General features: G+C 42.3%; 7 protein-coding genes across 8 annotated transcripts; 1 reads left to right on the top strand and 6 right to left on the bottom strand.

Moving 5' to 3' along the window:
• Positions 1-1,539: 1,539 nt before the first annotated feature.
• mms19 (MMS19 homolog, cytosolic iron-sulfur assembly component) lies at positions 1,540-17,526 on the bottom strand. Of its 2 annotated transcripts, XM_084566984.1 has the most exons (32): positions 17,360-17,526; positions 16,804-16,852; positions 16,455-16,555; positions 15,798-15,883; positions 15,552-15,626; positions 15,007-15,076; positions 14,265-14,393; positions 14,112-14,173; positions 12,413-12,499; positions 12,217-12,291; positions 11,911-11,988; positions 10,713-10,851; positions 10,174-10,328; positions 9,978-10,056; positions 9,179-9,304; positions 9,005-9,086; positions 8,808-8,905; positions 8,542-8,700; positions 7,527-7,682; positions 7,279-7,375; positions 6,882-6,984; positions 6,561-6,638; positions 6,346-6,472; positions 6,149-6,255; positions 5,305-5,361; positions 4,974-5,160; positions 4,760-4,842; positions 4,516-4,680; positions 4,315-4,374; positions 3,004-3,104; positions 2,378-2,454; positions 1,540-1,668 (listed from the first exon to the last, which is right to left on the bottom strand). In XM_084566984.1, the coding sequence occupies exons 1-31, from the start codon at positions 17,445-17,447 to the stop codon at positions 2,424-2,426; spliced, it is 3,090 nt and encodes a 1,029-aa protein (XP_084423110.1). In that variant the 5' UTR covers positions 17,448-17,526; the 3' UTR covers positions 1,540-1,668; positions 2,378-2,423. The 2 variants fall into 2 exon arrangements, with proteins under 2 accessions (XP_084423110.1, XP_084423109.1); XM_084566983.1 differs by lacking the exon at positions 1,540-1,668 and having other exon boundaries at positions 2,315-2,454.
• A 309-nt stretch (positions 17,527-17,835) lies between these two features.
• Positions 17,836-28,456, top strand: ubtd1b (ubiquitin domain containing 1b). Its single transcript, XM_084566990.1, has 4 exons — positions 17,836-18,722; positions 25,329-25,556; positions 25,711-25,868; positions 26,097-28,456. Exons 1-4 carry the CDS (start codon positions 18,641-18,643, stop codon positions 26,355-26,357), a joined length of 729 nt encoding a protein of 242 aa, XP_084423116.1. The 5' UTR covers positions 17,836-18,640; the 3' UTR covers positions 26,358-28,456.
• Positions 28,457-46,684: 18,228 nt separating this feature from the next.
• Positions 46,685-80,514, bottom strand: antxr1c (ANTXR cell adhesion molecule 1c). The gene is made up of 18 exons (XM_084567465.1): positions 79,702-80,514; positions 70,232-70,303; positions 68,849-68,920; positions 67,841-67,922; positions 67,692-67,722; positions 67,529-67,602; positions 67,332-67,400; positions 66,703-66,783; positions 65,793-65,853; positions 64,756-64,854; positions 64,344-64,413; positions 60,153-60,231; positions 58,153-58,248; positions 57,949-57,987; positions 57,542-57,640; positions 57,287-57,454; positions 55,996-56,076; positions 46,685-49,565 (listed from the first exon to the last, which is right to left on the bottom strand). Exons 1-18 carry the CDS (start codon positions 79,857-79,859, stop codon positions 49,296-49,298), a joined length of 1,701 nt encoding a protein of 566 aa, XP_084423591.1. The 5' UTR covers positions 79,860-80,514; the 3' UTR covers positions 46,685-49,295.
• Positions 80,515-84,037: 3,523 nt separating this feature from the next.
• On the bottom strand, positions 84,038-87,419 carry rbp3 (retinol binding protein 3; the record flags this gene model as incomplete). Its single annotated transcript, XM_084567312.1, has 4 exons — positions 84,038-84,989; positions 85,324-85,466; positions 85,833-86,023; positions 86,226-87,419. The coding sequence occupies 4 exons, from the start codon at positions 87,417-87,419 to the stop codon at positions 84,664-84,666; spliced, it is 1,854 nt and encodes a 617-aa protein (XP_084423438.1). The 3' UTR covers positions 84,038-84,663.
• Positions 87,420-88,949: 1,530 nt separating this feature from the next.
• On the bottom strand, positions 88,950-91,980 carry irbpl (interphotoreceptor retinoid-binding protein like; the record flags this gene model as incomplete). Its single annotated transcript, XM_084567311.1, has 1 exon — positions 88,950-91,980. Exon 1 carries the CDS (start codon positions 91,719-91,721, stop codon positions 88,950-88,952), a length of 2,772 nt encoding a protein of 923 aa, XP_084423437.1. The 5' UTR covers positions 91,722-91,980.
• A 1,890-nt stretch (positions 91,981-93,870) lies between these two features.
• On the bottom strand, positions 93,871-98,411 carry gdf2 (growth differentiation factor 2). The gene is made up of 2 exons (XM_084567623.1): positions 97,305-98,411; positions 93,871-96,148 (listed from the first exon to the last, which is right to left on the bottom strand). The coding sequence occupies exons 1-2, from the start codon at positions 97,819-97,821 to the stop codon at positions 95,229-95,231; spliced, it is 1,437 nt and encodes a 478-aa protein (XP_084423749.1). The 5' UTR covers positions 97,822-98,411; the 3' UTR covers positions 93,871-95,228.
• Positions 98,412-99,936: 1,525 nt separating this feature from the next.
• gdf10b (growth differentiation factor 10b) lies at positions 99,937-104,759 on the bottom strand. The gene is made up of 3 exons (XM_084568228.1): positions 103,871-104,759; positions 101,745-102,649; positions 99,937-101,402 (listed from the first exon to the last, which is right to left on the bottom strand). The coding sequence occupies exons 1-3, from the start codon at positions 104,157-104,159 to the stop codon at positions 101,211-101,213; spliced, it is 1,386 nt and encodes a 461-aa protein (XP_084424354.1). The 5' UTR covers positions 104,160-104,759; the 3' UTR covers positions 99,937-101,210.
• Positions 104,760-123,044: the final 18,285 nt, after the last annotated feature.

Raw genomic sequence — 123,044 nt, 5'->3', positions numbered from 1 at the left:
TTCCACAAGAAACAACTTAATCAAATTGAGCTTAATCCCCATCAAGTAAATACGTTCTCTTCTTGATCTGTGCTTAAAGCAGGCAAGCAGATTTCCCATTTAAAAGGAAGACTGTCAGTCATCTTGGTGAAGGTGTCACGCCAGCTAAATGTGCTCATGATTCACTGATGATAGAAGTGCAAAGCATAGCACCATTAACCACTGAGACTGTACTGATCCCTGACTGGGTGTTTAATCAGGGGGATGAGTCCAGACCTCGCCTCTTAAGATTTAGTCCGTTTGCGTCCCGGGCTGAGGACAGATCCGAGTGCTCAACATGTGTGGGAAGCAAATCATGACTTTTTAAATATTAATTTATGATTTGTTTGTGAAGTATCCTGTGACTTTTTTAAAATTTCATTTGCACTGATCAGCCACGACATCAAAACCACTTTACAGGTGAAGGGAATAGCACTGATCATTACATTACATTACAATGCGATGTTCGGCTGGGAAACCTCGGGTCCCGACATCCATGTGGATGTTCCTTTGACACGTACCTACATATGGTTGCAGATCAAGCACAGCCCCTCCGACTCCAGTGTCCTCCCCCAGCTCAGCAGTGTGTCCCACCACACGGCAACAACTGCTCAGGAACGGCTCAAGGAACACGGCGAAGAACCCAAGGTGCCGCCCGGCCTTTAAACTCCCCACGACATCTGCCAACATCCTGCTACAGGACAATACCAGGTCCTCTGTGTGTGTGCACTCATGGGTCAGAGCTGATTTTGTGGTACAAGTCGGAGCTACACAAAATAAAGCAGGTGGTTTTAATGTGGCTGATCAGTGTGTGGTTACATTTTGTGTTTTTACAACTCATGTGCTGATGAGATCAGACTCTGGTCTGATTCTGGTGCCAAAGAAGAGCATAAAACCAAGAGCTTGATTCACTTTTCTGACCTTTATCCCTTGTCAGTATAGCCAATGGGTTACAAACATTTCTTTTGTCAACATTTCTTTCTTGGACACTGTTAAACATTTGTTTTGTGCCTTTCTTGGTTGAAATTGAGCCATTAAATAAGTGAATCAGGCACTGTGAAATATGATTTTTAAAGTCCCTTTCAGATTTTTCACAGGAACCTGTTTGTATCAGTAACATCGTGATGGAGGTTGGATCCGTAGTTGCCATTAGAAACATCCAGCTGTGATCTCATCTGTAACCAGCGGGAGCTGTGCTCCTCTTTGATTTATCGTCTTTTTAAAATAAAACAAGTTTTGATAATTCTTGTTCAAAGTGTTTCCATTTTCAGGTGGTAATATTAAAAATGTTTTTAAAAGAAACGACATGAGAAGGTTTTTGTGTAAATTACAAAGAAAAGTTTTAATGACACTTTAAGTTAGACATATTAAATATCGTCTTGTTTCCTTGGCATAAGTTGTGGTGAGGTCCAAAAATCAGTCAACCTTGTTAAAATGACTCAACATGAACTCTGATACAGCATCAAGGCAGATGTTGGACACACTGGTCACATTACTTACAATCCTAATTCAAAGTACATTAACCTAAACATAGACATTTTTATTCACGTAAAATGTGTCTTAAAATTTCACTCGTGTCAGTGGACACGGATGCGAGTCACCCTGTGAGCAAACCACAGGACAGTTGGCACGTCTGTGTTCTCCCAAATCCTAAAACCAGAGTGATAATCAAACCAGTTACACATTCATCGTTCATGGGAAGATAAAAGGCTGTCAGTGCCTGCTGGGTTCAGCCCTGCTCTCATATGGCTTTACGTCGGTATATGCAGGGAAGTGGAGATAGTTCCTTTTTCCTGCAGCCCAAATATCCGCCTAGCTTCTCTCTTTATATAGGAGCTGACACATTATTGTGTAACTACTAACTGACTTACAATATGTCAAAAAAGCCAATATGAATTTCTGGACTTAATATATTTCAACATGTGTAGTAAGAAATAAAAAGCTTCTTTGTTAGTTTAATTATTTTTTTGGTTAACTGAAAGAAGATCAACTAATTACATGTATAATATATGGATTCAGTGATATTTTTGGGGTGTCACTGTAGTTCATGTGACATTTGCTCCATTATGTAGAGAGAAGGACGACAGCACATAAGGTCTGTTACATATGAACAAATCAGCCATTCACCTTTTAACTTAGACTATGCTCCAGACAGATTTATATATAGATATATACTGTGTGTGTGCCAGTCTGTCTATACACTCTTTTTTGTGCGTTCCATCTATATGCAGACAATAACAACAAAAACATTTCAGTGTGAAGTGAAAAACGAAGGAGGAAAGGTGAGGGCGAGAGTCCAGGGGATGTGGTGGGGGGGAGGGAGGGAGGAGCTGTTGAGTGGGTTACACAGCTTTGATACCTGGTCCTGGAGTTTCCTCTGATTTTGGTGGGATATGAGGGGAAAATCACCTCCCGCCAGGACTTCCTAAGAGGAACCTGTAAGACCAGATCAAAATTTAACCATGGAAATAAAAACATACATGAACAAGGTCTAGTAATGTTGCAGTGATGTCTGAACCCGAGCTCATTTAAGATGTAAACTGAAATTCTGAAGATCAGGGTCTCTGTGAGGGATCATCTGACATTGTTAATGTTGAAAAATATAGGTTTAAGAGATACAAGAGATGTTTTTTTAAGGTTTCTTATGTCAGAAAGACGATGTGAAACCACATTCTGCGTGTTTTATAACCGCATGGCTCCATAGTAAAAACATTCGGAGGCAGAACTATCCTGCCTTTGGTCAATACAACAAAGGAGACCTCAAACTGAAGCTGAAATCCATATAATAAGCAAGACTCAAAGAGATTTTACTTTCAGCAGTGCTAGTTCTCTACAGTTCCCAAACACATACAGTGTACTGAAAAAGAACCGCTGTCTTGACTTTTGTGAAAACAAATCTAAAATGAGTGTACTGTAGAATGTGTGAGTCAGGAACTACAAGCTGAAATCTGTCGTTAATGTTGGAGTAGTGGAGCTCCTCCTTACCACTCTCCCCTTGCCTCGACCGCCTCTCTCCTCACCAGCCTCTTCTTGTCATCCAGGGGCTGGGCCAACGCTCGCAGCACCCGCGCCCGAAATGGTAAGACCTGAATCACAGACAGATGAAAAGAAAAAATACTGATTCATATTACAGGAACATGCCGAGTGTTAATACAGCTTAACACTAAACTTGGGCACTCGTGATTGGAATGAAAAACATACTGATGCACCGGTGTGCAACAACAAACACGTATCATTACGTTGTTACACCCAACTCGGTGTTGTTTGTCTGTGCTGTACCTTCCTTCACCACAAGGGGGAGCTCACTTGCTCAGCGATAGTGGTCAGTTGCAGTGTTTATAAACTTAATGTTCAGGGAAACAAAATGCTATGATGCTAGTCACTAAACTAACTATACATAAAAAATACAGCATAGGCAAAAAAAGGATTTTGGACGGCTGCTCTAAACTACTGACTGAAGACTTGAATTTAAGCTAATTTCTAAATACGCTATTGTTCAGGTGAGAGTTTCAGTGTCTGTAAGCTGCGTCAACAATACCAATACAGTGCATAATTATTATTGCCTGGTGTAGTCTTAATTCTTATCTAAATACGAGTCTCGTTATACGCCAGTCATTACGTCATTATGGGGTGTTTCAATTGATACAGGCTATCAGAGCTATTGTGTGTGAAAATATAGGGTTTAGTTACTAGATTTAGTAAACAGGTTATATTGATGCATGATTATGTGCCTTGTTTTGTAGAAAACCTGTTAGTTCAAGGAGAGTGCAGGAGGCCTAAGGTCTTGGTGCCATCTCAAGGAAGATACTCCCTCCTTCTGAAGAATAGATAACATGTTTGTTGCCAGGCTGTACGACGTGTACTGAAGATAATCTAGCATTGTGTATAAATACCGTTTCATTTTTCTCTCCCATGACCTTGTGTTGTGTGAGATTCAGTGCGCTGCTTGAATAAAGAAACTCCGACTTCGAGATCCTCATTGCAAGAGTGGCGATTCCTTTTTTCACCCCACATGTTGTACATGAGTTCACCTCCACCGCGCTTGGATGACGTGTTCAGTCTCCACACGTAAATACGCTTTCTCATTGTGTAAAAACATAAAATGGCTTCATATTAAATAATAAAGTCCACATTTACTCTCCAGGTACCTAGAGGGAGTAGAGGGTGTTCAGTCTGAAATCCTACAACAAACCATCTAAGCTCTTTTATCTGGGAAAACAATTGATTTTCTCACTGCTTCATTTTACTGTGGGTAAGAATGAGTCAAGAAGAGACTCTTGAAAACTTGATTTTTACCTCATGTACAGGGAAGTGAGAAAGTGTGTGGATGCACCGCAGGGAGGCAATCCGTACGTTCTGCAAAAGAAAAAACAAATGTATTGTTAAAACCTCCAGCCCTGTCTGAACAGCTCCTCCTGAACCAGTCAAATAGTGATTATTATTAATACTTTCTCTCTTTTTTTTTTTTTTATGTATTGCCAAGGTAATCTCACGAACCATGACTGGACTACAGATGAGGGCCAGCAGCCTGTTGACCAAAGCCTCCAGCTGCTGTATGAGAGCTTGTGGTGGGTTGATGAGGACAGGCTCCAGGCACGACAGAGTGGACAGCTGGACGCCCTGATCAGGATACGTCAAGGCCTCCAGCAGCAGAGTGAGAAGCTGGACAAGGACAAATGATTTTAGGACGATACTGCTGAGAATTAACTAAACCTTAACATGCGTCAAAAGAACTACTCACCGCTGGTAGCTCAGTGACTTGAACCTGCTTGGGAAGCTTATTGACTATGTTTGAGAGCGCCTTCAAGTAGTTGGGTTTCTTCTCTGGAGGAACAGAGGACAATAAATTGAATTAGTCAAAAACAAAACAGTTAAATCTCACCGCCTCTCCAAACACAAGCAGGTTTTCTTATTTCCTAACAACCAGTCTACTCCGCAGTGACTTCGCCGACTACCTTGCGGTGCAGCGTTGAAACCCTGGACCAGCTTGGCTGAATTCTCGCTGAAGAAGCGCTGGCGGTACATGATGCGAACGTCAGCGTGGCAGCCTCGGTTCAGGACGTCAGTAGAGTCGCTCATCAGCAGAGAGAAGCCGTCAGCCGCCATCGGACCCAGATCGGCGTCATCGAGCAGAGAGAAGAGCTGCACAGCGGATGTCAAAATTAAACACGACCACACTAAGTTTACAATGGATTTTTATCTTAATATTGGGACATGACGGCAGGAAAGGTTAAATAGGAAAAAGGAAAAGACAAAAATAAAGATCTACTAGGTAACTGTTCTTACCTTGTCAGTGAACGTTGTGAATAGAGGATGGTATCGCAGAAGCAGAGCCTTGGCAACCTGGAGACAAGAGAAGCTATTGCTGCTTGCTAATATGTAAAGCAACTACCAATCAATGCAACTTAGTGGATACAGGCAGCACCATCTTGCAATTTTGGAGCCAGAGTCTGCGCAGTAGAGAGTGGAGCCGTGATATCGATGACCACACCCCACTTCCACCAGACTCACTCTATTAATACTACGCTCTGCTCTACCTCCACCATTTACAAGGAAATGTCAGATTATACATTATATGTCGGATTATTATTTTTTTTTTTTTTACGACTCTCACGGTCCCACGGGACCATTTTACGGAGTGGTTGGCATAGTAACTGGTAGTCACCATCATGTACCGTCAAATAACTAATTAAAACAAAACATATCTAGAAAATTGACACTTGATCACGCATCAACATTATATTAACCACCTAAAATGACAGAAACCATTCTTAAAAAAAATTATTTGACGTGTATTGTAGTGTTTTAGTTTGAGTCCCATCCGCTAACATGGAGGAGGTGGAGCTTATGGCCTATACTGCAGCCAGTCACCAGGGGGAGCTCTACTTGCTTTGGCTTCACTTTTGAGGAGCAGTTCCACCTCAATCTTTATAGTCTATGTCAGGAACTATCATGGTGTCCTTTTCTGTTGTTTTTCAGACAACAACTCAGAAGAATATATATTAACTGAGTGAAAAAAATATAATATAGTTTGTACGATGCAGCCCTAAAAACAAGTAGCATGCACTGTTATATTGGTTATATCGGCGGTACTAATATGATTTCAAATCGATAGTAAAGATGTTCTTACCCAGATCAATAGTGTGAAGGCCTGCGTGCGTACAGAGGAGGACGTACAGTCCAAGTCACTGCACACTCTCTTCATTGTTTTCTGAATTAGGCCGTCGAGAGAATCACCTGAAATGGAATAAACAAAAACATCACAGCAGTTTTTTAAATGACACTCTCTGGGTAGAGACAAAAATTGACTTCAGACTTCAGACTGACCCTGCGGCCTCTTGTTGACCAGGCTGGCAAAGCACTTTGCAGCAGAGGTGTAGGATAGCGGGTGGCTGCAGGTGCAGCTCATCTCCTCCAGCTCTGACAGCAGCTGCTCTATCCGTGGCACCTCCACCTGGATGACAAACAATGCTTTGAGTGCACAGCTTCAGCAGGGAAGATTTATAGTGAAGTCAGAATTAGGTGTACAAGTTGAGACTCACACTCCGAGGTAATGAACACACACAGGCCATTAGTAGGCAAACCATCTGAGACTGGCGCCATGAATCCCCCTGCTGCTTCTGGGAAAACAGTGTAGGCCTCAGTAATCACATGGCATAATAAAAATGGTACAAAACCTTACATCATCAACCTCTAAAACACACATAATTCTGCATAAAGTTGAATTCTTATAATGCTGTTTTCAAATATGTGTTCTTTCGGACCTTGTGAGCTGCTTTCCAATATGTAATAATGAATGCAGGGCATCTGAATAAAGTTTTATCTACAGAAACATAAACATGCTGTCACCAACAAAGACAAACCTTGAGCAGCTGCATGTGTGAAGGGAAGGAGTTGTCGGGCAAAAAGGAGACGTCACCGTCCAGGAAGAGAGACACAGCCCTCGACGCCGTCTTTTCCGCCAACCTGATGACATGAAACGCCCCGAGAGGAAACCACAAACACCTCATGAAAAACTAAGAGTACATGTTGCAAACAAATCAGAGAGGCTCACAAAATAAAAAAAAATAAGGTGTGAAACAGAACAGAAATAGTATACAACGCCCAGATCCGCATGTGTGAATATATGTGTGAGTAGCACGAATACAGCAGGTGAACGCTTTTGTTTTTACATTTAAATTAACCAGCTCAGAAAAGAAGAGAAGTAAGCACTCCAAACATGGAGCCAGGCAAGATATGGCAGAGAGAGTTTGTACTGACTGGGGCTGAAGCCGCGAACAGGAAGTGCTGATGACGGGAACCATAGCAGACAGCACCTCCTCCTCCACCAGAGGACTATGAACAGGTGAACCCTCACCTGCAGAACAGAAATAAGAGCAGAAGGTCACTACTAAACCAGGAAGATTTGAAATCGAGACCATTTGAGTATGTAAGGGGTTGAGTAAAACAGATGGGTGCGTTTGGTAGAGGAAGACAGTGGTAGAGTTATTAGCCGATGAGATGCTCACCCTGCAGTGCTGCTTGGAGCGCCAGAGACAGCAGACGTGGGATGATGACGCTGTGGAAGCACTGCCCCATCTCCTCTGTGTCCTGAACCTGCTCCGCTATCCTCTGAAGGCTGCGGCACGCCAACACCACCTCGTCCAACGAAAACCCGGCGCTACCTAAAGTTAACAAGATAATACAGAGTCACTTGCCTGCAGCTGTTTTGGTTTATGTTTCTGGAATCTGTGCAAGTGAGACGACTCCTGTGAATTTTATTACCAGCTTTCTGTATATGGAGACAATTAGGCTATTTGAATCTACTCTTGTGCAGCTCAGTGCAAGCTTTAGCTCTTGTGTGTTTGCCAATCTCGCCGCTTAAAGATATAGTACAGGACATTTACATCTAAATGAATCATCTCTTACACTGAAGCCCTAACCAAACAAGTTCAGACAATTCTGATTAAACCTATCATGGGCAAGCAAGCCTGTCTGCATTTCGCAATAAACCAGAGCTGAGTTAAGACTGCAGGAGGTTTAAAAGGAGACATCTCACAGATATCCTTCTCTCTAATCTCAAACTTGCACACACTACAAGATTTTAAAATACCAGTGCAACACACACTACAGGACATTATTTAGATCACTATTACAGCTCAAGGACCAATGCACTCTGCTAGCTATCATTATCCTCCTAGTAGGTCTCTGATTGTCCAGAGGGGTGAATTTCTGCATAGTAGTAGCCTGAGCCTAGATTAAGGCTGTATGAACTGGGGAATCCAACACGATGTAGAAGGTTTCTGATGCTCCAGATAAAATAGAAATTCTGAGAAAGGCTTAAAGTAAGGTGATGGACGAGAGGACAAACAGGATTTAGCATTGGCGTGGCTTTTCCTTGTTAGACAGGGGACTACTACAGGGACTGTAGACCATTACGATACGTCACATGTGTCAACAGAGTTTATGTATGTATGTCTGTGCGGTAGCTTTGAATATGAAAGTGAATCAGAAGCAAATAAAGCATGTGTCCAGACAGATTACCTGTGTGTGCAGAACTAAGGACTTCCAGGAGGACAGGTGTACTCTCCTGGACAATACTGGGTTGGGTGGACACTGAAGCCAGAGCAGACAAACACCGCTGACGCACTGCATGATGGGAGCGTAGCACCGAAGCTTCTCTGTGATCTTCATCCATGGGTTCTGAACAGAGGAGAGGAAAATGTAAGCACATCAATATAAGTCACTAATATGTGTACAAATTTTGCATGAATTACCGAATTGACTGTGAATAATTAGTGCGTGTTTACCAGAAAACATTTCCTCCTTTATTCTTGGGATGAGTTGACTGATGAAAGCTGCTGGGTGCAGCTCTGCTAAGGCTCCAGCACACTCCACCACAGCAAGACTGTAAACAGAAACAGGACAGACATTAAGCGCAAAGTCACAGATGATAGATGAAAGGAGGAGGGGAGGACACGTGAAAGCATGTCCACAATGAGCTGACCTGACTCTGTCATCCTCCTCGGTCAGCAACATTTTGATAAAGTGATCTACAGCTCGCTCAACGTCAGCGTCTAACAGCAGACCTGAGCCGGAGAAAGAAGGGACATTCAGAACATCAGAAACACAAACACTGACTCTGTGACTGGCATCGTTTACCGAGTTTACTCCAGCTCACCTTTTTGTTGTGCCAGTGAGATGAGCACAGAGGTGGCAGTGATCTGCAGACTGGAATTACTCTCAGAGAGAGCTGAAAACACCAAGCTGCACAGAGCCGACCGGAAGCCTGAAAACACGCTCTCATCTGAAGGACGAAACACGGACAAAAAAAAAAAACAGGAAACGGGATCATTAGTCTCCCTAGTGGAACATAAACAGCACAGTTACCGCATTTCAAACAAGAGCAGATTTTTGAAGTTCCTTTATGAGTAACCATCATAGTATAAACACATATACTGGGACTTTCAGATACCAATCTCAAACAAATGTGGAGCAAACAAATTAAGCAGCTTAACTGGAATCTTTTTATTATTATTATTAATAATTAGTGTTATAGTGGCTCAAGATGCAGCTGCGATCAGAGATTGTACACAGATCTGATCTGATCTGATTATACTGTTATGATGGAACCTATGAGTGTGTCTATTAGTGAATATTTTGTCGACGCGTTAGGAGCAGGAAAAAACATTTGACTAGGGACACAATTTGATGGCTGGACAACTGGGTCAGAGCATCTCCAAAACTGTGGCCCTTTGGGTGAGTATCTTTTAAAAGTGGTTGACGAAAGGAAAAGCGGTGAACCAACAACAGGGCCACTGAGGCCCGTGTGGTTAAACCCAAACAAACTACTGCTGGTAAAATTGCTGAAAATGTTAATTCTGTTTCGCAATTTTACCAGCTCAGGGTGCCCATGCAGACCCCTGTCCACTGCCAGCATTGATCGGTGTACATGACGCTATTGCGATCGCAGCACTTACCGTTCTCTGAGGACTGGCAGCTTTTTACTGACTGGACGAATCTCTGTACCACCTCCAGCAACGTCCGTCTGTGGGAACACTGCTCAGAGGCAGACAATGATGATGATAAAGTTAAAGGTGTCAAAACAACTCAAAACTGAAAGAATTAACCTAAAAAAGCACCTAAACCAACTAAACATCTGGATGTCTCTTTCACCTCTGTTCTGCTGTTATACTGCTCGATGAGAGAGGACATGACGGCATCTATTACGATGTGGCTCGCCCTGATGGAGGCGCTGCAGGCGGCCTGGAGCAGCTTGGCACTGGGCCACACAAGCTTTAGGTCCGGCTCACACAGGTGATGCTTGCAGTCTGGAACAACATCACAGTTGTTAAGTTTAAAAAAATAAAAATAAGTCTAGCAGAGCCAGGCTGAAAAGCACACAGTGTTATCCTGCTATTAAAATGTAATCTGTAAAGGTGTGGCCGTCAACATGAGACATTGTGTGAAAAAGCTGCTGGCAAAAATTCAAGAAGTGTACAGTCACTGTGGTGCAAAAGAAAAAAAAAACGGGTTTCCTGCCAAGCTCCAGAAGCAGAGCTAAACTAAACTAAACTGAAGGCCCACGCTCTCTTTCTCTGACATTTAACTCCCTCTCTCGCTGACAGCTTTGACAGAATCAGCATATTTTTCAAGACCATTCGCATCTTTGGAGATTTCCCCCCTTTCCAGTAAAATGAACACTTTAATTTCACCTTTGAGAATAAGATCCAGGAAGTTGCTCAGAGAGTCTTCAGAGTCAGAGTTGAGGACCGAGCGTGACAGGCAGGAAGCGAGTGCGGTAAGCGCGGCGAGGCCTGCAGACTCGATCTTCTCACTGGATGTCTGAAACACCTGCAATGAAACAACAACAGGAACGTTCAGGCTGATTACACCAGCGGTTTCTTCACTCTGGTGCTGACGCTAGGTGAAGCTTGTAGGAGGATCTTGTCTTCACCGAGTCGTCTACAAAGACACAGACTTACATTTTTCATTGTACTGGAACCATAATATGGACTTCAGAAAGCACTAACTGCACATGGACAAACACTGACTATAAATACACGACACATTCAAACTGCTGATGGCTGCTCCTTCAAAATTAAAAGCATCATGTCTAGCTCAAGCATTTGTGTCTTCCGGGCTGGATTACTGTGATACATTACTGCCTGGCTATCCAAATAGCTCTTTAAAAAGCCTCCAATTGATTCAAAATGCTGCAGCGAGAGCACTGATGGGAATTAGCAAGAGAGATCATATTACTCCAGTTATAGCTTCTCTCCACTGGCTCAATATAAAATCCAGAAAAGAATTTGAAATCCTCCTCCTTTAAAGGCCTTACTCCAACTCATCTTAAAGACCTCATAGTACCATATCATCCCCACAGATCACTTCAATCTCAAAGTTCAGGCTTACTTGTGGTTCCATGAGATTCAAAAAGTAAAATGGGAGGGAGAGCCTTCAGCTACCGGGTCCCTCTACTGTAGAACCAGCTCTCAGTTTGGGTTCGGAGGCCGACACTCTCTCTCTACTATTACAGTTTGACTTAAGACTTTACAATTTGTTAGTTTAGTGCTTTACTCAAATGTATGTTTATCTTGTTCCTCCTGCCCTCTTTTCCCTTCTCTACCTGGCTGGCCTCAAGCAGATGAGTTCCTCCATATGAGCTGAGGTTTCTTCCTGTTACAAGGAAGTTTTTTCTTGCCACCATTGCTTTAGTGCTTGTTCTGGAGGTCTCAGTCCAGGTTTTGTAAAGCTTCTTGAAAGAATTTGCATTGTTATTGTCTTTTCTCAGGGTGGAGTCGTTAAAAACGTAGAAGCTTAACACTACAACCTGTTCACATATTTCTGAACAAAGACACCAAAGAACATACATGTGTTATTGTTGTCTGCGTACACATCTCTCAAACCAACCTCTCTGCGCAGCGACGCCCACAGCCCCTCCAGGAATTCTGCCAAGTCCTTCTGTTCATACTGTGACGCACAAGCACTCTGAAAAAACATAAAAGTGTGCGGTGAGCTCGGAAATGAACTCTTCCAGAACCACGGCGCTGCAGCTGTAACGAGTGATTCAGTGAATCATGAGCTGCAGATCGTTCATAACCATGTAGATTTCTTACAGCTGGCAGTCTGGGAAAGTTCCTGTGAAATGTTTAGACTTCCAACCGTGCAAGCTGTCGTTATGGCCGGAGACAGAACATTTTTAGAGAATTCTCTCACCAGAGTCTGCAGCGAGTCCAGCTTCGCACTCTGAACGTCTGAGTCCAGCTTCTCAATGATGAGCGGCAACAGAAACTGTAGGAGTGTAAGCAAGAGCAGAAACTTCTTTGTTTATAGGCAGCGACAGCAGAATCTTCTCAGGGAGCATGTTTCGCTCCAAAAACTTAAAAGCGAATGTAAACTGACATTTTATTACCTCAGCAAATTTTGGAGTGCCGGTGAGGACGGCCCTGAGCATCTGAATGAGGTCCTCTTTGGTGATGCCGTGCGGGTCATTGGGAGGCTGGGGTTGGTGAGGGGTGATTATGACAGGACAAGGGCAAAGCAGGAAGAGATGTAGAACATATTAAAACACACAGCACCCAACACATGTTCATAGAAGCAATGAGCAGATCACCAACAAGAGTCTCTGCAGTCATACAAGGACTCTATGGAGTCTTTTTACAAGTCACATCAGCTAAATGACTAGAATCGGATATAGCCATTTAGTTATAGTTACCCTGATGAAAGAAAACGATCTGTATCTGTGACCAACTAAACAAACTCAGCTTAACTTCGGCCATCTTGTGACCAGAGTGATGTGAATTTCAGATTGTTGGTATTTTTGGTTAGTTTCTTCCTTCAGTCTATTGTTAGTAACCTAATAACTAACTCGCCTTCACCAACACCAAGGCCGACAGTTCATCTGCTAAACAAAAGCCTCAAGGGATTCATCAACCTGTAATGCACCCTGCTTCAAACTGAAACAGATATAACACAGAGACACCCAAATAGCGATGAGTTCTGCCATCAGCCTGACACTATATGCATTTTATTAAATAATTGAAACAACTCAATAAAAGATCTAGTCCCGTCAATGGTTTTGATAATTGTTTAAAACGTTTTTCGCAAAAATCAACAGCTTCCAACTTCTCAGATGTGAATATCTTCTGGTTACCATGGCCTTCTGTCTCATTACGTTGAATGTATTTCAATCAAAACAACACATTTACATGTCAGATATCATGTCTGTCAGCTTTGGCAGTGGGGAACTGAGATATTTTATAGATCAAACAATTAGTGACAGAGTGTTGCAGTGCACTGCAGAGAGGAGACTAGTTCATTAGTTAAATAGTGGCACCTAATAACCTTGTAAACGCTTAATCTAAGCTTTTCTTTCTGGTTGGGATAAACACAATCTTTCCGTCTATGTTTGCTCCATGTGGGGTAAAGACTAGGGGATGTGACGAGTTTCTAAGGGAAGCAGAAACATGGAAGTAGCAACATAACTTAGATAATAAGAGACTTAGATAAGTGAATAAAGTAAAAAAAAAACTACTTGTTGCATTTCCAGCAGATTTGATTTATTTATGTCAGTGAAGTCTATTGTGATCTGTGTCTTGGAGCATGTAAACCTATATATATTATCAGACGGTGTTAATATTTGTCTATGTTAATAGTCAAGTTGGAATTTCTAGCTCGATTACAATCAGTATGAAGAAATATTGTCAGTGAAAACGTAGCCAGCTCAGATTGTGTTGACTCATGCTGACGGTAAATTCTTTGCACGTTCACTTTTTGATTCAGACGGACGAGGCATGACATAATACTGGAATACTGGGGATTGTGTTTGCTTTCAGCCATTGTAGACCTAATATCTTGCTTTGCTATAATCTCATAAGAAATGTTGCAGTCATATGTCGCTCAGTAGCCCCACATCATATGAGAAGCCCTGTGCCAGCGCCATGTGATCCTCTGTGATGTAGAGATGTGAGCTGTGCACAAGCAGACAGAGAGGCAACCGCTGCTTTAAAGTTTTCCACAGAGTTTGTTTGAGGTCACAGGAAGTCAGTGATGACATTTCTGTCTGCTGCACTCACTGTTTTCGTGAGTCCAAACCAGCTGAGTAAACTTACTGGGGTGAAGTCGATGGGGAAATAGCAGGAGGTCACTTCGAACAGCTCCTCTGTGAATTTACCTGTCGAGAAATAAACAGTGAAATAGTTTCTTAAACACTTCAAAAGATTCAAAACAAAACCAAAGCAAGAAGACACTGTAGATGTTCTCACCCAGGTCGTATCCTCTGTGAATGATGTTTCTGGCTATCTGGAAGGCTAGCAGGAGGTTGCGGGGGTCCCTCTCCCCGTCCATTGATTGGACGAAACCGAACACAAAGTCTGCCCCCAAACCCTTCAGTTCTGTGGTAAAGTGAAACATTTTGTTTAGTTTGACAGCAGAGTGAAATACAGGCCGACCACACACTGTTTCGGAAATAATGACAAAGTCACACATGGGAAACAATTGCACAATCAAAAACATGTTCACCTCTCCCTCACAATCAGAGGAAGTTGGGAGGATGTTGTGTGATGCAACAACTATGTCAGGACCTCTTCATTTAATACCAAAAATCAGAACTGGTCTCATCAACAAGGCCTCGAGCCTCCCACAGAAAAAAAAAGCATTAGAATAAAAGGCATTCTTCTGGACTATTGCCTATATTATATTTTCTTATTCCTACTCTTCATATTTTGCACATCACTGCACAAAATATGCAGTTTCTTTGTTCAAAAACAGGCATTTTAAACATTCTTTTCACAGCTACAGTATATATTTTTTTAAATATTTTTATTCTTTTTGACTTTATTTAAGGCATAATAAGAGTTTTACTGCCCTAAGATGACAAATGACCACCCTGGTTACTCAACCAACTTCTTCCTCCCTCTCTACTGTTTCAATCAGCAAAGTCATCCACCCAGACACTTTTCGTTTCCTCCAGCGGAATCAGATTCAGACCTGCCCTCCATCTCTTACCGGCCTCTCTGGTCTCCATGAGGTTGATGAGCATGTTGTAGACGCACGCTCTTTCCGCAAGCATCAGAGACTGGGGGGTAAAAAAAACAAACAAACAAAAAAAAAAACATATCACATGGGCTGTAAACATACAATACCACAGGGACATTTCAAATGAGTCAATTTCGCCAACAAAATATGCAAATAAAAGAGGAAGTTTGTTTTTAGAACACACAGGATACAACACTAGATTAAGTGTGGTCAGATACAGCATGGGTGTTGGCTGGAGCGTAATCACGCCATGCAAACGCATCAACAGACGGTTTGCTACATTAAGTCTGTCAATGACACAAGGCTGTTGTGCATTTGAACATCAAAGTCAGAAACAAAAAGCAGACTTGTCACGTTTCCTCACGACTGAACAGTGAAAACAAGATGACATCAGTGTCTGATTCATCTTAAAGCCAACACTGTGCTCATCCCACACAATAACACAACAGACATAAACCTTGTTTGCTGCAACTTCAACCATCTTTACTATCACATACTTCACATGTGAGTCTCACCTGCACGTGGATGTCCTGAAACAAAGACCTCAGCATGGACACAGCTGAGCCAGGAGGCAACGTTGTACATTTTGTCTAAAAAAACAGAAAACGCCAACACACACATTAAGCTGGTTGCTGCTCTCACGAAACGATTTGTGGACGTGCTAAAAGCAGAAACGAACTTGCTGACGAAGCAGTCAGTTAGTCTTATGCAAGACATATGAGAGCCTGTTGTCACTGGAAATCTATCTCCGTCAGACTCACCAGAGCTTTGAGCCCCTGCAAAACTGGCGGCGTGGTGACGTAATGGTCCTTGAGACGGTTTTCGTAGAAGGCGATGAGCACTTCCACTGTGGAGGAGCAAGACAAACTGATTAAAGATCACTCTTCGCAGGTGTCGCTGCAAGACAACTGACAATCAAAGTTATTTTCTATATACACCGAACTGCAACAACATTAAAAGCACCAGCTTGGGAAGTGAATAACATTGAGGATCTCATTAAGACACAGTGTTCTTCTGGGCAACATTTCCTGGCATTTATGTGCAGTTCTGATGCTCACTTCCCCACTGTTGGCACCACAACCAGTCGACAGGGGTCAGAATGGACACCCTAACTAATCTGCGGCTACACAGCCTCACACAAAAACAAGCTGTGATGCACTGTGTGATCTGACACCTTTCTATCAGAACCAGCATTAACTTTTGTTTAAGACTTTATAAGTTTGAGAGCTGCAGAATTGGAGATGCCCTGACCCAGCCGTCTAGCAATCAAAATGCACCCCTTGTCAAAATCACTCAAATCCTCCCACTTTCCCAACACATCAACTCTGAAGACAACATGCTCACTCGCTAAACAAATATACCACAAACACTGAGAGATGATAAGTGTCATCAGTCAGTTGGAGATTGTGAAGGCGTACCTTCTCTCTCTGTTAGGTCTCCATAGCACTGCTGTAAAACTTCGGAGAGCAGCTGGACTCCTCTCGCTCGGGTGTGAGGCTGAGAGCTGGTCAAGCTGAGTCTACAACAGGGAAGGAAATAAAAAAAAAAACACAAATAACTATTTCATCATGAAAATAACAGTATACTCTTACAGCTTAAACAAAGCCTGTGATATTGTGTAGATATTAGACAGACTGTGTTACAGGAAAGATTAAATATCGCATTATTGTTAAGTGTAATGATTAACTTCTGGTCAAAAAGCATCAGACTGGGGTTAAAAATTGTGTTTAGGTCATTGTTGCTAGAGACAACTTGTTGACTACTTACCCAAGAGCTTCCACCAACTGCAGTATTGTGAACTGTCCATCTTTGACACCTGGACAAAAACACAAGTTTAGTTAAGTGTAGCTAAAAAGACATGCAACTACAAACATCCAGGCTGAGATAACCAAGTTATCCCCCGTGGTTAACTACACATTAACTAGCAGTAGCGGGGGGCTCAGAGGTAATGTCACAGCGTTCATTGACAGGATACTTTCATGCAGACACAAACACAGCACAGCTAGCAAGCAGCATGCGGTTACACCACAAAAGACGAGCATTATATTCAGAGCACCAGTCGAGTGACAGCACAATAAAACATTATATATTCAGAGTGTGCTGTTAATGTGACAAAATTAGCAGGCCGGTTCCACTGCCTGTGTGTTGTTTTATCGTGGGGTTTTAACGCCACACAGGATGTTGTGGCGCTAATAAGTTAGCTAGTTAACCGTCATGCCGAGTTGCGCATCCTCAGAGAGCAGCTCAACAGACTCAACGGCGGTCATTTCAAGCGGACTCTCCTGTAAACGCGCGGAGACAAACAAGACGAAGGATTACTCGCCTTTTGCCGCATCTTTAGCCTTGCTGTCCTGCAGTCCCGAGACAAATTCCTCCACCACATACAGCAGCAAAGCACTGTCCTCAGCCATCGTGCTTCTTTGCAAAGCCACTTTGACCGCGCATGCGCGAAAAGTTTAGGGGCAAAAGTCACTCGTTTTACATAAAATATAACCGAATGGTCTTGTCAAGCGAATAATAATTTATTAAATCGAGGCAATGTGTGTTTTATTTTAAATGCAAACGTTTGCTAAACATTGAACGAAACCCAACGTTTATTTTTTTTTGGTGATGCGTTCTCGTGCTGTCAGAATTCTAAAAACTACAAAGAGTGACACTGGCGAAAAACGTAATTCTCTGTGGTATTCGTAATGTATGCCGCATGCCTTTTCACTGAGACACCCTTATCTTCACTCCAGTTATGGGGCTCCGGTGAAACACTATCAGCACCAAAAGTATCTCTGTATCATGGTTATTTGATACATCTGTCGGTATTGTATTTATTTGCAGGCTCGTCCATTCATAATTGCATTTTATCCTGACGTAAGAGAAACCAACACCTGCCTGCGTGCTTACGCGCAGGCGTAAAAAAAAAAAAAGTTCGGTGGCGCTAGCTCACCGCCGCTAGTCAGTCACCTTTTAACAGCAGCAGAGAGGGAAGTAACATTTTCGGGGTTTTAAAGGGAAAATCTGGAGACGGAGTCGAAGAGTTGGAAGAACACTTCGTACCGAGGGGCTGGGGTGATACGTAACTACCTACCGCAGTTGCGAGAGACTCAAAATGACGGGAAATGGTCTCGAGTGCGTGGAAGTTTTTGTTTACTGATGTTGTGGTAGCTAGCTGGTTGGCCCTGTTAGCCTGTTAGCGAGAAAGGTGCGCGTTGTTTGGACTGCCGAGGAGCAACATTCAAAGCTAACCTAACTTAACTGGCAAGTTGGGTAACAGACACATTGTTGGTTGTGTCCTAACGTTTAGAAAGAGCTGTGTGGCACTCGCACCTGGTTGCTGGTTTTTGCAGTCAAACTCTTGCGACGCTGGTGCGGGCCACGAGCTTTGAATCTTGCGGGGGTCGCCTCAGACACGAACGGCATTCAACCCTAAAGTGAGAAAAACGCGCATTAAACCTCGATCTCGGGCGTATAGATGCCACGGATGAGATATCAGGCGTGCATCGCTGTGCCTGCGACCCGACCACCTCACCGGACCTAGTTCACCACCTTCGTCCGCGATGGCCCCCCTGCTCAGCTAGTAAGACCCGTGGAAACCATCTGCAGCCCGCTAACTATGGGAGGATGTGTGGGGAGATACTGGGAAGGCTGGGACGACACCCAGAGCCGAGGCTCATCCAGGAACGGTGGACGAGGAGGTAAGGACACAGTGTGTGTGTATATAAAAGGGGTCCCATTAAAGTATAAAGATATAAAGCCATCTAGGTATCTGAAAGCTGCCCATTTCTGATATAAACATGTTCTTAACTGGAGGAGGTTGTCTGAGACTCATTGTGTCCAGGTGAATTTCACTCCTGTCTTAAGACTGTAACTCAAAATGCATCTCAAGTCACCACTCGTGATTGGGTTTCCTTGGTCTCCTTTGTTTTCTGTTGAGAAACCGATTTCTGCTAAACAGAGGAACACTGTGGGTGGCCTTTCTCGGGCATTTCCATTCATTATTCACTACATATTTCCTCACACCACAGCACTGCATAGCATCAAGCTTAAATGGAAACACGTATAAAGGTTTAGCTCGTGTGCACTGATTAGATAGCGATCGTATTGTGCAGTTACTGAAGTGCCTGCAACAAGAAATCGCACAAATGCAAATAAAGGATGGAGACTAGTTTGCATTCTGGATGGGAAGCAGGCTTCTGTTAGGTTGTCGTCCTTTTACCGGCTCGTCTCCGTGCACGACAATACCATAACTATCACTAAAGTAGCAGAGGTTGCACCGTTTCCCAGGATGGTGGTCTTTCACATCGGTGACTTGAGTTCATGTCCATTAGTTACGCAGCTCCCCAGAAGATAACGGCGTTAAGATAAACATTGGTGAACTGCCAGGGTTTCGTTCTTTTGCACTTGTCTTTGATAGTGACGGATGGAATTTGGATTGTTGCTTCAGCGTTTAGAAAAAGCTCAGTGTTACATTTACAACCGGACCAAGCTGAACACACGCGGGCCCGCGCAGCTGAATTGGCAGACGTCGTGAATCTCTACATAGTTTCAGCCCCGGAAAACAATGTGGATGACATTCAGCGTGACCTTTTATGACAGATGTTGTAAAACGGACTCCGTTAGATGATCACGGGCTTCATTCATTGAGCGCAGTGGCTCAGAGTGGCTATAGAACTGTGATTTCATATGAGGTTTACTTTATCAGATTGCTGTCAGGTTGCTGGACACACAGTAGCTGTAAATGTAAATGCAATGCAGTTATAGTTTGCTTCACAGTTCCTTTTATAGTGGCTCTAAATGTTATTTAGATGCAGGGTTTGTTCCCTTAGTTTCTTACTGATAGAAAGTTTTTCAGTCAATCTTTTTCCAGCAGGAATTGCCTCCTTTAGAAAAAATGGTGGAGGTTAAAGCAGGCTTCTTTTACCCCTGGTCCCGTGATCTTTAGAGGCCAGCATGACCTTCAAGGTAATTTATGTTTCTTTATGTGCCAAAGTGGCTATTTAAAGTTACAGCCAAGATTCCCTGGCTTTTTAGTGGTGGCTCATGATTGAGACACTCCCTGCTAGACCAGGCTTCAGTCAAAAAGAACAAGTCGTGTCATGTCCTGCTGCATCATTGACTGGCTCCTCTAACGGGACTGAATCCGCTCTGCTTGACAAACCCTCATTCAGACGGCAAGCCACGTGAGCGGAGGGGGTCAGATGCATTAAACAGCTCATTTCCGAATTTTTCAGTCTGGGTTAATTGACTCCTGCTCTCACTACGCAGTGAAGTTTGTGTCCTTATTTTCTTCGGGTGAGACAGATGGCTCAGTGATTTGTGTTGCATTGTAATGAGTTTAGCTACTGCTTCACATACTGAAAAGCCATATTTATCGGTGGGCGTCATTTTTTATGGCTGTGCGTCACTAAGAGCCGCTCTTGCCTGAGGTGCATTTCCCCAGAAATGCATTTTGTTGTGCACGTGTCTCAGCGGCCAAACAAGCCCAGAGACGCACCAAGTTCTGCTCAGATCTTCACTAAAGTAACGTAGTCATACATGTCACCTGAAAAACAAGATGTTTAGATTCTACTATATGTATGTTGTAAAAATATGGACAGGAAATAACTTAACAAAATGAATGGTCTTTGTATGTGTTGAAACATGCCCCATAAAGAAATCCAAACAGCGACTTAAAGGAACAGTATGTAAGATTGTGGCGAAAACTGGCCAAAACTGGTACTGCAATCACTTTCAAAATACTGTAGAACGGTGTATCCCCTCCAACCTCCCCCCTGACTCGAGGTTGCCAGGTTACCGAGGTAACGTTAGGCTACTCAATAGTCTCAATTACGTTTCACATTGCCATAATCGACGTGCTAATGTTGTTTTCCTCGGCGTTTCAGCATAATGACAGAGAAACGGGCTCATAATGCATTGCTAATGTTAGCAATGACGACTCGCCGTTTTTATTTCCCAAACAATTCCTTACCTTTTCAATTCGATGACCCACCTCCTCTGTATGCGCTAACGTAACGTTACTTTGCACGAACATGCATAACTTTGTTCGACTGTCGTGAATATTTTAAATGTCCATTTACATTATGTACAAGTAAGTTAGCCAGGAGAAAATTAGCAACGTTGGCGTCTGTCTTCAAATTCTTCTCCGTTTTCAGCCATCTCCATCTTTCAAAGGCATCTCCTATACAAATCGTTGTTTTATTTCGGACTTTGTCACGACGTAGTTCGGATTCATAACGAGGTCTTAGGTTTCGTAACGTTATACATGTTTTATCCGACACGTTCGTAGCTGCAGCTGCGGTAACTAGAGCAGAGCTGGCAACCCGGAGGACGAAACTCTACTGACTTCGTGATTGGTAGATAGGTGGAGGGTGGCGCCTCAGACCAAAACACAACATGACAACAATAACATCAGTTGAGGGCTGCAACTCCAACTTTTAAATGACAATATCCTGGCCAGACCACTGTTGTCAGTGATATAAGTATTTGAAATGAACATGATTTCTTCATGTCTAGTGACATATCAGGGCCATTTTATGATTAATTGAAATACATTTCTTACATACTGTTCCTTTAATTCTTATCATCTGGCACATGTCAACTTTTGTAGTTGTGCTGTAAATTTTTGTAATTCTGTATCAAGTTGTGCTGCTTATGGCTGAGCTGACCACAACATTTCATTGCACTGTTAAGCCTGTGCTAACCTGCACACGACAGATAAACCTGAATCTGGTTTTATCTGAATCGTAGCTAGACTTATTGAGTCCCGAGCTAGCTTCTTACCAAAAATGGCACATTCTCCTGTCCTTTGGTCAAGGTAACTCTTGAGATCCAGCTCAGCTTTCTTTTCTGATGCGTACGTTTCTCAGACACATTGTTTCGTTTGTGAAACAGTGACGTTTTATCTGTAGGGACAACAAGGGTGTGCTGGGATGAGCTTGGCTAGCTAGCAGCTACCCGACCTGACAAAACTGATTAAGAGCTGCAGAGGCAGAGCGCTTACAGAAGTGTGGCCTACCAAGTAATTATTTTTTAGTGAGAACCAAAACATTTAATATTTATACATGCATACTTTTGATTAATCAGTGAGTGTGTCTCAGTCTATCGTTGCTCGGGCCCCAGGTCGGAAACCAAGTCTCTGGGCAATATTTTATAAAAAGCTTAACCATAAATGATATGTCAGATTAACGATGGACCACATGTCTGTCACATCTAAAAAAGATCCACACTGGTTTAGTGAATATGGAAGTGGTTGGTGTAAAAATAAAAAGTTGGAAATAAACCATTTCCTTTACAGGCTGCACTGAGGTGGTTTAAACAGCTGTGTCTGCGTCGGAAATCAAAAATGTTAGAGGTCGCGAAGTGGGGTCAGTGGTAAACAAGCGTATCTGGGATGCATTTTTTGATAGAAAACAGTGACAACTTCGATTTCATCCGCCCCTTGTCTGATAAGAATGTTTTCCAGAGTAACATTATGGATGTTACAGGACTCTTCCAAGGTTGGCCTTATCTTTAGCGCCGATAACTCAAGCACCGTCGTGGTGACAAGATAACTGAACGGCTGCAACAATGAGACCACATGTCTGCGTTTGACTGCACGTGTTCTGAGAGAATGCAGTCGTACATCGATTCAGCCTGTGTCTGGTTAAAGAGGACTCTTCCCAGTGAGGAACGCAGGAAAAACACCCCGCGTTCATTGTTTGCCTCATGTCGGGGGAATGTGTGCGGCCGTTAAATGTCTTAACAAGGCCAAAGTTGGATTTCTCTTCCAAGATTCAAGCAGTCTTTTAACAGCCACCTGTAGATGTTGAGTGTGTTGTAGTTGCTTGTATGCAGACGTGCAAGCGCGGGGGTACGTTCTCATAAATACAGCTTGCTTCACTGTAGCCTCATCATCACGTGCGCCCTGCTTTTATGAGGCCAGCGGGATGAAAACACCCTGATATTGCTTCATGTGTCTGTAAGTTATGTCTCAGTTTTGGTGCAGCGAGGCCATTCTTTGACACGCACAACACTGAGCCTTCTAACCACGGAGAATTTTGACATAAACATTTTTAGCATGCGGTTTTAGTTAGTATTTGAAATTATGCACAGTTTAGCGCACTTTTATGCTCTTTACGTGGAATCCAGACGAAGGGAGGGCACAATGACGAGACAAAGGCGGACAGCGATGTACTACTGAAACGTCCTCAGCTGTCCTCCTTCTCCTCGTGATAACAGGGGTGAATCTTTATTCCAAAATGCCCCGTGTAAATGTAGCGAGAAGGGATTAGCGCTGACGGCAAGATGCAAACAGGCAGTGAAAGCCTCGCATAAGATTGCATTTAATTTAATTGTGCTATCCGTTCAGACTCCACATGCAACCGTTTAACGTGTCAAATGGGAGAACTGGATATCTGTGCAATTCATTCACGCCGTTTGGTCGATCAGATGACGCCCCAGCTAGCTATCGACTACTCTCTTGGTGGGGACGTTTTTTGGATGACCGAGGAAGGAGAGAAGAGTAAAGAAGTGTGGGCACACTATAACATGAGTCATATCATCATTCTATTAATGACCAATCATGCACGACAACCCAATCTAAGGCCTCACTGCCTCGCTCTCTCTGATGGTAACAAAATCCACCTAGCAGCACCGTAAAAGCTCACAACTAAATTTATATTATTTAAATATATTATTCAAAATCGCCCTGTCTGTGTGACACTCTGCAATGCATCCACCGTTTCTAAGTGAACTCAATGTTTCTAAGTGAACTCAACTCAACCACGGCCACAGATCCTATTTGTCTTTTTATATAGACGCCGCATGTCTACGGCTACTGTAGCTGAGTGGTAGAGAGGAAGCCCCTTTGCTAAACTCTGGATTCACTCTCCTCCAAATGCTAAGCCTACGCCGGCCCATGTCCTCCAAGTCGCTCCTCCTGAGCCGCCGGCACTATAAATAATTGGTCTGAAAGAAAGGCACCCTCTTGGACGTCTGCTGTCTCCTTTTATATGCGTATTCATTTTCTGACTGGCATCTCTGCCTCCAAAGCATTTGTTGATATAATAGTTGATTTTAAATTATAAAGTGAAAGTGCTTTTTGAAAACATAAAGAGCAGAGATGACACCTTTGTAAATTTATTTATTTATTTATTTTTTATCACATGTCTACATAGCAACCTGTTCTATTACTAGAATTACTGGAAATAAAACAAAACTACAATAGTAAATGATTTGCAGATTCATTGGTAGGTAGCCGTAGCTGGAAGACGTATTCGGATGTTAGCCTTCTGCGTTCGTGTCACCCCCGTGTACTCCTTCATTTCAATAAGTGCTCTCCTGGCCTAGGTGTTCTTTGTATCAATATTGAATGGTGGGAAACACTGGTACGGTTACATAGACAGATATAGACTACACATGCTTCATGCATATTGCAGACTCAGAGTGACCTCCTAATTTTAGCTCGGGATGGCGTGTTGGGGCGGGGATGTCTGTCTCTGGTGACAGCTAGCGTTCCTGTCTGTTGGGAGGTCTGTTTATTGCTGTTAACAGACTTTGAATCTGACATTAAAAATCACGGCGCTCATTAATCTGTCGCTTGCTGTCTGCACATTATGGTGATGTTCGTTTAATGCTGATATCCCTAAATTGCGTATTGAACCTGTAGATGCCAGTTTTTTGAGAGTAAGAAAGATAAAAATGCATAAAATTTAGATGATGGAGAAAACAACTGTACAAAAAAGTGGATATTTCCAGTACATTGTGTCACACATGTACATTTACATCATATCACAACTTTACATCAGAAATAAACATATAACTACAGCCCAGTAGAAAAACAGTTTTCTATATATCAAGACTTAAAGTTGTGCATAATTAATGGTATCCGCATTGGGTGACAGGTGGGTGCTGTCTCAAGTCGCTAGCTGTCTGTAGACGTTACCTGCTCTCCTCAGCTCTCTCTACACTCCACCTCTTTGATTATTTTTGAATCACCCGGATGGTAGAGTCTTCAAAACAGAGACTGAAACCAAATCCGATGATCAACGTCATGGAGGGTTTTTCCATCATCATAAACAGAAACGCTTCGTGTACATATGAATAGTTTGTTACAAGGAAACTGCACAGAACACAATGTTGAGGTGTTTTGAGGATTCGGTCTCTGACACACAAATAATCTGGTTACTGCACCAGATTCCCATTGAATTTATGCTGCATCGACATAGAAAAAGTGTGCGCTAGTTGGGATCAGTGACCTGACATCTTGAAAAAGATGTGTTAAATGTCAATAAACAGATGTATCGTCCCTGTACCGATCACAGGACGTAACGAGCCTCTGAAAAAAGATCGCCCCAAGTGGAAGAGCGACTACCCCATGACGGAGGGCCAGCTGCGGAGCAAAAGGGACGAGTTCTGGGACACGGCGCCAGCCTTCGAGGGCCGAAAGGAGATCTGGGACGCCCTGAAAGCCGCTGCTGTGGCCCTGGAGTGTAACGACCACGAGCTGGCCCAGGCTATAGTGGATGGAGCCAGTATCACACTGCCACACGGTGAGGACTGAAAACACAGAATACAAAAACCACATTCTTTTCTTATACCTGAGTTGCCAGGAAGAGGTCATCCTTACATTCAGTCAGTCAGCAAAATGCAGAAAATAGGATTGAAATGAAAGCATGTTCCGTTTCCTGTGACATCCTCCCCCAGGTACTCTGACCGAGTGTTATGATGAGCTCGGGAACCGCTACCAGCTGCCCGTCTACTGCCTGGCTCCGCCCGTCAACCTCATCTCAGAGAGGAGCGACGAGGACCCCAGCGACAGCCCTGAACCCCCAGCTGCACCCAAGAAGGAATTCCAGCTCAAGGTACCGTCTCCTAAAAGATGTACTGGGTTGCCTTATCTGTGTAACTTTCGGCAGATTAATAAGCTACAACAGACATGAACGTCCTGTCCTGAAGATGATACACAATCAGATAAATCATTTGGATTTTAGTGTGTGGAGGCATGAGGCATTTCGAGTCTACTTTTGAGACTTTTCACCCCTCTGTGCAACATGTTTTTGATTGCTCTCACTCCGCCTTTTCCTCTGTAGGTACGACTGTCTACAGGAAAGGACCTGCGACTCAGCGCCAGCATGGTGGACACAATCGGGCAGCTGAAGAAGCAGCTGCAGGCCCAGGAGGACATCGACGCGAACCACCAGCGCTGGTTCTTCTCCGGAAAGCTGCTCACGGACAAGACGCGGCTGCAAGACACTAAGATCCAGAAGGACTTTGTGATCCAGGTTATCGTCAACCCGCAGGCCCTCAAGATGTCGCCGAACACCACCGCCTCCTCGCCCGCGTCCGAATAACGCTAGGAGAAAGATGGCGCTGCAGTGCCTGGCTCAAGGGCCAGAGGTGCCTCCCAGCGCTGGATTCTTTTTGACAACGGCTACTGTTACTGAAAGAACTGCGGAGGTACAGAACTACTTTGGAGCAAAAACAAACAAAAAAAAAAAAAAACACGAGGGAGGAACTCTTAAGTGCTGCTTTCTTTCATGTACCATGTGTGTTTTTCTGCTGTCCCAGTCACCACACTAACCCTGGACATCCTCGTCCTCTTTGAACCACCAATTAAAGCTCATCCTGCGGCCCTCATCCTGCGGCCTCACGCAGGACGTGCACGCGACGGCTGCTCATGCAGACTCTGTCCTTTTGTCTGCACCCGCGCTAACGTAAGTGCCAACGGAGGAAACGCCGCAGAGGTGTCCGTGTTGGTTCTAAAGCACATTTTTACTACGACACATACGGACTCTGCAATCACCTCTGAGGTGACAGGAAAAAACAGGCAGAGAGCCCGATGCTGAACATTTCCTTTTCTTTTCTTTTTTTTTTCTTCCTACTTTCTTTTATCGAGGAAATAATGTAAACTCAGCTTTTTTTGCACATAAATATAATGACTATACTTTTGTGGTAGTTTGTGTGCCTTCAACAAGACAAAAAAAATAAATATGGGGGTCAATGTCTGGTATATATTGCTAGTTTCACCGCCAGGCTACGCCTTCACTCTCAGATCAATATAAGTTACAACTGCTGCCTTTTTTTTTTTTTTTTTTTAAACCTGTGACATGTGAGCAAAAAAGAATGGACACAGAACGGAAGAGACGCGTCATAGTTTAAGTCAGTCATGCCGTTTGTCTAGCGAAAGAGAAATTCCCATGAAGTAGTATTGTCTTGACAGCTGCATGACTGACTGCTTAGTGACCCCCAGGCCACCAGGAGGGAGCAGCCCGGCCCTTACATAATCACTTCTGTTACTTTTCACAGCCTGATGAATGTATTCACTCGCCTCTTATTCTTGATGTCCTCCCGTGCCCTTTTTGAAGAAAACCCTGTGTCGAATTTTCTTCACCAGCATAAAGACGGCTCGGTGTGGAGCAGTGAGTCGAAACGATGGCTTCAAAAAGCTGTGGGTTCAGGTGTTGATTCTCAGAGGACCCGTCACTGCTTGTGAACCCTAGAAGGAGTGTTTTTGTTTAGCTTGGATAGCTGTTCCTCGATGATCATCATATCAATGTAATGTGAAAGCGGAGGCCTTCATCAGTGAAGATAACCCTGAGCCTAGATTTGGGTGTTGAGTGAGCAACCGGAGCTGAATCTGACACACTGTCGCAGTTGCATCGTGGGGAATGTAGGAGATTTTGGAGCTTGACACTCATTCTTTAAAGTCAAGATGTTACTGCTTCTGCGGCCTGAATTTAGACCATTCTTTTAAATTTCACAAGTCTCCCAGCTTTATGAAATTGAGACATTAAAGTGCTGTAGTGCCCCTTTAATGAGCCTTGGTTTGATTGGAAAGCTTCAGGTACACGCCATGTTGGATTACCATGTCACCATAGTATTTTATTTATTTTTTTTCTCAGCTGCTTACATATGAATAAGTGCCCTTGATTTCTAATGAAATGCATTCGAGCAGCATGGATATCGTTACTCTGAATACAGCTTGCTATGTTAGATGTCACTCACTGCTCCTCACGCCTTTCTCCAGCAGCGTCCATCACGGAGGGATTTAAAACTGAACCGAGCCGCATCAAGACAACTCCTTTTCTAACCAGTTTTAGCCTTTAGACTCATTAAGTTCCACATTGTTGTTTTGTTACTCCCTTTACCAGTGGTTCTTAAAGGGATATTTCTTAATCCTCGTATGCAAACTTGAATGAGCATTTTTCTCTATGTGCAATACAATAGACATAGACCTCACATTGTTTTTCTTTCTGCTTCCGCAGATTTCATATCGCACCAGCCATGAGTGTTGTTTAGAGTCCAGGTATAATCCTGCTATGATCTGTGTCAGATAATCAGCTGCCTCTGTAAATGGTTTTTGAAATGTACTCGCGGCTTGACCACTGGGCCTTGAAGGGCTCTCGGCTTTTACAGGGCAAATATCTAAATATTAAAAATTCAGACAGTTTATTTTTTTTTGTCCATTTAGCGTTGTGACCTGATTCATGTCAGCAGTGAAGGTTGAAGTGTCGCTGAGCCTCGGGGTGGAGAAACGCTCTGCTGACAACTTTATCTTTATCTGTGAAGGTTCACAGTCATCCAGGTCATTGGATGTCCAAAAACACTAAATACACTTTCTTCAAGCAATTCAATACATACAGTACATGTTGTAGATGCTCTTGTCCATTCTCAGTGCAGGACTGAGGCTTCATCTTATCTTGTGTAATGTTAAACTGTGACTAATGTTTCAGTGCTCAGTCAGATTCCTCAAAGTATCTCGCATCTAAAATCCGACTCATCATCAGACGAGGGGTCAGAGAGTTTGTTGCTTCTTTCAGCGTCTTTTCTTATCTTGGCCATTCATGTGTCAGCCTCATGAGATGAGATGCGTCACGGCACAGGGAACATTAGTGCTTACTTGGCCCTTTCTTCTCTGAAGCTGAGAATCTAGCTCCACTGCGTCCTGAGCCACTTCACCTCCGTTAGGATTTTTAGTCCGACGACTCTAGTTCGCCAGAGGACTGGGACTAAGAATGTTCAAGCATAGAGGCTAAGAGAGGTGTGGAAAAAAAACAAAAATACCAAGTGCAAATGAGAAGCATATTTGAGAGAAGCTTCACTCAAATTCACATGTTTTGTTGTTTCTCAGTGGAAGCACTCGAAGGCATCGCCGTCATTTGCTGAGCACCCCGAGTGCGGTTAAACATGAGTCAGGAGCAATGCAAATGGACACTGATCATAACGTAAATCAACATATACTTAGGCCCATTTTTTACAGATCTAAACATAATTTAAGACTTGACTCAGACAAAATGTAAGTTCATGGCACACACATGAAACTGAGCTGCATATGAAGTCGTTTATTAAGCTGTTTATAAAAGCCATAATAGGCCAGACATATTTATTTTACTGCACATAACACTCCATACCAGACTATCCCGTAAGCCTCTAGGAACTCAAATATCCCTAAATGCAGAGCAGCCATATCTAAAGCGCTCTCAGATGTTTTTCAAATGTCCACTTAAGTATGTGTTTAAATAAGAATCATATTTAGTTAAATAGAGAAATTAAGAAATGTTCAGACATGTCTGGAAGAACGACGCCTAGAAACTATTTTACACTTGGTTAGTTCATTTATATGCTGATTTCATTTTAAAATCCTGTTTTTAAACTGTTGAATAAAGTCAAACTATTGTAAAAAATAAAAATGAAAAAAAATAAACGTTTGTCGTGGCCAGATTCTTTGTTGCCAGAAGATGGCGCTGTGCGCTTGTGCAAATACTCGGGCAGCTCAGCGGTGAGGCAAGAACATGAGAAACACACACACGGCCTTGTTTGCCTTTACCTCAAATATATCCAGGCATGAATCAGATGATTTACAGCATGTGTGTTCCTTGAAAGCTGCTTTGCCCAAGCCGAGAGGCTCAAGGAAAAGCGTTGTGAAGTTAGTTTATGAGGAAAAACTTTGTATTTTGGAATCTTCACATCAACACTAGGTACCTTAAGATAAGACAGCCCTTTGATTTATCCCACAGTGGGGAATTAAAATTACTCCACATTTCCAGTTCTTTAGAGTTTCGTAATCAATCTGGCATTCGTAAGTTAAACATTTTCTTCTGACATTTCAGTTGTTTACTTGTCTGCACTGCATTTCCCAGCAGCCCCTTGTCAAACAATCAGCAAGGGTGGGCAACAGAACAGTCTTTCTAGAATTTTCTCTTTGTGAAGCTGAAGTCTCTACAGCCGCTGTGAAAATAGTAATTGTTTGTTTTCTGGCTCTTTATTACAAACACACCAGAACTTTAAAATCCATCACTTTCTGTCTGGGAGGCAGCAAACTGCAGTGACTAAGGCAGAAAATGTACAGAAAATATACATCTGAAGTAACATTATACATGAAGAGGGACATTTTCAATCAGTGCAACTCTGTTTCTTTCTCTCTCTCTCTCTCTCTCTCTCTCTCTCAGTCTCTGCAAATACAGTCAACAGAGGGTCTCGGGAGGGTTGTGGTGCACCGGGCCTGGAAAAAGCCCCTATTGACGGTGGAATTTCACAGGGAGCGCTGTGTTTGCGGTCACTCGCCCAGTCAGCCTTATTCTAAACTGAGTTCCCCCACTACAGACCCAGTATGACCCTGATGCCACAGCAGAGGGTTTTTGAAGGGATGGACAGAGATCTTAACACTGTCACAGGCTTGTGTTTTCAATTTGACTTTGGATGTTTTATGTAACACCCACATCCCAATGTTAGTTTCGCTATGTTTTTTTTCCATGTGCGCAGCAAAACCACAGAAGTGGACATTATAAACTTTTACACAAATTCTTCCCGATGAACTGCAAAGTTAAATTTTAAAATTGAATTTTATAAGAAAAATAATTACATCATTTAATTTCCCCTTAATTTTCCTTATAGCCTAGTTTGAATGTTGTTTTGGGACTGATTTGTGATAAGTTACCGTCATCTCAACCTTGTTACAAGCTTCTGAAGAAGAGCTATTTAAGAAAAAGTAATAATAAAAATGCTTGTTTGTGCAAAAAAGTCCCTAACAATCCCAGTTTGAATCACAAAGTGGAGCTCCACCCACACTGTGCATTAGCCTGAGTCAGATTCTTTCATATGGTGGACTGTCTGTCTGAGAGGAAGCGGTGAATCAAAAAAGGAAGTAAAATGAAAATGCCCAGAGAAAGCTGGACAGGCCAGTAGATCTCCATTACACCAGCCCCCAGCAGACATGAGCACTATGTTTGCCTCCAAGCTGGAAATTCCCATGTTGGAGGCTGTAATTACAACTTCTTCTTCTTCTACTGCTCAACTGACCGCTAGCTTAATGTGCAAAATGTACTACTAAAGCCTAAAGGCAAGCATGAGTGCTCGCTAGTTAGTGCACACAGTGTTTAACTTTCACAATAGCAAGGTGTACAAAATAGAGTTAATTAGTGCTAACAATAAACATTAATCAGCTAATGTGCTGTTAGCTTTAGCATACATTAACATTAGCTGTGAAACTGTTAGAAGATAATGAAAATATATATATTTCACAGACAGCATGAGCTTAGGCACACAATCACTATTTACTAAACAGTGATAACGTGGAGGATATATGACGTTAGAATTTCACCCTCTACCATGTTAGCATTTTCTTAAGAGGCATTAGTAAGTTAAAGTAAACATTTTCTTCTCTCTTTTTAGTTGTTTACTTGTCTGCACTGCATTTCCCAGCAGCCCCCTGTCAAACAATCAGCAAGGGTTGGGCAATAGAACGGTCTTTCTAGAATTTTCTGCCCGTAAGTGGTGCTTCCTTATGGGGTTGTGTTTCCTGTGTTCATGAGTCCATAGTTCACAGGGGCGCATCTTCAGGACAGGAACACCAAATAATTGTTTTGGCTGCCTTTAAAGAATTAAAAGATAAAGGGGCCCCCCCATATGACTACCTTTTGCCATATTTTGCAATGACAACCATAAACCCCGTTAAACCTGAAGGCCCCACAGTTCAACAACAATACTCAACAACCCCCTCCTGCCCCCCTTTTATCTACACTATGAAAGATTTCACTAGTTTAGACTGCAGTCCTCAGAAATTTTAATGTGTACACTTGTTAAAGCAACCAGTGAAATTAAGTCATCTTTCTGATTTTCACCAGGGGCTCCCCACAAACTTGGATAACCACTGCAAGTCGTGATGTGTTTGCTGATGGTTTCAGAAAGGCGGAGGCAATTTCTGGTTGATAGTAAGTTGCTAAAATGTAATTCAGTCGTAGAGAGTTTTCTCTGGAATTTCATATTTCATTGTTAACAGTCTCCTCTTTTTGCATTTCCTACAGCTTCCTAAAATATGGTGCGTTCACACTACGAGCGACAAAAGCTACAACTCTGCTGGCACTGCCAGCAACATTGTCGCCCATTCCCACTTGGTGATGTCGTCGACACGTAGCGTCACGTGACGGACGCCATCTTGTCGCCTCACATTGAAAAGGTATTGTAACTCTCATTGCTAAGTTTGAACGCACCGTTAGACTTGATGCAGACAAGTGCATAGCAACGGTGTCCTGTTGACTAACAGGTGATGTTACCACTTGAACACCAAGCAGTTTGTGTACACGGGTTTCCAAGGCGAAACCACAAGGTCACAAGTTCAGTTTGAAGGGATTAATGTGCTGTAAGCGTGGTAGATCATTTCTAAGGCATACCTATAAAAGTATTTATATTTATATTTATATTATTTTTGTTATTTAAGAAACAACGTTTAGCTAACGCCCCTTAGCAAAGAAGCTCTTAAAATTTAAGCTAATGCAACATAGAGACCTCAGTTCTCAGCTGCTCGTCTCCTCTTTGTTTGTAAGTGGAAACTCCCTGGTAGTTTATCATTTAAATGTGTTATGGTGAATTGTAAAAGGTGGTAGTTCTATGTCGTGCTAAAAAGCATCAGCAACAGAGCTGTGGCTTGGAAAACATAAACCCCAGAGATGCCTTGAGAGTTTCCTACTTGGGGCAGAGACTCACATTTTCCCCACTCGTAGTAGTGGAATTCCCTACGATCCAGAATCACAGAAAGGCGCCTAAAGGACAACAAAGTCATGGCAGGAGCAGAAGGATTTCTGGTTGAGGAAAACACTCATTCTGCTATGTCTGTGAAGGTCCTCAGTCCTTCCAGGTCATGGTATATCCAAAAAAACAAGGTGAAATCAGGGCAACTAGCTTCTTGAAGACATTTCTCCACTCATCCCAGCAGCTTCTTCACTTCTAAAAGACTGGTGGGGAGTTGGGATTCAAATAAGAACATGTGTGGGTGTTTCTCATCAGAAGTCACGAGTCCAGTTGCCCTTGCCCCAGTTTGTTTTTGGATACACTCTACTACTTGTCCTATTTGCGTTCAAAGCACTGCTCTAACTTCTGCTCATTTCCTGCTATATTCCTGCTATTTGACAGCTTTCATCACTTAAGGAGATGTTTGCTATTCCCCCTCATTCCCTTCAAAGCAAATATTTTGACACAAGACCTAGAAGTAATTTTGGTTTTCCCTACTCTGATGTCTTAATTACCATGTGATTGTCAAAAAAGAAGAATATATTAGCGAGCAATGCAGGGCTGCCCGTGGTGGAATTTCCAAATATGCTTTGTTTCATAGCAGCAGGAAAAACACAGCTCAAAGCTAGACGATTTTCCTGTACCTTTTGGTTTTGTATTCACTGGGAATTCTCCCCCTGTGCAGCTCCTGGATCAGTGTCATGCTGTCTGGTTTCATTATTTTTCTCTTTTAGTGAAGAGGTAGTGTTAGCAAACCTACAATAATTTACAGATTTACAGGAACTGGAGGTCATTCGTGAGTCATCAGGATGTTTATGAGGAATACAAGCTCTCTCCCTGGGATAAATACAGGGGATTGTTATGCAAAGCAGACTTTTTGTCCAGAATAACAGAGGACTTTAACCAGAATAGATGATGAAGCCAAATCCTCTCAGCACAGAGCTCAGTGTCTTGTGTGTGTGTGTGTGTGTGTGTGTGTGTGTGTGTGCGTGGATACGTGTGCTGGCTAGTTATAGTGGCTTTAAAAGCTTATCCCCAGACTCCCGCTCTCACTGGACCCTCATCCACTTACCTAACGCTCACCTGGCTCACCACTAAACCTCGTCTAATGCTGTTGTGTGTGTGTGTGAGTCACCTAATACTTTCTACCGTAAACTGAAACTGTGAACCTGGTTACCCCATGGCCTGACAGACCACGTCACAGTGCCCAGTTGGAACAGAGCCAATGGAAGGTGTTACAAGACGAGGCAGGTTTCCAAGGCTTAGTACGGCGGGAAGGATGGAGTGATTACCGTAAGGGCCTTCGAAGGGTCAGGGGGTCCAGATCCAGGCACCTTTGTTTGACACGAACAGCTGAGCTGGACACACTGGTGTGCTAGCTGGCTGTCAAACAAAGAACAAACATAATGTGATGTTAGTGGAAGTTTTATTGAAATGTCTCCTTCCCCCATATCTTTCAGTTTGTTATTTCATATGATTATTAATCGCCATTATCTGCTTCTTTTACCGCTACCCTGCTTTCTTTTCACCACTTTCTTTTTCTTTTTTATTCTCAGAGGAATAACTAGTTTTCATTCTTTTACGGGGCCTATTGTCATACTTTAAAGTGTCATGCACGTGACATTTAACTAGATTGAGTGTGCAGAGTTGAGTCGGGTGCGGGCCCCTTAGGGAGCTCTTCTATTGTCATTGAAAACTAAGCACACAAGTTTAGAGTACGTCAGTCCTTGGGGCCCCCTACCAGCCTTGGATCCCAAGAAGTTGGCTGCCTTGCCTGTTGAGAAGCTGCGCCTGTAGCTCTTTGTAAGGTCAAACATAGCCGTGTTCCACTCATTTATGCATTGCTTCATCAAAACTGGTGCCACACATACTTAGTTTGACACGGACACAAGGTTTTAACTCTAGCTAACTGCAAGGTTTAGCAACTGACTGGATAAGGATGGGCAAACAGTCTGTGATGTCACCCATGGGATTCCTGAAGAATGGTTTTGAAGCTCAGGGTGTTGGCTCCGGCAGTCGCCATCTTGGCGGTGCCAAGTGCCACTATGCATAAATGTAAGTCTAAATATACTTTAAACAGGTTAAAATTCATCTCATTACAATTGTTGTGAATGTGGAAATTAGCGACAGAGAACAAGGCCTGTTTTTTGTAAGGCTGTAAACATGTTTATTCCTGCCGTAAAGTTGGGGATTGACTCGTTTTTGGAACCAGCCTCAAGTGGTCATTTGAGGAACTGTATCTCATTCTGCCTTCATTTTTCAGCGCAGGAATTCACCACTTGGGAATAACCAGTTATCTGCTAGCTAGCAACTGACAAAACTAGTTTGTTGCCATGCTGTATGTCTGGTTTAGGAGCTTGTAACATCATATCCCGGCTTTGAGAAACACACTTATACATACATACTTATCAAGAAACCAGGATGCTGTTGTATGGATACATCTTATTGTGTTTTCATTTCTGGAGTGATGAAGAAAGTTTAGTTTTTCCATTTAAGTATCAAAAACATCCAAAGCAGAGCTAATCCAGTCCATTGTAATTAGGCTACAGGACGGAAGTCAGCTCATTGGTAAAAGCTAACTTTACAACATTGCCAAACATCAAAGACATAGTGTTGACATACGTTTCCTTTGTGCAACGGATGCTGCGACGCCACAAAGTGAAACATCCAATCAGGGTTAGATATATATATACTTGATACTGGTTATACACATTTCAGAAACACTAAACACGTATGCATGGACAGCTGCACACGAGTAAGCATGTTTTTATCACCGATGCAGAAGTCCAGTTAACTGCTCTGTGTCCAGGATCAACACACTGACCGGACAGCCACTTCATCTTCCAGAGACAAGACACCAGCTGTGCTGAGACTTACTTTGTCCCCCACAAAGCTTGCCAAGTGTGCCAGCCAACCACACACATGCAGGCACTCTTCCTTCAACATTCAGGTTTACCACACGAGACAGACCAATTCAATCCCCTAGAGAGGAGTAAGTAAAGTAATCATCTCCTCATTTCCCTGCAGCCAATCAGGAGGCTCCTAATCACCAGACAGCCTCAGGGCTTTTACTGTACCAGACTGTAGCTTAGGTGAATCTCCCAGGGTATTAAACACTGATACGAGCTTTATCAAAAGCGCATTCTCCCACAGAGGAGGGAAGAAGCTAGGTAGCGGTCACCCAGAGGTCAGAGAATGATGCTTTGCAATGAAAGTGTGCACACTGCAAATGAGTTGTGTATTAATTTAAAAACTAAAGTGAGGCTGTGTCATTTTAGAACGGTGAGATAATGCGCCTGTTAATTACACCTGTTTGCTGCAACAGCCATCCTTTGTCATTAACTAACTGCAATTCCTGGACTTCTGTCCCACAGTATCGGAGGCCTGTGCTAGTACAGGAACAGGCTGTTTTTCTAAAATTCTCTAAAATCTACCCCCTGTCGTCATCATTAGCTACAATCAGTGACAAGTCATCATGGACTCATTTAGACCATAGCTGTAAAACCACAGACTGTTTTCCCATGAATTTCCTACAGCGGCTTTACGATATTTAAGTCGTTCATAATTTCCAGGAAGCCACTCGTTTCCATGTGGTCTGAATAATAAACGTTTGTTTTCATATAGAGAAAACAAACGCGCTGACGAGAAACCAATCACTAGAAATATCACACCCGTTCTCCTTTTTTGAAAACATTACATTCTTATTGAACAGTAACACAGATGCGAGGATGGAAAGAGGCAGAGCCAGCTGCCAACCAGGAATGTTTTGACCAAATTCAAATTACACCTCAGTTTTTGTCTTCTGGGTTTGATTTTCTGACGGTATACGCTGTGACTGGATAGACATATGAGGGCCATTGTTCAGCATCGTTGCAGGCTTGTGCTAGTTTCGGAATCGGCTGTTGAGGATCCGCTTGCACTTCCACAGTTGTCTCTTCTATTCTGTCCCACAGTTGCATTGTTTGGCCAAATGTACAACAATCTAATGAAAACAAGTGTTCATGACATAATGAAATGATAAAATCACCATAGAACATAAACAGGCCACCAGTAAAGCAGCAAGAACAGATGATTAATGTGTTTACTCATGCTTTAAACTTGTATGTTTTGTGCCCGGCTCTTTCATTAATCCGAGGCACTTTGTAATTGTGCCTTATAAACAAAGCTGATGTGACAGGAATAAAAATAATCTTGTCCTCCCTGTCAGTGAAACCAGTGAATCAAGTGTCATTTTCTTCAGCCCAAACTATTGAAACTGCTCGGTTGTGACAGAAGGGGGGCACTTCCATTCTTTATGGATACTCACACACATAATGTAGCATAATTACCGCTGGCCTACATACTGGTTGATCCAGACCGCATGACATGGCAGGATAGTGGAAAAAAGGACCACTTGTGTCACGAGATTATGTCCTATCACGTTGCACCAGTGGGTCTTTTTTCATTCTGTGGTTGGTGATGACATCTGAATGTTACTGCAGCTTTAGAGGAGGATTCCTGCTTGTGCTTTTCAGTCATTCAATGTTGCACTACAGGACAGATATGAAGCCCTACACCTGATCACTATGTACATACTGAGAACTAATGAGGGAACAAGACAAAGGTGAGACCAATTAGGGAGCAGCAAACAACAGGAAGTATAACTAAGGGCTAAGGGATAAAACACGAAACAAGGAAAACCTGACGATGAAAGGGGAAGTCCAAAAAAGTTAAAAAGTCAATATCATGACATTTAATGTGAATTTATTCTATATGGTCTCCATATGTGTGGCTGTCGTACTCCACCTATACTTGTCTTCAGTCTGTGTTGTTTTTCTCAGACTACATACACTTCCTGGCCAAAAAAAAAAAAAGTCGCCACCTGGATTTAACTAAGCAAATAGGTACAAGCCTCCTATTGGATAATTACTGCATGGGTGATTATCTTTCAGCTGGCAACAAGTTATTTAACCCCAACTGATGTAATGAGTAGCTTCTCATTTCTTAAACAACCATGTTGAAAGACACATCCCGTGGTCGTGGGAAAGATGTTAGTCTGTTTGAGAAGGGTCAAATCATTGGCATGCATCAAGCAGAGAAAACATCTAAGGAGATTGAAGAAACTACTAAAACTGGGTTAAGACTAGTCCAACACATTATTAAAAACTGGAAGGATAGTGGGGAACCATCGTCTTGAAGGAAGAAATGTGGTTGGAAAAAAATCCTGATTGATCGTGATCTTCGATCTCTTAAATGTTTGGTGAAATCAAATGGAAGAAAAACAACAGTAGAACTCAGGGCTATGTTTAATAGTGAAAGTAAGAGCATTTCCACATGTACGCTGTGAAGGTAACTCAAGGGATTGGGACTGAACAGCTGTGTAGCCTTAAGAAAACCACTAATCAGTGAGGCTAACTGGGAAAAAAAAGGCTTCAGTTTGCTTGGAAGCATCAAGCTTGGACTCTGGAGCAATGGAAGAAGGTCATGTGGTCTGATGAGTCCAGATTATGTAGCAACATTATGTGTCCAAAGAATGAGGTCAGCTGACTACCTGAATATACTGAATGACCAGGTTATTCCATCAATGGATTTTTTCCAAGATTCCAAGATGACAATGCCAGGATTCATGGGGCTCAAATTGTGAAAGAGTGGTTCAGGGAGCATGAGACATCATTTTCACACATGGATTGGCCACCACAGAGTCCAGACCTTAACCTCATTGAGAATCTTTGGGATATGCTGGAGAAGGCTTTGCGCAGTGGTCAGAGTCTCCCATCATCAATACGAGATCTTGGTGAAAAATGAATGCAACACTGGATGGAAATAAATCTTGTGATATTGTAGAAGCTCATGGAAACAATGCCACAGCAAATGCGTGCTGTAATCAAAGCTAAAGGTGGTCCAATGAAATATTAGAGTGTGACCTTTTTTTTTTTTTTAGCCAGGCAGTGTATATCAACAGTGTAAAATTAAAATCCAGAACTTTCTCTCTCTTTCTTTGTATCTTCCTAATGAAACTGAGTCCGTGAAACCACTCATCACTCCACGTCAGCAGAAAAGCCCGTTTATAACTTTGCTGGATGCTAATGAGTCAGAAAGTGTATAACTATTCTTTCAGTAGCTCCTAAATAATTACATTTCCGCCCTACTGCACAATAGACGGTCGCGACCAAAACACAGACATGGCTGAAACGTGAAGCTCTTCATTACATGCACACTGGATTACAGCAGGAAACGCCGGATGAAATTTCATGAGGCAAAGAGTTCTCCTCCATTTACTTTCTATGACAAATAAAAAGGGCATGGTAATAGGACCTGGGGAATAATGCAAACCAGGCTTGCAGTATACCTAGAAAATGGGGAAAAGTGAGTTTGCACATGAGCGCACTTGTGGCACGAGAGCCAGTCCCAGTCCAGTCCAAAAGGAGGGCTCAGTGTGGGTGTCCTGGCGGCTCAGTTGGTTGAGGTGATTCTGGGCCCGGGGTTTGGTCACATCATGTCCTCTCTGTCTCTGATCCTGTGTCTTTTTACTTTGAGGCGTCTGGAGTTCCTTTCAATGATGTCTAACTCTCCTTGGGATGTGTGTATTACAACTGGAGTCTGAAGTCTGAGAGGTCTAGGGACTGTATGAAAATTATTAGTCAGGGAGTGGGCAGCACTAAAAGGTGAGGGTTGTGTATTTATTTACGCTCTGTGTCCCAGTATTCAACGTTCACTGAAGGATGAACCGATTAGAATTTAGTGGTCAAAGGTCAAAGGTCACTGTAAACAAATGGTTTATCATTTGAGTCTAGACAAACCCAGATTTAAACTGCATCGTGACAGGTCAGTGGACACATAAAACCATCAGGTGTAAAATTATAGTTTGCTGCAGGGAGAGCGAAACACTGGAGGATATTCAATAGTCTTCTTCCTTTTTTTCTGCACCGTTTCAGGCGGAATGAGTCAGACAGAGAGCTCACTCTGATTGGCTGCGCAGCTTAGAGAATCAGTGCAGAAGAGAAGTTATAAAACTTACGACATCCAGAATACATGAACTATAGCCCAAGTGATCAACATGAATCAGGAGAGGCCAGCTCTGAACGACATTTTGGAGCTCTTCCTAGCTTCCTAGCTAGTAGCTCTCCTCGTTTCACCTTTAAAGTGAAAAATGAAGACTACTGCCACCTGCTGGTGATGAAGAGTCATGATTTTAAAGCATACGTTCTAGTTGGCTGTAGTCTTTGCGGTGTGTTCAAGCACAACACTGAACACACATACTAGCAATAATCATAAGAGAATGGACATGGGCCCTCTGAGGGTGTCCTGTGGTGTCTGGCAACAGAAAGTTGTTCATGGGGTCCTATGGGTTGAGAGGAGGGGCCTCTGTGGATCATCCCACAGATACTTGATCATTTGGGTCATTTGAGTGAATTTGGAGGCCAGGTCAACACCTTGTGCTGTTCTTAATGTTTTTTTTAGTTGTTCCTAAACCGTTTTTTTTATGTGTGTGTCTGTGTCAGGCTGCATCCTGCTGGGGATGGCTGCTGTCATCAATGAGTGTCATTGCTATGAGGTGGAGGCGCCTGGTCTGGTCTAAGTGGGTGGTACGTGTCTAAGTAACATCCACACGAATGTCAGGTCCAAAAGTTTCCCAGCAGAACATTGTATCGTCACAAGATGGTCAATGTTATTCACTTCATCTGTCATAATGTTGTGGCTGATCGGTGTAAATTAAAATATTAGATTTGTATCATAGAACTTACAGAATCATTTGACCGCCCTGTGGAGGGGTCCAACCCTCATGTTAGGAACCAGTGGGCTAAACTCCTCAACTATAACTGAAATGAGCTTCACTTCAAGCAGCTACAGTCGTAAAACACTAATGATACTTGTGTACACGGTATTGGTGCTTTTTCTCCTTTAAAGGATCTACGTACTTCCTCCCCCAATGGGCGAATGTCTTTAACAAACCGCTTTTGTCACAGTTTTATCTCAACATGCTGCGTCTTTCTGAAACCCCCTGTCTCTCTTCAAACCAGGCCACCCTTATTCCTCTTGATCCCTGCAAACAAACTCCGTGTGTGGGAGGAACAAGCTGTGATCTCTGTTTATCTTTCTTGTCCTTCCTACTTCCTTGTCAGGGGGCTGCATGGTAATAAATGTTAAAAGGTACAGTCATGCTTGCTGGAGACAGTCTGGGTCCAGCTCAACTTAACATGGACAACCTTCAGTGAGTCTAGTCACGTATGAATCAGCTGCACAGCACAGATACACAGCTGGCATGTACAACCGGTAGAAGAACTACCAGAGAATTTAGAGAACGGATCTTTACAGAACTATTGTGGTGATATGAAGTAGTCAGTGGTAATGAGGTTAAAATAGCTGGCAAAAAATCGTATGAAGCACATGTAAGTGAACAGCCAGTTGGAAGCTGAAAACTTGAGACTAGCTTCACAGAGTCGATGTGATAGGAGGAGGAGACGAGGAAGAGGAGGTGAGTCTGTGCCACACAAGTTGCCCCTGGGGCCTGAATGGTCATGTTGGCTTGGCAGGAAGAGGGAGGAAGCGCAAAGGGGGAGGAGAGGGCTGGGAGTGTGTGTGTGTGTGCGTGTGTGTGTGTTCATGGAGGCGAGGGGGCTGTTAAGGGCAGCTCCTGGTGCCACGTTTGCATCACAGAACTGTAATTCCTTTCACATCGGAGCAAAGCGAGGCTGGCACCGTGGCTGCTTCGCTTTTTTAGAAAGTGAAGCAGCCACGGTCGCTGACCCAGCTGGGAGCGACTTTTTAAACTTTTTAGTTTTCATAGGTTCTTATTTAAGGCTTTTATGCCCTTATATTTCATGGGTAGCAGAGGAGAGAGACAGGAAGTAAGTGGGTGGATGAGTATAGCAGCAAAGGGGACTGGCTGTAATCCAACTTGCGCCACTGCAGTAAGCACTATAGCTTCAGCTCAATGGGTGCAAACCTAGCACCCCAAATTCCTGGTTCTTGAATGGCGCATGTGCAAGTAATAAAGCTAGGTTACAGAATTTTATGAACAGCGTGTCCTTGATTTCTCACAGAGGGAGAAAAAAACGGACGGTTTTAATTTCTAGACAGTTACCGGTCATGTTTGACGTCTAAAAATAACAGATTACTCTTGTGGCATTCGTTAGCTGAGCTAGCTAACTTAGGCTAAGGTAGGTTTTTACCTCTTTTGTTAGTACACTTCACGTGAACTTCACTGGGATTGTTGGACTTCAAACTTTGCTAAATCGAAAGCTGCTAGTGTTAGCTGTTACTTTCAACTTTTATATACCAATGTCTTGGCTTCCGCAAAGAAAACAAATGTTTGATGTAACCCATAATCCCCACATTAAACTATTAGAACTAAATGGTTGTGAAGCTGTTGTAAGCTAGTTAGCCGTTTATGCTGACATTTATAGATTTCTCTTCCTTTGATTCTTTTATTTTCTATTTCGTGCGCACAATCTGAATCTTGACAGAGCATTTGTTTCTACTCATGTTTCTCCAGCTGTGAGTGGATATTTGCCGTTTGAGGCAGAGGTCAGCAAATGGCCTCCCAACTCTTTAAGAAGCGCGGCGCCGGACACGTTACATGCGACGTGCAGACTGGTAAACACAGTTGTAATGCGTAAAGTGTGCTGGAAAAATGTAATTATGTTTGCCCAAAACCCCCTGAGGCTGTCACATCACTAATTTTCCTGTCTAATAAAACACAGAAACCACAGATCTCAGGGTACACGGACAGACAAACTGGCACACATGCAAATAAAAACAAAGCAAACCAGCCATTAAACTGTTGTGCACATCTCCGCCTGGTAATGACACTGTCTGTGCATCCTCATGAGATGAGATGAAGGGACCGCATGAAAGCAAGTTTATTTGGAACCATGCAGTCTTTCTTGATACTTATGGTGGATAATCTGTAGCACTGCAGCTGAAGCATGTTTGCATGGAGAAAATGTGGGTTTTACTAAATTGAAACAAAGATTTAGCCTGGTCTGTCAAGAAATCAAGAAACATACAGTGATACATCCAGAGACAAAGAGCCAGACTCTCAGCAGAGGTCCATTCACTATTTATAACAGAACCTCGTGGATATAAAACTCAAAACCAAAGGAAAACCAACGCTTCAAATGTTGTCAATAATAAATTAATCGAATAAATAAATGATGACAGCTGTAAAGTCATGAATCAATGAAACACAAACTCACAGCGTTTACAGCAGTGTGAGTCAACAGTAGTTTTCAGTGGAAGGTCGATTGCCCAGTGTGAAACACGGGTTTTTCCAAAACCCACAAATCCAAATCAGCGGTGTTGTGAAATTACGAAAGAGCAGCAAATGTTTTGGTTCTGATTTGACAGAAAAGTGGAATGAATTCAACTGATCTGCAGAAAAGGCCTGGTTTCAATGAGATGCTGCATCCTGAGCTCTACTCTCACACCAAAAACATTAATATTGTGAAATTGGTAACACACTGTCTCAATAAGTTTGTATGATTTGTGCACCAACAGGATTGTATAATTTCTCCATTACTGGGACCACTGAGTCTGTGAGCTAAACTCCGAGCAACAAATTAAAGCTGATATTCCAAACAACGTAGGTCATACCTACCTGATTTTAACAACCACATAGTTTTCTATTTCCTGAGTATGTTAACTGCTAATGGGTTGTCTGTCATCGCTGAGGTGTACCAAAAACGAACTGCCTACAACGCTGATGAGAGCGGTGAGAGCAAGCTTAATTACATAAAACCAAAACAATTAGCTGAAAGGTGCTAAATCGGATCCATTTGATACAGCTGAGGTAAAAATCACAACGGGGCGATAATACTCTGGGGATTAGTCCTTTTGAGTGACCCACTTCCAGTCATTTCGCCCATCGTTAATGTAAAAATATTGAGTATAGCAGCTTTAAAGTTGGGCAAAGAATAGATTCAAAGTTCAATAAAACCAACTTGGAAATCAAACTAAATTCAAAGAGCAGCATTGTTTTTTAGATGAAAGTTTTGAAGGGATTTTGGACTAAGGCCATTTAACTAATAGATAATGGTTTGACTCATTTGATTCATGTTTTGCCTATCAGGGAAAATGTCAGTAAGACAAATGGGATTGCTCTGAAAGAGAGGGAGTGGGAAGAATCCACGTCATGGTCACGGACCAAATTGACATAATGCTGGAAATATTTCAACCACCCGAGGCATGAGAGAACAGATATAATAATGTGTCCACAGTGTCATACAGTTGCTGATAATTTCATGGGCCGTAACGTGCAGAACAAGTCAACTATACTATACGTAGGTTCCAGTAACAGTGACTACGGTCATCTGAAAAGAAAAAAAAAAAGCCACTGTGCTTACAGGACAGCTTTCTATCTTTCCAGGCTGCTGTTTGCACTCGCGGCAGTTACCATGGATACCAGGGACATCAAAATACAGGCACAATGACAAATACCAACATCTGTGTGTGTGTGTGTGTGTGTGAGAGCTGGGTCAGTGAGGTTCAGTCTGAGCAGTAATGTGAGACCAAGATGAAACACTCAGCCATCAGCACATTCCTATGGGCCTCGGTTTTCTTCTTCTGCCTGGAGGGAGAAAGAAAGAAAGAAAGAAAGAAGAAAGAAAGAAAGAAAGAAAGAAAGCTATACAGAGAGTAAAAACCAAACGGTTGTAAACATGTTATCCACTATAAGTGTTGACATTGCCTCCTGGGGGACTTAGTAACAGTCATAATCATACGGCAGTAACTCCCCCACCTCTCGTTAGACCGGTACGTATAAGCCTGTATGTTGTTGTAGACTTTACATAATGATATGTTTGGGGAGGCTCTGCACAAATCTGCCGTCAGACGGGGGGGAATTTACTTCCCACAAATATTGTCTGAATATCTGTGAACCAGACGAGGAGCGGGGAGCTAGCTCTCAAACAATAGTTGTGGTGCGGCTGCAGGACCGTTTAATCTCGGCTCAGAACGCCGTGCAGCCAGGCTTTTGTTTGTTAAAATAAATTAGGATGCTTAAAAAAATAAAAAATTTCAAAAATTGCTTGGAATTCATGTTGGCTGCATGTTTGGAGCATTTTTGATATAATTGAGTTTTTTTGTTTTTTTTCTTTTCATCAAGGCCACAAAGTTCAGAGCGTGCACAGCTGCAGACTTGAGACAAATGTCTGTGTTAATGCGAGATTACAGGAAGACAGCGTGCCCACTCTGTTTGCTTAGGCTTGGTGGCAGAGAAGTCTTTGTGCTCTTTCGTTACTTTGACTTTTTGCACCTCTCTCTCTCGGTTTTCCGTAACCACAGGTAACCGCACAAACATGACCATCTCATCATCAGCTTTGTCTTAGATCTCTTAATGTCACGGAAACTGTTTTTTTTTTTTATGAAATATTCCAGCTGAGTTAACATCAGACTTGTTTAAAATGACACAGTTTCTTATATATTCACATTCAAACTCAAATAGCATCAAATTTTAAGCCCAAGTGAAGCAGAAAAAAAAAGATGGAGAAGGTGATGGGACGGCGGGTCCCAGCTGCTGTTATTCTTTCTTTCTTCAGCTCTCTCCCTCGTGTCTGTTTGAAGGACTGACTGCCTCATTTTCTCCATTCTTTTCTCCATATTTCTGATTCAGCCCACCCCTTTCAACATCCCACATCCTTCTCCCCTCCGCATGCAGAGGGGAAAAAACGCAGACTCCACAGTAATTATCCAGCTGGAACTGCTCATGGGGGCTATTCTGCTTGTATTAAATTCATTACCAACCAGAGAAACGAGACTCTGAATACTCCCCGAGCACAGAATGTGTTTTTCGAAGTTATTAATGTAACCCCATGATTGTCCGCTGCAGAGCGCCATCCTCAGAGCAGGAAGGGCTACGCTCCGATGCGCTCGGATTCGGGTCCGACTGTTTCATTATGTTACATTTCCTGACGATTTGGGAGGTAGAGGTCGAAAGGCTAGCATCTCGACCGGGCGGTTGGCAGTACTAAAATCAGCATGGCAACGGGTAAGAAGCGTTTGAGCAAATTCAGTGGAAAGCGCTCCTCCCTCCATCAGCAAAGAAGCCTCGGGAGGATTGAGTGATGCGGAAAATCCTCTAAAGAGTCCACTTTTCTGGTTTTCTCTTCCATAACAGGTTAGCTGTGGTAAGTGAATGGAAGTAATTAAGTGCAGGATCGAATATTCGCCCTCTTCTAGCCCATTATTTGGTCTCCACCAACTCCTGAGGGAAAAATCAGGCTCAGGAGAGATGCTTAAATCGGAGCTAATCGCTGACTTTGTCGTTCTCTTAGGAGCTTGTGTCACAGAACAACAATGTCGAGGAGAAATGTGAGAATCAGGACAGAGAAACAACAGTATGTTAAACTATAACAATCAGTGTCAAGGCTGAAAGAAACAAAGAGTGAATGTCTTCCAGTAGGCCACAGTGGACTAAAATGTCCAAATATTTTACTGCACGTCAATAGTAACACTTTTCTGGTCCCAAACAAAAGCTAGTAACTACCATTACCTACATGCACAGCTAATGTCAGTAACATATTGTAACCCTGGATTCTATGAGAAGAGGTGTAGTACGCTTGCTTAAAGCAGTATTGGATGTAGTTGTATTGGGTCTTCTCTATAGGGTTAACTGTGTATGGTACAATTGTGGATCTGCATAGAAGAAAATTACACGTCAGTCCAAGCAAAAATAACACATAAAAAGTTCTAGTCGAAGCTTAGGAGTCAACCTTTATTGATACTGTTAAAAAATCATGTCAACCAACAATAGAAAATCATATACGTCTTTCATATTTGGTTCAGTACTGCTGTTCAAACATGTAAAAAAAAAACACTGATTAACATAATGTATCTTATCTAATCTGTGTCATAAATCTCATACTGTCTGGTTGCACTGCAGCAGTTCCCTTTCAAAGCTCTGACCTTGCATCTGTGATGAGTATTATACACTCAGTTAGCGTAATGTAAAGTTGTCCCCCGTTGTCAACGAAGCACAACGTCAACTGTGCTTCTGAGGTTGGGAACGCATAAACAGCTGACTTTCCAAGGTCACATTTATGGTGGTACCACATGAATAAACCAACCTGAACTGTACGTAGCGACACCTTTGATCAGAAGCTATGTGGGTTATGGGAAATGCAGCCACATTTTATGCTAGAAATTGCTGTTATGTGTCATTTTATTTAAAAAGGTTATACCAAAGCATCACAATTTATTTATGTGATGATTTCCAACACGTGGCGCCTTGACATTAAAACTACATGTGGCTGGTTACGAAAGCATGTAACACAACGGTACAGGACATACTTGAATGACGTACATTAAAATGAAATTTTAAAAAAGTTTAAAGAAGTAGAAAATTTCCAGAAGGGACTGGATATAGAAGGAATACCAACGTTTCAACCTCTTTCTACACATGTAAGTCGGAATCTTTGAGTCATTGATAGGGTTGAAATGTACTTCAGCTCTACTTAGCTCAGGATGACAACCTGTTTCACAAACCTAATCATTTTTTTGTTCCCTAGCTGGATATGCAGTAACATATCTGGGTTAGGGAACAAACCCAACCCAATCAAGAGTTTGAGTTACAAGTTATTCTCAGAACCACCAATGCTCTTTAATATTCTGACCAGGAACATAGATGTTCCCTTCTTTTACGTAGATGTTTCAAATCTATTTTATTAATTATTTGAACTTTATCTGAGTCTAGTTCAACCCCAAAACAAAGGTAGGGTCAAGACATGTTGACAAGTTACTGAACTATAGAGCTCACAACCCTGGGAACACCCAGTAGAAAGTTTTACCTGCTAGCTAGGAGTAACTTGAATCCATTTCAGTTTCAACAAAATCATCAAAAAGTGTACAGAGGTGTTGAGAAACGCTGGTAAACCTTAAATGACTAAACTGTTAAGCTGTTGTGTAAATTCTGCACACAGTGTCCGTCTTGGTGGTTGGACACCTTGTCGATATTCAAGTACTCTCCTCTTTATCTGTCTGGGAGTAAAATAAATTAGATGCTCTTTGAACTGCCCTGCAGTTGCAATGTGACCGGTGCTGATATAACTGACATAAAATACAAATATTGGTATCAAAGTACAGTATCTGAATTGTGTGTTAAAACAAAACAAAACAAAAAAAAAAAAAATGCGAGGAGAGAACTGAACCTGATTTCTTGATGTTTGATTTCATGAGTTTCAATGATAAAATCAAATGCATACTGCAGTTGCTCAGCAGTCTATGTGCGCAGATACCAAAAAACAAAAAAATATATATATAGTGCTGTAATCTAAATTCAACTACATGAAAAGGTGGTTAAAGACAAAATCCAAAGCCTCAAAGGTATCAACCAACATAGCATTTAGAACACATCTTAAAACATATACTGTAAAACATACCTTCCTTACAACATCTGTACACGTCCCTGTCACTGAATGTTAAAAACACCGGACCACAAATCACGTAACTGTATCACTTTTTGTATCAATGAGTTGGACTTGGTTGGTTTTGGTTGTTGCTCGATAAACAAAACAAAGCAAAACTGTGGAAAGATCATCAGAAATGTACATTTTTAACAGCCAGTTTATCGACACCGTTAACATCACGGCCAATTAAAATTGCTTTGAAATCCAGTTCTCAAAACCTTTGATTCGTCACACAGCAATGGAGAAAAAAGCCAATCCATTCTGCTTGAAGTTTCACGCAGTTACTCAGATTTACCTACGACCTACTTTTCACCTCAGTCCCCAATAACAATGGCCTAACTCAGTAGTTGATAGAGACAACGAAGATATTTTATCCATTGCAGTATTCCTCTGTGGACTTCCTGTTCCTACGTGCTTTGCTGTCCAGCAACAATCCTCCCTGATCTCAGAAAAGAGCAAAAATATTTCCCCAAATCACCCCGTTCAACTGGTATGAGACAGAAAGTCAAGTCAAACTGCTAACACTCATAGTGTGTAGTAGAAAATTACATTTTAGGATGTAAAGAATTACAGAGAGCAGTGACGTCAGGTTTCATTAGGCGTTTCTTCTAAACTTTTTAATTTCTCCAGAATTCATTATGCAAATCACGGAGTGGATAAATGTCAATTAAATTTTCAATCTACACTTTGACTTGACGCTCTATCCCACACAAGAAGAGGAACACAGAACGACTGGGGTTCAACACACTGCTGACGTTTGGCTTATAGCAGGAGTATCTTTGGCATCGGCGACCACAGCCTTCAAACTGAAAGAAGCTGGTCAGCGGGCGGGCTGGGGTAATATCAATGTGATATCAAAGCGGGCGTGTTGGGAGGGGTGGTGGGATTTGTCTGTGCGATTCAGGGCCGGAGGCTGGGTGGGGGACGCGACGGCGGGGGGCAGGGGAGCCCCGGGGGCGTGCGGGACGGCGGCGGCCCCGGGGGCATCTGGCCCGACGGGGGTGATCTGGCGGGCGGGCTGGTGCAGGTGGGAGACGAGGGGGGGCTGCGCGGCACGGGGCGGTAATCCGGTGGTGGTGGTGAAGGCGTGTGGATCGGGCTGCGGGGGGGGGCCTTGGCTGCTGCTGCTGCCGACTCGTCTTTGACTCTGGTGAAGTTGATGCATCGACCCTAAAAGAAAAGAAAGAGGCTGTTAACTGGATTTAGTTGGACCAACACTGAAATATCTTAGCAGACTTTCACCGTCTCCAGAGGATCAAGGTGACATTTATGATTATTAGAAGGTTTATCTTAAAGAAATGTGCAGATATTCATACTACTCCTGTTTGTTCAGTATTTTGTTTCACGTCCCTTCCCTGAGCTGAAATTTGTTTTATTGCTAATTAGCATTAATTATGACTGTTAGCATACCAACTAGATGATGAGCATTATATCTGCTTAGTATTCTAGCTTTGTCACTGTGAACATGCTAGCATGCTAGCTCAAATCACTTAACAGAGCCTCTAATGTCACTGTAGACTGTTTGTCTCTGGCTCCGGAGGAAGGATAAAGGGTGGGGAAAGGAAGGGTCCCAAGCAGGCTGCAGGGAGATGTAGGGAGACGACCCTACTGCTGCCCCACCACCGAGAAACATCTGAGAAAGGTGGCTTCCGGCTGACGACCCTGCAGCCTGCACAATGGCGCCGTTGACATACAGGAATGCCAAGCAGGATGTATGTATGCATGCCACCCTAGAGAGGAGCATAGCTAACACATGTAGAGTTGGTTTAGATTTTGATAACGAAGCTACATCTGTAGTATAAAGATGCGCACAGGTGTCTAATCTAAAGTTCATCTGGGCTAAGAAGGCAGGCCCAACTCAGGTCACTGCTCTCAGTGCACCGTGTGGGTGTGTGTGACCAGCTGGTGTTTCAGATTACATTTAAATCCCTGCGTTTATGGCCCCGCAACAAATCATCCAATGTTCTGTGCCGAGAACTGGGACTTAACCAAAGTTCTCCAGGTCTTGAAGAGACCACATGGAGAGAGAAAGATTAGGGTTAGAGGCTGCTGTGTGTGCGTCAGTGTAACGTTGACTTATCAGACAGTAAAACAGATGGATTTATTCCTGCAGAAATCACACTTTGCTCCCGAGCAACTCGTTAAATTTTACACCAACCACAGAAATCAGCAAGTTCACAGAGGTCGGCGTTACCATAGGAACCCTACCCGCTCCATGATTGTGGTTGGCATTCACAGTGGAGAGAAGTAATGTTAATCTGCTAATAAGCAGTATCAGTGATCTGAGCCACAGGACCTTGGTTTTATATAGTGGAAAATGAACGAGCTGGAAATTATGTCACACATAAAGCTGAGTGGGATGAAGACGTCCTCTCTCACACTGACGCTGAATGTCAACTCTCATCGGGTCAGAGTCCGATTAAATCTTGAATGAAATCCGATGACAAGAACGCAAAACAAAACAAGGTAAATTTGTCACTGCACAACGACAAATGTCTTTGTCTGTAACACACACATATTCACACTGAGGCTACATTTGGCAGGAAATCAACAAAAACAGAAGAATCCAGCAGCAACCACCAGTTTCTGGTCTGTCACCACTTATCCAGCATTCCTCCATGTTGGTCAAGAAACCGAAGGTCTTTAAATTCTTCTCAACGGTTTTCTCGCCCTTCTTGCAATTCTTTTTGCCAAATACATGTATATTCACCGGAATAGTTCTGAATCTGGCTCCTACCCAGATAGGATCTACTGAGAGACAAATAAATAATGTGGTTTAGTGTGTATAGCTGGTGTGAATAAATGGTTGAATGTGTTATTTACAGAAAGAAACGTTCCTCTAGTTCCTCGGAACAGCTTCTCGCCGGGTCTGACAGGAAATGAATCTAAAACAGCAGATGTTGGAATCGTTTTTGTGGTTGAATGTTTCGATTTTAAGTGGCTGTCAATAACGACAACACAGCACATATAGTTCAAGAAAGACATTTACTATTCCACTGAGTCCATTTCTATATTCATTCATTCATCTTCTGTACCCGCTTGTTCCTGTTAAGGGTCGCGGGGTCTGCTGGAGCCTATCCCAGCTGTCATCGGGCGAGAGGCAGGGGTACACCCTGGACAGGTCGCCAGTCTATCGCAGGGCCAACATAGAGAGACACAGGGAGAACATGCAAACTCCACACAGAAAGGCCCAGTCAGCTCATGAATTCGAACCCGGGACCTTCTCGCTGTGAGGCATCAGTGCTAACCACCTCACCACTGTGCCGCCCCCCATTTCTATATGTCTATCCTAAATATGTAGCTGTATCCAGTATCTGGCTAACCTGCAGAAACACTGAAATCAGAGTAAAACAGCTGTTCAGCCTAGCAGCACCTCTAACGCTCACAAATTAACCTTTGAATGATTCAAGCTTACTACAACAACTCTGCTCTATGTGACAGCTAAGCTTAGCTTGGCTCTAAAGCTAAGCTTAGCTGTGGGACCAGTGGAGTTTGAACTCATATTTACAGATGTGATAGTGTTATTGTGCATTGCCCAAAATCTCTTGGTTTAACTATGTAACCAAATGACTCCACCTTGCTGTCATTAGCTTTATGACGTCAGAACAAAGTTGACTTTCACTGTACATAAATCTCAAAGCAAATCTGAAACTATTTAGATGCTGGGAGGGATAAATTATTAAGGAATATAAAATGTGGATCGCGTTTTTTTTAAAAATACAAGCTTCACTTCACGCACATCGTACAGTTAAGACCCAGCTGTGGTCTGAAACTCTGAACATTTTCCTGGATCACAGAAAGCCACACTTGCTTGTTCTTTCTCGCTGACCTCCTCCACTGTCTGTAGTCTTACCAAGGTCATAAAATGGTCTAGCCCAGGGTGAAATGTGTGTGTCTGCGTGCGATAGAGAAAGAGAGACATGGTCGGTTGGTTGGTGGAGACAGGCCTGGCAGTCGTCTGCCATAGGTATTACCTCATGTCCTTTAGCCCGCTAACAGCCTCTCTGGAGAGATGCGTGTTTATGTGAATGGGAGAGAGACAGAGGGAGAGGCAGTGTAGACCAGCTCCCCTTCATACTGTACACTAACATTACTGTAATGGATGTGGTTTGGTGACACACAGTTTCATAATGGTTAACTCCTTTTCCAAATGGGGATAAAGCTCAGTTAATACTACTACAATGGATCCATGTAGAGCTTTTGCTGCAGCGTTCTGTGAGAGAGCATTTATCCTTTACGTGCTGCTGTGTCTGCATTGTTCTGTAATTACGCTGCTAGAATGCTACTTAGCGGTTAGGTCAGCTTTCTGTCTCCTTCAAACACTGATTGGAGCTCAGACGCTCATGTTGGAGCTGGAGCTAATAAATGTGGAACAACATTTACTTTTACCGAAATCACTGCAACGCACAAAAGACAAAAGACATTTGAGTCTATGGCCGCTTGTCTGTGACAAAATGCATTTCGGACCAATCACAGCTGTGGAGGTCAGCGTTGCTGCGATGTGCAGTTACTCTTGTGGTGGAGGTGCACGTCAGGCTGCAGCGTATCCACAGCATAAATCTGACACAGAACCATAAATCTGTCTTAAGTATGATCTTAATTCTGCTAAAACACAGACACAAACCATGTCTCTGCTCTACATCACACCACTGTGCAGAGCCTATACTAAGCAAACAGTATAGGCTGGTGGGTTCACTGCTGTAATAGGGGATAGGGGGTGTCTTTGTTTAGGCAGAAACGAAACTTTTTGGTGATCTTTTGGGCCTTTTTTATGTCTTTATTTGATAGTTGCTTGTGGGGAGAAACAGGAAATAAGGCGGTGAGAGAAAGAGCTGGTGACAAGCAGTAAAGGACCATGCAGTGCGGACTGTAGCCTCAGTTGGTGTGGTGCTATCAGGTCCAAACACTGAAGCTACAGTCCTCAGGTTCAACCCCAGACTGAGCCCTTTGCTGCATGTCGTTCTCCTCTCTCACCTATAGCTTCTCTCTACTAAACACTATCCTCAAAGGCCATAAAAGTACTTACACATTTCATGTGTGCTGGAGCATTATTGTATGGAGCAATGGGTTTAATGGCTTGGATATACTCTGAATCAGTGCTGTATTGGCTGATGCTGCAGCGTAATTTTTAATAAAACTTATTTTATCACCATGAAAATCCTGAATGTATCATGAAGATGGATGTATTTTCTAGTGCGCACTGAAGCTACAAACTACTGAGTACAGTGTACAGTGCAGGACTGCAGCCAGGGCCGGTCTCAAGGGCGCAATTCAGCCGTAGCAATCAGTGTGAATAAAAGCCTGAATTCATTTCGAAGGTTTCCTAGTGAATCTGAACGTCTGCCAGCTTTGGACTGTGAGACGTTGCTCTAAAAGGTTCTGCAGCTTTTCAGGTAACACTTAAAAGAAAGAATGACGTGTTTCACTCTTGCTTCTGCTCTTTTCTCACTGAAATAAATCGTCACACTACCTGGAAGTGAGCCGACCTGCTGGCCCATAAGATGTTTCTGCCGCTACGTTACAAACCGCAAGTGACTCGAGGAGGCGACGTCATTTGGGTGGAAAAAGAGACAGGGTTTCTTAGAGAACAGCATCGAGTCATGTAGAGCCACTGCTAAAAGGTTTTCTGAGTAAGACTGCCAGTTTGCTCTGGTAAAGATGCTATCACGAGTTAATGATCACTTTTTTGTCGCATTTGTCTCAGAAAGCGCAGAAGGATTAGTCAGGCTGCAAATTCAACTCTGTACCTGTTTGTGGTGCCAAGAAAACATTCTTAAACGTGGCATTCCTGTTAAAAAGATCACTGGAAATTTCTGCTAATGAGGCAGGATTTTAACTAGTGCTGGAGACGGGGCCCGATCAGCGGGAGAGTCAGCTGTAGATAGGAAGGAGGAAGGGAGAGAGGAGGAGAGCACTGATGATTACAGGAAATGCAGAGGACAGACTGAGAGAGGGGAGGAAAAGTAAAATATAAAAGAAAAGAAAAAAGAAAGGAGAATGTGAAAAAGGATAGACGTCTTAGCGCAAGGCTGTTGTTGGACGTAAGAGTTTTTTGAGCTAAAAGCTAAGCTTGCAATGCTAATGTGAACGCAATATTATGCTAGCATTGCCAAGCTAACATGAGATAATGAATGCACTGCTAGTGGGGCTGAAAAACCAAGCACACTATATCATTTAAACATCAAAACTGTCTTTGTTGAGTGTGTTTGAAGAATTTAAAAGATCCCCGGAGAGCTTTCCATACTCAATAAACTCCCATCTTCTCTCAGCATTCAACCTAAACCCCGATGTGGGGCTTTTAGATAGAAAGGCAGTGGGCATTAAAACTAAACCATGTGGCCAATGTGTGAAGAAGAGAGAAGTTTTACCAGCTTACATGCACGAACACATCAGAAAACACTGCAGTCGAGCCACAAGGATGTGAGCTGTGGTTCTGCTTTTTATCTGATTTATGGCGTCTAATGTGAAGCAGGTGTGAGAGCGAGGCTAGCTCAACGGGATGGAATGGGCCAGCGGAGGTGTTAGCCAGCACAGGAACACCAGGAGTGAAAGAGACGGACAGACATGTGGCAGCGGGGTGAGTAATCGGCGCAGACATTTTTAGACGCTTTTCAAACTGCGCCACTCTGGAACATAATGTTGGGTTTTCTCACTCTAGAGAGGATTAACGCACAACTTTGGAACTGCAGCATTAAGTTATGTGTTTTGTTAAGGCTTCTGTGTGTTAACCCTTCCACTTTAACAACTGGAATTGAGAAGCTTGTTGGGCTGGTGTCTTTTTTAGCCAAATGCTTATCAATGCCATTGAGCATTTACGACCTCATGATGGTACCATATCAGAAGCTAACACTAGCAGACCTGTCCTTTCCCTTAGTGGATTTAGAGAACTTTACATTTGAACCTCATAAAAGCCTCTTCCTTTGTAGCGCTACACAAAAATCTAGCCTCTGGCTAGTTTGTCCTAAGCAGCTAAACAACATTATGCTGGAAAAAACGGTTAAATCATACATGTTTCCATATCATAGCAAAGACTGAATATTTTCCTTAAAATAAATGTCTCATAAGTCACTATATACACCATACTCTGTGCCACTTTAATGGACAAACACACACATAAAACCAGGATGAAGTGGCTCAAACTATAACAATGTTGTTTCTTTAGTCCCAGATTTAGTATCATGATTAAGACCAATTATAGCTAATGTTAGCTATGTTAACTATCTAGAGACGAATAAATCTGCCACATCTGCTGTTCAACTTTTACCCATTTCCATCTGAAATCAAAGGTCATTGTTTCAAAAGTGACTAAGACATTTGAGTAAATGTAAATGTGCCACTTTTTTCATTAACCAACAAACAAAGCAACAAATCCAGGTCCCTTTGTTTTAGCTTTTGTTTTTTAGATATACCATGACCTGGATGACAGAGAATGTTCACAGCAACTCATATCATCACAAAATGTGAAAAACATGATTGATGCTTAAAGATGGAGAGAAAAAAGAGAAAGCAAAAGGAAAAGATAAAGAGAGTGATGCAGCTGAGGGTCATCACAACATGAAGTGGATAGAGTGGGTGTGTACACGACTGCTGAGACACTTACGTGGTCACCGGGCTGAGGTCTCATCAGAGAGACCTGGTCGTACCCGCGGCGAAACAGAGCCCAGATGGCATCCAGTTTACCCTGCACGTGACAGAGGAAGGGGAGAGCTTTAACATGTGGCCACATCTGGACGTAAAAACTCTCCAGACTGCAATCCTTGACTCAGTAAAAGCCTGTTAATACTGATTTTTCTGTATCAGCGAACATTCGGTCTGTGGTCTTCAATCACAACCAAGAGTCTGCAGGTTTTAATCCCAGAAAAAACACTAGCGCAGCTGATTCCACCGATTAGTTCTTTCCTTCTTTGGTTGAAGCTGTTCAGCCCCTGATTAGTCATGAAGACTGTTGGTTATATTTTGGTCTCTTTCCCACTTTCCCACCTTTTACAACGTAAATGAGATGAGACGCCAAGATAAAATATATCTTGATATTTAGCAGGATCTTAGATCTAATTCACAGGAAAGACATGATGATCCCAGATAAAGCAATGACAATAATCCAGTCTGTATTTAACTTTTGACAGAGCTGGAGGGCAAATGTTCTGAGCCTAAATCGGATCTAATTCACCGTGAGTAAGAATTTGATATCTTAAATCAAATCATTTGTCAAAAGATGTTCAAGTGTAGAAACACAGAGCTAAATACAAACTTCTACATTCACTAGTCAGTGCACTTAGAGCATTTACCACCCAGTCAGTGTGCATATTCAGTCTTCAGTTCATACAGTCAGCTTTTTTCTTACACTGACTGTTACTGAATGAATGAACAGTGTAAAAAATCACTATGAACCACTGCAGTGTCTTTTAGGTTGTATTCAAAATAAGCAGAGTATCCAGATAACAGTACTGTGCTGTATGAAGGACCGGCGTCGCCACACAGAGGTGCATTGTAGTGCACGATTTAAACAAACTGTGCTGGCGGAAAGTCTAATAATCTCTCACCGTCTGCAGTGCGTTAGATTACTGTGGTTATGTGTGCGCATTGATAGCTGTCTGCTTACGTAACCAGTGATACCTAAACACGGACGGAGCAGGCTGCCGTCTTGCAAAACTTACTCCACTTGTGGTGACTTTCATGTTCAATCTTTCAGGCTTCTCTGTGGGTTGGGAAATTTCCCTCACATTTAACTCAAAGGGAAGAACTCAAAAAGTGGTCAGAGTGTAAACAAGGAAGATATCTGAGGTCCTGAAAGTCTGATGGCAAAGATGCACTTCAAAACTAAATGCAGTAGTTTTAACGCTGCAGTGAAAACATTATGTGCTGATCCTGTGTGAAACTGCAGATGTGTTTACCCGGATGGGCGTGTACCACTTCCGGTTCTGAGGCGCCTTCTTGTTCTGAGGTTTCTTGGGTTTGGGCTCGAAGGGTTCGTACTCTTGCTCGGGCATTTTCACCACAGCATTCTTTGGCTTCTCCAGCTTAGCCCCCTCTTCGGTCGAGCCCTTCCCTCCCCAGCGAACCTACAGACAGAAAATAGAACCATTAAATGTACTTTGTATAACTAATAATAATTTCCTGCTAGCATTGTGCCCGTATCATCCCGTCACCTCCATCCTCTTGATTCCTCCTATTCCTCTGCCTCCATAATATGAAGCATCCACAGTGGGCCACTTCTTCTTGGGCAGACCGTCCTCATCATCCGACTCCTAAAACCCAAACACAAAAGCTGACTTCTTCCTTTCACTTTTTAACACCAACATTTTTCCTGCAAGTAGCTATAAAGTGCCTTACTGGCCAAGCTCAGAACTGGTATGACGAGCTGGAATAATTGATTATTAACTGATAAGCCTTTGAGTCATTCATGTCCTGATGATGATTAATAAAATAAATTGGTGTATTTATGTGTTTCCATGTGTTTTACTTCCATTCTAAAAGTTGCAGCATTAATTGGATTATTGAGCTCCTTTTTCTGCTGTTACTTGGCGGCTGTATTTGTGTGTGTGTTTTGACTCACAGGCTCAGGAGGAGGTGGAGGTGGAGGCTCTTTGATCACCTTTGGAAAAATGAGAGAAATTAGATGACTTTTTTGCATTGTTTTTTCTTTGTCCAAGGACCTTATGTTTTTTTTTATTAGTTTAGACTGAGGCTAATTGTAACACTGAGTGCTGCTTTTTTTAAAAAAATGTCCTTTTCCTGAATGTGGCAGATGTTTTCTTACCACCGTGCAGCAGAGAGGCCAGAACCACCACATGAAGAGCATGGCGAGCAGGAGGAACAACACCAGCAGGGTGATCAGGAGAATGGTGCCATCGAACTGGAGAGTAGAGACACATGGCACCTATACATAAGTACTGTCAAACCATGAGAGGCTGATTGTGACTCTATGCTATTGTCCCCTCAGTAGCAAAAGAGGGACGCTGTAGATTGGTGCAAGTAATGTTAGTAGTGGACAGTGGTACTTGTACTTGTGAGTGTTTCCACTTTCTGTATACTTTTACTTCCCTACATTTAAAAGCAGAATATTTAACACCAGCAACTAGTTGCTTTGCACATTTAGATTAATAATACATGTATAATAAAAAAAACAACAAATGATTATATATTAATATAGGTTGATGCAAGGGGGATACTGACAAGCTACCCAGCAGTATAAAGAGTAATTACAACAATCTGCGCCACTGAATGATTCAAGCCTTGTTGCACCAAACATTAAGTTGAAAATTATTCAGACATGGGTCTTTGTGCAGAATACTTTTGTAATTTCACTACATTAAAGTTAGTTTAAGTGGCGGTGGTTCCACCAAATGTAGTGCGACACGTAATTACTGACAGTAGTAGTGGTGACAATAAGAAGTGGTGCAGCATTTGGAGCGGGACTGACAGTGGAAACAACTGTGAAAATGGGACAATCACAGCTACAGTACACGACTTAAAGGAAGACAGTGGGCTGCAGACTGATTTTCTGTCACATGAAGAGCATTCATGTTTTCACGACGATGACAGTGGTTAATGTAAATTGTGGAATCCCTGAATGAATCCATCTGTTACCATCGCTCGCTTAGAGCGAGGCAGGCGTCCGCGAGCCAAACACGGTTCCTATTACAGACCACAGATGAGGATCACATGTGGTTAAGTCTTTCCCCTATCTATCTTGTGGCAGAGATGTGGGAGGATTCATCTGTATTCAGCTGTGGGGCCCGATGCAGAAAGGACGTCACTTAAAGAGAATGATCATTTCTTAGATGTCACACAATCAGCGAGTTGTCACTTTCCGTAAAAATAACTGTGTTGATCTTAACTGATGAGTTCAACAATGGCTACATCTACATTTGTTGTTTTTACACATGAGGAGTACATGTCTTTCTTCCCAAGCTATATGAGCATATTTTGTGGGCAACTACAAAGACTGAAACCCCTCAGTGTGACACTTTGATTGAATCTGGAGAGGGGCTGTTGGGTTTGTGGCATTTGTATTAAATTTTAATACATAATCTATAACTTGTGTGTTGTTTATTGCACTGGGCCTGCCCATCTCCTGTTGGCAACCATGCCTTTACAGTCCAAAGTGACCTCAGTCTATATGGTTTAGTTTAGTGGCGAGAAGCAGCTAATTGCGATGGTATGTCTAATTGAATATGACGTCACGCGGACCGAAGGAGAAGAGCTTCAAAGAGCGAATTTCATGCGAGAATCTGCTGCGGCCTCGCTCCATATGTCCCAGCATACGTCCTTTATTTTGTTTAATTGCCCGCCCTAATTCATCCTGACACAAACACACATAAAAAGGCTGTACAGTCTAGGTAGTGGCTCCATTTCTGCTACAACTCAAGGAGAAATGGGCACAAGACTGTTTTAGTAATGGCTGTTACAGGATTATTCACACTGAACACAAGGAAACTGAAGAAGGAACTTCAAGGTCAAGACTCCGCTTCTCTACCTCTCGTCTCTCCCTACCTAGAGGTACAGAGGGTAATTTTTGGGGGGGTGGATCATTGCTACCAACCCCTGTTGATTGGCTCCTCCAAAAAGGGGCAAATAGCAACAGAGAAAAATAAATAAATGGGTAAGGGCGTTCACTGGAGAGAACAAAACAACGCATGTCTAGAAAAAGAGATGAGGTTGGAGAAGAGAGAAGAAGTCGGAAGAATAATGGAAACCATCACCAAAACATTTACAAACTTTTTTTGTACTTATGTAGGACATGAAGCTTCAACTTACACACTCTGTGGTGGTGATGTGAACGTTGCTGCTGATGAAGGACAGTCCGTCATTCATGCTCACTTGGAGATAAATCACCCTGAAAGAAAGCAACAGACAAGGGAACAGGTCAGTCTCAGTGTTCGGGTGTAATATTACGGTCCGTGCTGTTCTGGATCGGTTATTTAGCCTGAAGCATTTCCTCTTTAAACTCTGTTTGTTTGGTTGGAATGATATCATCTAAACTTGGGTTCACACCAAATCACCCCACAGAATGACCTATATACTGCGAGGTGGTGTGTGAGAAGTGAAAGTGTAATTTCAACCAACAAGAAAACACCCACAAAACACAAGGGACTTGTGAGTTAAAGGAACCAGATTTTCGAGCTAAGAACAAAGTGACGTCTAGCCTGCTGCTCACACTCAGATGTTTCTTCTTAGGATCCAGAAACTAGAATCAGTTCACTTCGAGTCTTTGCAGCTGCCACTATTTTACATAAAGCTATGTCAACGAAATGAGTTCCTTGGAGAGTCGTGTGACGTTTGTTTACAAGCCCTGTTTCACTTGTAATAGAGCAATCTGAACCCAAATGAACCAAATACCAAAGTTTTCCACAGAGGTTTAAAAGCACAGAAAAAGAGGTGTGATTGTGTGACCCAACACAGCGCGTATGGAGACAAGTGAAGGAAGAAAATTTAAATAAATGGAAAAAACACAAGCTTCCAGTTCTGATTTTGTGCTTATTTTATGGTTTTGGGAACATTTGTATACTTTTCCATGAAATCACATCATAGAAATTGTCTCAGGGGGGAATGGCAGCAATCTCTGCCACATTTATGGAATTTAAAATCCAGCAGAAATAAACATATTTTCTCCCTCCAACAGTGGATAATCTCATCAAAACAAGCTTCTGTCCATAGTCCTGACTTCATCTGTGCAGGTCGGAAACCCATCCCCCCTCCGAGCGGTGAAAAACAATTCTTAGAATTTCAAGTAACCCCCAGTGACCTCTTTGGGGCCTGTTGTGGTTCAGTTTTTAAAAACCTGGATGAAAGGCATGTCTGGATGTGAGTGAGGACGGGCAGATTGAAAACAGGCCATTTCACAGATAAACATGTCTTTAGTCAGACGTTCCTCTGATCTGTCTGGGTTCATAAAAGGCGGGCGGAGTGAGAGGAGAGCTGGGTCAGTGGGTGAAGTTCATGATCAATAGCATACACGTGCTGACGGCAGGCGTCAAGATACCTCAAGATAGTCTTAAAGCATGTGTTTGATGTAGTCAGCAATGGACGTCTATGACAATAAGATACCTGTAAGTCTATGACACAAATATATTGAATAAAAGACAGGAATAAAGAGGAGTATTGCTGAATATATTCCTGCTGAAGATAAAAATAAAGTAAAATTCAGAGGTCTAGTTTGGGTGTAAAAGGCCAACCACCAACAATTTGAAATGATTAAAAGATGAGGAGGGAAAAAAACACAAAAGAGGAAGAAAAGCCAGAGAAAACTGACCAGTGTGAATTTGATGATGTGGAAGAGAAATAAAGTCATGGGCAGGAAATGTAGAGCGCAGTGGCAGACAGTTGTTAAATAAGGAAAGGAAACGGAGAGGGCAGACAGTCTAAGCATGGACACACACTCACATACATACGCACAAGAGCAGAAGGTCAGGAAATAGAAAAATAGACCACAAAGCAATACAGCAATTATACGTGCTGGCTTTTATGTAAAGGAAGTACTTTAAAAATTGTTAAATTTGTTACCAAAACTAAATCTCTTTCATGATGCTAATGAGTCAGAAAGTTCCTCCGAGTTTAAAACCCTCTCCCAGAGGTTTTTCCACCCTGCTGAGAATCAGACTGCATACAAACACACATGGCCACACACTTGAAAGAGCAGGCTAGCTGCTACGCGGCTTTGATCAGCCAAATCTGGACAAGGAGACAGCTGAAGGAGAGAGGCAGACTGACAGGGGATGAAAGAAGGAGCTCATGTGCGGCAGAGACAAATAAAAGACAGATACAGAGAGGAAAAATCAGGCAGGCATGTAGAGGAGATGAGGGCGGGGGGGGGGGGGGGCTGGCAAACAACCTGCAAGATGATAAAAAGGAGCCACCGTGGCACTAAAAGTAAAGACAGAGGTGGAAAGGACTAATATATAAGTGATTTAAGAGTCAGGAGGTGAAGTTTTTATGCATAAAGGGACGGAAAGTTCACAAATACACAACTTAGGAGCAGAAACATACACAAATCCAGGAGTGGGTTCAACTAGAGGGAAATTTATGGGAAGCACAGGCACACGGTGTACCTCAGTTTTACAATCATTCTACCAAGGTATCGATTAAAGAATCCAGGCCATCAGTTCAGGTTGTTTAAATCTTTCCCTGCTGCAGTTAAAATTTAATTTTCTCTCTTTACTACACCATTGCCAGCACAAATATGAACTGCAAATGTGATTTATAACGGCTATGGGAGAATAACATGAAGGAATCTGTGTGGTAATTGTAAGAATACAAGTACCCCTAAAAGGTCAAGCGAAAACCAAGACTCTGCTATTGGCTGACAGGACTTCTCCTCTCTTTACAGTCTTTGCCACCATCCCATCATCCACTCAACCTTGTATTCTGCGGCCTGGTGTACTTTACATTCCCAAAAAGAGTTAGAGGTTAGAGAGGTTTGTGGATTGTTGATGTTGGAACGTGGTCAGACTCTAAAGGGAGTGTACAGCTAGAGGATGAGAAGCAATTCTGGTCACTGTTGGTGTTACACCGAAAATTTGTGTGACTGTCGTGTGGTGAAAGTTTTAGGAGACAAACCTCAGTTGTTTTAGCTTTCACAGTCTGTCCCTGGCCTTTGAACACTGATAGGAACGATCTCCATCTGCTAAGTTTACACATATGAACGATGATGAGCTCTTTACCCATCTATTTCTATATGAACATTAGTTTTCAATCAACGCTGACAGAATATTAAGAAGAGTGAGTAAAATACACAAAGCCACAACCAACAGTTGATTTAAGATGACACAAAATGTAGTCTATTTAGACCTCCAGTAGATAAGGAGCAACATTAGTGTCATGGTGTTTTGATTTCCTGTGTTCATGTTTTGCGTTTCATACATGTTTCGTTTCTTGTTTTATTTTGTTTTTCCTTGTTTCCTGTCTTGCCTTCTTCCTGTCCTGTGATTTCCCACCTGTGTAATTGTCTGCCCCGCCCTGATTGTTTTCACCTGTGTCTCCCCTGCCCTTGTGTGTATATATAGTCCTGCCTTTCCCTTTGTCCTCTGTCGAGTGATACTGTTTTTCCATGTCTTGTCTTATTATAGAGTTACTGTTTCCATGCCAAGTTATGTTGAGTTTTAGTCTTATATCATGTTCAGGTGGTCTTCTTGTTCTGAGTTTTTGGATTATCCTGCCGTTTAGCAGCGCTTTGTGTTTCCTTTTGTTTGATTAAATTCGTTTTTGCCTACTCCTGTCTCATCACCTGGTGTCCAGCATTTGGGTCTTACCTCAACCCGAAAACCATGCCAGTTAGCTTTTATTTGAAGTCACGTTTCTCAAAAAACAACTAGAGTCAGTACAATATTTCCTCCCCTTTTATCTCTGTTTTGGTCTCAACCGACTGAAGAGAATAACTGGCTGTGTAGCTACTAAATGCTTCACTATGTTCACCAGCTAACTTCGTCTGCAGGCATCATACTGTGTGATGTTCCACAGACAGAATGCTAACTGCTGTAGCTAAAATAATAACAACAATGCACTGGCAGATGATGAAAGGCAAAGACATAAAAGTAATCTTTTTTTTTTTTTTAAATCATCACAATTTAAAACCAACAAAGTTTAGATGTATAGCTTTCTTGTCTGCGGCTGTTTTCTCTTCTGATTCGGGACAGAAGCAGGACAAATCCATGAAGGGTTTACCACTGCATGTGCTGGCACGACCACAGAGCTTCTTATATTTTGCTAAGCTATACTGGGATCTAGTAAAGAGGAATGTGGACTTGGATCGTAAAAACAGCTAATGTATGGCAGATTTCTTATGGCCTGTGCACATACACACGTGAATGCATCCATGTGTTTTACTGTGTCTGAGGTAAAGAATGTGATATAAGACGCACGAGGATGCCACTTCATATGAAATATAAGCACTTTCCCCAGAGAGGGAGATGAATAAATTAAATCAGAAATCTATATTTAAGAGGCACTCACTTTCCAACGTCATCAATAACCGGAGCAGGACACAGTAGGAATGTATCTTCAACACCAGCCGGCTTTTCATCTAGAAGTCAAATACAACATTTTGATAAATGTGCACTCCACTAAAGTACAGACATCAGCTTGAACTGTTTAAACACAACTTAATATAAACTATAGACACTGTATAGACTGGTGTTTATATACTGAAGGGTGAAATAGATAGTGGGCTTTGGCAGGCCAATATTATACAGATATATCTGGACTGATGCTACCAAGCTTTTACTTTTTCATGCATTTCTGTGCCATAAAATTAGATGTAAGGTTTCCTGTTAGGTAATACATAGTAATACAAATGATAAACTCTGTTAGAGAAGAGTTTGGTTTACATTAAAGAGAAAGGACGATGAAGTGTAGCTGTACTCACTGACTGTAACGGTGTCATTGATTTTGAAGCTGCACAGAACCTGGTCGATGTTTCTTGCGTGGAGAAAACCGTTTCCTTTCACCACCACTTGAAAAGACTCTGGTTGTACAAGTCACTCTGACATTTTAGCATTTTAGACACTTAGCAGACATTCTTTGTCGAGCACAATCACATCTTCGTTACTCTATTGAACATGATGCTCACTTTCCTGTTTCAAATGGCACATTTCCATCTCACACAAATCACGGTTAATAATTCAGCTAATTTTTCCATGTGAGAACCATTACACTTGCAAGATAATACCGCACAAACCTTAGTCTGCTGATAAACCACATTAAATATTGTGAACATCTGCACAAAAATAAATTTAATAAATTAAATCAAGCTACTTGTAATTGTTGGACATTAACTTACATAGCATCAGAGGGAAAATACTCTCATGTCAGTGATAGATAAATATGAGAGAACTGTGCTGGCTTTAACAGAATATTACTCAGTGTCAGAAAAATTATTTCCCTCTTAAAAGGAGAAAGTAATTCACTGCTTCATAAAAGGGAAAAGCAGATGTGAAAAACAGTCTAAGTTCTCCTGCTTTCGCCAAAAACTTTTAATGAACCCCTGCTTTTATCTGTTCATTTGAGGCCTTCAATGTCCATTTATTGCTGCCTTAACTGTCACAGCCGTCTCTTGGCAGGACACTAAAGGATGATGTCTATTTTACATGTCAGCTGCAGCCAATCTCACCGCTGCCGCTCTCTCATAGCCAATCCTTTAAATGAGACTTGTGTTATCTTATTCCCAAGCCACTACCCTGTCCCAGCAGATTTCCTGTAAGTGACGCCTCTAAGTGACCGGGACGCCCATGTATGGTCGTTTTTCCCAGTCTAGGATTGTCATGATTCAGCAAAGTATTGACAAAGCACCCACTAATAAAATTAACAAATTTCAAAGAGCGATGGGACTCAAGACATTTATGGTGATGACTCAGGAGGTTTATTTGCGTGTGTGTGTAAATGTTTGCGTTTCTGGCTGCCTACCTCCTGCACACACACTCGAGGGCTCAGCTGCCAAGATTTCAATGCAGGACTTCTTGATGATCTGGAGGACAAAAGACAGGACTGCATTTTATACTTTTACTACTTTTATATAGAAACTGTCCTGGTTATAAAAAGACACAAGAGTTTTATACTGTTACAATACAGTGTATATCAGTTATTCTTACCAACTGCCTGTTTCCCAAAGACCTTTTCCTTAAACTCTCAAATCACAGCTTAGCAGACCTAACTAAGAACTGTAGGCCTGTCAAGCACTGCAGAGTGAAATCAAAACTACATCAGAATTTAGAAATGATACCTTTGGCACCATGTTCATAGCATTAAAGTAACTTTAATGGTCTAGCTGGATACTGCTGATAAAATCAGTCACCAGCTAAAAGGAAAAATCAAAATCCTTCAGAATTACAAAGAAAACACAAAGAGTGACTAGTTTAGCAACAATAACTGATGCAATCAGGGCTCATTTGGAGGATTAAATACAGAAAGGTCTTTTTTAGCTGTGTTAGCACTGAGAGAGATCAGGAACTGAAGTGACCCACCCACCCTGCCTGAACTGGACTGTACTCTGAATATGTGAGTGTGTTTCATGAAGCTAGTGTACACAAAGACTTACAGTTCTGCCTCCTGTAAGGTAAAAACAGCAAGCGGAGGCACAGCTGAAACTTTGACTAGTCAGAACTCCTCTCAGTATATTTTCCTTTTACATTTACCAAGTCACCTTTCGGGGACTTTGTGCGATAGAGTGTTTCCTAAAGACAACTATTGGCTTTCAGACCAACATTTAATGCAGAACTAATGCATGACAGATTTAATTGAATACATGAAGGTGGATGTCTGAACGACTTGCTTGTCTTTCAGTACAGTTCCTCTGCACAGAGAAGAGTTTATTTACCGAATCAATGACGCCCCGGAGGGCGTGGAAGCCGCCCAACACAGGAAACACGTGCTCAATGGTGTCTGCAATAGTGGCCAGCTATAGAGAAAGGTAGAGAGAGGGGTATTCAAGGAGGAATTAATCCACAAATTAATCAAAAGTGACGCAGTAAGTAAACGTAAGAATGAAAGGTAAGTAAGTGGAACCTCCCCAACAGTTGATACGTGATATTTCATAACAAGTAGTAATTGGACTGGAAAGGCACAGACACTGCAAACTACATGAGCACTGTTCACATTATCCACAATCAGGATATATTTACAATCAGTAAAATTAATGGTTACTGAAAGTCTACAGGAACTTGAATCATCCTACAGTCATAGACATTGGCTGCAAGTTTGACCTGCGAGGCAGCCCAGTGACAATGATGGGGGTTTGTTCTTAGGAAAAATATGGGTTAGCCAAATTGCTCAAGGGTCAATGAAGGCACAGTGGAGACAGCATTGTTGCTTTTCCTCATCAGAGCACATGTGGTAAAGTACACATACCGTATGATGAACACAAAGCAGATGTTCAGTGAATTATTTTCTTATTTTAGACTACATGCAGAACAATATACTTGCACAGATTTCTCACATCTGTATTACCTGTGTCTCATTGAAGTCTTTGACGCCAACACAGTACACAATAGCGCCAAGAGCTCTGGCTTTCTCTGCCTGATGAAAAACACAAACAAGTAATTTCAGAAAACTACCAGTCAAGCAACAAGAGAACTGCTGCCTCTAGATTAGTAGTGATTTGAGGCGAAGTCTTTTGGGAAATTGTCCTTGTGTGGATTTGTTACCTCGTCTTGTGCAGTGATGAGCTGATGCTCCTGCAGCTCTCCGTCTGTCAGAGCAATGATCACACTGGCTGTGCCTGCAAAACACATACAACCGTACTGTAACTTCAACATGCAGCTTTAGCTGAAGAAAGTTTCCACAATGAACAACTTATTTGACGCTTACCAAAGTTCTCCTTGCGTATCTGCTCATTTGCCTTTTAATAAAAACACATGTTCATCGTTAGAAGGTCAGAGATAAAATTTCAGATTTAAACAATGAACTAGTTCCATCTGTGTTGTTAAAAACATGATCACATTACAACAAGGGCTTACACTCTGCAACCCCAGGTGCATAAAGGTGTCTCCCCCAGGAATCTCTTTGTAAAGCGCATTCAGACCCTTTCTGATGTCCTTCCTACACAGAAGGGAGAAAAGCAAAAAGCTTTCATTAAAACTTACTGTGTAAATTTGTCTATATACCGCACTGCAATGTTTCAGAGGGAAATAAGCTTTATTTACAGAACAGTACAAAATAAAACAAATAAAATACAATGCAACCTTTTTGGCAGTATCTTTTTACTTTTCCTGGAGTACAGTTGAACTACATTTATACTTCTTCCATCACTAGCTAATGCGAGCCGAGGCACCTCCCTTTGAAACTGAACTTTGGTCGACACATTAGGATAATAAACAACATAAAAGAGGACACAAAACTCTGTCACGCAATAAAAATAAATTTTATCCAACAACAGTTACATTGATGGCCAGCTTTCAGCTTCATGTCAGTTTGGGGAGCATCTGCTTTCACTTTGCTGTGGTGGTTTGAGTTTACTTTACAGCTGATTGTTTCTCTTGTGTAAGGTCTCTCCACAGGAGAATAACATTTATATAAAGACAAAAGCAGATTATGTTACTCAGTTGCTTTTAGTCAACTACGTTTATTACATAGTCATAAATTACTGAGCAGCTGCTGAAGATGATGATGAAGAGCAGCGTTGCACACTTCAGGGACCGCATTTCACGAGGTCCCTAAAGTGTGCGAGCCGATCATTATTTGCACCACCTTTGTTGGTTTAGATGTGCCATTTATCTTTTCTCAGATACCATGTCAAGAGAATGGGATGGACGTGAGGTCACAGTGACCTTGACCTTTGACTTCCACAGTTAATCAGGTATTTGTGATCAGTGCAAGTGGGCTTTTTCTCCCAAATTTAAGAAACTCCCTTAAGGTTTTTTAAACTATTGTGTTCATGAGAATATGAACATGTATAACCTGAAAACAGCACAGAGGCATTATTATTACACTAATCAAAAAAACAGATATGACACAATGTAATTCACCTGTTTTCCGTCAGTTTCAAGATGGTGGATGCCCTGGAGGAGAATGTTATGAAGGACATCCTCAGCATGGGACTAGAAAGGGTAAAAAGAAGAAGGAAAACATCATCATGCCCATTATTTAGCAGACCATCCAACAAAGTAACCAATAAATAATAATAAGAGCCAAGGACGGCTATTTTGGTCATTCCACACCTTGCACAACATGTAGTGTTGGTAAAACAACGTCATCTGAGATTAATCAGAAACATTGTACTTAACACTTAGTAACAATAATAAAACAAAAACAACACATCGCTTTCTCAGAAACATAAAATAACTGGCCGTAATCCATCATGTGTTCTACGCTCGTGTTTTCATTTAAACAATGGATATCTCATAGGAGACAAATAACTTAGCTTCTTTTGAGGTCACTCCAACAGTCTGTGTGCGATTGTTTTGCTGTTCTGAACGCAGCTCAACACACAAAGACAACAAGCGACACCATGCATGAATATGAACCCCCTGTGCGTGACAGCGACATAAATGTTGACACGGAGACTACGTCAGTGAATCTTCAGATGTGTCCGTGATTTTTGTTTATTGGTGAATTTCACCGCTCAACCATCTGCAGCAAGAAGTGTGTTGTTTGTGAACACAGTTCAAGTTTAAAGTTAATGTTGAGGCAGATTTGCGCAGTTTGAAAGTTCGTATTTGTTTAAAACAGAAAGTCTCAGAGAGGGATGGGTCTTTGCTGTGACTGGACCACAAAGCTTCAGGTGCTGTTGAGCGAACCGGACAAAGCAAACCCATGCACGAGCTTTGAAAGGACAGATGTGACCATTTGCTGAAAAGTTTTATTTATATTTCACACACTGTAAATCACATTTTGGCAACGGCAGGATCCAAAGCATAGTGCTTTTTTTTTTTTAGTAAAAGGCAGTTGTAGGATTCCACTTTAGGGCTTTTTCATAGTTCAGACTTACTATAAAAATATATCTGGGTAACATTTTGACCAAGATCGAAAATCAGACACCCCAGGGAGACTATAAAATAAAAATTGGTCACATATATGAAGACCTTCCAGCTGGTAGTCACTGATGGTAACCCCGCAAACCCCAGACATCAGCTCAGCTACTGCAGACTAAGTGACTCATCAGCCTGGATACTGATTGACTTAGCATATGGCCAGATGTAGCAGCAGAGACAGATTTTTCTTTGCTTCACCGGGGTGACTGCTGTGTGTTTCTCTTTAGTGATCTACACTATATCTCGAGGCCCCAGGAAGTCGAATGCGAGCCAACAAGGCTGTTTGGAGACCAATGATCTGGTTTCCATCCAGTTCAGATGTTACGGTCCATCTATGTAACTCCTCAACTTTTTGCTGACACACGAAGTACCTCTTACCTTTTGAATTTCTCTGCTAAATTCTCCACAAAGTGGTAAATTTCATTCCAGTGATCCTTCACACTGCCAGATCTAAGAGATAGAAAAAGAGAAAATCACAAAAATGTCAAGAAGGTGATCACAGTGAATATAGACTACACCACAATGACACAATTGGCGTAGAGAATGTAAATACGTAACACACTGATAACAGGAGGAAGCAAGAATGATCTCAATGCTTAATGTGACACATTTATAAAGAAAATGCTATTACTAGGTAGCATTATAGATAAAATATACCTTAAAAGACTGTAGTAGCCCTAAAATATCATTTCTGTACATCCATGACAAATGATTTGCACAGCAAGAACTCAAACAAAACACCAAAGTCTAAGCTATCTAACAGACACACACTAACTCCATATGGTAGAGCATTCAAACAAGAAAAATACGGCCATGCAAGCCAAAAACGACAGGGGGTCAGATCATGAGCTCCACAACACGGAAAACGAGCTGAATGCAGGATAGGTAAAACACAACTTTACTCACTGTCACTAGTATTTGCCAGTGAAGATTTTGGTTTATTTTATAGAAGGAATTTCACTTTTATTATTCCACAGTTGCCACGAACAGCCAGTATTAAATATAGCTTCAGTAGCAGCCAGCACATCCTATTACGAAAACCTTGAAGGAAAGAATATTAAACCTAAATTCTGATAAAAAATAAAACATGGACCTTCTTGTTCATGTATCACAAACACCATTTGAGAAATTACTTAAAAAAATAGTTAGGGTAAGACAAAAGGGGCCAGAGACAGGGTCTGGAGAACAATTTGGCACCCTCCTGTATCCTGAATGAGCCTCTGGAGGTTGAGGAAATAGGGCCAGCTCTCCCTAGGGGGTAGCCATAAAACTAGACTTTTATAAAATACCTCCCCACGGATATACCTTCATTTCCTCTGGGCAGACAGAGTGTGTGTGTGTGTATTTGTGTCAATTTTATTAAGTGTGAGCATTAAGGGATAGGGCTTCAGCCATGATGTGACCAGTCACCAGGTCATCTGTTAGCTAACAAACAAGCACAAGAGATGACAGTTGGGAAATGAGCTAATTGACTGTGGTAAAACTGGAGGCCACTTTAGAGGATGAAGCATGCTTAGAATAAAGACCGGGGCTGACTCAGTGTTTTTCTAGGTGCTGACCAAATGATGTAACAGCATTAGACACACTGGACGTGGCCAGAATTGGTGTGCTGATGTTTTTCTGTATGGGACAGAAGGTCAAGGCTAATTTTAGCGGCCAGGAATTAGCTTGACTTCTACTCAGTTTTCTTATAGTTTACATGCTGAGTCAAAAGGCAAATATATTCAGAGGCCAAACAAACAGGCATGTCACGTCTTCCAGCAGTAGGTTTGCATCAGTGCGATGGGCGACAATGAGAACCAGACTAAACAGCGGCTGTTACCCGACCTTACCTTTTAGTTCCCAGCACACTCAAACATCCAACAATCTGTCCGAGAGTCACATCAGACATAATAAACAGATTGATCTAATTCTCGAACGTCAGCTTTTCATGTTTTTAGATCAAAATATTTATCCCTACCTTTGTGTTTCTGTTATCTACACAGGAACCAACTTGGCCTTTCTCGTGGGAGTTGCTTTGGAAAGCAGCACAAGCCATATGGTCAAATTCTGACTAATGGTATCTGTCTGTAATTGAGAGTCACAGAGTTTAACTCCATGTTGTTTTGGTGTTTTGTGCTTGGAAGTGGAGGGGGAATTGTTTGGCCGGGCCTGGGGGAAGACGCAGCCAGGGAATACCAGGGAGTTTCCCATCATGCCTCAGTCATTTCAGGCTTTTGATCCTGCCAAACCGAACTCTGGATTTGTATTAAATGGTCTTTTTGGTAGACTCATGTTTTGTATCCATGCAGACACCAATTTTCTGCTTTAAGGAGGTTCAAGATGCAATATAATATATTTAAAAGATTAATATACTTTAGTAGTTTACCATAGACCACTATGAGGCTTAAATTCTCATCTATAGCAGCGGATTCTGTGCATGAACAACAGCAGCTACAGACAGGTTATCAACAGAAAATCCAATGAAAACTGATTGCTGAAAAGAATGTGATCTGCTAAAAAGAGAGACCAATGCTAAATAATCTGGTTTTGGTTTCCCGTGGCCCACCCATACTGGAAATATGGACTCTGTTTCCAAGCATCCACAATATACAACACATGTTATGTAAGTTTCTGTGTTTTCACTCATCTGAACAGTTATAAATGCTGGTCAACTAAAAATCCTACCTAAGCATTTTCTCAGTGTTGTTCTGATGACATGAACTGTTTGCCCACATCAAGGCTTACATTCCTGTGAGGCTGACTGAGCACAGAAAGAGGACAAGACCTTACAAGCTAAACAAAATCTTCCCAGAATAAAAAAGAAAAAGCTTGAGGTAGAGGAGCAGAGCGTTTAGCTCAACAAAATGTGCAGCGCAAACAGAAAGAGTCACAAAAGGATTGCACACACACATGCATGAACATACACCCGCCGACCTGCAGGCATGGCAGGAGCCAGCTCCTAGCGCAGATTGTTCCATTACAGCAACAGAGGAGGGAAAAAAAAAGAATAAAAAGCCTGCAGCTAATCATGCAGAGGTGTGGAGATCATGTTTGAGTATTTATTTAACATGAGGGTGAATCAGGGGACTCCCAACTTTGGTTTTTAGCTGCTTATCTTTATTTCTGAACCACAATGGCTCTTGTTTGCCTTGGAACAGTTTGATTGTCTGTGGTGGCTGTAGTCGTGGGACTGAAGCCTAGCTTGCAGTTTCACTCACCTGTCCAAACAGTCTTGGGAGAGGAAGTGGCCATTTTATTCTATGATTCTTGATGAAACAATTTTATGCGGTACCTTGTTCCCCCCACAATCCCTTGATCTAATTTTAATGATCTGAGCAGAGCCCTGAAGTTCAGCAGTTTGGGGTTTGGATGTAGAAAAAGAGATTTAAGAGGTAAGAGAGGTCACAATTTGCCAACAAAGTGATTAAGCCCAACAGCATTGTCGGGCTATGTCACTGCAAATCGTCAAAGCCGAGCGACAGTGTTTTCTCAGTTGGAGCAAAATGAAAACCATGTGTCTGGTCGTATGCCATTTGAGAGCAAAGAGAACAAGAAACATGAGAAAAGGAAGGAAAGAACAAGGGAAAGGTGAAGAGGCTTATCTGTGAAATAACAGTAAATTCACCTATAACTCTGTTGGCTCAATGGCAAACCTGTCTGCCAGGGAAACCATACTGATTCAATGAAAACGTTGAGTGCAAGTCTCTGATCTGCTTTAGTCTGTTTCTGAGAATGACCACTAGACTAACAATGCAAGAAGTAAACAGCTGATTATATCACTATGTGGTTAACATGTCCTTATTCTCACAAACACTTTCATCAGCATTTCTGTTAATGTACCATTGTCACCAAATTGCTAGTTTTCTGTTGTTTTCTCAGATTTTGAATCTGCCATTAAAAACAACATAATAACTCAAATAAAATTAAAGTCAAATCAGGCAGACAAAACAGAAATGTGACCATGAAAAAGATTTCAATCTAAGTAAAGAAACTGTAAAAGGAAAGAGTAGGGAGCTGAGCAATGCTGAGCATAAACACAGTTAAAACGGGACAGAGCAACGAATGTACAGCAGCCCAATTAAACGTAGAGTCTGGGCAGTGAGTGCTGCTAAACTTTGCTAATTAGTGTCTAACAAAAAATAATTACAACTTAACTGTCTGAAACTAAAATGTGATGTTGTTGGCAGTGAGTCAATGAAAGAAAAATACTCAAAGTTTGTGCATTATGTGGGATAAAACCTAAAAACCCACTGGTATTAACCCCTGAAAGACCAATTCACTTCGCACTGTAGCTTCCAAAATATATGTAAAACTAAATGCGACTTTAAAGCTGCTCTAGTCAGTATTTTAAAATTCATTAGATTGGTGTGTGAACCTGAAAGATGTTGCCTGTAGTGACAAACCCCCAGATAATTAACACCCAGCTCTGCTGTTTGCATTAGTTCTATTGAGTATTTTAGCATGTCTCAGCTCATGTTTGTCTTTGGCTTTACAGCCTGCAACTTTAATGTGTTGGTTCATACAGTTAATTGCTTTCATTAGCCTTGTTTTCAGCAGCGGGCAGCCCCACTTTACAGCACCAAACAGACAGAGAGACAAAGTTAGTGACTACCTCAACTAACGAAACATCTAGCAGCTCCGGAGCTGGTGGAATATACAGTGTATATACAGTATATATGCACATACAATGAATTTGTTCTCTGCATTTAACCCATCCAAGAGAGCACATTTACAGCAGTGGGCAGCCATGCAAGGCCTCTGGGGAGCACTATGGGTTCTTTTTCAAGGCGCTTGATCAAGTCATCTGAAACAATGGGCATAGAGGGGTTTGAACCAGTCACCACACGCTCGTAAAGCTGCTCCTCTATCAACAAACAAATGATAGCTTGAATCACTCACATTGGCTAAAAACAAATATCCAAAGGAACACTACAGTGTCATCTGGGAATAAATAAGCCAGAAGTCAAATGATGTCATTGTTTTGTTTACATTTTGTTCTGCTGCCTCCAAGTAGTTTTCACTGAATTTGCTTTATGGGGCCTCTAAGGTGGCCATTTTGGATGTCAGGTAATTGCTAATGACATCAGTGATCTTGTAAGGACATTACAGCTGAGTTATTTTTATGTCATATGAAACCTGGTCAAATCATTCTCTGCGAGCTGTTTTTTTTCTTTTATTTCCCAACCAAGTCCCGTCAAAACTACCCAACAGGCACTTCTCTCCCAGAGGGTAATGGGCTGATGGCATGTGGGAAAAATCTCCCTCCGTCTGAAAGCTCAACGGCTCAACTTCGTTCTCACGCTTCAAAGTGCAAAAGAAGGAGAAGAAGAAATAAAACAGCTCCACTCAGGAGGCCGTCTGCCATTCCAGCTGGGTCTAGCCACACCACCCCAGCCTGCAGCCAATGGTGCTGCTCCAATTTAACTGAGTGGGCGCAAGGATTTGTTTGTTTAAAACCGCTAACCTACTTTTACAACCATTGCAGAAGTCAAAGTCTTTACTGCGTGATTGCTGAGCTAATGCTGCGTGTCTATTCCAAAACCGAGAGGAATTGTTTGGTGGAGAGGTATTTGAGATGTGTGTCAAAAAAATACAAAAAAAAAAACAGATTTATGTCTTTCGGTCTTTATCCGACTTAAAAATACACCTTGAAAAGCACCTTTTCTATAACTGTGGAAGAGTCATCTACCAGATATTAAGATGGCATACATCCACTTTTGTCTTGACAGCATGATATCCTTTAAAAAGAAATTTTTTCCTGCTGTAAACACCAAAGCAACATGCTGCAAGTGGGTGAGTGGGTGTCATTCCACAGCTAGAACGTATTTACAGACTGCAGCTGCACTTCTGGTTTTCTGCTGACTTGCTTGGATTCATGCAGCATGACCCAACGCCCAGCCAGAGAAGAAACTTGCGACTACATCAACAACAACAGAAACAATTTGCAAAGATAATGACAAGACAAAAATGGCTGTGATTTTAGCGAGGTCTATTACCAGAAATAAATCATTATTATTAATAGCACCAGTGATAAATAAGAAAACAGTAACATTGCAGGGATACCATGCCAGGAAAACAAGAACAAGGAGTGAAGAAGTAAAGGGATGGAAAGCGAGATCAAAGAGTATGGAAAGTATGGAAAGGCAGAAAAGCCGTGGATCATTGCCAAGACAGGAAAGAGAGACTATATATCTCAGTTTCAATACTTTCTGATCTCCTAGAGCCATCTGTATTTATACATAAATGATACTAGAATGCATTTACTCATCTACATGTTCTATCACAGCAATACTGGGGCATTACAATGTGCAACAATATCCTGTGACCTGTGCCTAAACAAGAAAAACAATAAAATAAACATGAGGTGAACATTAGCATTTGGTCTATAGGTGAATTCCTTTATCTGCCATGAACACACCCAAAACCATTCCCCTGGCAGTATGTTCCATATAAAACAGCACGCAGCCGCCCACTGGCTCTGACTCAGCAAATATACATATTATACACACATGGAGTAGCAACGGAGGGCTTACAGAGTATACAGTGCATGATAGCAGAGCTTATACTTGCACGACTTGACAATAAAAGTGACTAAATCTCAAAACCTTCTGCCAAAAAACTCCTGGACAGGAAACGATCAGACACTGACACGTAGAACTACATTTGAATGTTTGTAGCCATGCTAACTGTGTACTTCTGAGGATGATAATATTGGTGTCTTCTGTACAGATACTCCCAATACTGGCTATACCACTAACTTTGGTGATCCTGTGATTTTACATCTTGAACGAACATGAGGGTGAAAATTTGGGCCTTTACTGGAACAACTATGCAACTTCGATGACTCCTTGACTTGACTGAGTTGATTTCTTTTGTCAAATGGGGTCGTGTTCACTATGTTGGTTACAATAAAGTCCGTGTTCATGGGTTTTACTGTGTTCGTTGATGTTTTCAAAAATACAAAGTTGGAATGCAAGTTAATATATTGTCATTTAGTAATTCTGTTGAGTTTTCTTCATAGTTTTATGAGAAAAAAAATGTTGATCTTTCCAACAGACTCATCCTTCAACTAGGTCTTTCTTTTACATTAAATTGCCTGCTTGGTAAATCTACTCACTACCAACATTTGCCTTGCAACAATGCCAAGGATCTTGCGTACATGACTTTCCATGTCATAATCAGGAACTCAGAAGTTTCGTTTGAATATTGCAGAAGTCTTTCTTAGACTTTCTTACTAAGAATCCTGATTTAGCAAACATACATTACTGAAGTTACAGCAGTGAAGAAATCAGTAAAATGCTGTGGTATGTCTACTTGAGAACCATATACCATACACCACAGCAAAGGGACATGATGTCACACTGGGTGGCGCAGCATGTCCACAGCCCATAAGTTCCACTGTTTCATTTAATTTTATCATCATTTTTTTAACTTTTAGTCAGTCTGTCCACTTATTGCTGCATCTGTATCCTATTATAAATTATTGCCTTGGTATTAAAGTTACAGTGTGACACCTGTGTGCTGCTTTGGCTTAAAGGGAGGCTCAACCTTTACATTTATTCAGTTTCAACCTTTTAGGTCTGTGACTGGAAGTTGTGTCGCTGCCCCCTCATCCCTTTGGGTACTGTAACAACCCTACTTTCCTGGAGGTCATCATATATAGTAGAGCAGTTGAAAATAACGTGTCTCGCTGAAGTCCACATTTTCCAAACCCAGTCGTAGGTGTGCCAAGTTCAAGCTGGCAACCATGCAGCCATTAGCAACCTTATGTAGCCTTCAGACTGCATGTTTGAGCCATGGAATGACATCATCTGCCCAAGTCTGCAATAAATGCATTTGGAGTCCACTTTATGAGCAAGCGCAGCGGTACCTTCCTTCATTACTCACTCATTATCCTTTTCTCCTACAACACACATTTCACAACTATCGACCCTATGGTGATGTCCATACTTGACAGCTTCACAAAGCCCCAAATTAAGTTCAGAGCTATTGTTTTAAGTCATGCTAGACCTCAGCTCTCCTTTGTGATTAGAGCTTATAGGGAGACTAGCAGGCTAACACACTTCATGCTAACATTGTCAATGTGAGTATTCCACTTACAGTGCTGCTGTTAAGCTAACATACAGTATATTAAGCAAGCACTTGTGATTAACAAAAGTTAGCTTGGATGTTGATATTTAAGTAGTTCTTTGTGTACACTGCTCAAATGAAGATCTGTAAGGATCATAGTGACCTGCATCCCCTAACAACCTCCTCTCAGTGATCTTTACGCTCTCCATATGGATAAACCAGGCCACATAGTTCAGGATGTCTCGTAAAAACAGCTCAGGCCTCAGGGATGGGGATGAGGGGCGGCAGTCAAGCACCGAGACCTGATTCTAATGAGCTTCCTCTTGTTTGAAGTCCACAAATCATGCTTTGTTAGCCACCCCCTGAGTGGGTACCTAAGCACGCAAGAGAGCTAACAATAGCATCAGACATTGGAGATTTTTTTTTTTCTAAAACGAGCCGTTTTCTTATTTACAGCATGTGTCAATGTTTACCTCACGGCACAAGCCAAATGCAGGCCTCCACATCTGGAGAGCAGTCCCGTGTTTTGTGTTTTTGTTTTTTGCCTTTGGAATAAAATACCAGGAAATATGTTGACGGTCCAGTGATGTTCAGTGGGTACAGTAAGCATTAAGAACGATTAAGTCCTCTTGGGGCTGTCAGTGTGAAAATGCACTTCGATTACAGCCACTGCAACAAGTTCAAGGTTAATTTCCAGGAACTGCGTGAAACCGATCATTCCTCCATCCCGCCCTCAGATAAAAACCACAGGCCTTTAAAGGTGCTGCGTGCAACATCTCCTTCTCCAAATTAAAACCACATTTTCCATAAATGTTGTTGCTTCCTGTGCTTTCTTGTTTCCCCGCCCTGTTTCTGTCACTGCTCCATTACTGTGGGAGGGCGGATAAGAGCTGAAGCAGCAATTCACTGTAAATCCAGGTAAGATAACCTCAGTATACAGTAGGCAGTCACAACAGAAGAACAATAAAGTTTTATGTTGGTCACAAAGATAATTCACTAGTGCTTCAAAGCGGATTCTCCATCCAATTTGTCCTATAAAATGCTCAATATTTTTTTTCAGAATGACTGCAAAGATAGATGCAAGCAGTCTGAAATGGAATAGCAGGCACTCAAAAAGTTTCTGTGCTTTTCTCTGACATTTTATTTTCTCCCCAGCTGCTGAAGTCCAGTGCTAAGATGTCATACAACCACAACATTTTTCCTATGTGGGCGTACAGAGTGGAAATGAAAGAGTGAACGGTGAGCAAATAGAAAATGAGCCCCTGTAGATTGAAAGGAAATAAAGGAAGGAGTCTGGAGTTTTTTTTCTTTTTCCTTTTTTTTTTTTTTTAAACAAATCACCAAACAAGTTGGGGTTTTAAAACATTGCACGGAGGTTGATCATTCTTGCAGCATCCAGGTCATCGCTGCTGTTTTCGCTTATTCAGCAAACTCGCGCTCTGCAAATCAGCCTCCTTCTACCAGCGTCACCGCGCGCGCGCGCATGCACGCACGCACGCGCAGATGCAGCGGTGTTAATAAGCTAATTCAAGCTAGTTAGCCTAAACTTTCCCCCCAACTTCTAAAAAACAATAAAGATAAAAGTCTAACTTTTCACGTCATTTTTGAAACATTACCTGCTGTTTCAGATCGTGACGCACACATTAGAAAAATAAAGCCCTGTCAGCAACAGAGATTTATATGTTAGCTCACTTTTTTACTTTTGCTAACTTACCTACGCCACGGTAACCTTTCCCGAATGATATTTCTATTACGTATTTATGAAAAGAAACTGGTGCCGAGCCGGTTCCACTTACTTATCGAGCACAAAATACAGGTCAAAAGCGCCCTGACAGGAACTCTCCACCTCCTCTTCGTCCTGCAGCTCCGGCTCGGCTACAGCGGATGGAGAGAAGAGCAAAAATAATCCGAACAAAACCAGAGAAAGACGGGTGGTCAACAAAAACTTCGCCATAACTTTTCCTCGAAAGTGTCGGGAGCGAAAAAAAAGTGTAATTCCTTTGTGGATAAAAAGAAAAAAAAAAAACGACGCAAACGTAGTTCAGTGGGTTTTCACATCCCAGAGACAGCAGAGATGCAACAAAGACAAAAGAAAGGATGCAGGCGATGCTTCCACGTCTCGTATTTTTAGCTCAGTTTACAATCACGACCACCCGCATCACCCCGGTCCCAGTGGCAGCTGGACAGATGTTCTGGTCTCAGAGGGGACGACTAGACAACAACTTTGGTTCGGGTAGTTCAGAATCCACATGCAGGGAAGAAAAAAAAAAGTTTTTAAAAGGACCTCTTATAAAGCAAATCCAATTCCCGGTCAGTTTAAGAACGGATAAAATGATGCGTTGAGAAGTTTCCTGTCTCAAAAACAGAGGTGTCAAAGTACCGGTTTAAGTTGAGAAAAAAAAAAGCCGAATGGATAAAGCAGAGCTGTGTTTGGCGCTGGAGGAACTGGGAGCCCGGGGGACAGATTTTCCTGAAATGGTCCAGGTTTCATATTTCATCCTGAGGAGGAGAGAGAAAAGACGGAGAAAAGTGGGTCAGGATCCCATTTTGCGCCTCCCTCGTGAAGCAGACTGGCGCATGTTGGGCTGTGGAGAGCGAGGGACACAGGCTGGGATGATCTAACTGCCTAGCACTGCACCCATCAGTCTTTTTAACTTCAAAGCCACGGTTTTAATTCGGCTAGTGTTTTAGCACTTTGTCCTCATTTGTCCACGGTTTGTTTGCTTCCACTTAACTGTGGCACAGCAGCATCCTCTGTAATTACGCCTTCATGAAGTAAAGGCTGTGATGAGAGTGTGACAAATACACCGATCAGCCACAACATTATAACCCTCTGACAGGAGAAGTAAATAACATTGATCATCTGGTGACAAAGTAATGTTCTGCCGGGAAACATTTGGATCTGGCATTCATGTGGATGATATTAAACATGTACCACCCACCTAGACCAGACCAACAGCACACACACAAAAACAGTTTAGGTACAACTCAAAAAAACATGAAAAACAGCACAAGGTGTTGACCTGGCCTCCAAATTCACTGGATCCCAAACTGCTCAAGTATCTGTGGCCAAAGTGCAGCTTATCAACAGGCAAAAAATTATAGTCTGTGCTATGATCTTTATGGTAGAAATATAAGTGCAACTTATATTTACCAACAAATATCTACCAACGTCCTGAAAACCCATTACATCTGATTATTTGCTTAGGGTCTGACTCATTGTAATTAGCTGCTCAAAGAGGTACATTTTAACCCCCATGAGTTATAAAGGGCTGCAGGCTCTCATTGATTTTCAGTTCCTTCCACTGTCTGTCTATTATGTACATACACTGCCTGGCCACCTGGATTTCAATAAGCAAATAGGTACAAGCCTCCTGTTGGATAATTACTGCATGGGCGATTATGTTTCAGCTGGCAACAAGATGCAATGAGTAGCTTCTCATTTCTTAAACAACCATGTTGAAAGACACATTCCGTGGTCATAGAAAAGATGTTAGTCTGTTTGAGAAGGGTCAAATCATTGGCATGCATCAAGCAGAGAAAACATCGAAGGAGATTGGAGAAACTACTAAAATTGGGTTAAGACTAGTCCAACACATTATTAAAAACTGGAAGGATAGTGGGGAACCATCGTCTTCGAGGAAGAAATGTGGTCGGAAAGAAATCCTGATTGATCGTGATCTTCGATCTCTTAAATGTTTGGTGAAATCAAGTCGAAGAAAAACAACAGTAGAACTCAGGGCTATGTTTAATAGTGAAAGTAAGAGCATTTCCACATGTACAATGTGAAGGGAACTCAAGGGATTTGGACTGAACAGCTGTGTAGCCTTAAGAAAACCACTAATCAGTGAGACTAACCGGGAAAAAAAAGGCTTCAATTTGCTTGGAAGCATCAAGCTTGGACTCTGGAACAATGGAAGAAGGTCATGTGGTCTGATGAGTCCAGATTTACCCTGTTCCAGAGTGATGGGGGCATCAGGGTAAGAAGAGAGGCAGATGAAGTGATGCACCCATCATGCCTAGTGCCTACTGTGCTGGGCGGCTGTGGCTCAGTAGGTAGAGCGGGTTGTCCACGAACCAGAGGGTTAGCGGTTCGATCCCCGGAATGTGCCACATGCCGAAGTGTCCTTGAGCAAGACACTGAACCCCCAGTTGCTCCCAGTGCGTGGCACTGGTGTGTGAATGTGTGTGTCCTTGTGTGAGCGAATGGGTAGATGTGTCTATGACTGTAAAGCGCTTTGAGTACCAATAGGTAGAAAAGCGCTATATAAAAGCAAGGCCAGTTACCATTTACTGTACAAGCCTGTGGGGGCAGTGCTATGATCTGGGGTTGCTGCAGTTGGTTCAGCAACATTATGTGTCCAAAGAATGAGGTCAGCCGACTACCTGAATATACTGAATGACCAGGTTATTCCATCAATGGATGTTTTTCTTCCCTGATGGCATGAGTATATTCCTGAGATTCCATGAGACATCATTTTGACACATGGATTGGCCACCACAGAGTCCAGACCTTAACCCCATTGAGAATCTTTGGGATGTGCTAAAGAAGGCTTTGTGCAGTGGTCAGACTCTCCCATCATCAATACAAGATCTTGGTGAAAAATGAATGCAACACTGGATGGAAATAAATCTTACAGATACAAGGAATTTGACTTTCCTTACACTAAAATAGGGTATAGGTAGGTAAGAAAAGAAAAGAAAGAAAAAGGAGGGAAAAAAATAAGTAGCTTGTACAGGTGATGTGGACAGGACTGTGTATAATTGTGAGCAAGATAAATAAGATCATATACTCGCTTGCTGATTCATTATGTGCACTTGTGAACACATTTTAATATAACAGTCCTTCACGCAACTCTTTGATCTATGATGATTTTGGAGGATCACAATAAAATTACAGTTGAATCATCTCTACTCTTTCAGTCACTTTGAACACATGCTAAACACATCATGAAGCTAATATTTCGTGGAAAGTATTTTGGAATGGGTTCGTTTTCACCAGTGTACCTAACGAACTGGGAAGTGAGTGTATATCTATATAGTGTATGTATAGCAGTATTTACCATGAGAAGTTTTTGTGCTTTTGCAGGAACTGGTGAATGTGACTAGGGAAATGAGAGCTGAGAACAAAGTGAATATACAAAAACAGAAAAAGTACTAAAGAGCACAATACCAAGGCATCCACCCTTGGTGCCATCTTGATTGATTTCCGGCCTAAGGAAAATAGTTCTCTCATCCCTCTCACCACAATGTGGTGAGAGGGGTGAGAGAACTTATTTTCACATTTCTTCTGTTATTTAGTTTGTATATAGCTTTTTTTTTTTTTTAGTGGTTCCATTAATGCTTGTAATTTAATCTCATCTATATCAGCCTCACTGCACTGTTTACTTAAGTACAGGCATAATGGATGGATTAAGTTTCTGCAAATGAAACCTTTCCTTTACTGCCGAGTCTACATTTTAAAAGTGTTTTTACTTTAAGCAGAAAACCTGCTTCCAAACCAAGGTGTGACCATTTTGAACACCTTTGACTTTGAACTTAAAAGGCTGAGGTGAAACCTGAAGTGAGAACAAAGTGTGGGTTATTATAACCAACGTTTTTCCGTATTTTTTCCAAATTATTTTATTTCTGCAGGAATGTTTTGCCATGATTGCCAGATTTGCTCCGACTGCACGGTTTTCCCCTTCCAGAGCCAGAGCTTCTATTCTGGGAAATAGTCCCAAAACTGACATGTAATCTGACCTCCCGTCACTTGTACGCAAACCAGGCAGACAAACAGATTCCTCTAAGCCTGCGAAGAAGGATTGACCCCACCCACCTTCGCCACCGCCACCCACTATTCCCATTAACCTTTTGACCCCAGACTAGACACATACACTGATTTATCCCTGGCTTAACTGAGCCCTTCTTTTTTTGTGGTTTATACTTGACCGTACAGTTGCTGCTGACAATTTGAAAAGCTACTTAACATCCACAATTTTACTCTTTTGGTAGTGAACCAATATTTTTATTTGTGACAGACTTAACCAAATCCACTCTATTAGAACTTCTTGCACTACCACAAGTAGTTAATGAAAGGACTTTTGCAATAGTAAAATCTGATTTATTATTTGTTCCACTGTTGCCGTACAAACACAACACCCACCACACTCAGTTGTGTCTTTCAGTTGTTTTTTATTTGTCTCAACATTGGAATTGATACAACCCAAGTGCAGGTCCACGTGGCCTAAAGTTCACTGCATAGTGGACATACAGCCTGTTTCATCACCAATGAGGACATCACATGTTGAGGTTTTTACAAATGCATGACTTTATAGAGGTCCTGATTCTGAATATGCAGCATAACAAATGAAAAGCAGACTCTGTTTGAGCGCATATTTGTCTGTTTACCTAATTCGTTTCTGCTCTAATGCGTGTGACTTGTTGTTTTGATGTTGCAACTAATCTTTGACACAGACTTGATCACGTCACAAAAGAATCTCATCGGCTTTCCAGCACCACTCATTCTCAAAACCTTCGACAATCAGAGTAACAGAGAAATAAAAACTACACAAAATCCTGTAGAACCTTTGCTCTACATTGCAAACAAACTAAGAAGGCTTAGGTATCGAGAGTACGATTAATCGATTACACTTTGGACCTAACCTACGCTGTTCACTTCTCAAGCAAGCCTAGATTTTAGACTTTGAAACCCTTTGGCTACCAAATCAGAAGTGAATGCTGAATCCCCCCTTGGATTTATTTTTTCAGGACATGCTTTACTTTTGTCCTGCAAAGTGCTTGCTGAAGATGCCCTTGGCGGCCTCGAGGGCAGCGTCAGCTGGGACGGGAATGTGTGGTGCGATGCCAGCTCCTTCCCAGGCCGGCCCAGCGGCAGTGTCAGAGTGGACGGTGGGGATACTGAGGAAGACGCCAGTCTCAGCAACCTGGAAGGTCTTGGGTGGGTGGGAGCCTCCGGAGGTGGTCTCTCCAACAATCATGGCACGGCCAAGCTTCTTCATGATATAAACAAACTCCTCCGCGGCACCAGCAGTGGCTCCGCTGGTCAGGATGATGAGGCTTTTCTTGGAGCCGTACCTTTTGCCTAAAGGGGGTTGAGAGAACGAGGTGGAGAATGACAAAGAGATGAGACTGAGATTGTTTGTCTTGAAAAAGAACAAGTTTGAGATGACAGATGAGAAGACAGTGACAAAAGGTGTTGGATGAAGGTACTGATATGCCTAGGACACTGGAATATGTAAAGAAAGAGAGTAATGGCAGAGCTGAGACATACTGTACTTCCAAAACTAAAGGAACAGATTAGGGTTGGAAAATAAACCTTACTTTCCAATCAAAAGTGTAAGACTGGCTTTACATTCTTGAGGGTTTAGCACTTTAGCGATTGCAGCTATGAATAATAATGAGTTTTTCTTAATTACCAGTGAGCTCAGGCAGTGTTTGGAGCTCTATGGTGGTACCAGATGGTCTGTCGTACAGCTTGTCCAGCACAATCTGCTTGTCTTCATCGAAGAAGTAAGAGCAGAAGCCTGCAATGGCTGTGGTTGGGCCACCGAGGTTGTTCCTGAAAATCCATTTAAAAAACAATCATAGAAAGGTTGATTCTTGATGAAATTGAATGAGTATTCTTTCATTCAACTTTTTATGCATCAGCCCAAGTTAGTTTATCTTGTGGACAGGTTCTTTTAAGTAAAAAGTGAAAAAGTGTTGAGAAGTTAATAATAGGTTAAAAATAATGCACTGATACAAAAATACAAAAATAAATGAATCCTCATAAATGTGCTACACCTTTACATACTAAATGCTCTTTATTTAGACATGGACTAATGAGCTTTAGCAGCTTTGGAGGATGATTTGTATGCCAAAATGGACAAGCAGAGTTTTGTAGAGAAGCTTTGACTATACACTCGCTGTGAGCAGGATTACCTACCTGAGGTCCATGATCAAAGCATCAGTGTTGACAACTTTGTTCCACACGTGCTCGACAATAATCTGGGCGATGGCTTTCACCTCCTCGAAGTCTCCAAACATGTCGAAACGCAGGTAGCCAATGTTGTTCTCAAATACGTCAGTGTGGAAGGAGACTTGGATCAGTGCAATGTACATCTCTGGGGAATATTCCTGGGGAGATAATCAAGCTTTAATTTAAGATTTGTACTTTTCAGAAAAATCACATACAGTGCTTCTACATTTATGGTATGTATGTGATTTTCTCATCAGACTGTACATTTATCTCATTCACAGCGATAACATCACTGCCACTCTGACTTTGTCCCAAAAACATTCGGACAAATTTGATGTGCATGAAATGCATGGATCTTACGATAGGTGGTAGGGCTGGAGTGTTGGTGGTTGTCTTCAGGCTCTTGTCCCCAGAAAGGGTCTTCAAGTCAGCAGACAGCTTTGTCTCCAGATTGTCCTTGGACACAACCATGCTGTACTCGCCATTTTCCAGGAGGCCTTTCAGCTTCGTTGCCACATCTGCACCGATGTTTTCAAAGGCGTAGTTCTCCGCAATCAGGGTTGCTGCTCCATCAATTATGGTGGGAACCTGGGCACGGAGGCTGACGATTTTGATGGCGGTAGCGAGGGCGTCCTCTGCATTGACCTCCACATCCGGGGTCACACCTGTGACTTCCCAGGTGGAGCCGGTGATGGGGTTGATCGACTTTGCGGTTGGCACGGTAACATAGAAGTCAGTGTCGGCCACTTTGATTTTGTCAACTTTGACTGAGCCCCCGGCTGTCTTCTCACCCACAATAGTGGCCCTCTTCAGGTTCTGGAGGCAGTACGCGACGTCTTCAGCAATGCCGTTGGTGTTTTTGCTGGTGAGGATAATAAGTGGTTTGGTTGTGCCGTACCTCTGACCCAGCAGTGTTGACATAGAAAACAGCTCAGTGGTGGTGTTTGAGGGACGGTCGTAAACGCTGTCGATGTGAATCGGAGGCTCGGCTTCGGTGAAATAAGACACAATGTAGGGGATACCTGAGATGTCTCCGCTGCCAGTGTAGCGCAAGTCAAAAATCAGAGCTGAAGTGGGGAGGATTTTATTCCAGACAAGGTCTAAGAGCAAAGGGCCAACCTTGTCAGCAACCTCCTCCCCAAGAATATGATCAATCCTCAGATAGCCGATGTTCCCCTCCAGGATGTCGAGCTTGATGGAGGTCTGGAGGACGGCGATGAGCTGCTCCGGTGGCAGGGGAGGCATCTTTGGGGGAACCACAGGAACGTAGTTTGGCTCATAGGAGACCGTCAGGCGTGGGTCACTGACTGTAGTCTGGACTCCAGAGCTGAGGACATTGGCCAAGGATTCCCCGTCTGGGATGTTGAGGACATCTGTGTTGCTGCCGGCTGCTTCAATGGCCTCCTTCATCCCCACCAGCTTCTCTGGTGAGCAGTAATTGTTCATGACAACTTTTGCCATATCTACAATGAGGGTGGGGGGAAACGAGGCCTGGATAAAGAAAACATTTCCTAAAACTAGCAGAGAAACCACCAGAAAGAGAGACTTTGCCATTTTTGTTGATTTAGTCAGACGAAACCCGAATAGATGAGAAGTGGAGGTTGCTGCGCCGAACCTCCTTCTCCAAACAGGCTCTTTGTCAAATGGCACTGTTTTGGCTGCAAGGTTTCTGTTAGCACACACATAAGAGGATTTACTCCGCAATAAACCTTTAATCGTATTATCCTGAGTACCTCTGTAAGGCAATAACAACATAGCCAAGTAGGTGTAGTAACAAGAAGGTGTTGCCAAAGATACTGGTCTTAAAACTGAACAAGGTATTCCAAAACCTGCTTAAATGTTTCAAATAAGGTCTGTTTTATAACTGATAAATTGTCTAGAAAGAGATTAAAGGTTTTGAATATATTCATTCCACCTGCGTGAATCACTTATCTGGAAAGGCACCTTAGTGTCTGTATGTAAATGGGTGCTAGTGATGTCTGAAGTTCAATTTATGCTGTTTTTGTAGATGGAAAAACAGAAGAAAATGTTAAAATAACTCATCTACTGTCGAAACAAACTTAGCTCATGTGTCCCGCTCAGGGATTTCTACAAAAAGGTAGATTCCTGTTAATAACACGGCACCACAGAGTTCTTTATTGTTTCTTTATTGATAGACACGTTCAACAGCAACAGTTAAGCTCGGTCCAGCGTCAGAAAGGAGACTGAGTTTAGGTTTGTTTGGTACTTGCTCCATCTGCTGGTATGTTCTATAGTTGAGGTTCAGAAAAGCTCAGACATTATTACAGCAGACTGAACTGATGTAAAACAAAGCCCAAAAAACATATCAGCGATATCACATGACAAAGCCAACAAAATATGTATCTCTTAATACCTGGCATTTAAAATATGATCAATGGGAATCATACATGATAATACAATAATAAGAGGGGGAAAAAACTACATAAGGTGTATGAAAACTGCAGATGGAAGCATTAGAAGGTTTAAAGTGCCACATGTTTTAATTTAGGAAAGCTTATTTGATGTGAGACACCTTGACATTTGGTTAATTCTGATGAAATAGAAGTTTTATATACAAGTAGATTTGAGGTTAGCAAATACTATAAGTTCCCTTCTGTAATGAGAATATCTTAAAACCAATGAAGTTATTGTAACTTACATTCAGGAAAAAGACCACACCCTATGTCCTTCTATTTTTCGGTGCTTACCAGTAAAGGTGTATGTTAACCCCCTCCGTCTCTGTTTGTCTCAGTGCTCAACCCCCACCCTCCACATCCCCCTTTTTCTTTGCTATCACTTCCATCTTTCATTACAGGAACCAGGGGTAGAAGGATCCAAAGCACTCTCATCCCTTCCCTTCCAGTTCTTTCATCCATCCCCTCGACCCCCTCATCCCTCTATTCATTTCCCTCATGTTCTGTCAACCAAATAAACTTATAACACTGGACAATGCCTTAAAAGGATTAATTGACAACAACATATACAAGGCCACACATGCCCCACATAAAACACTGATGTGGTGGCTAAACACAAGACAGCTTTATCTTAATCCTAAACATTTTAAATAAAATATTAATATTAATATTATTTCACTTGACCTTTCTTCAACAGCCTTGCTGTTATGATTCTCTGCGCAACATGAAGTGCGTCATTTGCCTGAGCAATGACATGAGGCTCAACCCCTGAAAAGCTCCACGCTTTTCCAGTGACGGCACTCAAAACAACCTGGTTAGGGATGGAAGCGTACAGGATGCTGTCCTCGATCTGATAGGCTCCACTTGATAAAGACCCCCCGATCGTTGGCTCCCCAATAATTGTGGCCCGATTCAGGTCCTTCATGGTGCGAGTGAACACTTCGGCTGCTGACCCGGTCATATGACTTGTGAGGATGAAGAGGTCCTTGGAGGATCCATACCTTTGACCCCTGACATGAGGCAACGTCATGACCTCTGTCATGGTGGTTGTTGTGCGGTCAAAAACAGAGTAAAGGTGCCGCAAAGGTTCAGCGTCAAAGAAATAAGTACACAAGAGGGGGACTGCTGTTGAATAACCACCGGTGTTGTACCTCATATCAATTACAAGGGCATCTGTGTTTACTATCTTACTCCACACTAACTGTATGAGCTGAGGCCCGATCGCTTTTACAACTTCTATGTCCGCCATCATGTCAAACCTTAGGTAGCCAATGTTACCTGGCAAGAGCTCAATTTTAAACAGAGCATCGATTATATAGCCCACTTCTTCTGCTGTAGGGATTTTTGGAACTTCATGAAGCGATTCAGGCTCCACTTCGCAGTGGAAGACATGGAGGCGGTCATCACCTGAGGTCTCCTGGAGATCTGCTGTCAACTGAGACGCCAACGATTCAAAGTCAATCACTGACCGGTACAGGCCATCAGACCATTTACTTAACAGTGCCTCGCCAACCTGTAATGCGACTTCGTGAATTGCGTAGTATTTTTCTAACAGTTCCCCAGTCCCCTTTATGAGTGACTGCAGTCCTCTGTGAAAGTCTGCAATCTCATGAACATGGTCCACAGCTTCCTCAGCTAGCACAATGGCATCAGGGACCACGCCACCTCCCAGCCAGCACTCCCCATTGTTATCTATAAAGTTTATGAAAGGGACAGTGATGGCAATATCGGTTCCTTCTATCCGAAAGGTCTTTGAGTGCATCAGAGTACCAGATGTAATTTCCCCAACGACTGTGCCACAGTGCAAGGACTGTACCAGGTAGGCAAACTCTTCACCGACGCTTGCTGTGTAGTAGCTGGTTAACACATAAACCCCACGCTTGGAGCTGTACGTTGGGCCTGTAATTACAGGCAGAGAGTCATATTCTGTTGTCGTATTCTGCATTCGATCATATATTGTGAAAAAGTGGTGCTCCAGGGAGGAGTCCTGGAGATAAGACAGTATAAGGGCTAGAGAGGTAGATGATCCACCGGTGTTATAACGTAGATCAATAATCAGGTTATCAGTGTCTTTGAGGGGTTCCCATACATTTTTAGCCATGAGCTCTTCCAGTTTAGAAAATCCAGCTGTCTCTACAAACTTGTCAAAACGCAGGTAACCAGTATTGCCAGGGAGGACTTTTACTTTGAACACCGTATCAATGTATGCCCTTAATAAGCCAGGATCATCTGGGACTTGATAAAGCTCAGTGTCCTCCTCTACGGTCGCAGCAGTGTCTTCCATGTATCTGATGATCAGTCGTGGATCTTCGGACACAGTCTGGAGGTCCTGGTTGAGTCTGACTGCTAGGTCCTCTTCAGATACAACGGAGAATAAATCTATAGATTGCAAATGTTGAAGAAGGGCTGGGACTCTATCAGTGAAAGCGTACAACCTTCTGATTATGTCGGAGATGCTTTGCACAACTTTTGGAATGGTGTTCCTTACGACCAGAAGCGACTTAGCTTTTGAAACAGCTTCCTTGGCAATGACGTTGACCGTCGGGGTAACGCCAGTCACTTCCCAGCTCTGGCCTGTGACTGGGCTGACGGATCTTGCCACAGGAACGGTCATATAGAAGTCTGACTGAGGGATCCTGATCTTTTGGACTTTTACTGAGCCACCAGCAGACCTTTCCCCAACGGTGATGGCCCTCTTTAGGTTTTTAAGTGTGTATGCTACTGCCTCAGCAGCACCCTTAGTGCGCTTACTTGTCAAAATAATCACATCTTTCTTCTTGCCATACCTTTCCCCCATTATTGATGACATGGTCCACAGCTCCCTTGTTGTATTTGAGGGCCTGTCATACACAGTCTCTATATGAATGAGAGGGTCAGGGTCAGAGAAATAGGAGACTATGAAAGGAACTCCAGACAGCTCTCCAGCTGTGCTGTACCTCAGATCAAAGATTAGTGAGGATGTGTGAGCAACCTTGTCCCAGATGATGTCCCGCAGCAGAGATCCAAGCTTTGCTGCCGTCTCTTCCCCAATGATGCGATCTATCCGCAAATATCCAACATTGTTTTCCAGGATATCCAGCTTAACAGAGTTTCTGACCAGCCGGATCAACTGTTCTTTCGGAAGAGATAGCAGCTTCGGTGTCGTCACTGGGACAAAATTGGGCTCGTATGACACGGCCAACCGCGGATCATTAAGCGCTCCTTGTACTCCGACGGTGAGCACAGCTGCCAGGGTCTTCCTATCCGAAATCTGCAGGATTTCTCCGCTGTTGATGGCTTGTTGGATTGCCTCCTGCATCCCAACCAGGTTCTCTGGGAAGCAGTAGTTCTCCAGGAGAATCTTGGCCATTTCTAATACAAGAGCTGGCTGGAATGAAGAGTTGACAGATAGAGTACACAGGAGAAGCGTCAGTAGCAGCGGTGGAGTTGCGTGTTGCGGCATCTCTTCGTCAGTGCTGTTGGAAAGTAAACCTCTCTGGCTTCCCTTTCACTGAGCTGCATTCGATCATCTGTCTGTGTGGTTTTCATAGGAGGGAACATGTCATTGTCATACTTTTTTGGATAGCAACATCAGCATAAGAGGCTTTTGTCCCCAATAAACCTTTAATCGCTTTATCTGTGGTGCTTCAGCTCGCAGACAATAGCACGCAGAACAAAAATTGGTAAATGGGAGGTGCGTGGGAGGTTTCTTACCGCCCATACAAACACGGTCCTCAGTTTACTTACAGTGTTGCCATTTAGGCGTTACCATTTGCCAGCTTCACCATAATACACCACTGAGATTCATAACAGTCTGATAAGAAACCTTTGCTCTCCTTCACCTTAACTCCCACCTCCTCCTCCCTCTCTCTCCCTTGTTTGTTGTTGAAGCTTATGGCGGTGTATTTTGGTGCTGTTGGTAGCTTTAGGGGTCACGTCTGGGTCACGTCACTGGTGACATGATTACACAGTTTGTGGACACGTGGCAAAGCCTTCCTAAAACACATGAAGGATCAGAATTGGGATTTAAAAAAAAAAAAAAAAAAAAACACCCACTCTCTGGATATAGAAACAAATGGTTGATTGGATTTTATTATTTTTTTTTATCTAGATTGAATGCTGACCTAATTTCTTCTTTCCCCCATGCAAGCGCAGTCGTCTTTCCTTCTTTTATTTCAAACTATATATTTGTGTAGGCCAGACCTGTGTGTGGACAATTTTACAGCTCAGAGCTAATGCAGCCGGACGTCACCAAGTGCTAGACGGTGGGTGTTGAGCTAATCTTAGCGCCTTAACTTTTAATACTGCTTCACGCCTTACATAACACAATATCCCTCTCTGCAAATTCCTAGACCTTTGAAACACTGAACATTGTTTTACTGATTTAAGAGCTGTTCCTGATAAGGAAATTCCTGAAGTTTTTCTTGAATTAAAAAAAATATATATATTATTTGAATATGACAGAAAGAAGAGTCAAAGAACAGAGGTACAGTAATTATCTCAGTGAGCGAATGTGGGAGCTGATGTGGGAACATCATCTCCAAAAATGAATAAATAAATGAGCTCTCTTTCCATTTTGACCAATGGGTCAGATTACCGTGAGGCAAAATGTAACCAGTGCCATTAAAATATGATTACCAGCAATGATATTTGTGCTATTTAGAGACAAGGACAATTTAGTGTAAGCAATACAGGATGTGCAAGTGTTGCACAAACATGTCCTCTCACTGGTGTTGACACTGAGGGTTCAGCTCTGATAAGGCTGTGTCACTGACTTCTAATGTTTACACAGCTGACATCTGCACGCATTAGCTACATTAGCGTATGGTGATAAGTGCATGAATGTGAAAGAGCTTTGTTGCATTGAAATAATTTAATTATGAGGTGCTTTTTCTATTACTGGTTGTGCTCTTGCTTAGTTTTTAAGGTTTTACGGTCATAGTTACCAAGCGCAGTGGATATAGTATAAGCTGAGTAAATAAGATAAATGACTTAAATCAAAATTAAATTTCATTTTGTGACACAGGATTTCCCCAAGAATTTTATTTATTTCAGTGTTGGAAGGCCTCAAAAACAAAATGTAGACATCATGAGACAGAGCACAATAAAAACATGCACACTGAGGGAGGCATATCTTACTATACATCTGGCAATTTGAAACAATTTCCGTCAAAGTCAAGATGATGTTTAATCATCATTTAGACCTATCCACTGTGGAAATTAACCTCCGCCTCTCTGTATAGCAGCTTACAGAGAGACAACTTATGGTGGATGCTACATCAGCCATCTAGCAGTGTATAGCATGTATAAACTGTTCAAGTACTGTATGTGTATGTTTAATTTACAGAGTAATTCTAAATCTATATCAATACAAACAAACTACATCTAGAAATATACAGATTTACATAAGTGTGATATTTGCAGTGATTAAATATTTATTTATGTGTTTTACAAGCGTATCTTTGACAATAGATTCTCTTATATTTTACCAAAAAATAATGATTTTTTTGTAGTAAATACAAATGCTAAAATTTTCAATAGCGTTTATTAAAACATTTTTTTTGTTTTACATTTTTTTCGTTTTACATTATTATTATTATTGCACACAAATAAAAAGTGGAAATACATTAAACCAAGAAACTGTATGGGGAAGCTTTTTATATACACATAAGGACAATTAAATACAGAATGAAAAAAAGGTGTTGAAGGTTTGACACCTTCGGTTTATTGGTGTCAACATATGAAATTCAATAATAACAATAACATAATAATTTTAAATAAAAGCCCTAAGAAATATGGGATTGCAATCCGTTTGAAATAAAGTGCAAACCAAAAATATTAGCATTCCAATATACTGTGAATAGACTGTGTTGCAGTGTAAAATGCAAGTTCAGCCTGTCTTTTGGTTTGCAGAATTTATTTTTTCTTTGTGTTATTATTGCCACAGTAGTAATATTAAACGTTCTAGGGGTGAGGGCTTTGAGGGTTGTGGCTCAGCTTCTGTTGGTGTCACTCATCTTGCAGTAAATTCTTCAGTTTTAACCATTTTTTCATATTTGGTAAACATTTATGTAATTTCACAAACTTTTTGTGGTGGAAAGTTGATCTAGAGTCGTTTCTTTTGTGAACTGATTATGCTCCAGGAGCTCCAGATATGCCGGGCCAATCAAATCATTTGGGCTTTGCCAATTTACATGGTGATGGACAGAAGACTAACAGCGACGTAGTCATACACATCATCTGATTCAGATTCAGAAAACTTTATTTGTCCCCGGGGGGCAATTTAAGGCACAAGTGAGCAGCTTAACGTGCAAGTACAGACATCTGAGCACCGTGGAGTCAAATTTGTTCACAACAAAATGGCTCTGATTGGTTGTAGGACTATCCAATTGCATACAGAGGTATTTTTTTCTCCATATCAGTTGAAACACGTCCTATAATGAAATGTGTTACCAGACTCATATTCTGATAAGACCTTAGTGCTTAATGTTAACAAGCTTGCTAGCCTCTTAACTACAGCCACACTTAGAATGTCAAACTTGGAAACATTTGATAGCTACGTGTTGTTTTCTTTCTCTTTTTAAGAAAACAAAAAATGGTGATAAGAGAGTCCTTTAATCTCTGATCTGTCAGTCACCAGCTATGTTCTGGTGAACTGCTGTAATGTTTGTACTTCTCTATACGATTCAGTTGTGGCACATCTTTATTCTTGCATAATAGTCAAAAATACACAATCAGAAGTGAGTATTATTTTTGTCGCTGATGTGACGATTGCTGTTGAGGAACATTTTGAAAAGAAACTCTTGTAGGTATCCATGTTTCTGACTGAGCCTCCTGTTCCTCTGTTGGCACACCGGAGGGCTTGGAGGTTGTTATCTGGCCTGTCACACTGGACTGATTTGAAGGAAATTCAACTTTAAAACTATTATTATTATTTTTGCTTCCACAAGGGCGAACCAGCAGTCTCTGACTACCTGCAGCCACACTCGGCCACCTTCATCTCTTCATACAGGTATCTTATCGTGAGTCGTCCGTTCTCCTGATACATGACTGTGATGGGGTCCAGTTTGATGGGGACGCAGCACGCCATGTTGGCCTTCTTGGGGTCCCTGATGTTCATCAGTGTCTGTATGAGGGCGTGCTTCGATGGGGTTGATTCATCCGTCAACGGGTGGTAGCACAGGCCTCGACATTCAAAGGCGTCATATTCAGGAGGGGCCACGATCCAGCTGTCCCAGCCGATGTCTTTAAAGTTGACCCTGAGCGAGGTCCGCCGGCAGTATTCCCTCTCTGCCTTTCTCTTCTTTCTCCGCGGGTGCTCGGCCTCTGGGATCTCGTTTGGAAGTTGATCTCCTCTGTTCCAGTCGGCCCCCGAGTGTAGAATGGTTTCTTCTTCGTGAAGGATCATCTCTTTAAGCTCCTTCTTTGTCTCCCTCGTCCTGCTGCCGAGGTCATTTGAGAAGACGATTAATGCGGCTGATGTGTTGTCTCCAACAGATGTACTCATATTTAAACAGCTGGATCCTTCCTCTTCGCCACCACAAGCCTCACAGTCCCTCTTATCCACCACCACACTGAAAACCATGGCTCCACGCCCCGACTTGATCCAGTTCTGAACCGCCGCGGTCACGTCGAACGTCACCCACATGCTGTGCGAGCCCATCACCTCCTTGCCAACCAGCAGCTGGGTCGGGGATGTGAAATTGTCACGATCGACCTCGTAGACTTTTACGGTGGCCTTGAAAGTGTGGGAGGTGACCTCTGACCTGGCATCTGGGAAGAAGAGGAGCTGTAGTTCGGCGGTGGTGATCTTTTCGTGGGTGGGGATGCTGACGTTGAACTGCAGACTGTGCTTTGACTTTGTCCCATTTGTCACAGAGACAGTGATATCTGTGGGAGAGGTGAGAAAAGATCTGATCATTTATCTGAGAAGACAGCTGAGTCGTGTAGGGGTATTGTTACCCAGGGGAGTGAAGTCTTGGTTTATGATTGGTGATAGTAAGTCATCCGTCCAGTGTCTGTGTTGCTAAATGCTAAATATACATAGTTCACAACATCACTAGAGTTCCAAAGACCACACAGGCAGCAGTTGACCTCTTGAGGGAGGGGTTGTTCTGCTCTCATTTCCAAGTATTAAACAGGCCATCATGGGATAACGAAATACCCTCATCATTGACAGTAGTACTCTAGGACACTTTGAGCATTGGTTCCTGAATTATCTTGGTGCCCAACATCTGTAAGGTGATCAGAAACCCAGAGGAAAAGTATATCCGCTGCACGAACTCAATCTTTAGATCTGTAAGAATAGAACTTTAAACTGAAATGATGAACACCACTTGCAAGTGAAGAAGAAAACTTAAATATACAACATACATTATATTTGAAGGGACATTGGCATCGACATGTCTGGGGCAAATCCAGCCATATGTTGATCTCTCCTGTCTCTGCTCCCCTGCCAATCAGAGTTTCCTGATCATACTCCTCGTTTACCCTCCCCGTCTCCTCTCCCCTGCTGATCAGAGCCTTGATCATACTACCTGAGTGTTACTCTTCAGTCCTTTCGTTCTTTTGTCTCTGACCATGTCTGGGAGCCACCTCTGCCACCCTACTGAGTTCACCCTCCTGTGTAAAGTTACCCTCGACTGACCAATATACATCCACTATACGATCTATTCAGGAACTGTCTGCAACCACACCTGGGGACAGGGTATATCTGTTCTCTGCATTCTGGGTCAGTCTCTGGTCTCAGACCCACTCTGTGTCAGTAAGCTCACCATGACCTGGAACTCCAATAAACTTGCACTACTTCAGCAAACTTGGAACAAGACTTGGACTGTTTTTTCTTCAACACAAGTAACCAATGCTTCAGTTTTAAAAGGTCCCAGGCCATAGGTTGGAAGACCTCTAGTTGGTTTAGAGCTATAGAGAAGAATAAAGTCACTAAAAAAAGTCACTATAAGCAACACGGATTCACTGATCAAAACATCCGTGAAAGACAATCTCTGTTAAATTAAATAACCAACAGCTATGAATCTTGTTGATGTACCTTGGACAGTGAAGCTTCGTATGACATCAGACTGAGGTACTGCCGAGCTGTCCGAGGCGTACTTGTTGTACAGCTCCATCATGAACTGAGGGGGGAAGATCTTGCCGTGCTCTTGAGGGACATCTGACAGGTTGAGTTGCCTCAGAAAACCCTCCTTCATGGTTCCCAGAAGGTTCTCCATCCTCAGATCCATGTCATCCTCCTCCAGAAGGTCCTCCGACAGCTGAGAGTCCAGCTCCTCCAGCTCCTCCAGTTCCGCGCTTTGGATGTCGTTGTTGAGAGGCTTACAGGTGCAGGAGCCCGTGGAAAGCACCAGACTCAAACACACCTGGAACAGGAAGGTTCCGGACATCTGCATTTTGAAATTAGGCATTTCTACACAACCGTGCTTCAGTCTTCTTCGCGGCTTGAAAGCAGACTTTGCGGTGGCAAGGTTTGAATATGGAGATCCCCAATGCGAGGATCCCAGTCCTGATGTCCGCTCCCATGCTCCCAGAGTAAACAGGGGGACTTGCATCAACCAAAATAGTAGCTTGGCCGTGCTTATCACCGCAGCCGATGCCTTCTTTAAAGCTCTGTTATCATTTGAGGGCTGGCTGCTAATGAAGACACTGTAAACACTCGTTGGCGATAATGAGGGAGATGCTGGAAAATGTGAGTTTACTGACAAGCAGGCACTTCCATAAAGTGACTTTTCCCAGATTGAGGGCAAGGGTGACGCATCATATCGAAACCAGCTAAACTAGATATTTTAGTCAAACGTCACATGTAGATGCAGCTGCAAGGTTTGTTACACAAATCCTCTGCAATTCTGAGATCTCTAGCCACATTAGCATCGTAGCAGATGTTATTTAGAACAATGACGTGGGAGTTTTGGTGTTGTACAAGCCTACTTTGTAATGTGAATCCGATTGGTTACCGCTGTGACTAGTGCAGCCAGTATCACCAGCCTGCACTCCACAAGATGTTACTGTCTTCTGATTGCACCTCCAGTCGTAGCATAAAAAAGCTACAAGAAAAAAAGAGCATATTACTTTTTATGTCTTTCTGGATTCATCTTACCAATATGCAACCATATGAAAGCACATGGAAATGTTCTAGGATTCTATAAAATCTGAGAGCAAGGGTTTTTTAGGCACCGCTGGCAAGTGGAACAAAGACATGATGGACTTAAATGGGTTTTGGGATAGCAGAACTCTACCCTGCGTTCCTGTGGGGGATTTGAGCCCAAACCACAAGCCAGCGTGTCTGGGGACGTCGGCCTTAGTACGGTGTATCTCGGAATTTCTATCTTTCACTCAGTGCTCGCTTCATGCTGGGTTTCATAAAAATGCCTTCACTGCGGCCCTTTCATGCCTTTAAGAGTTCCTCTGTATGGAGTCTGTCGGCGATGAAAGGCGTCGACAAAATGTACTGGCACGGATACAGCAAATAATGTGGGCATGCGGGGGGAAAACAAACAGAATGAAAAACCGTTAGGAAACTGCGGTCATCTGATTAGTGGCTTAAGAAATATGTAGAAAAAAATGTACAAAATTACATTAGGATGTGGCCAATTATGTATTGTACGCCTCAGATTAGTGACACTGATATGCCTTTGTGCCAATTTCTTTATCCAAAGTTTTCTTAAGTCAAGAACTATCCTTTTTTTCTTATCAGTGCACAGGATTTAGAAACATGGAGCGCTTAAATTGTCAAAGAACAGTTTCATTGTTAGCAGCTTTGAGAACAACAACACAATGTGGACACATATAGTTAAAATATTGAAACCAAGTTGACATTAACCCTCAGTTTTCATTAGCGGTAATAGTAAATCTTCTTGGAAATTTCTTGGTGTGCAGCTATCCACCAGTGTTTACCAGCATCAATATTGCTAATATTTATCTCTCGACTGCTGCGAATCTGGCTTTTTTTGATTATTATATAAAATCAGCTGCCTGTTGCAGACGGCGAAGAGTGGTTGGGATGAATTGTCCATAAATACTAAACAATCAGCCACAAAAACACAGTTTGGTGATGCATTTTTTGCAGGTTCATTACTATGGATGACCTCTGTCACGTGACACCTAATTATCGGATCCATTGTTTATATGAAAATATTCAGCTTTAAATTGGATCCATCATTATTACTCATGCAGTGCTGGTGAAAAAAATAAATAAATAAAACTGAAATTCCCAAGAAATCCTCAAGTTATCCTACAGATTTCATTGATTTGTACTTGAATTTGAGTTGCTGTGTTCAAAAACACACTAGAGAAACACTATGGTGGTATTCAGACACGACTGACTGTCCATATTTTGTTAATTAAGAAAAAATCCACTTATACACCGACAAACCAATACGTCCTTTAAATAAAATGAAAACTTATTTAACATTATCAAAGGTATAGCCCTGCGATAGACTGGCGTCCTGTCCCGGGTGTACCCCACCTCTAGCCAGCTGACAGCTGGGATAGGCTCCAGCCCCCCCGCGGCCCTTCACAGGACAAGCGGTTACAGAAGATGAATGAATGAATGAATGAATTAATCAAAGGTATATGGATGACATGCGGTAATTTAAGCTAAAGTGTCATATTAAATGTACACATATTATACTTATTATAAAACCTAAGTGCAAAAGTACCTTGGACTGTATGTACAATTCAGTTTATTTCCATAACAAGCATACATCATGTCTATGATCTGTTAAAGCACACGTCATAATACTCTTTAATTACACTGTAGCCACACACTTATTTGAGTGGATCTTTTTTTTTTTTTTTTTTAGTTACAATGGAAATCTACTGTCATTACTGTACATAGTACAAACTATACATGTCACGTAGGATATATTAATGTATTAAGTGTATTGCAGTGGAGTGAATAGCCACGGGAGGTACAGTACGTTTTTTCAATTCTTATGCTAAAAATCCCTTGAATTTTCACAAAATGCACAGCAGGTGGCAGCAAAACACTGCTTTCCACTCTGCTGCAGCAGGCAGCGGACACGTGCTGCACAACGCTTAGGATGCAGACGAATGCACTCATTATATACAAGATATAAACAAATAACTACTGAAATATAGTTAGATATGAGCTCTCATGCATGATAAACAGTGTGCCACTCAGAGTGTCACATCACTTGAGAATAAGCACCACTTAGTTCGTGTTATTAACTACAGTATTTACATGAGTTAGTTAGGCAGATAGAGAATATACCACACTGCGGCCTCTGTGTCCGAAAAGTCTCCTTCAGTTTAACAGAGTGACCAAAATCCAGTTCTGAGTTGAAACGTGGTTGCGAGCAGCAGATAGCGTAAAGAGATTTGAAACCCAGATCTTATAAGACTGAGCTCCTCAAACGAGAACCTGGACAAGTCGGTATAGGTTCGTAACACTAGCCGTTTCTAAGGAGTCTGAGCATATTCATTTGCGTCTATGCAGATACCAGAGAAAATTAAGTCCTTTTTGAATTCAGAACAGACAGAAATCCCTTTATAAATCAAAATCTGCAGTAAAAGTCGACTGAAAAGCTGATTAAGGCTCAAAAGAAACTGCCTGCTGGAAATGTGTCCTAAAGCCATCCATCTAGCCAACACAGAGACTTACAAACACAGGTTTCTTTAAGGGCCCTTCCTGGAGAGGAGAAACTAAATGAAAGTGGACCAAATAAAGGTAGACATGTACAGAAAGTGTTAGAAAAGCAGGAGAAACTTAAGGCAATGTCCAATCACGGCGAAACTAGCCCAAAAGTTCAGAAAAAAATGAGTAGGACTCTCTCTTTCCTCCTCTCTGTGACTAACCACAACAGTTCGTCTGTCTGACATGTGCCTTCGTGCTCCGCGGCGAGTCCACATTTCCGTCGTCCTCACTGTCCCGTCATCTCCACGGATCACAGCTCCCGGTGGCTCTCGGACCGCTCCGACCCTACCGGCAGGCGCACGTGTCCACGGACATGCCGGGGTAAATCTTTAGCACCATGTTCCTGTCGGGGTCGAGGAAGAGGACGGCGAGGGGGCTCATCTTGTCCGGAACGCAGCACGACTCGGGGACGCCGGGGACGATTCCCACGACTCTGACGATGCTCTGGATGATGGCATGGTTGGAGGGACGCGCCACCTGAGGAAGCAAGGGAACCATTACTGCATCAACTGAGCAAGGGCTGTTTAACTTCAACCAAGGGCTAATATCTATGGATTTTTCTGTTGTTTGAGAATTTGAATTAAATTTGAAAAATGCAAGGATGTTCTTTAAAGCTCTTCTTTGTCCATTTCACTAAAATACAGAGAAAAATTACAACTGCACGAGATTCTTCGCACAGATTCTATGTTACTTCTGTGCACTTCTGTCTATTTTAAGCTCACTGACTACCAGTTTAATTCTGCAGAAATAAACTCTCTCATCCCAGCGGGTGATTGTAAAACAAGGTGCAAATGAAAAAGTTATTTGTTTGTGGCTCACTTTAGGTATGGGGAATCCACAGGTCCCGGCGCAGTAGTAGGCATCAAACGACTTTGGCGCCAGCACCCACTCGCTCCAGCCGATGTCAGCAAAGTCCACCCTCAGGTAGCGCCTGGAGCAAGCCCTGGGCTCGCTCCACTGTCTCCTCCTGGCCTTCTTCATCGTCCTCTCATCAAAGCTCAGCACTTGGGGCTTGCTCAGGCCGCCCTCGCCGCCCACCTGGCCCTGCTTCCTCCCCAGTTTGACCTCCGCTTTGGCTTTAGCCGGGAAATAAGTGTTCTGCCACAGTTCGTGGTTCTTCAGGGTGTTGAACCGGACCTCTGGGATGTCGTTGGTGTGGATCTGGTGGTGGAGCTCCCTCCGGACCCTTGAGGCTGAGCTTGAGGCTGACGCGTCCTCCCCGACATGAAATGGCCCGTACCTCTGAAGCGACGTGGCCACGCTGTTCGGCTCGTCTATAGCTTGATCGTCCAAATATACCAAGATGTACGGCAGATTGGCTTCAGAGAGGCGTTCTTGGCCGTGGGGGCTCCTCTGCTGCACCCGGGCGGCCTCGAACCCCATATCAAACTCCGCCATGACCTCAAGCTCTTTGACATCCCTGGCATGTTTCACCACTGCAGTTACATCCCTTGTTTGCCAAGAGCCCTTCTTGAAAGGAGACAGAGTTATGTTTCCCAGCGGTGTTGCTAAATCCGAGTCTGGGGACGATCCATGGAAGAGGAGGTGCGAGGAGGGAGGATGCTGGAGGCCGGCAGACGGGTGGCGGGGCCTTCTGAAACGCCACGGCCTCTGCTGGTGGCGGGGTCGCTTGTAGAGAAAGTGGAAAGAGGCGAACAGGATCAGCTCGGAGTTTTGGATGGAGGACAGGTTGAACTGGAACACATCTTTGCCATGTGAGACTCCTGGGAAATTTGAGAGGGAATCGGAAGACAAATAAAAAGGCTGGCAAGGAACAGTTCAAATATCACTGAGGACACATTTTCATCCTGTCTTTTTCTAATTGGACAAATAACTTCGAACAAGGATTGTTCAACAATAGCTCTGAGGGGTCACCTCTCTCTGAAAGGAACATTAACGATGAGTGAAGCGATCACATTGCTAACTTGAACCGTTCCCCCCCTCTGTTCTTTTTCCTCCTTTATCATTTCACTCTGGCCCGTTTGACTGAAATGAAAAACAGCATCCAATATATCATCTGCAAAACGTTGCTCAACACATCTGACCGGCACAAGAAGCAGCATGGAAAATATTAAGCCCGGCACGGTTAAGTGCCTGCCTCATGCATGACCAAAAACCTCATCCTAGATAGCTATACTCTTGAAGCCCAACCTTGTCTCCTGCACTTCCACCACAGCCTGAAAGACAAACATTAGGTTGGTCCAGCAGGTCTGTCGTGGGCATATGGAAATGCTTACGGGAGAAAGAGCTCCTCTGAGGCTTTTCGCTAGAGCAGTCGGTGTCTGGGTGTGATAATAGGCTCTTGTCTAACACCTAGGCTGTTACAGCTACCGAGGAACTAAACAGTGTTTGAGACTAAAAGTCCCCCAGTTCAGTAAATCACTACACTGACGGAGCACAGAGGTGAGGACGTTTAGCCCAATGAGGACCGAGGGCTGCTGTGTGATTGACAAAACACCTGCACTTATGGTGTTTAGGAAGTAATGAAGATCTTTAGAGGTATTATTTTGTGAAAGGACGTTTTGAGTTTCTGCCTACACAAAGGGGGCTCTACGAATGAAATGTACAAATAAAAATGTTAAACTTAAATGTAAAAGGATCACTATGGTTGGAGAATGAGATAAAACACTTTTATTTAGGGAACAGTGTGGAATATTTAAAAAATTACCAAATAAAGACTATTATTTAGGTTTACATTTGTTTGATTGCTTCAGGAATAAAAACTGATTTCTGTCTATTTTGTGCTGATTATGGGTTATTAAAGTTCAATCATTAACACTCCATGACACAATAGTTTCTGAATTTTTAAATATAGTGGTTTTAGAAAACACCTAATAAATATTATTAGTCAATAATACCAACAGTTAGAAGATTCAAACCGAGATGCGGTTGTTTTCAGTCCAGTAACTTTGTCAGAGGAAGAAATAAAAGATGTATGTACTCACTCGGGACAGCTTTAAAACTCCTGACAGTGTTTCCTTCCCTCTGACTCCGTGGCTCTTTATTGTACCTCTCGTACACTTTAAACATGTTGACGGAGACCATGTCCCGGTTCGCGCTTTCCTGCGTAAAGACGCGCGGCTGGACAGCCAGTGGAGCATCGGTACCTTGACGCGCGGTTCCATCCGGACTCTCGAATGCGAGCTGACCCCAGCTGGACCCCAGAATCGCCGGCAAAAGCAAGACGTGAAAAAGCCGGCTGTTCATAGCTGCTGATCTGGATGAAAGTTCCATGAAATTGAACTTTTCTTAGTGAAAACAATAAAAGTAACACTCGCTGATGATTTGTCCGTGGTTGATGGCCACCCAGACTTCAAGTCGGTATCCGGGTTATCCGTGACAGACCCGCACTCCACGGTTCACGGTCTACAGCTGTTTCTACAATGGGAGGAGACCCGGGCTGGACGCAAGCACGAAGCGCTGCTGCTGAATGACAGGTCGTGACGCCTCTGAGCGCACAGGCAACGCAGCCCATGAGATGAACTGAGTATTGACTGACAGCAAAGTACAGGGCTTCTTAAGACAGCCATAACTTTTATTGAGAATAACTTCACCGTTCTTCGTCGCTGAGAGTTATTTGATGGCATCAGATGTTGCTTTATTTAATCCGGGAGACACCAATGCAAGAAACAGAGGTCTTGTTTCAAAACTGCCAAGCGTAACATGAAAGATCATAAAAACTATGTGGGTGACTAGGCAGTATTACTGGAAAATGGTTGTGCCTGAATATTGCTCAAATGGGGTTTCACCCGTTTTATTCCAATATTTGGAGCAACTGTCAGTGTGAGAGCAGAAAATGTGTAAAACATAACGTTTGTGGAGGTGCATTAAAAAATACAGAAAAATAATCTATCTGGGGTGCACTGGAACAAGCCTGATCCACAGAGGCCCCTCCCCTCAACCCACAGGACCCAAAGGCCCCCACTAACAACATTCTGTTGATAGACACCACAGGACACCCTCAGAAGGCCCATGTCCATTCTCTGATGAGTCACAACTGTTCTGGAGGCACAAGGGAGACCTACACAATATTAGGAAGGTGGTCATAATGTTATTCCTGATCAGTGTATATACACCAATTCTTTGTCCAGTTTTAAATAAGCTAAGAGTTAGGTGGAGTCATGCACAGCAAAGATAGTGATGGCTGCCACAGTAAGCTTTAAAACCACTCTTCGGGAATCACATGTACAGCTAATGGTGGTTGGGAAGCTAAAGGCTAACAGGCTACTAGGATAACAGGCTAACGGACAAACTAGTGCTAATAAGTCACAAATGTTGCTCATGTTGTTTTTATTTTTTCTGTACTATGTTGTTCACTTTCATTCTTGGGATTATGTCGCTTGCTATTGCTTAGAGCTGTTAGCTTGGTTTCTACGTAACTTTTTTTGACTGTCTTCTGTCTCATAAATGTCAACTGCTTCCTCAATTTGGACTCTCTGACAGTATTTTATTTCAAAGGCCAGTAGTATCCTTGCTTGTAGAAGAAGTGCAGCAAATTTAGAAAGAACTTATCTGACGGTGCACGAAAAGGGGGTACTACTGAAGAGGTCAAAACCCCAAGAACACATAGTATTCTTGGGGTTTGTGAGCATCATTTTGTGTTGCACTGTGTACGACAGCTAGTATGCCAAATGTGCACACATGTTTGCCAAAGTTAACTCCATGCAAAAACAAATACTCAACCCTTAACGTAAACTGGTGTACCAATACTATCCCAAGGGTTGTATGTACGCACTAGGTTAGTTAGGTCTGAGTGGTCAAAATAAGTCACCACCCTAAACTGGAGATGAAGATGGTAATTCCAGTCTCAGGATAGCTGACTTGGAACTGTTAGGATGGCTGCTCAAAGCACTGATAGGTGGGTGGTGAATCCCGTCTAAGAGATAATGGCACACAGCAGCAGCAGAAGAACCATCAGACTTCTTCTTTCTGCGTTTCTGATGCAGCACAATGGTTTCCCTGTGAGAGACATGGCAGTGCACTACTGCCACCATGGGTCAGACAGCCATTAAAATACCTCATACTGGTCCTGAGGGGGGATCACAAGGCGCTCTTTCACACCACTGTGTCCTACATCAGACATGAAGGACTCCTGGGACTTGGATCCCCTTCAGTAGAACATTGATGTGTTTAAAGGTCATGCGACTTCAGTGAAAGATTGAGATAGCATCAGTCTCCTCCTAGTGAGTAATCAAAAGCTGTTATCACTCAGCACGAGGATGTCTAATTGTTTTTAATGGCTTCAGAAGACTAATATTGCTCCTGTGAGTTTTCTTTTTGATGGGGTTGTGCATTGTGTGCTGACTAACTTGGTGTGAAGTTGGGAAAGGTCTGTTACACTGAAACATAAATCTGTTGGAAGCAAAAGCATTAATCATTTGATCAAACACTTAAAATGAACAGCGTTACCCTGACAAGCAATGTCTTGGGTCATGCCAAAAAAAATAAAAAAAACAACTCTTCTCTCTCAGAAGCAAAGGCAAAAGTAGCCCAGGCTGGATTACCAATCGATCCCTTGGGATTTGAGGCCCTGAAGGTAGCTTGATGTTGCGTAAGTGCCACAAAACCTCTGAAGAAGGTCAGGGAAGATGAATGGGGGCACAAAGGGTATGACTCTGATATTGGAAACCACTGCCCACATCAAGTGCGGCGTGTGTTACGACCCGGCTTGAGGGCCGCAACATGAAGCAGACGCCAACATCAGAGTTACAGAAATAAAGGGTTTATTTGATTTTTAAAAAGGAAAAAAACAAAAACAAAAACAAAAAACAGGTGAGACGTGGTGAGTCTGTGTAGCAGAAAAGCAATGTCTCCTAAGGCTTTTCAAGCAATGCCCTTTTATCCACACCTCCTCATATGTGGTTGATTAGGACAATTAAGCCCAAGGACGCTGGCGCTGCCACTGCAAGGCCGGTAAGGGTGCAGAGGTTAACAGTTAAACAGTTAAAAATGGTTTCGTTTAAAAATCACCACAACCTGGTAGTTTCCTCAGTTTAACCAAACCTGGTGGCAGAGCAGAAAAGACACTGATGATGATTGATTGGGCAGAAATGGTAAACTGCACAATTGTTAAAGTTAAGTTCTGCAGGACTTTTGCCTACGTATGTACGTAGGCAAAATATGCATGAAGTTGGTATTGCTTTTGTTGATGGGCGGATCAACTAATCCATTCATGTCTCACTACGTAATACTATATGCAAGGTATATTATGATTTTTGCACTTATTCCAGAAAAAAAAAAGAAAATGTTTCTACTAAGCTGTTGAACTTGTTGGACCTTCTTCGTTCATTCCTTCAGCCAACTCTTGAGTAAAGGTTGTCTGCGAAGGTTCATCCAAGTCGTGGTATATCCAAAAAACAAGCTTGCACGTTCCAAGAAACTCTACAAGTTCAGTTGCCCTTGCTTAAGCTTGTTTTTTGGATACTGGAAAAGGTTGTTATATGATTTATAAGTTTGTGATGCTTGGATACATAAAAACTGTTGATATCTAAGTCTTTCGTATTGTTAAAAAGCTGGTGTATGTTCTACCTCTGGCCATGGAAACCGAGTGCTGGAGGCTGTGTGTCCAGAACTGTGGTAAACGCCCCAAATGACTAATCTTGATGCTAAACTCTGGCATCAAGATTAGTCAGATGAATGAACTTAATCTTCACCCATGTTATCACTGAATCGGATCTTTTTCAATCCAGTGATTTTTAAGGTCTTGATGTTTGTTGTCTTACGGTGAATACAAGGTTAACATTGCGCTCCTCTTTCTGTTCATTGCTGCAGACTGGTAAAACGTGAGAGAAGCTTTTTCTCACTTCTTCCAAGGGAACATTTGCTGTTGATGTTTTGACTTTTTCTACTATTAAACTCCCTCCACAGCCAAAGGGATTCAGTTCCACATTGGCTCCTTGTCACCGAGCCAGAACTGCTTCAGCGCAATGATCAGCCACCCCTTCAAAGGTAATTTAAACCCATATGAGCATTTGTCTCACCCGCAGCAAACTCTGGAAGACCCCTCTCTTAACAGCTTCCCTGCCATAGGAGACGCAGGGAAAATGTCAGATCGGACGTTTAGAAAGACATGGCTCATAATTTACTCAATTGAAAACTGTTATATCCAATGAGCGTAAATTCTCAATGATCATAAAGTCACCTCATTATTGTGGATTTGCTGCCAGGGATCAAAGGACCGTGTCCGGGCTCTGTGTCCCACACACGTCAGCCTGGTTACCAGTAAAGCTGCTAAACAAAGCAGAGAGTGTAGAACGAGAGAGGAAACATCGAGAACCAGCCATTATTAGGTGTTTAAGCACAATTATTAAATGGCTTTCTATTCCACAGGGTGTTTTTAAACCTCCTTAATGAATAAAGGTGTGGATTAAAGGACCAAAATGTAGTTTTTCAGTTTTTCTAGCAGGTCTGGAGGAATGGTTTGAGAATCAGTGAAATAGTCCACTTTCTTGCTGAGACTAAACATAAAGCCTAAAGCAAGTGACTTAGCTTAGGGGAAGAGGAAGCCGAACCTAGAGCCTTCTTCCTGTGAAGCCTCAGTGCTAGGTATAAATATTTATCATATATATCGTTTAATTGACTCTAACTGGGGTGTAAAAAACTACTAGCTGTGGTTTTACGAGGAGATACCATTGATGGTAAAAAAAAGTGGACGCCATGACAGCTCCTCAAAAGTGAAGCCAAAGCAAGTAGAGCTCCCCCTAGTGGCTGGCTGCAGTATAACTCCACCTCCTCCATGTTAGTGGATGGGACTTGGGCCAAACTAAAAAAACTGTCCATTTTTCTGGGAAGTTTAATGTTAGTTATTTTTTTGACACTATGAGAATATAATGTGACATCATGATAGCTGACAGTTTCCACTGACAGAGTTTCATCTTCCATTTTCAGGTGTAAATTACACATCTGGTAGTCCCACAATAGCTGCTGTCCCCCTGTGCTCGAAAATGGCTAAAAGCAATTTTAAACCGATAGACGAAGCTAGGCTAATTGCTTCCGCCTTTTCACAGTCTTCATGATAAGTTAAGCTAACTAGCTGCTTTTATATTTGACATACAGTCTAGAAAGGACTTAATACCACTCATAAACACTAAAATAGTGTACTCTGTAAGCCATTATCCACTTATTTATCTTTTTCCGTGTTACCATAGCTGTGCACTCTCAAAAGAGAGTAGCGCTACAGTAAGAAATAATTGTACAGTAATAGAACTACCAGACCGACCAGCGAGCCAAAATTCACATCCTCTTTTATACACTGAGACTCATTTAACATTTGTCATTCATATGACATCATAGTTGAGTCACCTCTCCGCCACCTCCTCCTTTTTCTTCTTCTTTGCACGGTGAAATTGAAGTTTAGCCCCCCGAAATATGCTCTCATTCACAGAATATTTGACTGGGGTGCTCATCAGGACAGGGGAGGAGGACAGACGAGCCCACCATGTTTCTTTTGGCCCGAGACTCCATCCTTCATCCTCCCCCCTTTTCCTCCTTTTGACTTGTTTTCATACTGCTGGCTGCGGCTGAATGACCATTCATGCTCGCCGATGCTGGATATGGATGTTTGTGTTTGAGTGTGTGAGCGTCTGAGGGCCATGACATCCCTTCATCTCGAGTCTGCCAAGACCCCACCGCCACCCCCCCCCCCCCCACCCCCGCCACACACACACACACACACACACACACACACACACCATACCCCAGACCAGTCAGGATTCTGTGCCATACCTCCCTCATAGAAAGCCATAGTCGTGCCACTTCAGCTCACATCAGCATCACTCAAACAAGAATGACAAGTCCACTCAGACACACACATACAGAGCCCTTTGGCTCTCTCTCTGGGAGATATCCGGTTGTCTCACGCGTTAGTGTTGCAAGTAGATGCAGCAGTGCCAATTGAAAGAGGAATGTCTGCTGGAGTCAGAAGGGGAAACTTGCGCATAACAAATTTATTTGCAGTTTGCCAGCCTTTATGGTAAAAATAATGTAGCGTCTCACAAAAGAAACCACATTGAAATATTTGTATGACTATTTAACAATTGAAAAAAATATCTAGAAATATGGTGACTAAAACAAACTCTCTGTTCCTGCTTCAAAACTGACTTGTAGCTTGTCAGGAAAAGCTAATTTACTCATTTATAGTAAAACTATGATTTTTTTTACAACTTGGACACCAAAAAGACTAATTTCCGCCAACCAGCGGTTCTGTTGTTAGTGATAATGTTTGCATGAGATCTGGTAACATGGTGACAAAATAAGTGTGCACAATAAGACTGGTAGTAAAAAACTTTGGCACTCGAGCCAGAGCCAATATAAATATAATCAGGGCCTGATTTCCTACCAATGCTGAGTCACACTATTTTAAAACCCTACCCATTATTAAACAAAAACGATCCCACACACACTACTAGTGGCAAAGTGACCCCTTCCAGGATGTGAACTGTTCATGTAACTTCTGCTGTCAGAAAAGACCTCCAACACTAAAGGATGTGTATAAATTCCCAGAAAGCCCTTGCAGGTTCTCTGAAGCGTGGATGCTTCTATCTTGGCCTCTTTGCTGCCAGCCCCCCCGATAGATTTCAGCTTGACCCTGTGCCATGGGGCTGTCAGAGTCACACATGAGGACCTGCTCATTTATCATCCCCCGCTGCAGACAATGGGGCCGATGACTAACCGAGGTAATGAGCTGCTCTCGGGCTGCGCGAGGGCTTCCCTCCTGAGGTCCAACTAGCATGTGCAGTATCCAAAACCACAAGAACCAGACAAACCCCACACAGCACCACCCCCGTGTGGCTCCACGCAGACAAGGCCAGCAATCAGAGTGATGGATTTCTGGACTGACACGCTTTTCCTCAAGTGGCCCAATTAGGAAAATACTTTTGTAGGTTTTTTTTTCTTTCTTTGGTTACAAAGCTAAGTTCTTATTGTACCTTGCTGTCAGATTCCGCGGTTGATGTACTGCATGGAGGCCAGAAGATGGATTGACTTTAAGGAGGAAATTTTGTTTCATTATGGTTAGGAATAAGGGGTTAGGGAAATCCCTTTGCACAAAAGGAAAGTGAGAAACCAGATCTTAAGGTAGGTGCTGAACTCAAAAACCAAAGAGAGACAGGCGCAAAAAGGCCTGAAACCTTGCAGACAGACCAACATGCACTTTTGAAAAACGAGCTTGCTGCAGTATCCAACAGCACATTTCCAGCGAGCAGTTTGAGGGACTCACTCAGACCTCACTAATCATAAGAAAAAAACATATCACAGGGAGCCTTTGCAGCCAAGGCCCGAACCTCACCTACTCTGTCTAAATCCAGTGTCAATCTGTGACTGTGTGACGGATGAGACTGAATGTCTCCCACGAGAAGAGCGTTCATTAGTAAATGATGATCACTCTCCGTGAGCGTTGTCAGGACTGCAATTTTCTCCGGGGGAGTTGTTTTGGCAGTCTCTCCTCAGAGGCCCCCGTCTGAGAACAATCATCCACGACGTGTTTGTCAGTTATTTGAAAAATTGACAACGATCTCAAATTGCACCTATTATTCACATCTCAGGCTTCTGGACCAGCTGTATTTTAAAAGCCAGCCATGATTGCATATCTTTCTTTGCCAGCAGGAACTGATCGCAGGCGCTCCAGTCAATTTCACGCTGGTAATCGGCCTCACCTTTTCTCACCACCTTCAGATTGTACTGGAAACTCAAAGGTGACGAGGCAAGCAACAAGTAAAGATGTTATTTTGTACAACAATACATTCGTCTCTTAAAATTCTCTATACTTCATTAAATATTGATGTTAAAAAAGAGTCATTAGTCTAGTTTAGGCTGAGAGGAAGAGACTTTGCATTTTATTCCAATATTATATTTAAATCAACCAGTGTCTGCAGTTGGGAGCGTCTTTGGCACCTTGGCAATGGCCGGACCATGATAGAAAATAAGACAGTGAAGCTTTGCAAACAAGTGCATAAAAAGCAATGTGATGTGAGTAAGCCAACGACAATGTCACCTGAGCACTGACTGTCCCAATACGCAAATATTTGTCCAGTGGAATTAAGAAACTAAGGACCATCTGATTGTAAGGACTCAGTAGAGGCCAGCTCTGAACAATGATTTATATATTTAAAGTCCATATATCTATCTGCTATTGATAGTGCTGAGTTGCTGCCTGTTTTTATACAGGCTATACATGTCTGCAGCGCACAATATGTAGCACATGACCTATCTGTGAGGGTTATCCTTCCTTGAGCAAAGGAAGGATAAGATTGTGGGGATAGATGATTAGAAATCATCTCTTTAACACCTGTCAGACTCAAATTTTAACTTCCACTGTACATAGACATGTATCATTCCTCTTTACCGTATTTAATATACTTTTCTTTTAGAAAATAATTAAAGTTCTGCATTAGACTTATAAGCCAGGGTAAAACGAACCCTATATGCAGAATGCATGCTGTGACATTTTCATGCTGCACGAAGCAGCCGCAGGATCTTTAAAGATTACTGGCCTTTAAAGATGCTACAAAGCAAACGTAAAGTTCCTACGCTCATGTTTGCTTTGGCTCTGTATTGTGGAAGTGCCCTCTCTTTATAGAAAGACCCCCTGTTGTTTATGCCTGTGATGAGTTGAGAAAGAAGGAGCACCGCGCTCTGTCCTCACTTCTATACATCACTTTGAGGACTACCCTACAGGAAGGGGCCATTTTCCCATCATCCCTCAGTCAGCGAGGCTGTTACTCTCCACGTTAATGGACCAAATGGACTGACGACTGGCACCAAGCGCTCTCCATCTTTCCCTCCCTCCCCTGCTTTATTACTCTATTTTTGTATACTTTCGCTCTCTCCTATTCCCGGCTCTGCTTATGTCTCTCTCTCATTTTCTCTCAATCCTGTTTTCGGCATCTTGGCTCTGACGTCCATAACTCGCTTGTCATGTCACTGTGATGTGCTCCGGCCCCACTGAGGCAACCTGCGGTGTGATTTAGCTTCAAGTTGATTTTCGTGCAGAGTGATACTTTGTATGTCAGTGCCTCTGTCAGTCGCACACAATTCGGACGCAGCGAGGTTTTCCAGCCAGCTCTGAACTTTTTATTCTCTTTTCATGCGAGAGAATGGAATTAAGTCGGTGCATTACAGGCTTCACTTTTTCTGGCCAGGCTCATTGTTTTCCTTGGCCGCTGCACTTTAAAGTCTGTTGAAACGGGCCCTTTTTTTTTCATGTCTATAAATGGGCTCTTTTCATGAATCCATGAGGGAATGCTTGCTTTTTGAAGGGGTTTAAGAGGATACTGCGCCATACTCAGCCAGGGGCCCAAGATTTGTGCTACATATTCACACACTCCATCATATTGAGGCTAATATGGTATGGCGGCCTCGCTGTATATGAATTGTCATGGTATTTGTCAAGATGGCTTGCCAAAGTGCTGGAGACAGGAACAACTGGAGTGGTGATGAGAGGGGTTAGTGAATTGCTTCCCGTCTCCGAGAGCTGATGAGTGAAAGAGCGAAGGAGGCAGCGGGCGCTCAGAGCAGAGATAGCAGAAGTGATGGGAGAAAACACTAAGATATAGCTTGACATGTCCTACAGTTAAGACAAATTGCTTGTCCTGCACAGTCAAAACATAGCTAGTCTCTGACTGCAAACAATACAATTTGCAAAATGTCCTTAAACTCCCCCCAAAAGACTGATTTTTAAGCCTTAAATTAATTGACATTTTGGGAAACACAAATGTTCCCTCTTAGCTTAACATAGAGTTGGGACAGAGGGGGAAAGCAGCTAGCCTCAGTGTGTCCAAGGCTAACACATCGTCTTTTCCTTTAGGCCGGGTTCTCTACCAGGGGTGTGGGAGCTTGAGGATCCTGCGCAGTATCTTAGCTCTTCCAAGGACTTTTCTGGTCAGAGATCCCGGATGTTGTTCCTGGAAACTGTTGGAGCCAGTCTCCAAGTTTGGGAATCACAATCCCAAGTGTTCCATTCCCATTTCACAGCTCTTGTCCATGAATGTTTTGTTCTTGCACCAATGGTTGGTGACTGGTTCTCCAGCATTCGACATGGACCTTGTTGAGGTGACGACTGAGCTGACGTGACTTGTGTTTCTTGCTCTCATTATAAGTCCTAGTTCAAGGGCTCAAACCAGACAATAATAAACTGAAAATAGCCTTGATCAGAAACTGAACACCTACCTCCTGTACCAAAGTCAGTGGTGGTACTGAAAACTAAATTCTTTGGAAGCACTTCAACACTCAGGCACACAGTCCATTGCTAGTTGGCTTCCAGCTGGTGGAAAGCAGCCTGACTCTGTTAAGAAACACAAAAATGGAGAGGTCTTGTGGACATTAGCCATGTTTCCATATTATTCTCAAGCAAATTTGAAGTAAACGTTCGAAAAAGGGGTAAAGGAAAAAGAGGTTTGTACAAATTTGGTACGCTCACATCTACTGGTTTGACCCAAACAAACTAACTAGCACATACATCCTCAGAAAGCGGCTGTAGAACAATAATTCAAATGCACGCAGAACAACATCAGGGGTCACGCACACGGCAGACATCTTCTTCTCTAAAAGATGAAACAGCTGATCAGTCATGTGAGCTGAATCATAGCTGAAGCTAAGACAAGAATTGAAAATGTGCATCAATATACTGTATGTTTTACAAATATGTCTACTCTGAGAGTGCACACTTCATATTTTAATCTCTTTGGACAGAGCCAGGCTTGCTGTGTCCCCTTGTTTCCAGTGTTTATGCTAAGCCAGTCCGCTACTGGGTGTAGCTTCAGATTACTGCACAGATTGGTACAGAGCGGTATCACTTTCCTTGTTTAACTCTTTACAAGTGAGCAGAAATGTGCACTGTGGCAAAATACTGCCCCTGCTGTAGTACGGCTCCTTTAAACAGAGAGGGAGTTACACTGTAGTTTAGCTTTTGCTCTTCCTGTGGATACCGGCTCAAAGCTCGGTCCTCCGCTGCTGGCTGCAGCTTTTCTCCAGGGAGAAACGAACTTACTGTAATATTTCTAATGGTCAGTTTCCTGCTGGGATTGCTCAAACTGAAAACGTCCGTTCTCATGGAACTGAAACCTCCGTCCAAACATCAACTAAATTGATGTTATATTAAGGTTATTTAATGGTAAAATGATCAGCATTTGAGGTTTGGGAGGTGTCCAGTCGCAAAAAGTCTGAGGCGATATTATGTTACTCAACCTTTATGTCTTGTTTGCAAAGTTACATTTGCTTTCTGCTGTTAACTTTGGTTTATGTGCTATATTTTTTGCATTCCATGTGAAATACTTGGGCGGTTCCTTCAGCCTCTCAATATGTTCATAGATATGTAAAAATATAAATAATATAAATAAAAAGTATAATGAAGTGTGTGTGTGGATTATACAAGGATAAAAAATATGGGGTAATGTATATACATCATGTAATGATATAAAAATGAAATATAAAAATAATATATGCAAGTGTGAATATACAATATATTCAATATGTAAGAGTATGGAATATGGAATGAGCATAAGATATACTGTCTGCCTGTGAAGAAAGTGTTATATACACTGTTACTCATAAATAAATAATGGAATAATTTAGTTTTCTTTTCTTATTCCTATTCATATGCATCAGTTATATCTATATCTATAATCTATATCTATCCATATCTGTATCTGTCTATATCTATATCTAGATATAAATATGAAGAGGTAAGTATATGAAGAATGTGTATAAAACTGTACAACATGTGCATATACAGTATATACAATATATACATGATATCTTGTTCAATAAATGACTATTAAAGTATAAAGTATATGAAATATAAAAAAGATGTAATTGATATAGAAGTATAGGTTATATAAATTCCATATAAAATAATGAAAAAAATTATCATTTCAGTAAAGATATTGTATGTATTATTTTTAATTATATGTCCTATTTCAGATCATATATTACACAGGTGTCAAACATATGGCCCGCGGGCCAAAAGTGGCCCACCAGAGGGTCTAATCTGGCCCGCAGCGTGAATTTGCAAAGTTACATAGAAGACAAATCTTTTAATGAAAGTAACTGCTATCCCTAATTTGTCCACTGTTTTAGTAAGAGAAGTGGACAGAACACAACACAGAGACCCAGGACTGAACAGCAGACCACAATGTACTCAAATTGCACTTATTTTTCTTACAGAATTTCATTTTTTTGAAGGGTGATTCATTAAATGTAATTTACTTGATCTTCTTTACACCAAAACAAATGGACTCATAGGTTATTATGCTATTATCTTACTGGACCGGCCCGCTTTAGATCGAATGGGGCTGTATGTGACCCCTAAGTAAAATGAGTCTGACACCCCTGATATATTAAATGTACATTCAGAATGGAGTTTCCTTCACATCTATCAAACTAAGTGCTTTTCAGGACATTGTTTTAATTTTTTTGTTCACCATTTAACTGTTTTGGTTCACTCTTACCATTACAGAGTCGTGAAGAAGCCATGCTCATTTGCAATTTGTTTTATTTCAGAAATCATTCTCAACATTATACAGACGTTTTGGTATCACTGCTATAAGACTGCAAAGTGACCTCTGCAATTTCCGCTGTAATTCTCCATTTTCACTGACAATAATTAGCTCACATTTATATCGTTTCAGATTAAACGTTATGTGCATGAACACACACACAGCTGAACCATTATCCCTAAAAATTATTCCCCTAATCTTCAACCGCACACCACTGTCCTCTCTTGGGTTGCCGTTAACGACCACATGACCCACTCCTGACCTTTGGACATCATTTATCAAACTACCGCGAACTTTCAGCCCTTTCTTTTCATTAACACATCCCGTCAGTCAGTCTGACAGTTTTCTGTGTTGGGTGTGTGTTTAGAGTTCATACTGCTGCTTTCTGCCAAACGTCTCTAATTAAGACATTTGATATTGCTACTTCATATTGCTGCAGGAGAGGAAAGAAGGAGCTGGATTAATATGTCATTTCATAATTAACGTCCGTTCTGTCTCAAGCTGAAGGTCCAAAGGGATAGGAAAGAGGAATGAAAAAAACTATAATGTATAGCCAATGCGGTTTAGTGTATAAATACAGTTAAATTATAAAAAGCTGAGACACAAATTTTTCCAGAATGCACTATTATGACCCTGTCAGCCGTTTCAAAACATGATCCACCTGCAAATATAATCCTGACTAGCCATGTGCCTTGTGATAATCAGTTAAAAAGCTGACTACTGGCTAGAATTGGAACAGTGTTATATACTTTAATGCCTCACTTCAAGTATAATGAAGATGTGGTTTTCTTTTGATTCATAACACAACAGTAGCTTCCAGGTGCTGAACACTGAAATCTGTGCCTAATGCAGCTGTAACTTGCTGTAACTTGTGACAACTGTGTCAGAAGCCACCATGGCAAGGCAAGTTTAGCAAGCTATTGGCCAGGCAACTTTATGCAAAGGCCTAATGAAAGGATGGGGCAACATTTTTCTCAAACAAAATCTAAAATTATCAAGAAAATATGAAGAAGATAAGGCTAAGTTACAAGATATTAACTTACCATTAGCCTCTTCCATTTCTGAAAACGTTAACATACATGTCACAGCCCTGATCTTATTGAAGAGATCTACTTACAAGATTTTGAATACCAAAAGACAGGGCCGTTCTTTCAGTAATTTCAACACGACCCCATTTGAGGCCAGTAAAACTGCAATAAAATGCAGTTCTTGTAATTGTCGCAAGATGCTAGCTGGAAGAGGGCTGTCTCTATATTGTACTGAAACAAAAAAGTCAAACATTGTCTCTTTATTATGAGTCAGTTTTAAAAGGGGGTTAAAAGGGGGACATTGACTAGCTAGCAACAAAACCTGTCTTAACTGACACTCAACACTTTCTGCACAAAAGCGTCACTAGCGCTAACGCTAATTGTTAATGCGGCGTGTACAGGTAGCCGCATAAGTGATGATGATTGGCTAAGGTAGGGTAAGATTTCATGGTAAGCCAATCAGCGGCAGGGCAGTGTTCAGTTGGGCGGGTTTTGTTTACACACAAACGCGCGCATAGCAATATCACACAAGCTATCAGAGATGGCAACGCAGATTTCGGAGCATTCAGAGGTAAAGTTGCCGTTTTCAAGGTGGAAGTATAGGCACTACTTTAACCTCATTGGGGTAAAAGGCAAGAACATACACGTGAAGTGTACATTAGCTCAGAAAAAAATTCAAATTCTTATTTAAACATATATATATTTTTTTATTAAAAAGTAACGCAGTAGTTACTTTCCCTGGTAATTAGTCACTTTTATAGTGGAGTAATTCAGTTACTAACTCAGTTACTTTTTGGGAGAAGTAACTAATAACTATAACTAATTAATTTTTAAAAGTAACGTGCCCAACACTGTAGTTTAATAATTTACTGTGAGACACACCATCACCCATCGCTGCCTGCCACTGTCATGTTAAATCCACAGCTTATCCTTATTTATGAGGACAGGTAGAAGGGGCTTAGAAAAACATCAGAAATTACAAAATATGATGATTGGATATCGACGCTGAAGCAACGCTCTTTGGGCAAAACTAACATCTACGTGGAAATGACCCAGATGCCTCGAATGAATCCCAAAACCTAACATCTGAGGGAACCTGAGCAAGAGTGTGGTGTTTAGTGGTGGAAAAAGAGAAAAGGTATGATACAGATAACAGGAGTCTTTCTGATTTGTCAGCAAGATCAATTTTCAGGCCTGAGTGCCAGAAAATAGGTTTGGTAATTGAGTTTAAACGAAGGGGAAGGGGAAAAAGCCAGAAACCAAGAATAAGAGAGAACATAGGAGAAACAGACGGGGGGGGGGGGGGGGGGGGGGGGGCAGCTGAGAAAAAATGGAAATAGTTGCAGAAACATCGGAAAGGTTATAGGAAAAAAAGGACAGATGCAGGCAAAGACAGAAAAAGAAAGACGGCTCTATTTCATCTCATCAGTCAGACAGGTTCATGAGTGATAGCAGCCAAAGGCCTTAGCGAGCTGCCTGTCCCCGCCGCCGTTCGCCCTCTGCTTTATTTCATCGTGAAGGTTTTATGCGTAGAAAAATAACAAGACGCGGAGCCAAGTGGCTCGACGGTTGAAAGCAAGGACAGAAAAAAAGATCTGAACCCTGTGAGACAAAAGACTTCTGTTGTTTCTAAATCAACGTTAATTTTTAACTTGGCGGACCCCCGCCTGGAGGAAGCCTGTGGTAAAGAAAAGAAAATGAGTTGGGTTATTTTGTTCCCGTTTGCCATCTGAGGCCTGTGGTTGTTTTTTTATGCAAACCTTGTGGTTTTAGCCTCGAAGTTTTGGATTTCACCTCTGCCCCAACCAACACCCGCAGCCCTTCCAACCCAGAGGAGTTTTTGACCAAATGGCAATGAATTTAAGGAAAAGCTTCATCCTGGGGTTTGTCCCATTGATGAAATCTTTATGTTGCGTTTGTCCGCTACATAATTTATCCTGTCTGTGTATTTTATATTCAAACTCTTGTCTCTCAAGTGCAAACGTACAGTAAAAGGTAGGATTTGTACAGTGTCAGAACATTAAATTTTATGGCTCTCAGTGGGTTTCACAGCAGCAACAATAACAACGAAGAGGAAAACTTGAGTGGTGAAAGTACGATATGAGCTGTGCAAAATAACTTATACTTCCCATGCCTTTCCTGTCTTCATCGCCATTAGTCACTGGCATCCCTTGACTATTTAGACCTCTCAGAACAGCTAGCAGTGAGTCTGCGAAGATTCTCAGTCATCTAGCAAGCTAAATTGTACACACAAAAGCAAAGCAGATGAATTAATGGACTGGTATTGGCCACACTGGATTGCAGAACTGTAAGAGATTTCAGAAAATATGTTTTGATATTTTTTGACATCCATTCCCAGATGTTTCTCTGGCTACAATTCTCATCTGGCATACATAGTGTTTAGGTACTGAAATGCAGGCCCTTGTTTTACACTGCTTAGCTGGCCCTGCTAAATGAGGCGATAGTGAGTTTAAGCTACTGTGTAGGACTCAAATATTAATGAACGTCTATTACACCCTGTATCTGTTTCATGGAAACGCTGCAGCACTGGTAGAGATGACAGTTCACCAGAACCGAAAAAGGAAGTAACTGTTGCAATTTAGTATGTCACAGCAACTAGAAGTATATGGCAGGGATTCAAGGTTACAAATGTAACCGTGGGTTCTATGAGTGCCTTGTTTCTGGAAGTCGGAAAGAATGAAACAGAAACCATCCTGTTTCAGAAAAGAAGAGAAGCAATCCAGTGTTTAGAAGAAGGATTACAGTCTAAAAAAGACAGTGACCAAGAGGAAGGACATAAGTGATTTACCACTGGTGTCTTTTCCTTGGAGAATGCTGAAAGAACAGAGGGGACTTAGGGAGTGTAGTGTGTAGGCATACGTCATATGTACCTCTCAACAGTGTTTATGTAATAACCACCACCGCCAGACGTAGGAGACGAACGTTCCACACTGTGGCTTAAGACTTGGTTGTCTGCTACATGGCTTCTGCACTCAGTCAAATGTTGTTTGAGAGAGTAGGACATTCACATAGTAAAATATGATAACATTACCTTGTTTTCAGAAGTTATTTCCTCTACAGCTGTAGAGCTTGGGTCAGTGTCAACTATTTTGCTTTTAACAGTTTTTTATAATTAAAAGTAAAATTACAACAATGTGAATATGATATTAAAAACGGCAAATTATTTAAATATTATTAAAAAAAAACAGTCTTAAATGGTGACTTTCAATAACACAGTAATAATACACTCCAGATTTCTACATATGGATGTGCTTTACAGATGTGCTTGCCATATAACACAGAATCTTGCTTGTGCCATATCACTTCAGACTAGATCCATTTTGACCCAGTGATTTTTATTGTGCACACAGAGCCATCATGTAGTCCTGGATGTTTTATCCTCACCAGGGGAAGTCACAGTAGCGTAGATGCGGGTGATGAACCAGTGGATCGTGAAGGTTGGCATGTGGGTCAGCTGGCACAGACCATGAGCGATAGAAGGAAGAGATGAAGCTGGCTTCATATTTAAAGTCCACCACTGGCTTCCTTAGCACTGCCGCCATGACAGTGACTAAATCATTTCCCAACTTGGTCATAGACATAGGCTGAGTTTACCTAACTAATATGGCTGAATATGGTCTGAATATGAAATACAAACAGTTACAGATCCATGCGAAGCTGCTAACCAAACACAACCCCTACGAACGGAGTGGCCAGAGATAGAAAGCAAGATAGAGAGACAATAAAGGTTCAGAAAAGTGAGAGAAAATAGCATGAAAGAGAGCAAATATTTAGCCCTGTGTTCCGCTCTACATTCACCAGGAGGAAAAGCATTCCTGCATATTCTCTCAGCTTCAAGACGTGAAATGAAAAAATTCCATCCATTGCCGACGATAAAGACAATGTTATTGCAAGACTCGCAGTGTTGAGTTACATGATGTTTGTCTCCCTGGAAACAAGCCCATTGGAGAGGCGGTGGAGTTAGCAGCCGAGATCAGAAACAGGTGAAGGCTCTCTGTTGGACGTGCTCACTCTGGATGTTAATATGGTCAAATGTGACAATTTTCTCCTCAACAGCAGCCGCATTCAGTGTGTGTTTTGGGTGAAAACAAATCTGAAACACCATTTAGATCCAGACACCGAGGTGCACCACTGAAACACAAATAAATACATGTTTAAGTCTACGAGGCAGTGACACAGCCCTTACTTTATGTGACCGAGCTAAACGACTGCGCGCTTCACGTCAGCGCTATCGATCTCCATTTACAGGGTGCATGCGTGCATGAAAGCCAGGTCTGGACTTGATTGGGAGGTGAGCGTAGAGGCGGTCAATTTGTCATCATTTGGGTGACAACTTGTCTGACTGACACGCTCCCCCGGTGACCTCTCCGTGTGCTTTGAAGTGATAACAAAACTGAATGTGCGCGACTGTGTTTCAGAGAGGGAATAAAGGAAATATGACAACGGGGAGGGAACAGGAGACGTTAAAGAGAAAAGCAGGGGCTCTGGGTTAAATGGTACGATCGCAAACTTTTCCAGACCTTCAGAAAGATCTGTGGTTATTGCGGGCAAATGCTAGACCAAATTGATTTTGTGGATAGTTTTCATGCATCTCTCAGATTTTCGGTCTCACCTTGTATCAGATCTGGAAAGAGCTTGTTGTTCCTTTACTTGCTGCACCGATTAGAAATATTTTGCCCTCATAAAAAACTCAAAGTTGCTAGTTATTTTAACTACAAACCTGCACAAATCAACTATTTACCGTTATTTTCGTGAAAAGGGTTTGCACAAGATTGCACAGCTTAACACGGATTTCTCTGCGCCATTGTTCATTAATTGAATTAATCGCTAGAAACAATACACAATAGCATGGTTAAGGTTTTATGTCCGCTAACATTATTAAGTGGTCAAATGCTTGCAGCATTCTAGGACAATTCAGTCACATCGAAAACAAAGCACACAGTTAAAAGTACAGACAGAACAGTATTCACTCACAGATGTGTGGATCTGCAACCGATTCACAGCTCCGGGCCTGTGTTAATTTTCACAACCATTTTTGATTTAGTCTTATAGGCGGTTTAGGCTTCTGCATCAGTTTGATTCCTTAGGGCAGACCCTAGCGCTGTAACTGACGTCCACATCCCCAGAAATGTAACTACGCACCGCAGAGAGGCAGACAGCTAGAGCTGTGATTGGTCCACTTGGTAGTAGCGTGTTTGGTTAACTGAGGAGGTTCGTATAGATACAAACATCTGTATGTGAAATTTTGGTTGATTAAAGTTTCAGTTGCCATTGTTAAAAGTGATCCAACAATGGCAACACTTAATTATTACATTTAGTCAAACTGCAACTAACAACATTAGTTTTGGCAGCATGTTATACGTCTTCCTCGCTCAAAATAGTAATCAGATTTTTTTTTTCTCACTTTAGACCAATTATAATTAAACTTGCATAAAGTTAAATCCAGGTAACAGGCTCTGTCGACACTACACCCTGAGCACATGTGCATCCCCTTCCCCTTCGATTCCCCATACCCCACAGCAGCCTGCTGTGCTGTCCTTACGAATTTATGAGGTTGGATCACACGTTGCAGGTAGATA

This window comes from Chelon labrosus (genome assembly GCF_963514085.1).
Source record: "Chelon labrosus genome assembly, chromosome: 19".
Classification (NCBI taxonomy): Eukaryota; Metazoa; Chordata; class Actinopteri; order Mugiliformes; family Mugilidae; genus Chelon; species Chelon labrosus.
Note: the sequence above shows the minus strand (reverse complement) of the source record. Positions and strands in the feature narration are given on the sequence as shown.

Excerpts from the sequence above, each read along its gene's own strand:
- antxr1c (XM_084567465.1), bottom strand. The coding sequence starts at position 79,859 with ATGGCGAAGTTTTTGTTGACCACCCGTCTTTCTCTGGTTTTGTTCGGA. Across the intron at positions 67,723-67,840 it reads TGCACCTGGGGTTGCAGAGT|GCAAATGAGCAGATACGCAA; the intron begins GTAAGCCCTTGT and ends TTTTATTAAAAG. Across the intron at positions 56,077-57,286 it reads AGTGGTACACGCCCATCCGG|GGTAAACTGGATGCCATCTG; the intron begins GTAAACACATCT and ends TGTCACGTGCAG.
- gdf10b (XM_084568228.1), bottom strand. The coding sequence starts at position 104,159 with ATGGAACTTTCATCCAGATCAGCAGCTATGAACAGCCGGCTTTTTCAC. Across the intron at positions 102,650-103,870 it reads GAGTTTTAAAGCTGTCCCGA|GAGTCTCACATGGCAAAGAT; the intron begins GTGAGTACATAC and ends CAAATTTCCCAG. Across the intron at positions 101,403-101,744 it reads GTGGATTCCCCATACCTAAA|GTGGCGCGTCCCTCCAACCA; the intron begins GTGAGCCACAAA and ends TTGCTTCCTCAG.
- ubtd1b (XM_084566990.1), top strand. The coding sequence starts at position 18,641 with ATGGGAGGATGTGTGGGGAGATACTGGGAAGGCTGGGACGACACCCAG. Across the intron at positions 18,723-25,328 it reads CAGGAACGGTGGACGAGGAG|GACGTAACGAGCCTCTGAAA; the intron begins GTAAGGACACAG and ends TACCGATCACAG. Across the intron at positions 25,869-26,096 it reads AGAAGGAATTCCAGCTCAAG|GTACGACTGTCTACAGGAAA; the intron begins GTACCGTCTCCT and ends TTTCCTCTGTAG.
- mms19 (XM_084566984.1), bottom strand. The coding sequence starts at position 17,447 with ATGGCTGAGGACAGTGCTTTGCTGCTGTATGTGGTGGAGGAATTTGTC. Across the intron at positions 12,500-14,111 it reads TCCCCATCGACTTCACCCCA|CCTCCCAATGACCCGCACGG; the intron begins GTAAGTTTACTC and ends CACCAACCCCAG. Across the intron at positions 11,989-12,216 it reads TGGACTCGCTGCAGACTCTG|AGTGCTTGTGCGTCACAGTA; the intron begins GTGAGAGAATTC and ends ATGTTTTTTCAG.
- gdf2 (XM_084567623.1), bottom strand. The coding sequence starts at position 97,821 with ATGCAAGTCCCCCTGTTTACTCTGGGAGCATGGGAGCGGACATCAGGA. Across the intron at positions 96,149-97,304 it reads ACGAAGCTTCACTGTCCAAG|ATATCACTGTCTCTGTGACA; the intron begins GTACATCAACAA and ends CCTCTCCCACAG.